The sequence below is a fragment of the Saccostrea cucullata genome, unplaced genomic scaffold (genome assembly GCF_032062105.1).
Source record: "Saccostrea cucullata isolate Sc308-1 unplaced genomic scaffold, CSIRO_AGI_Scuc_v1 ctg1990, whole genome shotgun sequence".
Lineage (NCBI taxonomy): Eukaryota > Metazoa > Mollusca > Bivalvia > Ostreida > Ostreidae > Saccostrea > Saccostrea cuccullata.
The window spans coordinates 1-130404 of NW_026941225.1; the positions used below are offsets into that span (position 1 = coordinate 1).

Sequence of the window (130404 nt, forward strand, 5' to 3'; positions counted from 1 at the left end):
TAACTATCAGTAATAGTAATTTTAAAAAGTTTTTGACAACATTAATTAGTGTTATTTTAAGTATATAACCTGTAAGAATTGGGTAAATAGTATGGTGTCTGATAAATTTTAAATGTCTAAATATATTTACTAGTATGTGGTATTACATAATTATAATGTGCAAGATGCACTCACACCTTGACCCTTTATAATTGCAACAATATACTTAATTAAATGTACATGATTGTATAATTAAGTAAAAAAAAAGGGAGAGATTTCAGAGAGTAAAAAATACATTAGGTAAGGGATAAGATAATGAATTATTTACAATTAAATAGGGCAACAAAGAACCTTTAGACAGTATCCATACATCATAGTGAGCCCATTTAGCTCTAAACAAAGTACTCAATAATGAACATATTAAGTAAACTTATTCATAAATTCACCTGCCTGAAGTAAAATTCTTTTGCTATGTCTGGCATTGCGGGCAGTCTCCGACTTCGACTTTGGCTTTATTTTATATTTAAATAAGGTTAGACGATAGTTCTCATCTGCAGGGTCGTCACTGTGCCATGATTCCACAAAATGTTCGGAACAAACCCTGCTGTACTCATTTGGAGACCAGTTATCTCTATTGATGGCCCTAATCCAAGCTGCTCTCTTCTTCCTGTCTTTAGGGAAGCGAAAAAAACTCACACCTTTCTCTTTGGTTTTACTTCCTTGTCTGTTAGAACATTTAAAAACGACGCATTGTATTACCATTGTTTACGTTGCTAATGTAAACTCTGGAATGCCGTCCGGAAGCATTTATACGCATGCGCTAAAAACAGGACCGCAGTTAACGTGAAAAGATTTATTGAAATGTCCCTGTGTTCGTTATTTAGTAATATGTTTTGTAATTTTATCATTATAATCAAAATTTTTCTGTAGAAAGTTGTTTATAATTAAACGAATATTCCATGCATTCTGATATGTATAAGCAATAGTTCTGGCGTATCAACTGCACAAATTAGACACAGTTCTGGCAGTAAGAGGGTTAAGGAGACTGATTTAGGGTGAATGATGTTGCGGTGCAAATATTGGAATGTATCTGTTGGTTTTATATATATTATTTAACATCAAGAATATGAAATTCTGTGCAACGGGTTCCTTTGTATGCACATGTGTCCAGAAATTGCAGTGATATTTCAGATAATCTATAGAAAAATTTCAGTATGGGATGGCATTCATTTGCTGTTTCGAAAAACTGTTTTATTTCGTTTTAAAAGCCATTATAAATCATTAATCCGTCAAGCAAATTGGTATTCAAAGTTGTTTACTAACTATTCAGTTATTTGATACACTCTAACGTCCAATATTTTTGGACTTTTTAAGAGTGAACTACAATAAAATGCACATTATGATTTAAAATATCTTTATCAATTCACCTGTTAAATGTTTCGTTATTTCATATCTCTCGAAAGAATTTTAATGTGTTTTGCAGGTATATTTTGTCAATGTTCATTGAACGTACGTTGAATTGTACATGTACATTATACAATTATTGACTTTTGATTAGGTCTTCCCGAGATTATACGGACCTGGTCAGGTATTGTTTTGACAGAGGCCGAAGGCCGAGGTTAATCAATTCCTGACCAGATCCGTACAGTCACGAGTAGAACGAATACAAAAGACAATAACCGTTTTTTAAATGATCAGGAATTTTGTAAACAACTCTTAAGAAACTTTAATTATTGTCTCCATCAAATATAAACACTCATGATATAATGCGTAGTGTACAATGTACATGTAACAACACATTATATTAATATTTTTAAGGGAGCCGACTATAGTTTCCATTGCGCAATATTTCGCGCATCATAGTAAAATGAAGCGTATTTACTGTTTTAATGCAACTTTTTTCGCTATGATATTCTGTATGTCTTAAAGAAAGGGGTAATAAAAATATTATTAATTATAGATACAGGGAGCATGATCCCTTTACACAACTTTCCGTTTAGTGTACTACCCTCATACACTGCACTTGCAGCGCAAGCGCTTTGCTTCAAGTCCATCCACTACTAGGATAGAAGACATACAGACAACTCAGATCAGACGCATCCTATCATGTGAACACTTGTAATGATAACACCTGTATTAAGTTCTATCACTTTATTATTAACACTTTGAGCACAAAAACACACATTTATTACAATCAACATAATTGGAGATAAAAAGGCCGCAATTTTTTGTGGGGGACGGGGGATACCTACAAATGTACCAAAATAACCATGGGCACATGGGGGGCCGAGTGTAAGCACAAGTTCCCGATCCGAACGGTCACCACGTTCTGGACCAGTGAATGCGGGACTGCCCTTCTCCCTGTCTCCAGCGCCACCTGGTGTACCCACTTACTTTACCAGACTGTGGCCTCCCCCCGCTTGTGCGAGGTGGAGGTGGAACCAGCCATGACAGGCCATGAACAACGGATGTTACCATATAATGTTACTTTAGACAACTTATGTGCTACATGTACTTATGTACAGTGCAGGGAAATAATTTTGTTACAGCATCAATGCTGATTTTGGTGCTTCCTACGCTTGCTGATTTTGATGCTTCCTTTGCTTGCTGATTTTGATGCTAGTTATCCTTATCCTGATCCAGTTTTGATCCTTATCCTGATGCTGGTTTGAAACTAGGTCAATGCTAGTAATGCTACCGGAAGTAGGATTATCCTGCCGGAAGTGGATAATTCAAAAACAGCATCGCTATTTTAAGCCATTAAGAATAATTTCTGGGGTAATTTTTATTTGTAATTTGCATTAAATGACTTCCCTTTATCTGTTTTCACTTTTCACCGAAAAATTTTGCGATTTTTAACGAATTTCGTTTTGTCATATTGCAATCGTAAAGAAACAAAATGGCGACACAGTGGAAGTTGGAAGTAAATCTTCATCTTGCGAAGTTATCGTAACATAGTTATTTGATATTGATTGCAGCTAAAATGCGATGATTTATCCTTTTTGTGATGCAATTTCAGTAGGTGGAATAGCCCTAGTGTGTGCAACGTGTAAGCATGGAAACGTGATGGACAATGAACATGATGAAGTTTATCAGTTTATGTCAAATCCAGATGAAAATTTTTTGCGTGTCCTGCGAATATTTTAGCGAAAATATTATGTTTTAAATTGAAAAGTCAGGGAACCAACAGATCATCAGTACAGTCACTACAACCACTCAGAAGGTATGTAAACAATGTTGTTTTTTTTAATCAGATTATATAAAAATGGTAAAGATTATGTGAAACAGATTTAACGTTAGTATTACAAAAAATTAAAAACTCAAAATTCTGAGCGATTAAGGCATTTAAACATGTTAAACACATGTGGTTTTAAAGGTCAATTTTTACAATTGAATAAAAAAAAATTGAATTTTTTTTTAATTTAGAATCTGCAGATGCAGTATTCTGTAATTAATCCACAAGGTATCAAGTCAAATTATACATAACCCATTGTTGCAACCACGACCAAAATGTAAAACCTAGCTTCTCCCATTCTGACCGTGGTCAAATGAGAAAGAATATTTTTTAGCTCGATCATTAATATTTTGTAGCTCATTAATATTGACCAATGCAAATAAAGCAAAGTCAGATATTTTCCTTTGATCATGATACCCAGTCGTAGTGTAAGAAACACTGTTGAATGAATGTAAATTGTTCATTTCAATTGGGATGGAAAGAAACCCATGTTCACTTTCAATGTCATATGACGTCACAATAAAGATTGAGGCATCAAGATAAAGATTAGGAAATTTTTTTATCAAGCAGCCACGAGAAGGAGAGCTTCATGCTTACAACGATGTGGTAATGTACATATATAAGCTGAACGACTGATAACCAAGTCAACTCAAACGTAATACATGTATTTCAACTTTTGAACCAATCTAGAAGTCAACTCTTAAACAATAGTATGCATGGTTACGGATTTTATCTTTGCAGTCTTAGTTAGGCTGTTCCCTATCAAGTACTGTCCTGTGTCTGGTTTACGAGTAGAATCTAGATTGTACGTAAGGCTTTAAACAGATATATAATTTTTTCAGAAGGCAGATATGTATCTATCCTGATATTTGAGCTACAATACAATGTCAATATGTATCAAATATTTGAACTGGTCATGTTGATCAGGAGGTCTTTTTTTGTATTGAACAAAATGTGTTTGTGAAACACTATGCGGTCAGCGGTAACAAAGTTAAAAAAAACTTTATTTTAGCGTATAGGTCACAGTCAAGGTCATAAGGTCATTGACCTCAATGTCATTTGAAAGAACTTTATTAGTGGTATATGCATACCGAATATAATGTCTCCATCTCCTATGATTATGGTAAAAGTTCGAAAGAACTATTTTAAGCATGTAGGTCACAGTCAAGGTCACAAGGTCATTGAAGTTGGTGTCTTTTGAAAGAACTTTTTAAGTTGAGTACGCATGCCAGATATCAAGTCTCTACCTCTCAAAGTTAAAAAGTTATGGGGAATGTTCAAATTGACAAAAGACAGACAGACAAACAGCTGAACAGATAAACAGACAGGACATAAACAATATACGCCTCAGATCTATCGATCCGGGGGCATAAAAATTTTAAGAACTAACCATTTCTTCACGGGTACCCATTTCTTCACAATTATTTATGAATAATTTTCATTTGATTTAAAAGAATAAGCTGTATACATGGTATATCCGCTGTAAAACAAAATTATTTTATATAAGTGGTGAGAATTATTACTGGTATGTATTTTTATATAAAAATTTTGATTTTAAAATATGTTTATCATATATAATTAACACAAAATATAAGTATAAACAAAAAATGCCTTATTCTTTTTGCGATATTTAAATATTTTTACATACATATTGATATGCGTTCTTAATCCTCACACAGAATCTTTATTATCGATTAATCATTTCAGCCTCAATGGCTCCTTTTAAATTTTACTGGAGTTAAAAGAGAAAAGACATGAAAGATGAGTGTTTGAAACTATGACCATTACTTTGATATTAAATAGCCAAATTATGTTCAATTTGTAAAGTTACTTATTGTCATTGTGCCCCTATTTCATAGCATAATTTATAAGTACTTTAAAGTTTTAGTAGTCAGTGACAATTTATATTCTTTTACCTGTAAAAAAAAAATTAATTGCTCTAAATGTGTAAAATTAAATAATTTCCTCCTCAGGTTTGTATTTTGTATATTTGTGTGATGTACACATTACTTACTGTATAAAGATAACAACTGTAGTTAAAACTGTATTTATAGCATTGTTTTTTTTAATATTTGGCAATTTTTGAAATTAACCTAATTAATGTTTCATATTTTTCAGGCCCATGACAGAGTAAACAAAGCAGAAATTCCTCTAGGATTAAATTATGCTGGACTTCTCTTTGGACCTAAATCCAGCTGATGAAATTCTATCTGTTAAAATAGTGAAAATTTAAGCCAGGAACTTCTGTTAATCAGACAGTGGCATTAAAACCGTTGTGATGATGTGCGCCAAATCCATTGATGACATACATATCATATACATTTTAAAGTTATCTCCCACTTAGATCTAAAATGAAATGGACAGAATTTAAAGTTTAAAGTGGATCTCAAGTGATTTGTGCACATACATATAGTAAAGGTATAAGCAGAGTGATTGTTCCATTTGAAAAACCGGATTCGTCTTCAGGGATTTCCATGAAATAAAGGATGCAGCCCATATAGAAGAGTGGTCTGATTACGAAAAAGAGAGTTCCTCGAAAGATATTTACCTCGGCCATTATGCTGAAAAATATTACATAATATATTTAATGTTTATTTCATGTATAATTAAAAGCCAGAGATAAAGCACTTATGTACATTTGTATATTTGTTTTAAAGCAAAACATTAAATTTTGTTTATATAATTTCTATTTGACTAAATCTACATTTGAACTTGATGTTTTTCTATTCAAAACAGGAATATAAACTTCATATATTTTCATAAATTTTTAAATAAATATTTCATTATTAACGTTTAATGAGACAGAGTGGTCTTTTGCATGATATGTAATTGGTTTGAAAGAGATTTTTTTGGTTGTATTGGTATATTTGGACAATGTCAAAAAAGTCTTAAAAGAAGCAAACGAGGGACTGCATACAGATACAAATACTGTAGGATTAATATTGATTTTTAAGAAAGTTTGAAAAATATTGTTTAATCTATTTATTCCCTACAATTAAAGATCTTATTTCTTAATCAATCATCAAATTTATGCAAAGATTTTTTTTGAAACCACATAATTGAAGAAAACATCTCTTTTCTAGAAAATAAAATATTATTACAGTACCTGTGATTGACTTAAGAAACTGTGAATTCACCCCAGACAAAATAACATCGCCTTCTGTTTTGGAAACCAAACAGGCGCACTTATAGTTTACCCTAGTTTATTTTTTGTGAGTTATTTAGGTGAGAACAAATAATACTGTCAAGGTACAGTCATTGTTTTTTTAAAATAATTGTTTCGAATTTCAAGGCTATATTCTATAATTAAGAAGCCTCTATTGTTGTTGATTATTGACTATTGGGCATTTAAACTCGTATTTGTTATCTTTGCAAAGTTGTAATAAAAGAAACATATCTGAAGTAACCAGAAAACAACCTCTGATCTGAGACATTGGAGATAAGCATCGATAAATATACCGCACTAACGATATTTGAAGCAGTACAATTCATGCACAAAAACATGAACGATATAACCTTACAGAAAACCATTTTAACCATACAGTCGTATAAATAAAGCATATAAATCGAAATAAAAAATGATCTGTAAATATCCCATATTTTTGTTAATCCTTAGAGAAATAGATCTGGCATCTGTATTTTATTTATTCTTTCTCATCGTTGTTATTTGCATTCAAAATTAAGTGTTCTTTTACAGCAACGCTTATAATTTGAAAATCATTCGAGCTGAGCACGATTCTTAAAAATAATGTGTCCGCCATCTATGATTGGAGACTCGTTTTATCTGAGGACCCCTGTATAAGGTGCCTGACTTAGTCATTGTTAAGTGTACATGTAATCAGTCAACACCAGTGTAGACGGACGTATGCTCGGTAGCGACAACGGTTATACATGTACTTCTTCTAATGCAGGAAAGTAAGATACCAAAGAAACTTATGATACTTTCACAGGTCTATGCAGTATACAAACAAACACAGATACACGTAATAAGTGCAGTAAAAGTGGTACAGCAAGATAAACAGCACGAACACGAATCGCCATTCCATGCCGATACCCGTGGCAATTAAGCAGTTAGGTGTAAGAATGCGCAGAAGAGAGTACACCCTGGTGCTGGTATCGTAGATAGCAATATTAAAAATGACATACAGAACTCACCAGACCCAACCTGACACAAAGCAGTACCAGAGCGGTCCCGGGGACGCTTTCTGAGACTGCTAAAGCAGTTCCACAGCGGTTTCAGAGCACGACCTGAGAACTGTTTCCTCCATCTATGATAGAGTTGTCTTCCTCAGTAGTTACTAGATTCATAAGAGGGTTGTGTGTAGCAGGATTTTTATGTCCTTTTCAGCTAATTAATTTGATTAATTTGAGCCTGCAGGGCTTCAAACTTACTATCCAAAGTGCTGGTTGGCACAGGCTGAGATCCACCCGTTTTGTCAATTGCTGGCTTTGACTTTGCTTTCCTTTTTGCTGGATGTTCAGTCTCAATTTTTTCTGATTTCTATCCGTAACTTGTCGAATTCGTTAATGGAATGGTAAAGATGTCTGCAGATATCTTTCAAATCTTGTCTGAATCATTTATAGAACAAAGTGCGAAGCATCTCATTTGTTGCACTTTTCTGAACTTTACCCATCTTTATCGCCTTGCATAACTCCATGCAAAACAAGTCTCATCATCCTTCTGTTTTGCGCTCTAGAGTTCACCAAAAATATCCTCTTTCTCTAACACGTTCCCATAAATGCTATACAGCTTAAACAGGATTTCTTGCACCTACACCGGTACCTAAACTCATAATGACTTTGGCTTTACCCCTTTTACGGACCGTCTGATGGCTTGAAGAATGGACTCAGGATGACAGTCTTTCATGCTACAAACAATCTCATATTTTCACAGTTCATAGAGTCCTTTCTTACACCAGAAAACACTGAGATCCGCAAGGGTGCTTCAAAGTAAGAGCCGTTAAGTAATTGTGGTGGCATTGATGGTGCTTGCGTGGTAAGAAATTTCAGTTCCTTCTGAACCCGTGGCTGTTCTTCCTGTGTAGCAGCCTGCAAATTCAGAATACACAGTGGAGCAATCATGTCACTCAGAACATATTTCACGCATGAGTGAACAAATCAGTCTGCTTTCTAGTACAGTCCCAGAGTCCCAAAGCAGTCTGTGACTCCTTGGGTGTCAGGTTGGGTCTGGTCGGTACTGTCTGATTATTACATTAACGAGTCGTATTCAGCTTTAAGATAACAAAACTATCGTTCATGAATATACGAGGAGTGATCAAAAAATTCGCGAACTATTTAAATAACTTCCAGAAAGCAATGAAAAAAAGGTTTCAGCGTTCATCATTTTAAAAGTAGACATCTCCAAATTTAATGCACATTGACTCACATCTGACGATGCACGAATCACGTGGTCAAGGCAGTCATGTTATATGTTCCGTAGCCTTCTGTTCACAGAAGTTAAAAACTATATGGAGTCTCGCACGTATTCTACAATGTCTTAAAATAAAAACAGTCTATTTGTCAGAAATGACCTTATCTTGGAAATAAGATGGTGGATCCTTTCCCAGATTTAGCATGGTATACGTAACCACCACAAACCGAGTCCTTTGTCTTAGGAGCGTCATTTATCCAACAAGGATAAAAGGTGGGTGCCTTCTTTTAATCATAGCTGATATGATTGAAGTCTAAAGTAAATTCATTTTACGGATTGAATAATTATTCTGATATGAATTTTTTTTGTTTATAATGAAATTATAGTTCGCGAACCTTTATTTATTATGAACCTGCACAGAACCTTGGCGGAGTATGTGTAATGTTTACAAGGAGCACAAGTGCCATGGGTGTGACCAGTTGGCAGGGGATGCTCACTCCCTCCTCCCTGGCACCTGATCCGATCTCTGAAGACTTAGTGGTCTGTGTTTGCTCCCCTCTAGTTGTAATTTTTAATGGACTTTTGAGCTCAAATACTATTCCTTATCTTAACAAAATTCATTTTTTAAAAACGCTTTAACTTCAAACCTTTCACAAAAAGCAATTCAAGCAAAGATTTTCAACAGAAACTAAAAAAAACTTTTATGCTCATAAAGTTTATTATAAAAATATGAATAAAAAACGAAGGACGGTGTAAGAATTCTATCACAGGTGTTTCAGGGTAATAATGATTTTAACAAAATAAACTCAAACATATGAAATAACTTAAAAATCACGATCTATCTTAGCACATTCGAATTTCAACTTCCTTTTCCATACTGTCATTTCCTCTTTGATAAGTTTTTCTTCCCTACATATTATTCCTTATTTTGAATGCTGTTATTTTTTGGAAATTTTTGCGGTATTTAGCTTCCTCTTCTGCTTTAGTTCTTTCCACTGCTACCTCCTTTGCGCAGCAACATTCTTAAAATAAAATATTTTAGCATATTAATTAATAGAAAATCCACCAATTTACAAGAAGTATTTAGATAAAGAAATTTCTTAAATTAGCTGATAATACCTCTGCATTTATGTAAGCAACATCCTTGTCGCCCAGGACAGCAACAGAATCGATATGGCAGAAAAATAAGATTGATGGGGGAGGGAATCCTCCAATCATAGTCGTTAATTACCGTGTATCTCTCAAAACGCCAAAGTTTCTCAGCGTTGTTCTGCACCCTCTCAAAGGTGTAGCTAAAGAAAGATTTAAGACATGCTATGTAAGGTAGCTAAAAAACAAGGGAAAAATAGGGAAAACGTTAATATTTTTAAAAAAAAACGAAGAAAAAGCAAAATTGAAAAATACATAAAACATACAAAATTTAGAAAGAAAACTAATATTTCATTATATAAACAAGAAGATTGAAAATGAATATTTTTGAACAGAAAATATATTTCAAAAAAGAATTAGTTTGTTGAAAAAGTTCATACTACAATTAAAGTACTACACAGTGTTCAAGTTAACTCCTTTTCTCAATGACTTGAATGGATTCTATAGTACCTGAACATGGCAATGACCAGGTTGACCAACAGAAGGTTAGAGAAGAGCATGTAGAAAGCTGAGACAGCTAATACTGTCCAGTCCTCCTGTGGACAGCGGTCAATAGAGGGATCCACCTCCCAGACAGAGGTTATATTGGTACAGTCCGAGAGATCCTCTCCTATAATTAATGAATAAGCAAAAATTTTGTTGATTAGGATCTATCGTTTCTTGTTTATGCGGCCTTATTGTTCATGTGCATTTAAATTTATAATTACATACATGATAAGTGAAAATAACGAAATGTGACCATGCAATTTTATTAAAACTCATTTTATATAATGGCATTAATTTTGAAGCATTAATCAACGATATATTTGGACGGATTTGCCATTGGTACAAACTTAAAATCACCTTGAAGGAATTCATTGAATGACTCTCCGTATAATTGCCAGTAAGGGTAGTATATTATAGTCCAGATTCTCCAGTTTGTCCAGTCACCGTCCCAGATTGTCTGATGGTCCGGCCATAGATTGGCATGGTAGTAAATACCAACTCCAAAAACAACAAACATCGCCAAAAACAAGAAACTAAACAGGTCCTTCAACTGAAAGCAACCGAGAAAATATTTTCTCAAATTTTCTGTTTTATATCATGACTTATATATTGTAATTGCATTTAACACAAAAAATATATTAGAAATCCTATTTCATCTTAAAGTTAAATTTTTTATCGGGTTTGATTTACACATCCTGCATTTTCACAAATTTCAATTTTATTCTTAATACTTAGAAAAAGCAGCAATCTTGTTGTGTATTAATGAAATATTAAAACTATAATTCAGAAAATTCAGAGTAGAAACGTTCGAAAGCAGAACACATACCCAGTATATTGTCAGTCCGTACAGTTGTTGTGAGCAGACTTAAACAACTGAACACAGCCTGAGGATCGTAAACCTAAACAATAAGAGAGCTTGTGCACTGTTTACAAAAGCCGTGTACATTTCACAGGTGTGTTAAATTTGCTTAACTCTGTACATAACACTGAGCGCGCAATTACGATACTTGTGAAAGGGTTTAGCTTTCGAACATTTCTACTCTGAATTTTATTATTTCCTGTAAAAGTAAAAATTAAAAGATCTCTACCAGTACAGGTTACGTTTCTGTGTACGCTTAAAATCTTAAACCATTTACATGTATAATGAACTAATCAAACCACTAACCATTTCCTTGATCATGATAAGTGTTGGTCCCATCCTTCGGTGAATAAGAAATACTTCAAGAAACCTCAGGTACATGACAAGTAGGGAGAGAGAGAACATTCTTCTGGCTATTGTGAAGGTCTCAGAGGGGTGGAAATGACGTACAAATAAAGCTGTGATCAGTAGGGCGTACGACAATAAGTCGACAACATTCCAGAAGTCGTAGAGATATCTCTTCATTCTGGAGTAGTAACCTCGGTGTGATCGGCCTCTTGATTCGAGACATCCCTAAATGAAAGGAAAAAAAGGCATTTTACTCATAATCGTTTTGTGACAGAACAATAGGCATTTCTCATTTCGGAATGTATGCAAACCAAATTATAAATATTTCAAGACTGAGAAGAAAAAGATTGGGCTGATATACTTTGCAATTAAACAGAAGAAAAGGGAAACATTTTTTCCAAGTCAATATTGATCATAATTATTTTTACCCTTCTTAGATAAAATTTCGTCAAAATGGGAAAATATAGTCTTATTCAAAAAAAATAAAGATGCTAAACAATTTGAGTTAGTTTGAGAAAAATAAAAGTCGTAAGTTGATACATCCCTTTCGGAATAATCTATCGACTTTAATCACAAGTATTCAATCAATATTTCTCTGTTCTGGATGTAACATTACTATTGACAAACTGTTAGTACGAACACAGATATTGCGAATTCACTGTTATAGCGAAGTTATTTTGGATCCCCAGCTATATAAATTTAACAAATTTCTTACACGGATATAACGAATTACGGATATAGCGAAGCAATTACATAGGTCTCAGTGACTTCGTTATAACAGAGTTTTACTGTAACAACCAATATGGAGAAGTAAACGTGGAAAATTTATACTTACAAAACAGCTGATAAGTTCCTCGATGAAATCTCCCGCGCCCCAGAAATACACGTAATATTCAAACACCCTGGCTTTATCTTGTACGTAATACTTGGTACTTATGCTGGTCAGAACAAAGGCGCTGTACATCACCAACATGGTGAAAAACATTATCTTCAAGATAAATTAAATAAACTATATTTATGCATTGAGAAACACATTTTTTGGAATGACATGCAATTGTTCAAACTTTGTTGTCAGCGAATCATCTCTTACGTTTATAAATCAACTTAAAGGGTTAAATTGAACTTGAATTTGCATTAAAATATTAATCAACATTTCGTCGTTATAAATATCGAGAAAATGACAAGTTTTGAACTTTTACCATTTTAAAATTAGATATTTCAAACTATATATATATATATTTATTCACTTACATAATTATAAACATATTTCGTCAGAGGAGCAGTGAAGAACTTCCTTGGTCTCCGAAAAGCAGACTTAAACAGATAAAATAATTTTTATTTAAGATTTTTTATTTTAATTTCAAAAATGATATGATTATTCTTATTATAAAATGTACAGACTTTTTTTTAGTAAGTTATACTTTTAGGAATGGTTTTAAGTCCGGGGCTAGGTTGTTGTACCACTGTTTGTTCATGTTTTTCTGGGAACAGGTGTGAGCCACTACATCATACATAAAGTTCTCATACGCGAACGTCAGAGGACTGGAATGTATTCCCCATATCGAAGTCTCATCGTCCATTAACTCTATGGCTTGCTTTGTGTTCTCCTCGTACATTCTATCCATAATTGCTAAGCAGCGTTGTTCAAACAACCTTTAAATTGATTTTTTTAAACTATTACTTGGAGTTATGTAGTTAGTATATTTTTTGGAATTCTTTTCATTGAGACTAACATGTCTTTATAAAGAAAAATTACGTTGATATTAATTTTAATCGCAGTTACTTTTGAGAAAAATTATCAATTATGGTCGAGGTGTTTAAGCCACATAGTTACTTGGAATGTTCCGCAAGGTCATTTGATAAAATCTGTTCTTTAACATTTCCAGCCTTGACTGACAGCTTCTGTAGTATAGCTGAACATACCAACCCTGTCACTGAATTTATAAAATTCAATAATAAAAAACTTGCAAATAGTAGGATAATGAAAACTTTCAATGAATGGTTTTATGAAAATTAATATTTAGATATTAATTACAAAGGTGGTCTTTACTTATTTCTCAAATTAATTTTGAATGGAATAATTAAAATCAAAAAGTTTTGGAAAGTACATGTATCAACTTACAAAGATGATCTTCACTTCTAAGCCAGCAAATTTCAGCCAATTCCCTTCTGTTTGCAAAAATTGCCCACAATAAAATATCAGAAATGTTTGCATCTTTTAAATCTCCATTTTCATTTGGATCCCATGAATCCTCTTCCGTACCTGTTATAATTTATTTATTTATATACTGAGAAGTAATAGAAAAAACAGAAAAATAGCAAACTAATTTTCCTTGATAATGTATAAAAAATAGTTACCTTTTTCTTCCCTATTATCCAGTTAGCTGTAAGCCTTGCATAATTTTCTCATATATAATAAGAGAATACCTTTATATCTCAGTATCTTCCGACATAATCCTTTAGCTGCCTCTGCTACGGAATCATGTAAACTATCCCTCTTTTTCTCATATTTTTTCCTGTCCTTTTCATTATGTTTATCTTTTGCTTTCTTAATTTTTCGCTGGAGTGACCTGTGTTTATTACAGAGTCTCTTTGCATGTGTTTCTTGGATTTGCTAGAAATATAATTTTAAGTTACCTTTAGAGTAAGTTATCAAATACGGAGATTTTTTATTTTGAATATTTTTAAAATAAATATCATTTATCTGTTCAATATATAATGAATTAGTATTACAATGGATTAAGATCAGTAAGCATCCATTATAATTTATCTATGTTCTTCATATCTATCAAGATTTAAACCTGTTTCAAATAAATATTAATTAATGATCGTCACACTTGAAACTACAAAATATAAAATTACATAAGAAAAACCTTTAGAATCCATTCCATGTGAAGGCAATCCTCATCTTTTAGTTCACAATCTTCCTTGCAGGAAACTGTCTGAAATTCAGAAAATGCTATGGCTAGTTAATCTTGAACAGATTACATTTATAGCATGATCTAGCTGAATTAAATAAGCAACAACAAAATGGAGAGAGAAACAAGAATTAAATATACCAAGCACAAAAACAAATAATTACAAACTATTCTACATACAAGACAGCTAATTATGTTCTCTGTAATTTTTCTACAACTTAAGCGGAGAAAAAAATGTATTTATCATTCAAAAATTCTGCCTGCACCTGTTTGCAAGGATAGAGAATTATCTGATGTAAATGTATAACACCCACCTACCTGTTCATACAACTCTGGCAAATTGTTCAATTTGAATTTTACTCCTTGATCCAGTAAAACTCTTACATAATCACACCTGTTAGCTTTAAGTGCTTCAAACAATAAAATCTGAGAAGGAAATATAGAAAATGGTATTAAATTCCATCCATTCTTTCAAAATTCAATTGTTTTGATTGTTATCAAATAATTACTTTTGAGTTTAAAGCTGCATATACTGTACGTTTTAAAATAATATTAATGTATTCTCATTTAACTTTCCTTACATGTCCGCTCTGTTTAAAAAACCCAGATTCCTGTAGGAGTTGGAACCCAAAGTAGAAATACAGTGGCAGTGATGCAGGTGACGTGTACTTTGGGTTTAATACATAAACTCTAGATTCCTCTTTGTACTCTCCAAGTAGCTGATTCAGGATATTCTCCTCTGGCCTGACCGAGTTCCTACGTAATAATTTCGAGGCCAGAGAAGATCCAGTTAAAGCCAAGCCATTCTTCTGCAAATGAGGTACTGCTGTTCTTGGTCTCATGTTAAATTGATCTGAAGTGTTTTGAAATGAAGAAGGAAAATAATAGCTTCTATAACATTTACATACTGACAAACTAAAGCTAGCTGGTTTTTTCTATTAATATCGATTTTTTTAAAAATTGCCTATGGTATTTAGTACAATCTTGCGTGTTGCAATAAAACTTTAAAATCTAGAGTCCAGTACATGTACAAATATTTAAGGACTATATTGATTAATGTACATGTAAATGATTATGTTATGTCTAAATTGCAAATAAATGTACATACTCGTATTTGTCATAAATTAAATCTAGATCTTTTAAGTAGACCTTAAAAGATTTTTTTTTTATTTCTCAAAATTATTCTTGAATTATTCGGCGTTTAACGTCCAAGAAAATATTTATTTTTTCCTAGGAAGCAAAGTTTAATTGCAAATTCGGAAATTTTGTATATTATCAATACATAGTCATATATAATACACTAAGTCTTTAGGATCAGGCTATTACATAAGAATAAAAAACTTAGTTATTTCATGATATAGATATTTAATGGATGTTTGGTTAATCAACTAATTCTTTTAGAAGTACATGTACGTGTATATTGTTTAACGTCCCTCTCGAGATTTTTTCAATCATATGGATACGCCACCATTTGCAGGTGGAGAGCTGCACATTTTGTCGTATACTCGGCACTCAGGGCTATTTAGCAGGGAGGGGTCTTTTCTTGCAAGCACCTACTGCGACACGGGAACGCGTTTTATACGGTCTCATCCGAAGGACAGGTCTCCACGTCCACAGTGGGATTCGAACCCGCGACGTAAGAATTGACTCCTTACTTCGTGACTCAAGAGCGGACGCTCTAACCACTGCGCCATGCGGGCGACAATTTCAATATGATGTGTCTAAAATCTGACTATATATGAGCAGCAGAAGTTTTGACTTTACTCTGATTGTCTTCATGAAGAATTTTCTCCATGGCCCAGCAGCTGACAACGGCTTCTCCCACAATGTTAGAAAGCATCAGAGGATCGTCAGTGTTCACATCAAACACACCTATCTATTATAATGGAAAAGGACAAAAGTAAAGAGTCAGTTATAATAGAAACGAATTATTTAAAGAAAAGAAACCATGCAAATTTAGGCATCTCTTGTACCATTTGATACTTAATCCGTGTCAAAAATTCCAATTAAATTTTAATTTATATTTTATCATGTCGACGGAGAATTGTATTTCACATTTGTAGTTTGAGTTATCTCAACAAAAACTGTCAATACATGTGTACAAGGATATAATTACATTAAAATTTATCAAAGCTTTGATACCGTGTCCCTTAAATAAAACTACTGTTATTCATAGAAAGAAAGCGTAATATACAGTAAATCTTAAGGTGGTAGAAATACTGAGCACTGAGAACTTAAATTGATTTTAAATTCATTAATAAAGAAATAAAAAAAACTTACCAAATCTTCCTTTTTTTTGATCGTGTCAAGGTAGTTTTTCAATTTTTCGTAATTGTTGCTGTCGAAGCGTATCCCAAATAATAAACTGGCTTTCTTTCTCAATAAATCATTGCTACAAAAAATAAAAGCTATGTGCTAGAAAGTTTAACATGTATGTATCTTAATGTATATTTCAAAAAAAGTTTAATCTACAACAAACTGTATGTCATTCACATTGATACACGTACATTTTAACATTTGATAACATATCCAGATCAGGCATTTAAAGCACATAACTTTAAGTAGTATCAACTCTTTATTGTGCATAAAAATCTGCAGTCTTTTAAAGCTCTTTCTTCAACAGCTGAAGCAATTTTCGTATATAGTTCTATATGTACTTATTTAACTTATATTTAAGATATGGAAATCATTCAAAATTACGGATTTCTTTTTTTTTTTTAATTAATTCTTAAATAAGTTTATTCAAATGTATGTATTTGAAATTTCAAAAAAAATGTATTAGGCATTTGAATTTATTAACAATATAGCTAATTTCTTTATAAGAAGCACTGATTTTTTCTTAAATATTAAGTTTTTCATAATTACTTCTCTAGATAATCTAAAATTAAATCGGCCGCTTTCCCCGATCCTTTCATTATGATGACAGGCAGTTTGTTTTCCAGTGCCCCTGCTGTATGTGCAATAGTCTCAATGTCACCTTCGCAAACTAGGATTGCAATAGGAACAGGCATCTCTTGAAAAAATAATCGGCCATATGAAATATTTGAAATAGTTATAGTTTCATACATCAAATCCTGATATTTGATTACATGTAAACACTATTTACAACTTTATAAATAATTATTTACTGAAGTCAATTTTTTGGCTGAAGAATGATACTTCTTGCTCTGAAACGTATTTCTCAAACTCCATAAGGAAATCCTCCTCGGCGCCAAAATTGATTCCATACTCCGGTGTTTTGTCCTCTGCCTCTAATTCCTGCATTCCGTCAGGAGACTGGAATAAACACAAGTGAAATTACAACTATAGTTGAACCTTTTTTGAAAGTTTTGTTAGCAGAAAACTGGAGATGAATATGAGCAATCTTTCACATGTTATCATACATTTCAAAGTTATTTAAGGAGAAAACCAGCACTTTGTATGGAAATTGTTTTACATATGACAAAAAATATGTACATTTTTATGACATTTCAACAGAAAACCAGCTTTTTATGTATGTAATCTTCTACATATGATTAAAAGATATGTTAGCCACATAATCAACATGCATCATGATACTTTACACGCGGTTTAATGTAAAATGTACGTACGTACAATATTAGAACATTTCATCTTACAATAAATTATTTTAATCTAAGAAAAAAATGTGTTTGGTGAAAAATTACACGTATTATTAGTCTTAGACATGTTGCTGATTCAATGGTTATAGGATATGTTAAGTAAATTTTAATTAGTATATTTTAAATGTTCTCTTTTAAGATTTAGCATTGAAGTGAAGTATTAATACACTTATCCTAACAACAGTAAGAACAGTCGACAGGTGATGCTCACACCCCCGAAAAAACAGGTCCAACTTCACATATTGTAAATTGTATTGAATTGTGTAACTTGAACTTAAGAATTGTTTAAGGTACTTCTATGCCTACTTCATTATCTGTGATATTCATATGTAGGTATTACTTTAAAATTTATTCCCTTTCTCCAACATGTACTCTGCATAAAATAATTTTTTAAGAAATGGAATCAAAACTGATGGGATGTATTAATATAAAGTGTTACATTTCTGATGCAGAATTAATATTTAACCATTTACATGTATAAAATTGAAAGATTCATATGAAGTAATGTAAACATATAAATAAGATTATACAGGTAAGTTAATGCAAACCTCTTTTCCAGCAATGCTTATTAGTTTGATGTGCCGCCTTTTGTCTTTCCGATCTACCCTCTTGCTGTCTGTTCCAAACTCCATATCTCCATAGTTTCTGTAGGCTTCACGTATGATATCAGACACACCGTAGCTATGGCCCCGGTAAAGAATCCAGGACTCTGTGAAAATTTTTATAAAAGAGTTATTTTATCTGTAAAGAAAAAAAAAACACTACTAGGGTACATTGCATATTTTTTGACTGGGTTCAAGAGCAACATGTATATACTAAGTATCTTTAATGATCCTATTAGGCATAAGGCATTCTTTTTTTATTTTTAGGGTATGATGAAACGTATCCCCCAAGGAAAAGTCAAGAAATGCTTTGTAATATCTTTTGGATATATCTTGCGCTGTCATTGATGTTTGAGGTTATTTATTCGGCATACACTGTGATGTAAAAGGGCCATATAGAGGTCAAATGTTTTGTCGACAGGTCCCAAATTAATGTTTTGGCACTTGATGAAGATTTTTAAGCATCGATGTATATTTAAATAATATTAAAGATATGATGATTGTATTTTAATCCTACGTAGCTATCAAACGTTAGCAAGCTATGGTTCTATGTTTGTTGTCCTACGTCTCAATTAAAAATGTTTCTCAAATATAGTGACGTCAGGAGCAAAAACCTTTTAAATCCCAACTTTAATCGGCACTCAGGGATATTAAACAGAGAGGAATCATTATAATGTCAAAGTCTATTGTAACACAAGGCCTTGGCATTTGAAATTCTCACTTGAAAGTCTACATTTTATAACGATACTATATAGATTTTGTTTGAAAGTGCTGTTCTTATACTGCAAACCAATTTTTATTCGCGTGCGAGAAATATCCGCGAGTTCCGCGACCTCCTTTAACTTGCGAATATTAATCGCCGCGAACCATTCATTTTGCTAAGGATTTGTAGAGAATGTTTCCTCAGCCGCGGAAATTAATCGTCGCTGGTTGATTTTAAACTGACGAATCACGATTAAAAGATGAAGCAAATAATAGTTGGTTTACAGTTAGGACAAAACATATCAAAAATTATCACCAGTTTGTAAAATGATAAAGGGACAATAATTATTTAATTTTCTAAACAGATCCTTGGAAATAAGATGATGAAAAGTACAATACATTGGGCTTCATGTATTGAGGCATTTAAAAATTGAGTTTTTTTAAACACTTAGTTTAGGCTGTCCCAGGATTTATTGCGCAAGGACAAACAAAAAATATAAAGGAACTGCACAATAAATCAGCACGCACTTGTTTCCAATCGATCTCTCACATACTTTGTACACATATATAAGCGATTTCAAAAGTTAAACGTATGAATCGTGATATTTCCATTAGAAATGATTTTGCCACGTGAACATCTATGTAGGCATTCATACTTTATAATAGGTAATGTGTTCATTCACCAATTTAAAAATCTTTTAATTTTTAACAATTTCATAAAATTTTCAATTTAAACCTGCTTGCAAATTTAAGCTAATAACACTTCTACATACACATGAACATACATTCCCTATTTAAGCATCAAAAGACTGTTACATTGCATGTGTTTTATGCATTCCTGTAAAGTAACAATATAATTTTAATGTTTTCCCCCATATCTTTAAAGAATATTTCTTCAACATTTTTTTATCATGCTTGGTTATGTACATATGAATAATTTAAGCAAACGCGCATTTATCGATGCATTTGAATATTCATAGATATTACTTGAGCACAAGGCTCAATTAAGGAAATAGAAAATATTATTCGTTTAGCAGTTCACATCCCTTTAAAATTTATGTGTGTATTTCACTGTTAAATTTAGGATCTAAGTTTTACAAAACCGGTTAACGCGCTGCATCTACGCTATGTTGATTATTATAGCTTTCTCTCATATAGAAATAACCTTTTCGAAAATCATAGGATTAATTTTAATAAAACAACCATTTAAAGCAGTTTATCCACAAAACATTCCCCGCAAATAATAAAAATATTGTTTTACACCTTTTGAACATTATTACCTCCGCCGCTTTTAGCCGCTTCAATTAGAGCGGTTTGAAATACAGTTTTAGCCCAAGGTTTAGGGACGAAGCTGTCTGAATCCCCGATCACTGAAAACACCATGGTAGGCGTACTGTCCACATTTTCTCTGATGTTTTCCCATGTTCTCTGTACTTTGTGTACCTCAAACGAAGAAATTAAATTGAGAAAACAGTTATATACAAAATCTATAAATGAAATAAAATAACAATAAAATATTCCCTCTTTCATTAAAATAATTGATATTTTTTCTTCTATCAAATTTCGTTAATTTTTTTAATCTAGGCTATCTATATCCACTTCTTGCTTAAATTTGTTTTCTTGTGTGTATAAGAAAAAAATATTAACTACAAGATATTTATTATTTACCTATTAGAAGTTTTTTTTCTTTAAATTTCGAAATAGAAACATAAACTTGATAAAACTAATATTTTGCTGTAAAGAAAAGAAAAAAATACCTCTCCATCTCGCCTCCCAGTGAATGAGTTCACCTCCAACATTGTTCTATTTAATCCCGAACTGAAATATCGACACTATCCTCCACCAAAACAAATCCAATATCCTCCGAAAACTGTCTTTATATTTATCTTTCACAAAGATCAAAAATATAAGGAAATATGTTGTATTCTCTTTCAAAACTTCGAAATAAAATGAAATTAATTTCAAGGACACTTTTCAACTGCGTTAAAAATGGTCTCTAATGTCAAATTTTAACCTGTCATTTAAACAGATCAAAAGATATCGTCATTCATTATAGTGAAAAGCATTTACCCAAGTCATCGCGTACTTAGGGCGATTTAAACGATTTTTTGGAAATATGAAAAGAATTGCTTTAATGTGCTGAGGAGATATTTAAATTATCGATCGTGCAGTTCGTCGAATCGTACTTTCTGTTTAGCAAATGTCAAAATAAAAATATATTATTGACATTTTTTTTTCTTTATCGATATGTAACAAAATCACAAAATACGCAAAATATTAAGAGATTTTTTTGAAAACAAAATAAGACTTCTTAGTTATGCAGAATGAATGTATGATTTATTTGTTGGATTCCCTGTCGAGTAAGTCGCCCGCGTGGCGCAGTGGTTAGAGCGTCTGTTCTAGAGTCGCGAAGTAAGGAGTCACCTTACGTCGCGGGTTCGAATCCCACTGTGGGACGTGGAGACCGGTCCTTCGGATGAGACCGTATAAACCGAGGTCCCGTGTCGCAGTAGGTGCTGGCACGAAAAAGATCCCTCCCTGCTCAATGGCCCTGAGTGCCGAGTATAGGACAAAATTTGCAGCTCTCCACCGGCAAGTGGTGGCGTCTCCATATGAGTAAAAAATTCTCGAGAGGGACGTTAAACAATATACAATCAATCAATCAATCACTGTCCAGCAAAGGAAATCGATTTTTTTTTTACTTTTTAAATATGTGAAGATAATGTAGCAGTTTTGTTAAGCTAAATTAACGATGTTTACGCATAATCGACAGTCACATACTAAGCTTGGCGTAAATTTTGTTCAAGTGTTTAACAAACTAAATTTAATCCCTTAAGATACCCCTATTATGTAAATTTAAATATTGTCTTTATCCTGTGGGGAGCCCCTCGATTTGTAATTTTATCTGCCTGAGAGCTCGTGTTCGGGTAGTACCCGGGAAGTAACAGCCAAGATAAGACCTGTTTGGCTTGTTGTGTTGAAGTAGCCGGGGCGTGTACTCAAACTACATCCGTTATTTGAAACTACAATTTGTAAAATATGTTTTCTTGTTTAGAGTCTACACGTTTAGTATGGTTGTTTTATTATATTTTTCCCCAGGGTCTTATTTCCTCGGGCTATTGTCCCGTTTCGTAATTATCAGGTCTTGGGCGGGGTACTACATCTAATTACATTGCCAATAGCCAGTCCAAGGTCAGAGGGAGGGGCTTGTATTGGTTTATGCAGTTTCAATCGCAAATGTGTGAGAGATTACGCCAGAGTACAGCAGCCCTGACGGACACATCGGGACCAGCAATTGCCAGTTATGTGGTGATATTGAATTAAGAATTCACCTTTTTGAAATAATATTAATTCAATCCAAAGTTAATCCAGACGGCATTGTGAAAGTTTAAAAACACTCAAATATGTGTTATTTGTGAAATTATTTTCAATTTGATTTGTGAAAGAAAAATAGGTTTACAAGAGGGAATTCAAAACCAGAACTCAAAACTTCAGAAAGGGTGGTGTAATGAATTCATTTCATTTTAAAGGACACTCTCCAGGAAATGCTGCTGATAGACATTTCAATTTTATATTATTTTTTAAAAAAATTTATGTTGTAAAAAATTTACTTTTGTTTTGTTTATGAAATTGCATTTGTTTTGTTTCCTTCATTTATTCAAGTTCTTTAAGTGTATAACCCACGTCTCAACAAAGTGCATTGATAAAATTGCTTGTTTAGGATTTCATGGAATGTTAATTTGGGCTTCAGAAATCGTGTTTATGGTATACTGCTAAGGTTTTTGCAAGATTAAGTGGAATGAGTATCCAATACATAATGTTATAAACAAGTAAAGAACATTTAAAGTAAATAAAATATTTAATGTATTTTTCATAAATTAATTTCTTCTTTCGATACATAAAGTTTTGTATAGAAAAAATGACCAATGAAAAAGATACAGTTCGTATCGCACGCCTAAGCACGATTAAATCAGTAAAGCCTACTATCATCTTACATTGCAAAACATGAATTGTTTGAACAATATAATTATGTCCTGAAAATTAGATAGTTGCTTATTTATATCAATGTTCTTATTCGTTTTGCGGGTTTAAATATTTTTCAGTTATGTAAATAATGAAAAGTTTCTCATTATGGAATGGATATAATGTCTTATAAAATTGGATCACACACTCATGTTCTCATAGAAATGATATATAAAGATAATAAACAGTGATCATACTCAAAAGTCTATTTCAACAACACAAATTATGATCAGATCAGAACCTGACCTGAAGGTCAAGTTTTGGAGATTAAATGTCACATGTCAGCAAAATTGGTCGAAATTACTCCAGTTTACCTTAACCCATTAGAAATGGGATCAGATGTCATGGAGGAACTGACCGAACACATCTCGGGATTCCTTGTCATGACAAGACAAAGAAAAAAAAACAAACCGTTTGTATTTGGTGTCAGGCTCATTGTTTAAAGCTGAACACGCTTCGTTAAAGTAGTGAGTCCGCCATTTTTGTTCCCGATTCTCGCTACTCTGCAAACCCGTATATAAAGGGCAGGACTTTGTCACTGTTCAGTGTAATCAGTCGACACCGGTGTAGACTGACATATGCTAAACAGGACTCGGTAGCGGGAATAAACACGTAATACTTCGACTTATTCAGGAAAGTAAGATACCAAATAAATTTACAATTATAGTTGTATAGGTCAGTGCTGTATACAAATAACACAGATACACATAACTGCAATAAAATGTAAACAAAGGTAATGCAAGGTAACCAGTACGAACACGGGTCGCCATTTCACGCTGATACCCGTGACAATAAACAGTCAGGTGGATCGAATGCGACGAGTAAACCCTAAAGTTGATGTATCGTATAATGATATCAAAAATAGCGTATGCGTATTTACGAGTCGTGTTCAGCTTTAAACCAAAGACTTTGAACTTGTTACTACATGTATTTCAAAAAGTGTATTGTTATTCTTGTTTAATCAACTCGTAAATCAATGATTTTACTTGTTAAAAGTCTATCCATTCGTTGAGCATGTCTTGAATAAACAATCATTTGTGAGACATAAACCTATTGAAAGCAATAAATGTATGTTGCTTTAAAAGTAAGGGGAGAAATCGATGTAAATCGATAAAAAAGTATACTTATTGTTTATTAATTGTAGGTAAAAGCATATTAGTTGTTTGTTAAATTATGATTTCTTTTGTAGTTATACGTAACTTGTCCCCCCATCAACATCTTTTTGCATTAAAATATAAAACAGATAGGCCATTCTCTGTGTTATCTTTTATTTCCAGATCACTGTATTAATCTAACAGACATTTGAAAGGTTTTTACTTTTGTTAAATGATTTTTTTATCATCATTGTTTCTAAATGTCGAATTAAAGGCCACAGTAAGTGTTTTCCTCTCATGAATACGTGTAAGGCTATGAATAATACCTGCTTTATAAGTTCCGATAAAGGGAAACAGGAAATTTTCCTAAGTAATAAAACTTTCTTTCCTTTTTTTTAATTCGTTTTATCTATTTTACTTATCTTTCCAAAATAGACTTCTGCAAAGTCTTGAAAAAAAAAGTTCAACTAATTAAGCCAATTTTTGGCTATTCAGGTGTCCCAGAATATAACAAATTGTTTTCTTTGTATTTTATCTTTGTTAAATACCTACCTTACTTACATGTATAAACAAGTAGAGCTTTTTAAAAAAAGCTTACCGTCTTTAGCAACAAACTTAAACAGTAAACTTATTTATACCTATCACACCTTATTATTCTGACTTATTCTTGATTTTGTATTTCTACAATTAGATTTTTACTGGCATTAGCCTTACCACGGTTGTTGCTCGGTCATTTCCGTAAACTTGCCGAGATCTTTCGGCAAACCTCGGCTGATCTTTTATCTTCTTCAAACACGAAAGGGGAAAAGAATAAAAAGAAATTGTAAAGCCTTAAAGCAATAAAAATCAAATTTTATTTCGAATAAAATTAAAGATACCTTTTTGGTTATTGCTACAAAAAATATCATGTTATTTAGAATTAACTACCGCTGGTTCTGTTGTTCGTTTTGTCATTTTTTTAAGATTGAAAATCTTGCAAAATTGTTAAGTCGTACGAAAATTAGATCAACAGAAAGTTATCTCCCTTGCCATGAACAGCATTTCAACCAATGAAATAATTGAACATTTCCTCATCATGCAATTTCTACCAATCACAAAAGAGAGGAAGTGCATAGTCCGAAGACTGTAAAAAACTTCAACTATGTAATACCGTCTTCCAAGGAAGACGGCAATAATGGCAATATAACAGATGTTGATATCTAGATGCTAAACATCAGAACATGGTGCACTGATAGATAAGAAACAAAACAACATTTCTTTTTTTATAAACTTTAAGAAAAAGTAAAGAAATAATAAATGAAAACTAACACAGATGCATGAGTGCCACTTTTCTCAAAATGTTTGAGCTACTTTTTTTAGATTTAAATATTCGATGTTTTATGTTTTCTTTAAAAAAAAATTTTCGGGACTTGGCCGGAATAGACCAATTTTAAATTTTCCAAAACGCGAATTACATATAGTACTGCTTAAATAAATCGAAAACAAATGTTTAATGTATTTCATTTACTTTTTTACAAAAAAAAAAAAACTTTTATCTAGATCTTGACAGGAATTTTTTTTTAATTTTATGAAAATATATTTAAGTGGAAATATGTGCATCACCAAATCAATGAATAAGTTAATGATTAAAATATGCATAAAATGAATGTAAAAACTGTAAAGGCGAAAATATGAAGATAACACACAGAAAAAATCAGAAATTAGAATTCAGGACAGAGAAAACGCTCATCACCAAAAAAAATATATATATTTTTAAAAATGTCTCTTTTATATTTCACCACAAAAAATAATTTAACTGCATACAATATTTTTTTCCCATTTCAATTCTTTTTACATTTTATTAAATATTTTAAAAGCCATATTTCTTTGGAGATGTTTTCTATATTCTTTTCTCTTCAATTCTTTTTTCTTTTCTTCTTCATATTCCTTTTTATTGCAGCATCCTTAAAGAAAGAAATCGAGTAATAAATTTCTTTTGGTAAGCAAATAAAAAAATAAACAAGTAAAATTATGAGCGACACCTTGGTTACCTTTAAGCCTGTTTCTAAGTCCCCCTTTTCTTCCAGGACAGCAACAGATTCGATAAGGAAGAAAGATGATATTAATAGGAGATGGAATTCTCCACTCATAGTCACTGATGACCGTACATCGGTGAAATCTCCAGAGTTTTTCGGCATTTTCCTGAACCCTTTCAAATGTGTAACTAAAAGAAGAAACTTTGTTGTTAATATTTTGTAGAAAATTATTTAAGCGTAGAACGAAGGAAGCACAGGAAAAAGAAGAGATTGCAAAAAGAAATACCTAAACATGGCGATAACTAGATTCACCAGGAGAAGGTTGGAGAACAACATGTAGAATCCTGCTACAGCAATTACCGTCCAGTCTTCCTGGGGACATCGGTCTTGGGACGTGTCTGCTTTCCAAATGGTTTCATTCTGAGTACAACTGTCGAGTTCCTGTCCTGCATGAAATAAATTTTAGATACGAGAGGCCTTAAGCCTAACATGATGTTTAAATAACATTGTTTCTTTCTCATTCCCGATCAAAAGATTTTATCTATACTGTAGCTGCAATCTAGGTAAAAAATGCCATTCGTGCCTTTTCAGTATGACGATTCCTCACTATAATTTGTTTGATATGGCCTTGCTTGTGATATGAAGATTTTATTTTTCACAATCGTTATTGTTTTTCAACCCTTATCCCAGAGTCAAAGATTTTAATTAAAATCTGCTCTGTTTAAATATTTCTTCCACGACAATAAAAAATAAAACCTCATTTTATACTACTAAGGTACTGTATTGCGCCACTTTTTTCCGGGAAAATGAAATAGAACTTTTTTTATATATGATATATTTTATGTTAGTTTTACAAGTGAGAAAACATCCGCGTAATTTTCATACGGAGGAACGGACGGGTAGACAAACCATGGACAACAGGTGATAAGAAAAACCCAATAAGACTTAAAGCTGAGGTGAGAAAAGAAATTGTTATACAGTTGTTATACATGAAAATAATTTAACCCATGTCGTCTTTTATTAAAAGAAATATTATAAAACTGGTTTTGTAACGATGAAATTAAAATAAGGATTTGAATAACTATAAATATACGAAATTTTGGTCAACAATTTAATGGGTTTTTTTTTCACAGTTTCATTTAAGAACACTTGCAATACCTTCTAAGAACTCGTTGTTGATCTCTCCGTATAACTGCCAGTAAGGATAATAGATAATCGTCCAAATTCTCCAATTGACCCAATTTCCACTCCAGATAGTCGGGTGATCCGGCCATAAGTTAGCGTGGTAGTACATTCCAACACCAAGTACTACAAACACCGCTAGGCCAAGAAAGTAGAGAAGATCCTTCAACTGAAAATATTTTTAAGACAAATTGCTTCAGATCAAATTCTTTATTCAACACATGAAAAAATACTAGATTTATGAATCCAAAAGTAAAATAAATATGTTTAAAAATCTAAGTTTATACTTTTCAATATCTAAATACAGTATATGCGGTGCCTTGTAAAGGGAAAAAACTCTGATGATGCATAGTGACAAGAATGAAAATTTTAACATTATACATAATTTAAAAATATAAATATTAACATTTGCAATGTTTTCCTTATACATCACTATTTGAACAAGGCGTTTTTATATCTCTGTAAAACACGTTCATCTTGTGACCATAAATTGATTGTTCAGTCATAAGCGATCTACGTACTTTCATAGTGACTTCATTTAGCGATCGACGTTATCAACACATTCAATTTATACCGTTGAGTTTTGAAAAAAAAACCTTTAAATTTTTTTAGGAATTTAGAAATTATTTTTACGCCTTTCCATAATTCTATTTTTTGAATAATTTAAAATGGAAGTACTTCCAATGTAGAGCCAGGGAATGATGAAGTTTGTGATCAATTTCTTTACATAATCAAAGGGATACGAAAACATATTGTATAGTTCGTTAACAAGGAAGCATTTCGGAAGAAATTCATCTTCTAAACCCACCGATTATACTTCCACGATTTGCACGGGTTGCTACTGATGATTAAGTTTGTTGTGCAACAAATTTGAAATCCCAGGTTGAAGCCACTAAAGAAAGATTCTGAAGAGAAACCATCAGATTTTCAGTTATCGAAGTCGTTAATTAAACAGATATTATGCACCGTCTATCACAGGATGAGAGGTTGCCCGCCCTTGACATGCTACAGATTGGCACAAGACAGCTCGCCGTGGCAAGGGCAATAAATGTTTCTTAGTCTGTTATCAGCTAATTATGGTCCAGACATCTTGCTACAAGGTCTGTTCAGGATCGACCACGATCCAGTCGACCAAGGTCAACAACTCAGACTCAGGACAAATTAATCTGCACTATTGTTCTGAGAAATCTTTTGGAAACAAAAATGCAGATGTCAATTTCACTTACACGCCTTTCATCTTCGTGTTATTTCCTTTTCGCGGGATCGTCAAACTAGGACCCGACTCAAAACAAGAGGCCCAAGGGCCACATCGCTCACCTGAGCAATTGGCTAGGAAATAGAACATATCAAATCAGAACTGAAAGTTTACTGGGGGGGGGTTGAATTTTAACTCCCCAGGGGGTCATGATTTGAACAAACTAGAATCTACACTACCCGGGGATGATTCCCTATAAATATCACTAAGTATGGCTTTGAAGTACTTGAAAAGAAGATACTAAAAGGTTTCCCTACATATTCCTATGTAAAACTTTGATCGGCCATTTGGCTCCACCCTATCCCCGGGGGTCATGATTTGAACAAACTTAAATCTACACTACCTAGGGATGATTCCACTGGAGTTTCATCTTTCCTGTCTCAATGGTTCTTAAGAAGAAGATTTTTCCTATATTCCTATGTAAAACTTTGATCGGCCATTTGGCCCCAACCTACCCCTTGGGGTCATGATTTGAACAAACTTAAATCTACACTACCTAGGAATGATTCCACATGAGTTTCATCTTTCCTGGCCCAGTGGTTCTTGAGAAGAAGATTTTTAAAGATTTTTCCTATATATTCCTATGTAAAACTTTGATCGGCCATTTTGGCGCCACCCTACCCCTGGGGGTCATGATTTGAATAAATTTGAATCTATACTACATGAGGATGATTCCACATCTTTCCTGGCCCAGTGGTTCTTGAGAAGGTTCTTGAGAAGAAGATTTTTTTAAAATGTCATTAATTTTTCTCTAATTCATAATTATCTGCCCTTGGAAAAGGACGTGGCCCTTCATTTGTACAAACTTGAATCCCCTTTACCCAAGGATACTTTGTTGCATGTTTGGTTGAAATTGGCCAAGTGGTACTTGAGAAGAAGATGAAAATATGAAAAGTTTACAACAACGACAACGACAGAAACGGACAAATTTTGATCAGAAAAGCTCACTTGAGCCTTTGGCTCAGGTGAGCTAAAAAGATGTGGTTAGCACCATCAACGCCGGGATAATCGCGGATGGAAGCAACTTATATTTTTTCAGATTGGTCGACGTTCAGTGTGGTTTTCCTGGACAGACGCAGAAAGGTTTTGTGCCGATTAATGAACATTTCTATGACGTAAATATCATTTTGGCATGATCGTTATGGGTTTGGATCTGTAATGATGTGGGGAGATATCAATGCTATCGACAGAACAGATGTGCATGCTGTCCTTTTACGTGTCACAGGGCAGTAATCAATCATGGCGCCCCTAGTTGTGTCCCATGCACGTGGTTATTGTCACCGTTTCATTTTTCATGATGACAATGCCAGATATCAAAGGGTCCAGATTGAACAGATTATCTCCAACAGCAGAATATCACCACATTTTCTTCGCCCACACTAAATCCAGACCTCTCCCCATCGAACATATCTGGGAGAAGCTTGGAGAGCGGCTACGCAAACAGCAACAAATTTCTATTGACATATGGAAATTTCCATAAAAATGCTGCAGCATTGCAACGGGAATGGCAAAACCATCCCCAAAATGACTAATGATGCATTGTTAGGATCAAGTCAAACCGAATCCGAGCTTTTCTGTCCAAGCCAACCGAGGGGGCTTACCTGCTAGTGAATCTGTTTCAAATTGGTGGTTACTTCGCTTTTTGAACCTAAGTTGGTGTCAAATCTTATTGTGGAAAAAGTCTTTTTTCTGACTTCAGACAGGGTTTCTAATAAATTGATATTCGTAATATTTTTGTCATTACTTTCCTTCTTGACCACTTGACACTTGGTCAATCGCAACTTCTCGGGCCTTTCCGACTAGCGGAAAAACGACCTCGAATGTACTAGGAAGACGCCATTACAACTCCCCCTTTTCACAATCTTTGAAATAAATGCATAGAGACCTTTCATCTGTGGAATATGGAGTTTAACTTCATACAATGCAATGATATTACTTCGAATATACTATGGAAGGGACTTCAAAATCCGTCTATCCTATATTTGAATAAACAGGAAGATGTATAAATTTTTAACATCCGGTGAAGTTAATACATTCGAGGTTGTTTTCCGACCTCTGACGGAAAGACCCGAGATGATGCGATTGGACACTTGGTATGTATTTCATTGTCCTTGTTAATCCATTAAAATCGAGTTTTGAATAGTATATAATTGGTATGTTCAAATTTTATTTTATAACATTATTCAAACAGAAAAGGAAGAGATACATTGCACTTATGGTTTTATCTCGAAAACGTACGAAATTTGAACATTGAAATATTTTCTAGAGTTAATCAATATAATTTTTTTTCAAGGGACCAGAGGACAATTTATGAATACTTGCAAAATGAAATTGATGAATAATAAATATTTCATTGAACTTATTGATAGAATGTTTTGTTTCATATAATTTTCCTGTTCCTTCTGTTTTAAATACACGTACATGATAAAATCAGATGGTTTATGTGTATAACAGTCAAAGGTTAAAGAATCATTTTTCGTTAAAAAGTGATTAATGTTATTTTCAAAAAGAACAAGATTTTTTTTGGATTAAGCAAATGAACAAAAATAATATTACCATTTCCTTAATCATGATCAGGGTGGGTCCCATTTTTCTGTGCACTAAAAAGACTTCAAGAAACCTCAGGTACATAACAAGAAGGGACAGCGAAAACATTCTCCTTGCAATAGTAAAATTGGTGGATGGGTGAAAATGGCGGACACACAATGCTGTAATCAGTAAAGCATAGGAAAGGAGATCCACCAAATTCCAAAAGTCGTAGAGGTATCTCTTAAGTCTTGCGTAATAACCACGGTGAGAACGACCTCTTGATTCCAAACAACCCTAGGAAGAAAGAATTTCAAATTGTGTTTATTCTTTGCACGTTTAGAAGAAATATATTAGAAGTAAGGATATAATAGGCTAAATTAAATTTGATTCAAAACATAAACGTATGACTGGGTACAAAATTGTAGGCACATATTACATGTACTTTTATATTATTGGTTTAATTTGGCAAAAATCCCTTTTTTCCATTTTAAAACTTGAAAGGAAAAAAAAGAATGTGTAACTCTTATTGTGCTCTATCTTAACAGAATCTTCAGGACAAAATCTTTTTTGACTGTTAATTAAAAGTGTCCAAATGACAACATACTCAGACTTGATACTTTGTGTTAGGGTTAGGAAAAATCTTAAATCTACAATACCGGAGCTTGCTTCCATATAAATATGACCAACACTTTGTGTTAGGGTTAGGAAAAAAAATTGAATCTACACCACCAGATGATGTTTCTATACAACTTTGACCAATTGTGGCTTTGCTGAAGAATTTTAAAGATTTTTTTTTTCTATGCAATTCTACTATAATCATCCATTTTGGCCCCACCCTTGCCCCGGGGTCATAATTTGAACAAACTTGAATCAACACTACAAGAGGATACATCCATATAACTATGATCAACCATTCCTTTGCTGTTACTGAAAAGATTTTTCCTATGTATTCCTATCTAAAATTTTGATCCCACAATGTGCCCCCATTTTACGGGGTTCATGATTGGAACAAAAATAAATCTACATTAACAGAGAATGCTTCTTTAAAATATTGACCATTCATGAGTTTGCTGTTCTTGAGAAAAAAGATTTTTATCATGTATTCCTATTCTTTATTTGATTCTTCCGCATGAGTTTCAGCTTTCCTGTGCCAGTGGATCTTGAGAAGAAGATTTTTAAAGATTTTTTCTTTTTATTCCTTTGTTAAACTTTGATACCCCATTTAGGCCCATCCCTATCCCCGGGTGTCATGATTTGAACAAACCTAAATCTACTCTACCTGAGGATGCTTCCACATGAGTTAAATCTTTCCTGGCTCAATGGTTCTTGAGAAGAAGATTTTCAAAAGATTCCATTAATTTTTTTACTAATTCACAATTATCTCACCTTGGAGTAGGGCGCAGCCCTTCATTTGAACAGACTTAAATCCCCTTTAGTCAACGATACTTTGTCTCAAGTTTGGTTAAATTTGGCTCAGTGGTTCTTGAGAAGAAGATGAAAATGTGAAAGAGTTTACAACAACGACAGATAACGGACAAATTTTGATCAGAAAAGCTCATTTGAGACTCGCACGGGGAATAAGGAAGCATACAAAATATACTACCTTGACTAAATCAGTGCTACATTTAACGTCATAGTAAGCGAGATGACGTCAATTCTAGAGCACGAGTTTTCGTAATATTGGTATTTAGAGATGTAACTTAACTCTAGAAAATGCATAGAAACGTGTAAACATTAACAAAAATGAAATTTTCTTATTTTGTTATGCTGTATTCTGTCATTTTGATTAAAATCTAACACCGATGACGTCACAGCTGTACATCAAGTAACTTTGGAATCGATCATATCGTGTAAAGAGAATTTGGCTAAGACGGCATGTACAAAGTTACGTAAAATGGAGTTTAAAAGCAAATATCGTGAATATTTTGTGAAGTTCCCGTTGGCTTTTCCTCTGTCAATTGTGACCAAAATAATGCAACAGAACAACAATAAGCTGTATATTTCAAAACATAAGATTTGTATAGATTGAAAGTTTGTCTTCTGAAATACTTGGAAAGTGTTGCTAGAATCCCGAGTTAAGCATGGTTTTACGTAAAATCTCGGTTCATATGTACAAAATTCAAAACATCGTGTAAGGTTTCGTTCGAATGTGTGGAATAATTATTTCACTGACGGGACAGTGGGATCCTAGCAGCACTTTTAAGGCAAAATAGATATTTTTCAACTACATTATTTACTGAAAGAAATTATTAAACTCCGGGGTATTGTTGTTCTGTTAGCTTTTTTTAAAGGAAATTTTCGCTATTGATAGAAGTCCCGTGATGTCGTTGTGGTGGTGCACGTCGTTGCGTTAGACACTTTTTTTTTTATCTTTATGCAATAAATAATAATAGTTTACGTTTTTCAGCGGTTTTGGTAAATTATCAAACTTAATTTTCTTTAAAAAGTCTAAATTTCCCGAAAAATGACTTACATGATTCCTTAACATACCTGCGAGCTTCGGCTCTGGTGAGCTAAAAATGCGCAAAGAGAAATGGAAAAAAATCTTTTTAGAGGGGAAGGGTACTCAATGGCAATTAATATTAGTGTAAAAAAAATATTTTCTACACTTTATTTCTTCAAAACTCGATGCACTGCTGTTCGCAGTTAACAAGATTAACATCGTTTATGTCACAAGTATCATCTTTGGCGCATACCTTCTTAAAAAATGATTTCCCAATATTCTAGCATGAATAAATAATTTCAGGATTCATGCTTAATTATATTTTAATGTTTATTTGTTCCGATCAGCCCTAAGATGGTCTCGGTCCTCGCCCTCCGGGCTGATACCAGGGAAGAGATAAGTGTGATATTCTTCATGTCTAATGGTTCATTGTCATGATTGTCCAATGTGTAATTAAATCAAAATATATCAAATTAATTCTAATGAGGTTGAAAAAAATTAAATATTTCAAAAATGTTTTAAAGAAAGCAATAAATATATTATCAGTCGAAAATTTCAAAATCCGTCTTATTCAACAATGTGGTAAACTTATACATGTATACGTTAAATAATACATGTAGGATATTTTATTTTGAGATCTCAGCTGTTTTGTTTCAATAGCGTTTATGTTTATAAAGTCTTACCATTTAAAGTATTTGGAGATAGAAATATATAGACAACATTTTTCTTACAAAGCAGCTTATGAGTTCTTCTATTAGGTCCCCAGCTCCCCAGAAATAGACATAATACTCAAACATTTTGGCTATATCCAGTATGTAGTATTCGTCCCCAATACTGGTTAGTACAAAGGCACTGTAGAACACCAGCATTACGAAGAACATAACCTACAAAACACAATAAAATATTATTTTGTCAATATTTGTCAATATTTGCTTTTAAGTATTAATTGGCACTGTAATAGGAAAAAACGACGGTATCTAAAAACTGAAAGGTGACTTAATGTTGTAATGAAAGGTGAAAGTTAAATTGTAGACCTTTGGAAATCAGGCTTTTTTTTCCAAAGCGTACCGTGATAATTTCCGGAAAGATAAGACACGTGACTCAAATCGATTCTAAATGTAATTGAAATATCATGTGCATAGAATAAGTTTGATTTTTGTACAATTTGTAAAGATTCAACAAGTTATAAAAATGATGAAATTTTAAGCATTATAAGGTAATTTATTTGTGAAATTGACTAATCTATTTGGAGACACATTTGTAATACATGTCTTATATCGTTATCTTGTTCCTCAATTTTAAGTCTTATACTGAATTAAAGATTTTAATTTTTACTTGTAAAATCATGGAATATTAAAATGATTTAATTCTGGTAGAAGAACTTTTTCTAGCTTGTAGGAAATAATGAATCAATGAAAAAATGGCATTTCTTGTCTAGGTTTTTAGCTCAAAGTAGCTTCCTGATAAGCCTACCCAAAAAGTTCTAATTTTAAATTATAATTTCTTTTTTCAGAAAACATGAATATTCAATGGTAAACTGATGTTGTTTTTTTTACATTTAAAATTTACTTACATAATTATACATGTATCTTGTGAGAGGAGCAGTGAAAAACTTCCTTGGTTTCCGCCACATAGACTGAAAAAAGAAATATATAAATTTGATATGGATAGAAAACGTCTTAGATGAGAACTGAAAATATTAAATATTTCGTCTATTAGAAATATAGAAAATAGAGTGAAGGACAAGCATCTTGTTTAAAAAATTGTGTTAATCATCCAAACCTGTTATATCTACATAATTTTTTTATAATATCCTAGAAAAGTTTGTCATTTCAAAAGAGATTTATTATGTGTACTCCGCTTTAAAAAAGATCTCCACTTGGATCTGCAGAATGATTAAATGTTCATAAAGCAAATAAGAATTACCAAGTTAAATATATAGTTTGGATTGGTCTTCTTTAATTAAGATTTGTACAAGAAGAATTAAAATTTGTATAAGAAGATTCTTTTAGATGAAATATTCTTCGAAACATTTTTCATATCATTTGTCAAACCTTCTTCATTTTATATTTTCAATACTATCATTCAGTAGATAGAAAAAATATCAGTTCAATGTATAGTAAGTAGTACGTTCACACTGATGCAGTCTAAGATGCTCCCCTTATGAAATACAATACGAGTATACATGAGATTTGTTTAGATGGCATAACTTGTATTTTTTAATGAAATCCTTCGTGAAAAGAGACAAGTAAATTGATTGAATGTTTTGATTGAGGTGCATTCATTTTACCCGGTAAAAATGCGTAGTCCACAGATTTTATTGTAATTCTTTATCTTTAATTTTCACTTTTATGTACAAAGTTACAAAGAATGATAAATCCTCACACCAGGGTGTTTTACTTCGCTCCTTCAAAGAATTTAAATAAGTAAAGAAACATAAGATAAATATTCTAAAGAATAAAATCTATTTAGAATATTCTCATTTTCCATAATATTTATTGCTCTTATTTATATTACCGATATTTTTTTTCATAATATAATAATTTCTTTTTTGTTAATATACCTCTACAGTGTGTACAAAAATTGTAAGTGTTGGGATTGATTTCAGAAAGTATTTCCCCTCAAAATACCTTAAGGAATGGTTTCAAGTCAGGTGCTAATTTGTTGTACCACTGTTTGTTCATATTTTTTTGGGAGCAAGTGTGAGCCACCACATCGTACATAAAGTTTTCGTGAGCGAAAGTAAGCGGGCTTGATTTTATACCCCAAACATTCGTGTCATCATCCATAATATCTATGGCGTTTTTGTCATCCTCTTTATACATTCCGTCCATTATCGTCAAGCATCTGTTTTCAAACAATCTAAAGATAGAATTTGAAAGCAATTTTAGTAGGGTCCTAGTAAAAACTCAACTCCATTACTGACACAAGAAAGTACAACAATACATGTATACACCACATAAAATACAGAATAAAAATGAAAGTAACTTCTTAACAGAGTGTATGAATCGGTAGATCTGTTTTATTTTTTTTAACTTCTTTAGTTATTGATTCAATAATTCATATTTATTTGGCAAACAAAAAAAAAGAAGAATATGAAGTTAACGAATATATTATGACTGAATACCTTGACTTTAAAAATATCAATTTTCTTAATTATTTCATGTTTCTTGGTACCTTTAGTTAACAGTTGAAAAAAAATACAAAAACGTACTGTGTGTGCTCAGCAAATTCATTGGAAAGATTCTGTTCCTTTACATTATTTGCCTTTTTAGACAATTTTTTCAGCACTGCAGCACAAACTAAGGCCGTTACTAGAACAAAAAAAAAGTAATGAATAAAATTATATCGACATAAACAAATTGTACATACTGCTCAACTTAGTCAATTTATTGCTCAGCTGATCTTCATCAACACTTTTCTTATATTACTATGTGTAAATAACGTACGATGGTCGATTTATATTATATACATCTGTAAAGTGCATACAACATGGACGCCTAGAATTTTCGAATTTCAGAGGCGGAATCAGTTGCTTAGCGCGAGGAGAGTAATCAGAGTGTTATATTTACGAAGTAAAGTGTGAATCCAAGTAGAAATTTTACTTTGTCACAGACTTCATAATTTAAAAATGAAGGTTAAAATTGCAATTTTATGAGTTCCGTCGGTAAAAGGAAGATTTTTTTTTTTCATTTGGAGTGGCCCATAAGTTTCTTACATAAGTGATCTTTCCCTCGAAGCCAACATATTTCTGCAATTTCTTTTCGATTTGCAAATATTGCCCAAAGCAAGATGTCAGATATTTTTACATAACTTGATTTTTCCTCAGCATCATTTTCCGTATCTTCAGGATCATCATTAGTTTCTGTGTCTTCTGATTCTGCAGAAGAAAGAGAAAAACAAACGTAACTCAAATGTTATCCCATCACTCAATCCCCGCATGACGGCTCATGAAAAAAGTTTGATTTAAACATAAACTCTACCTCGAAAGTGAAGGACAAGGCTTAAAATACGTAGGTAATCAAAGTAAGGTCTTGTCACAAGAAAACAAAGCTCTGGCAAAACAAAATAGTCTAAAGTCAAAAGTATTTGTCAACAGCAGATTTCAAAAGAGATGTCTGTCTTTTTTGACAATTTCACTTGAAATTTATTACTTAATCGCAGTACGTCATACGACACAAATGTTGAAAGATCTCGAGAAATTCCATCGAACGCTGTAACTTATATAAATAAAATACCGGTTCGAAGATGTCCATACTCAGGTTTGAATTTATTGAAATATACATCTCAAAAAGTATTAATCTCTTTACAAAACACGTAGTTAACAATTAAAAGTTAATACACTGAATATGTTTCACAGAGCAAAGCAAAGAGTCCCATGCTTATAAAATTTTGGCTAATGAATATATCACAGAAGAAAAAAAATACTTTTGCTCGACTAGGGAAGAAAAGAAATTACTGAATATCTAACAACTAAATTTTATTTCAATTACAACATCAGGTTTTCCATTGCCATCTCCATTATTTCGATATCACTTGAATAAATAAGCAATTTAAATCTTCTTTTTTTGTCCCCCGCTTGAAAAGTGGGGGATATTAATTTTGGTCCGTCTGTCCGTCCGTCTTTCTGTCTTTCTGCAACGCTTTCGTTTCCACACGATATCTAGAGAACCCTTTGAGCTTTTGCATTGAATTTTGCATAGCAACTCTCTATGGACTTAAGAAGACCCCTATTGATTTTTAGGTCAAATGTCAAGGTAAGAAATTCGTAAATTCTGTCTGTTATAACACTTTTGTTTCCGCGTGATATCTCGAGAATCCTTGGAGCTTTAGCAATGGAATTTTACATAGCAACCCCCTGTGGAAAAAGGAAGACCCCTATTGATTTTGAGGTCAAAAAGTCAAAGTTCAAGGTCGTTAATTTATACATTCTGCCTGTGTATAACACTATCGTTTCCGGACGATATTTCAAGAAGATTTTGAGCTTTTGCAATGTATTTTTTTTACCAAAACTCCCTAGGACCTATCTCACCCCTTTCAAAGTGTCCTGTCCCGTTTGTTTTATTAGTATTTATGTAGCAATTTTTAGCACAGGGGCATTAGGAGAGTTATTACGTATAAAACAGGTTCTCGGTGGAATTTTTATTCTCATTACATCTATTAGAACTGTTTAATAAAGGTTAAATTAGACATCATGCATTGTGTAAAATTTGACAATATCGAACGTGAATATATACATGTATGTGGCTTCATGTTTGCATATAATTTTCGAGAGATCGAAGAAGTTCCGTGGTCTAGTGGTATGTCTCTCGCTTCTCATTTGAGAGTCCCAGGTTCGAATCCCGAGTGATCCTTTTTTATTTTTTTTTTCCCAAAAATACTTTTTTCACTAAATGATAGTATTCAGCATAAGAAATGAAAAATTTATGAGGTCAGGCTTGTACAAACTCATAAAATCATCATTACAGTGTGATAAATATTCCATATAAAAAGAATCTTCTATATAAAGAATAAGCCATCAAATCTTTAAATCTATATTGGAATATTTAATTTGCTTCAGCATACATATATAGATTTAATAATTCTACAAATTCAGTCAGGGGGATCCGAACCCAACCCCCCCCCCCCCCTCCTCTTACTTTTTCCCTAAGCGGGGGACACAAATTCTCAGAATTAGCTTGTTATACAAAGAATTCGCTTCGAGCTTTAAGCATTCAAAGTTCGTCCAAAAGTGTTAAATAATTGTTTTTTTGATAGCACAGTAGGATTTTAGCATCACTTCCAGGGATTTTTAGGACCGAATTAAGGCCAAAATTCGGCCCCAGTCCCAATTTAAATTATAATGTCTGTATTTTCCCAAAATATAGTGGAAGTTCCCCATCCACCCCCCCCCCCCCCCCCCCCAAGAAAAGAAAACTTACAAAACATGTGATAAAATTTAGTTTGTTTATTGCATGTTTTTCAGTGAAGTTCAAGCAGGTTTTGTTGTTCAGCCATGGATTTCTTCATTAGATTATTAATACTACTATTGTTCTTGATGCAAGATATTAGAAAATTCATACCAAAAATAGTCTCGTTTTTATAACAATTGTTTGTTAAAGCAATACAAAGGGGAAAAAAAGCCTTTTGACAATGCTTTGTCAAGTGACTGGGTTTTCTGGGAGATTCCCAATTTAGCCTTATTGAAGCTGAAATTCCCAATTCTGAGGGCCCCAGCCCCCCGTCCCAAAGTACTTAAAAAACACTAAAAAACACTGACTTTTTATGGTATAGAATGCATAATGAAATCAAAAGTTTTATCCATGATTCCTCCAATTTATTACTGGTACACATTATGAAGAAAAGTGTTAATTCGACAAATTCTGATCAATTTGCTGCCTTAACAAGCCTGCGTGCGGGCACAAAAAAGATCCCTTACTGTTCAGTGGCCGTGAGGACCAAGCAAAGGACAAAAATTGTAGCTCTCCATCGGCAAGTGGCGGTGTCTTCATACATGTATGAGTGAAAATTTCTCTAGAGGGACATTAAACAACAATCAATTATTCACATGGATTTGCATGTTTAGTATGGAAGTCCCGCCACCGTTCTTTCAAAAGAGGATCATTTTTTAAGTTGATAAAAATTACATGTTTTGAAAAACCGATACATATTCAAGTAAAAAATACTGAATTGTTTTACCCAAGGGACAGAAATATTTAATCACTAGCTTCAACCATTCCGAAGTGAAAGTCAATAGTTGAAAGGAATACTCGTGTGAAGTATGAGAGCCAAAGCAACAAACCTTCATAAGATATGACCAAGATTGGTATAAAGTTGCAAAAGTTGGTAAAACTTTAGTCGATATGTCAAAGTCGCTGGTGTCTAAGAAAAGGTCTCTTGGCTTGAAAACATATGCGAAATTGGAAAGTTTTTAACCAATATTTAAAATCAATAATAGTTTTAGGAAAAAGGAAGTTAAAGCTCATAGCTAAAACTATATCCCCTGAATCTACCATAAAAAAGTCTTACGACATTTCTAATTAGCAAGTGGTTTTCGACATAATTTGAAAATCATCCCAGCAAAATATTTTGTTTTTTTCTTGTGAATCTTAAAATGAAATGTGATTTTAAAAAAATGATAATAATAAAAAAAATCCTCAGAATTCATCTGCAGCCCCCCCCCCCCTGTAATAAATTATAGCAGTCTGCAGAGTTATGAGAACTTACCTTTATAACCAAGTATTTTCCGACATAACCCTTTGGCAGATTCAGCGATCTTGGTTTGCTCTTTTTCATTCTTAACAAGTTCTTGCAGTTTCTCCTTATTTTCCTTGATAGATTCTTTTCTGTCTTTGATTTTTTTTTCTAACTTCTTAATTTCATCGGAATTAGATGATCGGTCCATTTCTTGAAGTTTTTTAAGAGCTTCACGGTTTTTTCTTTCTTTTTTCTGTATTTTCCGCGTAAATTTTCTGTGTGAAAAACACAGCTTTTCAGCCTTCTTTTCCTCGATTTGCTGAAGATAGATCATTAAAATCTTTTTATGTATATTTTTTAATTAAATCATTATTTATGTCCCGCATTGAACAGAATATAAGAATAAAAAAAATCGCCAAATTACAATACACCTAAGTTGTTTTTACTAACACATTTTAAAGAACAAGATGTTTGCTTTCCAATTCTTTGCTACATTTGTTATCTCTTCGCAATTGAGTTGGAGGTGATACAGCAACGCGCTTGTGCTTGTGTTTTTGTGTGTTAGCTTGTCCTTTTGCGAAATGGCAATTTTTTAAGGCCTTATGTTGCCTGAGATTTTAGGTATGCTCGTATGCGAAGTCATTTCCATTTTGCGTTACCTTTTTTTGATAAACAAGACTTCCATGGTCCACATCCCTCAGCTTAGCACATTGGCTATAAGGGATGCAGAAATCGATTCAGTATTGACTGGCGGGGGTTGAGCAACCTTTAATTACACTATCTCAAGGTTCTTGCAATTTAAAATCTGATGTTTTATTGTAGCCCTATTCTTACGCAACCTAAATTTGAACAAATTTGAGTCTGCATTACTTCATGATGTTTTATAATAATATGACTAATCATTGCTTCGATGTTCTTCGATTGAAGACTTTTTCAACAATTCTTTATTGCAAAACTTTGAACTTATGGTTTGCTCCAACTAGTTTAGACTTTTGATTAGCAGGAAAAATTAGAGAAATCACATAGGCTGATTTTTACCATTTTGTTTTTCCTCATAAAATTCACCTGGCTTGGTATATTTTTTTTCAAAGTTTAGCACCAAACAAACATGTTGTGAATTTTTTTTCATTTGTGAACCTCTTCTGAGTTTGATTTGTCCATATTTATAATGTTATTGAAATATTAATTAATATCGCTTAAAGTCTTTTTTTCATTTTCAAGTCTTAGGAAAACAAATTCGAACGGATTATCCAGTTTCTAAACTAATGAGATAATATCAAGTTTCCTCAAAACAAAAACAATTGTTTGTATCATTTTTGCTGTCCTAAATCGATACTTGAGGCTAGCAATAGATGTAACCCGACGACAAAAAAATCGCTTTCCTCATCGGACATTTTTGCAATCTTTGAAATTTCCACTGATCGTTTTTTTTTTTTTTTCTAATTACAATTTCTTCCTGTCTATAATTTTCAAAAGAAAATTTCTTGTTTCCTGTGCAATTCCTTGTCACATTATTCAACGGCACTTTCTATTATCTCCTTCTTGATTATATTAGTTTGGGATATCAAAAATATTCACTTCGAAAAAAAACCCTCAACAGTAGCATTGGCCCGAGCACTTTGTTCCAGGTTTCGAGGATAGTGACTAGAAGTCGCACTGTGAATAATAAGTCGTTTGACTAAAAATAGTTTTGTTTTATCAAAGGACGTTTTAAACCCATAATTTATAGAGATCGAGATAAATACCTTGAGGAGCCATTGAATGTGTAGACAGTCGTCCTTTTCAAAATGACAGTCTTTACAGGAAACAGTCTTTAAAGAAAGATAAATTCAGTACAAGATATAACTCTTATTGAATTTCTTTTTTTTTTTTGTTATACATATTGTTTCTTTTTTGGCATATTTAGAATACATTTTTGAGATAAGTCTATTTTTATTTATAAAAAAAAAACACTGTAAGTTATTGACCATAAATTACACATTCTCAAACTATAAGTTAATCACAATAAAATAATATTCATATATCATCTTCAATATGGATTATATTAATTGTGTCTTCTTAGGAAAAGATCCATTTTTTAATCTATTTTAAATACCTGTTCATATAGTTCAGATAAATTCCACAGTCTAAATCGAACACCTTGATCCAGTAATACCCGAACGTAATCACATCTATTGGCAATTAATGCTTCAAAAAGCAGCATCTAAAAAGGAAGGAAAAATCTTAAAAATAAACAAGTTTGTTCTTTTTTTCAAAACATTGTGCATAAATCTATTTTACTGCTCGTGAGTTTGAAAATATAAGTAAAATAAACGTACATGCCCATGTTCCTTCAACTTCTCAGACTGCTGCAGAAACTGGTATTCAAAGAAGAAGTATAATGGTAGGGAGGTGGGCGAAGAGTACTTGGTGTCTAAAACATAAGCTCTTGATTCTCTGTGTTGCAAAAATATTTTGTCAATATCGGCTTGTTTTGGCATACCAGAATAACTTTGAAGTTTTCCCACGGAAACTGTTGTTCCAATGTGTGCATTCCCGTTACTTGTTGTAAGTTGTAAAGTCTTTTCTCTCTGAGTGTTTGGTTTTGGACTTCTCACACTTGCATCTAAATCATTATTATAAATTTAAGATATATGTATGTGTCTACCTTCTTTGAATAGATTGAACTGAACTCGATGTGATTTTGTTTATTTATCTATATAATCCGTAAAAAAGTGATAACTTTGCACAATATTTGACATTTTATAATTAATATGGCAAATGACATTGAATAAATGCTTTATATACTTACAAATTGCCACAATACTGTTGATTCCTAAATATACGCGAGGAATTAAGTATCGTATATAATTATGAACACACGCTAAATGAAATTACTCGCCTGTATTTTTATGGTGCTGAAATCTATGTAAAATTTCTTTACTAATCGTCCATTTGCAAATAATTATTCTCGCGGTTTGCAGTTGAAGAGCCCATTAGCGATAAATATAAATAAGTACTCGCGTAAAATAAGGAATGTACAGTAAACCTCTCCTTAATTTGGCAAGATTTATGTACGAGGTTTTGAAATTGAAATTAACTCAAAATGCCAAATTTGAGTATGAAGTTTACTCAGGGTTTTATTTTATGAAAAGAAAGGATTATAGATAAAGAACATTATCCTATATGGTAAATTAAAATTTAAAAAAGGCAGCTCATATTGCTTAAACGCAGGCTATATTTTCATATTTAATTACTTCTTTCTTGATTCCACTGTCATTTAATAATATTATAATTCTTATCCTTTTGCTTGTCAATAAAATATGTTCAAAACAAAACAATTTAATAATATTATGGAAAAAACATGTAATATTCTTCAATCAAAGCTATAAGGAAATATCTGAGAAAACTTTACGTATATTATTGAACGGATTTGAGAGTATACCTCTGGTACTTAGAATTTTTTCCGTCGCCCAACAGCTTACAATTCCTTCACCAATGGTGTTTGACAGCATCAGTGGATTGTCATTGTTTACGTCAAATACACCAACCTATTAAAATTGTTTTTTTTTTATTTCTGTGTAAACGCTTTTATTAATTTTCATATATATACATGTAACAAATAAACCCCATCACTATGTCGACTTCTGATTGTCTTGGTTTTGAACTTAATTTGACGACTGAATAGTCTAACTTTATTTTTAATTCACAAAAAATACTCTCTTTACATATAAAGTAATAGTCCACTTAATCAATACATTCGTTTGGCGCGGTCTGTGAAATTCATGACCCCAGGATCAGGGTTTTATTGCTAGGTGGAGCTTTATACATTTTATAGTTAAAATGCATTACCTCTATGAAAATCTTAGGTGCTATTGCGTATGTACATGTAGAGTTATGATGAAGAATGGTGGCTCTTCAATAATTAAGAATTCCATGGTCCCTGGGTCAATCCGTTAATTTTGTTTTGGACCATGGATCATATGCTGTGTTGTATCATACACAGGTGAAAGCTATATACCTTGGATCCTGATACTTAAAGTCTAAAACTTATTTTGCCAAGTATATTTTTAGTTTCTACATCCATATCTTAATTAAATTTCAAATCAAAAATGGGGGTCAATAATTATGCTTTTTTGGCGCTAAAATAAATTTCATATTACCTATTTGCACTGAAATGTGTCTTAATTAAGAATTACCTCTTCTATGTTTTTCCTTCAATATTTTTATTAGGGATGGCAATTTGTAATCGGTTAATCGATTAATCGGTCGGAACGATGCATATCAGTTATAAAGTCCGTAATCAGTTAGTCTGAAAAAATAAAATACATGTAAATTTGAGCGCAGTTTCCTCAAAATCCCTACTTAAAAAGGAAAGCGCTGCATAGATTTTTATTTAGTGTTAATATACCTCTTGTAATTAAGAATATTTGTAGGTAATTATAGCTCTCCAGATTGAGATCGCAGGGTAATTGGTAAATTCGTAAAGTATTAATTACTGCTTTTATAACATCATGCCGTCCCAGATAGTCCTGTGGTTTTTATAATGATATTAAAACATCACCGTTAAACACTTTTAATAAAAGTATATCCAAATTTTGCTGTTATCTAATAAATTATATTATTATCAAGAATGTTGTTTATTGTAAATAAAGTGAGACTTCAGACATATACAAGTTTTGATTATGGTGACAACACAGAATTAACTTGTTAATATCTGCGTTGGAAAATTATCCCTGTCTGATTTCTCAAGCAAGATTCATGGTTTTCTTAATTTTTTTCTTGTCTATTTAAATTGAAATAAAATATACTCTTTTGTACATAAAATTCCTCGATCAGAACAATTAACAGAATGTAACTTCTTATGTCTTGTTAATCTTTTTTGTATATATAAAAAGAAAATGTTAAAATATATATCTTGGTATCACTAACTGGTTAATCGGTTGGAACGTTTTGCGGTTAACCGATTAGCAATTCTGCGATCGATTGCCATTACTAATCTTTATCCAATTAAAGCATGAAAGAAAATGAACTCTTAGTCTATTCAAAAAAGGCACTTTAAAATTGTGATAAGGATATGGAAATTACGAACAGTTTACAATATAAAAGTCCATAAAACAATACAAAATAGGAGCAGAGCAAACATCAGAGGTGGGATCAGGTGCCATGGAAGAGTGAACATCCCATGCTGACCGGTCACACCCGCCGTGTGCTCCTTGTCGTGATCGGGAAATAACGCAAAACTCCGTCAATTCAATGTATAAATAATTGACTAACAATTAGTATGAAAACGTCAGTCAGCATTTGAATTAATGATAAATTGTATTTGCTGACAAGGACATTGTTTCGACCAAAGATCTTAGGAAGTGATGACTTTAAAGGAGACTGTGGATATTCGCGTTTCATCAACTTGCTTGTCAATAATTTACCGCGTTTTAGAAATTGTTCAAACGTTGAGCATGCTCTTGCGTATCGAATCAACTGAGATATATACACTCCGCTTTAAAGTCCTTAACATTTCAGCAAATGGGTGAAAGGTATCTTAAATATGTAGAAAAGAACATCAAAAGTATGGGTAGATGATATAAATTTTCAGATATTACTTAAAAAAATGTAAATTTTACGTTAGAATTGGCTCAATTTTATCCCGGATTTACAGAATATACCTACTATATTTGTCATATTGCGTTGAAAGAATTCGTAAGAAATAATAAAATAGATATTTCAGAAGCACCATTGTAAGATTGATTCTGTATCTTTGTCCAAATTTATCCGGATTCATTTATTTTTTCAAATTTATCAGAATAGGAATTTTCAATTCTGACGTGTGAACCCGCTATGTTTGCACGATTTTTCGATGTTTACCAGAAGATGTTTTGATTTTGAGCTGTTTAACCATATATTTTTGGAAGTGTTGGAAAATAATCAAGATTATTACCTTTTTTATGGTTGTCTGAAATCAGTGTTAACTTCATATCTTTTTGTATACTATTATATTAGTTTCTTTATTTCTTTAAGCAACTCGCCCATCAGAGTTATACAACAAACATGATAATAACAAAAAGAAAAAAAAACATACAGAGAGAGTGAACGTAAAGAACACATATCTGGGAATAATTCTATACATTAATTTTATTTTTTCTTAACATTGTTGCTGTATTCAAAAAATTGCCCAAATTTACGAGATTTTTAATATTATTAGAACTTAACAGCTGAATTAATTTAAAGACACTAGGCCTAGTATAATAATATTTTTTGAAAAATTTCTTTCCTATATCAATATACAATGGACATTTCAAAATAAAATGAAATTCATCTTCTATATCATGGAGTTTACAACATGTACATACTCTATTATTCTTAGGTAAGTTATGGTGTCGACCTGTTTCAATATTCAACGTGTGATTTGATAACCTGAATTTTGTTAATAGCTGTCTTAATTTTTTGTCAATAGGTTCTGTTAAATACCATTGCAAACAGAAATTGTCAATTAAATGTTGATAAAAATTACACTTTGAAGAGTTTAATATATTTTCTAATATAGCTTGCTTAGAAACATCTAACAGTCTTTGTTTTATAATGAGATAAGATATAAGGTATACTGTATTTTGGAGTAAACGAGGTTAATCCCCAGTTTGAGCATCTGATTTAAATAAGCATTCTCATAGGTTATAAGTTAACGTCATTTATAAAGTTTTATTCACTTATATCATTTTATACTATCATGCCTTACTAGTTTATGAAATAAAGTATTTGTAATTTTTGTACTCAGTATATCAGTCAGTTGAATATTGTCATTCGTCATTTCAGTCACATTTGTATAGTGTACAGCATTGTAAGTTCTGTTTATTTTGTTTCTTGAAGTCAATCTTTCCCTTTTCCCTTTCCAATACCAATGTTGATGGAAATAAATGAAGGGAAACAAATGTGACGGTTATTTTTTGGAAACTTAAAAAGAAAACAGTTTCATATTATTACAACCATAACAAATTTCACTGCAAAAACATTTTTGCCGGCATCTAGCATGCAAAAATGGGGATCTAAACATTCTAGTACTGTTAAAGTTCAAAGGGGAAAAAAACTGATCATTTTCTTTCTTTTTTTTAAAAAACTTCCGCCACAAAATAAGGTTCTTTGTTTGATTCTACATGAATGGAATTTAATCGTGGTGTTTTTTCCATGAAATAAAGTTCAATTTGCATTGTAGAAATCAGATTCAATGTTAGAACTTAAAAATGATGCGACATATTAAAACTAAAGGTCAGGACCAAATCCACTCAAAAGCTCGGGATCGAACTCCCTAAGACCCTTAGTACATCTTGATTTTCTTACATTTAATAGTCATTTAAGAAGTATTGGAAGAAGACGGATTTATACACCTCAAACCTTAAAATGCAAACGATTTGAACACGTTTTAAACATTAAGGAATGACACGGCAACTGGTTGGGAGTATATCTTAGAAATCAAAACTAAAAGTTACACAATCAAATGCTTACCAAATCAGATGCCTCCACAATGTCACTCAAATGACGGGTTAGTGTTTTGAAAGCAATTTCATTGAACCGAATTCCAAAAAGAACGCTTGCTTTTTTTTTTATAAGTTGTTTGCTACAAAGAAAAATAACAAGCAACAATACTTTGAAAGTAAAATTTAGTAAATAACTAAAGATAAAAAGTAAATTTTCTCTTTAAATAAAGATAAAGAGTATGTGTTATTGATTTTAGTATAAAAAAAATCTACTTCTCGTATCTGTTTAATAAAAAACAGAGTGAATAAATTACTGCAACAAAAATATAATGCTTTATCGAAAAAAATAGTAACCAATGTAAATAAACTAACTTTAAATTTAAAAAATGACAAAAAACAATTGGTTACAAACTTTTCCATGTAGTCCAAAATAAGATCGGCGGCTTTTCCAGATCCCTTGATTATAATCACCGGAATCTTTCTTTTCAAAGCCTCGGATATATGTTCAATTGTATTAATATCACCTTCGCATGCCAAAATGACGATTGGAATAGGCAAATCTGACGGGAAAAAAATACATAATTTAAGGAATGGAAATGTAATTATTGAGAGATTGAATGGTTACAGGTCACATTGCTCGCTTGAGAAAGTACACAAAATTTTCATTGAGTTCAATTTTAATTTTGCTCCAGGATTATTCACTTCTCTCTTAATGTAACATAAATACATAGTCCTCTGTAAGAAGACTGTGAAATCAATTGTGCTAAATGAAAATGGGCTTTTTTCTAGAAACTTGTGTAATTCTGTTAAATAGTCTTTTTTACCAAATAAAAATTCAATAAAATGATATATAGATATTTGGGTGGGGTTTTTTTTGGGGGGGAGGGGTTAAAATTACCTTATAATAGAACATCAATTGCCGGTTTTTAATCACCTATATCTGTCCTTAAGTGTGAAAGGAATAATAACCCTTCAAATATTAATTTTTTTTTAAAGTTACTTCATCTAGGGGAGCTTCGAACAGACTTTGGATCACAATGAGTAAAATTACCAAAGTGTATAAACGTTACACAGCGCAGACGCACTTCAACTAAAATATAAAGCTTACTTAAGCCTTTTGGCCTCGTAAATATTATATATAAATATTATTCTTTATTTTTGGGTGATAATAAAAATGTACAATTACGAAAATGTGTAATCAAATACAGATCTTACCGAAATTTGGGAGAAAAAATATGCTATAAATGATTTGTTCTGGTCATATATTAGGAAAATGTAGGGAAGATCATGTATCTCAAACGACTTTAGTTGCATCCATCATCTTATAATTGTTAGGGGATGTGCCTTCTCTTAAACGTTAAAAAAGGTCGATCACTTCCTGAATCTGACTATGCTTGTGTGCATCAAAATTAAAACTTTTCTTGGAAGATGCTAAGTATAGGATTTGACGTCATTTTAAAAAGGTATTTCTTCCAAAATCTTAAATAAAGTCTATCATCTAAAAATAAATGTAAAACCCAGCATCCGAAGCAAGGCTTTATTTATAGCAAATGTGTTTGAATAGATATATCATCATCAGTCTTGTCAAAGAAAGGTAAATAAGCACTTGGGATTGAAAATAGAGAAAAAAAAATTCTGGTTTCTCATGTATAAAACGAACGCCTGATTCAAAATTCCAAATAAACTTGGTATTATGCATCATTTCATTTACCATTAATGAAATTAGGGTTAATATAGTTTTATAGTATGTGAGAATATACCCGTCCCCTAAACCTAAACACGATTATTCATCTTAAAATAAGATGTAAGATCAACCATCCCAGTCAAACGTAGTGATGTTCATTCCTAAATCAATCATCAATTTCGAGTTTGCTTAGTATATAGGTCTAACAGTTTCTTCGAAATGAGACTTGATCCAAAAACATACTGATTAGATTAAGCATTCAAAATATACATTGTACTTTTCAAATCTTTAGAAATATCATTCATGTTAGTTTGGTAAAATTAGGACTTAGAGTTACTGGAAAATAGAACTGCTAAATAATCTTTAATTAGGTCATTAAATAGAATAACACGAATATTCCTTTACTTACATTGAATCATCTAGTCATGATCTCGTACAATGAAACACACTAAAAGCATATTCCAATTATTTGCGTTGAATATAGGTCATACATGTGTGTAAGTACAAAAAATCTGCTTCAACATCTTTAATTTTGGATGCCAATACAAACTCCGAAGGTATCGCATTCTAAGGTACATTTGTAAGCTCTCCATCACCTTCCCTTGCAATTTCATTTAAATGAAGGAAACAACAGTACATTATACTATTTTCGAATCCAAAGAAAATATAAAAATTTACTTAAGTCTAAAGTTTGGCTGAGAAAGGGAAGTTCCTGCTTCGAAACAAATTCCTCAAAGTCCAGTACGAAGTTTTTATTCTCTGTAGGTTCAATGTAGCATTCAAGCTTTGATGGTTTGGCAAGCGTCTGTGATAAACAAAAACAAATAAGATTAAACTTAAATATTCTTAAAAAATATAAACAAACTGGCTAAGTTTAAGTATCTTATTGACTTTTTAAAAAAAATATTTATTTGTACAAATGTACATTGATTATCGTCCCATTCGATAATTCTTCACTCCTACATACATGAATCGGTGAAGGACGCTTATGTTGCAACGAGGGCCATTGAGCATTAAGAGTTCTTTATCGTGTCAGCGCCTTCTACGATAGGGGCCTCGGTTTTTAACATCTCACACGAAAGTCCCACATCTTTCCCTCAGTGATGAGCGCATGGTGAAGGAACAGATGCTATCTCTATTTTACCGACTTAGGTCAGTCGCTAATCGCTATCTTATTCATGGTATGTTTGGGACACAATAAAACTGGTAAAGTTCACAAATATGTTCTTTTCAAATACTGAATACAGATTATTATCATATAAATGGATCATCACGTACTTTAAATTCAAGCGTGTGCTACGTTATTATCCAGTGGGGGTGGTTACAGGCGTCAAAAAGAAAAAAAAAAAACTTGCGAGCAATCTTCTTATAAAAATACTTACAACATGCATGATTTGCCAAAGAACTAATACAGCATCATCAATCAAGCTCGTTGAAATTATCTGAACCCCCCCCTCCCCCAACAAAAAAATCTAAACTTTTTAAACGCATTAGGGTATCCAGCCCATAAAAGGACATATTTTTCTAACCTTAAATATCGATCCTGTATTAAATACTCTGATACTAATTCAGATCAATTTAGAGTTGAAAATGTTTTACAAGGAGAAATTTTCAAAAACACGATTATCTGAGCAGTTATTAATTAATTAAGAATACATTGATGTCTATGGGAACAAGCAATTTTTCAAATAAAAGAATTAAATACAATAAATATAAAAAGAATAAAATTAAATTTAAAAAAAAACTATTAAAATATCTTGACACCAGATATATTTTTTTAAATAAATCTTATCGATGAAAGGGAAAAGGGGATAACTCATCAGGGAAGGGTGAAAGTTAAAAAGTAGGACACGTTCCACGTATATTAAGACTGAAACATGGAGATTATTTTGAGAAATAATTAGTATTTAGCCAATCTATTATTCATTCAGATTCATTGAATACCTTAAGATGTCAACGTAATAAATTTTTAGCCAATAAACAGCCATCAACACAACGTTTGTAATATAAATTTGGATACAGCCTAATCATTCTCTAGCCTTAAAGTGGAGGAAAGCTCCAAACAGATCGGTTTTGATTGTTATGAAAAATGTGCATTATGACTACTTTAATTCATAATTATTTTTATTAATAAATATAAATTATGTCAGAAAGAAAGTTATATAAACATAAGGGCATGCAAGCTGAGAAAAAATACATATCTCACACCGTGAAACCTTAAAGAGAAATTGATACATCCGAAACAGGGCCGATTATATTCTTAAATTACCCAGACCTTTGACATAAATTTTATGAACAAGTATCTTTCCAATGCATTACGTATATGAACATGTAAAGCAAAATATCTTTAATTCAATATTTTTAATTTATCTATTGAAATTATATGTTTTTCATTGTATTTACTTTTTATCTATATATACGTATTGTTATACCCTTTAAGACGTTTTGTTCCCCTTTAACACACATTTGAATTTCATCCATAGAAAATGTCACAATTAACGTCCAAACATTGTTCCATATATTTTAACACACACCTTTTCACTATGTAAATAACTTATTTAAATGCCATAACGGTGTTCCTTAATATTTTATCTGTTCAGAAGAATTTACTTGGCGGATTTAAATCCCGTGCTGTTAAAGCTGAACACGACTTGTAAATAGGCATACGCCATTTTCGATAGCATTATCTACGATACATCAATACTAGGGTATACTTGTCGCATTCGTTACACCTGACTGCTTTATTGTCACGGGTATCGGCATGGAATAGCGACCCGTGTTCGTGCTGGTTATCTTGCATTACCTTTATTTATATATTATTGCAGTTACGTTTATCTGTGTTGTTTGTATACTGCACTAAATTATACAACTATAATTGTAAACTTATTTGGTATCTTATTTTCCTGCACTAGACGAAGTATTATCGTTATTATTCTCGCTACCGAGTTCTGTATAGCATACGTCCGTCTCCACCGGTGTCGACTGATTACACTGAACAGTGACTAAGTTCTGCCCTATTTATAGGGGTCTGCAGAGTAGCGAGACTCGGGAACAAAAATGGCGGACAGATTCCTTTTACGAATCGTGTTCAGCTTTAAGTGGTCTGTTTGGGTGTAGCAATTAAGTAAAGCAGACGCACTTCACTTGCTCGAGGAATAACTGTGTATTCTTCATATTAGTATATTGACCAGACTTTACATCTCTTCTGAGGAAAGTTTGTTTTATTAATCTAAAGGTTTTTATCTTATAAAGTTTCCTGAAATGGCCAAGGACCTTAGTTCTAAACTTTGTTGTAAATTACATGAGTGAGTGATGTGTGTATTGCTATCATTTCAAGTTCTAGTAGTATGTTAAAAGTATTCGAGTATGTTATAGTTTTATTATAGTATGTAGAAGCTACAATGTATGGTATAAAGTACGTGTGTATTGTACACAAATATTTCATGTAAATATTTTGTGGAGTTATGCAGTAAAATGCTTTATTGTTTGCAGTAAAATGCAGTATGCAGTAAAATGCAAAGTATACAGTAGAAGTTATGAATGATATGCATGAGCACGAATCAAGTTAGTATATTTTATATGCAATTCTTATAATATGTGAAATTTACAATGATTTTGTAGATCCCAAAGTGGTCAGGGAGCCATTCCACCCAAACAACATTCCAAACCAGAACTTTTACATATGTATTAAGCCTTGAATAAATGTGATATATCTAAGAACTGTTCTGGTATTCCTTTTGTGTGGCGACCTATCGGCCCGCCTGCGACAGAAAATATATGTGCAAAACGGGAATTTGACCAGGTGCGATAATTACTTATAGAAATTTATACTAAATTGTTTATCATGTATAGTTACTGGAAATTGGTGTTAATGTCTGAATTATCAGCTTTAAGAATTTCTTTTTTATCAAGAAGTGGCATTCATGCCTTATTAACTTACATTTTTAGTGGAATTGTTTCTCTCTTGACTGGTGCATGCACTATCCTGGAAAAATAAAATCTATTTGAGCACACCAGTGTTCCTGACGGGCGTCTTTGCTTCGTTAAAATGGTTATGCTTTGAATCAGTACACTTTAAAATTAGGCAATGGATAATATTTTTAAAAAAAACATATAATCTCTTACTTCTAGGGCGTGTGCAAAAAAATGAGAAAAGTGAGTACCCGCGATATAAAAACTTTTTTTGCAAGCAGCATAGATCAAGCATTATCTACAGCTATATACTTATTTGTATTTCACAGCTAAGATATAGTTTATAATTAAAACGACTAGAGAATTTGTGCTTTCAATATATTGGTTTTATATTGATTTCAGTTTCATAAAGTATACTAGTATGTCAAGAACCTTTCTGATGTTCAATATTTAACGCTCCTTTGTTCACAAAAATGATTTCTGGGTCGAAGCTCAATAACAATATTAATTAAGACTTTTTGCAGCTAGGTAAGATGTGTCAAACAAAATTGAAAATATTAATTAATAGTTTATATGAGCACCTATTAGTCCGAATAAGTAAATCGTAACTCTACTGGAATGATGTGAAAGTGAACACATATAGAGGAGATACGTTGGTAATGTACTGTTTAATGTGGGCACCGATGTTAGATACTTCTGATTTGATAAACGGAAAATCTTTAAACTACATAAAAAGTTATTGAACTGAGGTTCACTGGCAGGAAGTGGTTGTACAAATGCACTCGCCAGCCCGTAAACTTGTACAACCGATTTGGCTAATATTCACTGATAAATGTTGTAACTATAAAATACACATTAAATACAATTTCACATATACTTTACCTCATCTAAGTTTTCTTCCGTAACATCTCCCAGTTGATTTACCTAGAGTTCATAAAAATAAACACTTCATAATAAATATCTCACTTTAAACACATATTTCTTGACACTAAATATTTATTACTGACACCCCCTATAACGGCATTTCAAAATGATTTAACTTTACCGAGTGTACATATTTTTTGATGATTGTTAAATTGAAAATTCTAATGTACGGAATTCCGGATATGGTTATGTAGATAATTATCTCGCCATCAAGTATCGAATGCTGGGTCGATGCAGCATTGATTCGATGGTGCAAATACCAATGCAAATGAAACAAGGATCAAGCAATCGAGAATTACCGGTAGTAAATATTGCTTCATCATTATCCTTTTTTCGCCCCATTGCTATTGTTCCATAATTCCATTTTGCTATTGATGTATTATGTCACAGCACCATAGTCATTGCATCGTCGGACTATTTCACGTGACCTCATTGTTATCATTGTTGCAGTATGGACCCAATGTTCGATGGTACAATGATGACATAGTAAACTTCGTAGATATTTCCGGATAGAACCTAGCTATTACATTGCATTTTTTTAAAAAGACATGTTATGACTTTCGTTGGTATAGAACAATCTCAAAAGGGAGTAAAACATGTGTTACTGTGTTAATTTCGAAGAAATCTTAGAACCTCGGGATACATATAACAATGCCATATGTATGAAAAATGCTTTTTGTGAGATGAATAAAAGCAAGTAAAATTCAATTACCAGCCCCCATTTCTTTTAAGTCAGAAATATGGTTTTCCTCTATCGGGAAAATGAAGAAAAAATCAATTGTTTAGCAGCACCGCGTCAAAGTTTATTAAGAAAAGTTTTTTTTTTCGACAAAGAACCATCATATTCATGTAACTTTAATATAAAATTTTCAAAAAAGTTTCCTTTTGAACATATTGGTGAATAAATACTAGTGCCATTGATATGTAGTAACAACTATAAGCCTTTGTAAAGTGAATCAAGAAGTTATGGCAATATTTTGTCTCGCTTATAAATACTAAAATTTAGTCGGGAAAATAAGTTGTTCTACAGTGCCATTGATCTGCAGAAACAAACTATAAGTGAAAAAACAAGTTTTAGTCCGAGGTAATCTTTGTGTGAATTCACATTGAATCAAAAAGTATTAATAAATTTCCCCGTCTTGGAGTCAATTCTTTTCACACACAAATATTTACATTCGGTGTGTTTTTCTAATAAGCCAACTGTGAAATTGATTTGAAAACCATTCCGTGTATACTCACGCGTAGAAATATACACGGAGAAACGTGCGTTAACGTGACGTCCCAATGAGGCTGCAGCGACCTTAGTAAAAATGCAATGAGGGCAGCGAGAAATTCAAATATTTAGCATTATTTAGTTGCTTCCAAACATGTAAAATGTAAATATAAGGAATGTTTTTCAGTTTAGTGTGAATTATTGGTGTGTGAATCACAAAGACTTGCACGTAGGCATATTTTTCATGAAGCGCGCTAGCTACTTGTTTACGTGACAAGTCTGTGTGATTGACACACCAGTAACTCAAACAAAGCTAAAAACCTTCCTTAATTACCCTTCATTAAGATTTATAATTCTATTAACTGTTGCTACAACTATTCAAGTCAAAATATTAATACTATTTTTAATTCCACTGAGCCTAAAATAAAATTAAGTTTGTTTGCAGTTGCCTACCGACCCTCTGAAATGCACCGGACCCAAACTATTTTTTAAGCCATTTGGTAATTTGATTTTTTTTCTTTAAATTTTTTGAATATTGAAACAGTTTCGTTTTCAATTTTGACTTGTTTTTTTTTATCAATCAGTGGTTTATAACAGGAGATGAGCTTATCCATGTCTAGTAGGTGTATGAAAACCTCTTATAATTGTTATCTAACAAAAATCTGATTTTTATTTCCAAACAAAAAAATGCCTACCTACCGACCCAGTCTAAAATTTATAGGTCAGCAACTGCAGACAAAGAATTTTTTAAGCTTTGCTTTGTTATGCGTTCAACTATTGGAGCTAGTCTCATCAGAGACATCTGTGTTTTTGTATATATTATCGACAATGAAAAGATCCATCTACCTGATCAGGAGTACTTCAATCAAAAGGGGGACGCTTACTCCACCCGATCCCATGTCCGATTTTTCAAGGGGTCCGTATTTTCTTCCCTCTGAACATATTTGTATTGCTGGTATTTTTTTTATAAAGATTGGTCACTTCCCGTTATCTTCTCCTAAGAATTTTTGAGTCTGCGGCTGATTCATGATCAGAAGACTTAACAATGATTCGGAACAACTTTATTTCAAAGTACTCAGTATCTGCAAAAAAGAAACGGCCAATAATAAGCTAAGAACATTACCTTGCTTCTTTCCTCTGGCGTTTTTGGAGGTTCAATGTGTCCTGGCATGTAAATAAGTTTCACTTTTCTCTCTGAATCCTCTAAAGGTACATCATTACTATTTGCACGAAATTCTGTATCGCCGTATTTTCCATACGCACTACGAACAACTGAAGAAACACCGTAGTTATACCCACGATAAAGTATCCATGTATCTAAAATAATGAGAATTACAAAAAAAAAGTTTAAGTTCCTGGTCGGTATTTTAAGCTTACATTAATCTTACTACAGTCCCTGTATAAACTTCTTACATGTACAAAACTGACTGACCATGCCCTTCATGTTTGAAGTAATTTTCATAAGAAATCAAACTTTAAAGATAAAATTTCAATGACATAGGGCACACAAATTTGACACAACACGTCAACGATAGTTAAAAGACATCGGAAGCGAGGAACCACAATTATGAATAATATTGTTTATTCAATGATCTGAACGACAAGACTTGTTTCCGCTATTTGTTGAATAAGAGTAATTTTTATCCAGTACAAATGTGGTGAAATAACTGTCGGGGTAAAGAAAAAGAGGTCACCTCCTCCGCTTTTAGCCGCCTCAATCAAAGCTGTTTGGAACACTGATTTCGCCCAAGGTCTGGGAACAAAGCTCTCTGAATCTCCGATGACTGAAAACACCATTGTAGGGGTTGATTTAACTTTTCTTTCGATTTCTTCCCATACTTTTAATACGTCAGACTTTACAAATAAACAAACACAAAATAATTATAAATATTAATTAGTAAAGTTAGAAACTTACAAGTATCAATATGATATGGAGTGTTTTTATAAAAGTTAACTTTCAACTGGGTAAATACCTTAGAGGATAAACCTTACTACTCAGCATCCGGACAACATAAAGATTACAGTAGAAATTTTAGCAATGTATGGAATCAGAGTATAGCGCAAAATTTAAATTATTGATAAAGTAGAAAATGAATAAGATTTGAACAGCAAACTACTCTTTTTCCTTGTTTTGTGTAGATGAATGTACAGCTGTATGTAGATTTTTTATCATTATCTTTTGGGTTGTTTCTTGCCAAATCCCATCTCCATTAGAGAAATACCAAGAACATACAAACGATCGTACAATAGAGATATTGAATTGTATTTACAGTAGCATAATCTTATTCTTCAATTTATTCAGATATCCCGGCAAGTTAATATACAGCTACATGCACGTAGTTCGTCGCAGTCGCTAATGCTTTAATGTACGAAGGTTGTTCAAAAACTTCGTGGACGAGTCAATTTTTGTTATGATACTTTAAAGAAATTGAAATTAATTACAATATCATGTTGTAAAAATATTTTGTTTTGTTGATGTACGAAGTTTCCTTTCATTCGAATCAATAGAAATCAATTTACTTCATTACAAAATCTATTTTGAAACCACGTAGCATACTTAACGGCAGTGTAACTTAAAAAAATAGCGTCATTTTTTAAATGTTATCCCTATACATTTCACACAGTATATTTCAATAATCACTTATCAAAAACCTTTTTTTTTGCACTTAACATTCATTTTTGAACAATTGTTTTCGTTGTATAATTCCCTTTGTCGATGTTTTAATTTCGTTTATCACTGAACTGTGCTTTCACAAAATCGGCATCTCTTAAGAGCCTATATCTTTCCATGAGTTTCCAAATTTTAAAAGTTATTGATCAGATTTTGCCAGATAAACCGTTTCTTCACAGATTGTGCTCGTCCGATACAAATCATCTGTCAATCAAATGCTGCCTGTACCCTTTATAACACATACCCAACTCATTCGTGCCCTATTTTTTTAAATGAGAATTAACTATCTTTTCAAATTGATTTCTTTTCAACGAGGCAAAATATTAAGCTATTAATTAGAATATGAATCACTGAAAAAGTTCTTTCTTTAAAATTCTAGAATCCCCCCCCCCTTTTGCTTCATTTTACAGAGAATATGACTACAGATATTATCATACTTATTTACAGTGGTGTTTGTGAATTACTGAATTTTGACTTGCTCCGCGATCCTATTTTTGCAGTTTCAAATTCTGGATATGTTTAAAATAAATCGTGGTGATTTTTTTTTTATTTTTAATACAAATCATTTGGATTTATTGTTAAAATATTTCTGTCTATTTGGATAGCAAATAAAAAAAGATATGACAGGTGTCCATGAACTTTTCAAATCAAGGTACCGGTATATTAAAATGAAAAAAAAATGTGTTCCGAAAATGGGAATGAAAATTACATTGTAACTTATTTGAAGTATTCAGTTATTGACTATGCCTTATGGAAAAGAGGATGAAAGAAAGGTGTAAAATTAAAATCAAAGAATCGTTTTCTGTAAATGGTATTGCTCTCAGTGCTCAGTCGTTATTAAAATTATGAATTAAAAATTCAATTAAGATAACTTTTTTTCATTATGTACAAATTAGTTTTTAATTGTCATATAGCTAGCATGGGAAACATTACTTAGTATGCATTTTTTCCCTACCATATTACATTTTCGCGGAATGGACATATCGCATTTACAATTTTGAGTTGAATAGCTAATGAAACATACCAAATGTGCTTTCAAATCTGTATATGGTACATGTATTTAGATGGATTGTTAATACAGATAATGATATTTGGGCTATTCAAATCTATTATTAACATTTTCTGGTGTGTTCAATGACACCAAGAAGAAAAAAGGTTAACCTTAAATTGTCTGTTTACAGTTCTCACCTTGAAGCTTTTGCTTCCTGACGGTTTATCAGAAGACATTTTTATTTGTAATATGTCCACCGGCCGTCAATGCAAACTCTGAAAAATAATTATATTATATTAACAAAACAGAGTAACTTTAGTAAATAAGATTTAATTAAATAAATGTTCCTTAAAGTAAGAGCTATTTTAGTATAAATTCATATCATTTATATGAAATAATACAATATTTTTTTGTCATACCAAGGAAAACTTTAATTATCAAGATGCTGTGTTATATGGAATCCGGATAGGGCCAAGCAGTCCACTATCGCACCATCGAGCATCAACTTAAAGGTTGATGTCGCGATAATGCGATGGCAATATAACGATGAAACGGTGATGCGATAGCGCGATGACGATGATGTTATGGCGCGATGATGCAATGACGATGGTGCGATAGCACGATTGAGCGATAGTAAATATCGCTTCATCATCATCATCGTACTATCGCACCATTGTCATGGCATCATCGTGTCATCATTATGGCACCATCGCGTCATCACATTATCGCACCATCGTCATCGCATTATCGCGCCATAGCATCATCGTCATCGCGCTATCGCACCATCACTCCATCGTTATCGCACCATCGCTTCATCGTCATCGCATTATCTTTTCATCGCACTATCGACCTAAACCTCAATGGTGCGATGATGCGGTAGTGAACTACGTGGATCTATCCGGATTCCATATTGTTATGCGTTCAAAACTTATTTTCAAGTTTTAGAGTTTTATGCAAAATGTGGTTCTAATAAAACAAAAACGATATACATGTAATTTATATAAAAAAATATGTAATAGAGGTGTGTACGAACATGTTTTATATAAGATATATCATACTGTGTTAATTTTCTTCAAAATTAATCATTCTTTTAAAACCTTTGTTAATAAAAACATTATTACGAACTATATCCGGTTATTTAAAATTTTCGATTCAATTAATTAAAACAAAATTATCAAAGTCTCTGAAAGACTGCATATGTATATATTGTATGATGAAGCTAAACGAAAAATATTATTAGGAAATAGATAATTTGTTTTTCTTAATTCGCTGACGTCAGTAATATTCAAGTTATATATTTCTTTTTATTGAACTCAATAAAATTGACAGGTATCGTACAAAATAGACAATACAATTTCCAGAGGACAAACCTGCTTCGGAAAAAAAATGTAATACATATTTTATATATTTAAAATAAATAAACTTGTCTTTTTTTAAATCACTTTCGAAACCTTATCATTAAAAAAGTGAATACTTTCGAAATCCCTGTAAAATCAACATATCTATTAGTTATCCTACTTTTGTTTAAAATTATACAAATACGTTACAATTAAGAAGATGATATATGAACTATACGTGATAGAATATATATTTTACATGAATACGGTAAGTTTGCAGAGCTGAAACATCCAGTTTTGAATATTCTTTAGTTGTTAGTAAGTTAAATTGTCTCTACATCAAGTTAACATCCAACAAGAGGCCCAAAGGCCGCAAGTCTCACCTGAGTAATTGGCCCTGTTGTTCTTTACTAGATTTCCACACTTGTTTTATCTGTTATGGCCCATTCTCCCCCAGGATTTAGGATTTTAACAATTTAGTATCCACATTTCACAAGAATGTTTCAACCAAAGACTTAGTATTTCAGTAGGTCTTCAGAAAAATATATAATTTTAAAAGATGTTTTCTATATTATTCAAATGTAAAATTTGGATTCCATATAATGATCCCACCCTACCCCCGGGGGTCATGATTTGAATAATAATCTAGAATTTACACTATTCGATAAAGCTTCAACATAAGTTTCCACTTTTTTGGCTCAGTGCTATTTGTGAAGAAGATCTTTCAAGAAAGTCCCTGTATATAATTTAGTGTAAAACTTGGAATCGCTATCATAACCGCGACCTTAGCCCGAGGGTCATAATTTCAAATATCAATAATTAACACTATTCAATAATACTTCCGCATAAGATTTTATGTTTTTAAGTTTTCTGTCTCAGTGATTCTTGAGATAATTTTTTAAAATCTCTTTTGATTCTCTCCCATTGGTAGTTAGCTTGTCCCTTCATTTTAAAAATTAAAATTTCCATTCACCTAAGAATGTTCCAACTTTGGTTTGAAGTTGCAAAGTGGTTCTTCAGAAGAAGTTGATAAAGATGAAGCTGAAAAGTTTTCAGACGAATGGACGGATTATGGTTGATAGGAAAACTTTACTTGAGGTTTCAGATCAGGTGAGCTTGAATGGACAAAAGCTTATGATAGGAGAAATATTTGCATTGATATTATTATTAATAATGATCAGTATTCACGTCCTACAGTAGGACCTGAACTTGCGTCGAAAGGATAGAGTCCTTACTCCGCGGGTCCAGAACAGCTCTAACCACTGAGCCACGTAGGCGGCATTTCTGCCATAAGTGATATCGAACACAACAAGGTTCATAAGTCACTGAGACGGGTGTACTGGATAATGAAACAGAAAAACAATGATTATTAGTCATATTTTATATGAAAGTATCTTTTGAATTTAATAACATTTTGAGGTCAGACGATACAATCCAAAAACTGGATATCTTGATTGGTATGTTTTTTTAACCTTTTTCGTTGCAAATAATAAATCTTTGGAAAATAAACGTCAACGTCAACCTTCTATGATATTCAAAATTTGTTTCTCTCGGAAACCATCCTTCATAATTTATACAAATTAATCATTTCAAATCCCCTTAATTTCTAAAGAAATTTTGAAATATAAAAAACTACATGATTGAAATCCTTTATTTTACTCATTGAAACATGGCTGAAGAAATTATTTCAATTTTTTGACAAAGTTGTTTGTGTTATGTGTCCTAAAAGACAATTTTCAGTACAAATCAGGTGCACGATTTATTGGAAGTTGTGCGAATGACGTCGTATGATTGGTCTTTGATAAAGAGTCTATATGACATTACTTACACAGAAATAAACCCTGATCTTTAAGTACCAAAAGCAGCGCAATATCCAAAAATAGATTTTAAAGCTTTGAATAAGATCGAAATGTAAATGTCGAAAAATCAATAAAAATATCACCTCAAGAACTTTTTGTGATTAGAGACATGATTTGCTAATAGATTAAACATATTAGATATACTCTTAAAAACTGACTGTAATTTAATCGTATTCACGCCATGCTTACATGTAACTATTTGCTACTTGTTTGTTCTAGTGGAATTATTTGCGTGACATTTTTTACAGAATGTTTTTTAACACAGTTAACTTAATGTCAGGATGACAAAAAAAAAACAAAAAACAATGCAATTTGTTAATACTTACAAAAAAACAGGATAACATCACAAACTTAGTTGATATTTTTTGAATGGTATATTAAATGAAGGAAATGGATGTTTAGCTATGCAATAGAAGCCCAAGGATGTGTATGGACACCAAATTATACATGATTCTTTGTTTGCTTCTTTGAATGCTCATGCGTGTACTGAATAAATCGGGCTTAATACTTCAACGACCTTGGCGCAGACATTGATGCTATTATTCATTAACGGTTAATTTAACACCTCTAAAAACATTTATAAAATCAATATACAGACCGGAATTGTGTTTCGCTTCTTTATGAATACGCCAACAACTCAAAACCAACTGATTGCAATAAATTTTGAATACGCCAATTTATGTATTCTACAGAATCATGATTAAACTTTTAAAGACTACTCGACTGAAGCTTTCGAGTGACAGTCTGAGTAAAATTCGCATTCTTTATGATAATGTATTCTTTTTAGCGTTTTGGCGAAAAGACACTTCCGCTAATTCAAGTACAACGCTTAATGTCTTAGACATATACACATTAATAGAAATATTAGGAAATGCGCTAAATCAAATCTACACGAACTTGTTCAAAAATCAATTTCCGCCAAATATTGTACACGCTAGATATAATACATTTAACACACACACAGCACTTCATGGTATATTAACAAGTAGCTTTTTCGAAATCAAATAGTCATCGCTCATATAATACTAGTGATCAGATTGACATCTCAAATCAATGGCAGGTAAATATTCAATTAACATTGACAGACAAAACAAATCTAAAAAGACCATTTAAACTTCTTTTTAATGTCATCCCTCACATATTTATTGAGGCATAGGTTCTTCTGCAAAATATTGCGTTTATCAAGAACATCCAAGACTCTAATTGATGACTCTAAATGCCCTTAATTTGCATTTTAGATTAGTTGAAGCAAAAAATATTAATTCACAAAGAAAGGATATTTGCTACTAATTGAATTATTTGATTTTCTGTTCTTCTTTGTTTTATGATCTTTCTAAGATCTGAAGAAAAGGTCTTTACTGAATCATCCTTCTTTGATATTGTTGTGACTTTTGTTTGTAATTTATGAGTTGTAGGGTTATAAAACCTGTACATGTTCTGGCATGCAGTGTTTAAATAAAAACTATTCTAGAAGGTTTGATTCTAGGACGTCAGTGTTGTAGATTGCAGTATATCCTGAAAGATCTATTTTAAATAAAGGATTCAAACGAATTTATACGACCATACTTACTTATTAAAAATTCTTAAAATATCGCAGTGCATCAAAAAAGAGTTATGTTATAATTTTAACTAGTGCTAATTGTAACGGGGACCGTTACAGATGTTCCCCAAACGCTCCCCAACTCCCTTTTGGTGCCATATTCCCTATAAGCTTCATTAAATAAGACAAACTATGCATTTGAGACTTTAGCAACGTTTACCCAGAAGTGTACCAATTTCATTCAAATTTTAGCATTGCACGCGTGCGCATGTGAATGCACGTGCGTAATGACCATATAATCTTGTCTTAACAATCTATATATTTTAATATACTAAATATCAAAGTATTTGATCCAAAAGTATTTAAAAATACGCTAATTCAAGTGTATTTTTTATTTTACTCATTTCACGTGCACGCACGTGCTCACATGAGCATGGTGACCATACTTTCTTGTAGAAGTCCATTACATCTGTCTATGTTCTAAATCCCACCCTGTTTGGTTGAAAACCAAGGGAGTTATAGCTGTTCAAAGATTCAGCCAATCAGATTGCAGCGCACGTACATGCACATGTATCCATGTGCATGTTGACCATATATTCTTGTAGAAATCTATTATATCTATCAATGTTCCAAATCCCATCCTGTTTGGTTGAAAATCAAGGGAGTTATAGCTATTTAAAGCATAAGCCAATCAGATTGCAGCGCACGTGCATGCACGCGTTTTCATGATAATTGCTACATATATTATTGTAGGATATCCTAATACATGCCTATGTTTAAAATTTCAAAGGATTTCGTCAAAAAACAAGAAAGATATTGAGACTTAAGTTTCAGCCAATCAGAGCGAAGCGCACGTGCATGCGCGTGAGATCTTGCTTTTTTGACCATGTCATCTTGTCTATGCTTCTAGTATATACTTCTAATATGAGTTTTAAAGCATATCATCAATAATTTAAATAGTTACGTCTGTATCAATTATATTGGACATTTCTCGTGTTGCACGTGCGAGCTCTTGCAAGCACACGTGCATGCACATGCTTTCATGATATTTTTTTTAATACGGGCTGTAGATCTCCCTAATGTATGACTATGTTCAAAATTTCAAATGATTTTATCAAAAAACAAGAAAGATATTGAGACTTTAGTTTCAGCCAATCAGAGCGAAGCGCACGTGCTTGCTCGTGCGATCTTGCTATTTTGACCATGTCATCTTGTGCATACTACTCATATATCCTTACATTATGAGTTTCAAAACATTTTGTCTAAAAATAGAAAAGTTACGGTTATATCCATTATATATTGGTCATTTCAAGTTTTGCACGTGCGCGCTCTTGCAAGCACGTGCGCGCAAAATGACCTTGATTCCGCAAATCTACATAACATGCCTACTTACCCTAAAAAGGTTTCACATAAGTCGAATGTGTAGTTTACAAGATCACTCGCGGACAAAATTTTCCCAGGAAGAAAAATAATAATAATAAGAATAAGAATAATAATAATAAGAAACAGAGTAAAAACAATATGTTCCCCAACTTCGTTTGGGGAACATAATTAAGGTAAAACTGCATTCGTTAGTATTAGTATTTGTTTGAAAAAAAAGATAAGTGTTACGATCTTTGACTTTTGGATGACATTGTAAAGTATACCAGTATTATTTCGAAAGTGAACAGGAAATATTATTGATTACGTTATCATGTTAACGAAATTCAAGATCTGCAAATTGGAGCAATTTCTATTTCGCTGCAGACAGAAGTTTTATTAAACATGACGAAATTGAACCAGAATTACTTAAATCTGAAATTGACACATATTCCTTCCACATATAGTACAATAATGTCGCATTCAAAACTTTAATGCAGTAAAATAAAAAAAAAATCTTTCGGGACCGTGTTTAAAAAAATATTTCAAACATATGTTAATCATTTTGAAGTAACTAGCTTTCATAAATAGTTGACTATAAGAGCGAGCTTTCCCGAAGTGAATCAATAAAATTCATATGATATAACTTCGTATTTTTTTAAATAGCCGTACAATAATAGGCGTAATATGTTTCTCTCTTTGAATTTTCTCTTCTTCGCACTTTTTGAAACTGGGAAGAAACACTTGACAATATGCAATACCTTTAACATTTCATTTTATGTCGTGATAAAAAAAATATATATACCATTTCAAGACTGTCCTGTTCATGAGTTCTCCTCCAGCACAATGTTAAATCCTCACATTACATTAAAAACAATAATTCCAAAACATTAAATCAGATCTGCATTACTTTCTATATTTTTTTAGAAGATCAGAAGAAAACCCTCCTTCCAAAGCTATTGATTATGGCATAAATGTCAAGATGAAGTTTTCAAAACAATTTTGTCGATTTAGGTGTAAAATTACAATTATTTCGAGCTAATTGTCAAGTCAGCAAATAAACAGCTCTCTTTGAAGAAAACCTTGTACTAGATCGCTGCGTTCTTTGTGTGATTTAAACGATTTTTTTTTTTTTTTTTTTGAAAACGATGAAATATGAATCGAGGTGCACTCGAGACATTTAAATTGGTTGTCTCGTTCCACAAATCCTACTTTCGGTTTAATAAAGGTTACTCAAAAAATATTCTTTTAAAACAAACCCTTATGGTTGTATATACATGTAGTAAATTTTGTAGTAAATTTTGGATCGATTTTCTTTGAAACTGAAAAGTTTCGAAATTTTTACTCAGTAATTCTTTTATTATAATTTTCTTAATGTTGTTTAATGTTGATTTATGTCAGATGCGGCCGGTCAGCAGGGGATGCTTAATCCTCCATGGCACCTGATCCCACCTCTGATGTTTTAGAGGTCCATGTTTGCTCTACTCCTATTTTTTTTTATGGACTTTGATATTGAAAACTGTTCGTTATCTCCATATCTTTCATGATGCAAGGAACAGAATTTCTATTTTTTTTTTTTTTTTTTTTTTACTTGCAAGATTTTTTTTTTTTTTGCAATTTTATAGGTGTTGATCATATTTATTTTTTGTTATCAAATGTTACATTTTTTTATACCCCCCGCTTGAAAAGCGGGAGGGTATATAGTAATCGTTAATTCCGTCCGTCTGTCCGTCTGTACGTCCGTCCGTCCGTCTGTTACGCTTTGGGGTACACATCTCTTATCCGCAACTCCTCGTATACTACTGAGTGAAATTTAATGAAACGTTCACAGAATCTTTAATACATATTGCCATTGTGCACCCCCTATTTTACTTTTTCTATTCGACAGGTATTTTAGGTTTCCCATAGCAAAACGTGGACATTGCCATTATATTCTATATTTATATCCTATGACGTCACCTATAGAAGTTTCTGGATAACATTTGATAAGATTATTCCTCTTTACACATTACCGTATAACAATAGCAAAACATCGACATTATGGGAGGCGGGGGTATCATTTAGTGAGCCCATTGCTCACAGTGCCTCTAGTTTACTTTTTGTACGTGAAAAAAATTTTTAAATGATATCTAAAAATAATCTTTCATTAACATATATATTGTTTTTTGTCAATAGACAGTAACACCCGCATTATGAAGCTTGTCTCTTAATACAAACTCCTTCATACGATTTGGATAACCAAGGAAAAGGCCGAATTATTCTATTTCCCATGAATACCGATTGCGCCCCGTTAATAACAGACCTATTTTTTTTATTCATATGAAGCAGAATTTGTCCACAATCTTATACATGAAAAGAAGAAATAACTTGCAGTGGCCTTCACCTCGACATTTCGATATATCGACGACGTATTGACAATATGTAATATCGCCATTACCTCTTTGTTATCTAACTTACTACCGCTCTTTTGCAGACGATTCGAGAAAGCTCAATCTCTGAGGAACATGGCATTGTTTACAGCAGTGACAATCGAGTTATTTTATGCCGAAAGTACAATGTATTGCCATGGATTGAACTCCAAATAGTACATTGTCAAATAAGAAATGTTTAAAACATTTTATCAGTTTTAAATTGTGACGATTTTCAATGAAAATTTAATGAGAAAAATCCGCTTAGTAAAAAAAAACGCTAAAAAATTTAACATTTTAGGATTGGCTCCTCTCAAAAATTGATTAGAGTGGTTCAGCTATTCTTTAGCAAGGTATTCCACGAGGATTTTTAGGTCACCTAAGTAAATTCAAGTGACCTATTGCTATCCGTTTTCGTCCGTCGTCGGGTGTCGTGCGTCTTGTGTTAACATTTGAACATTTTCAGCTTCTTCTTTGAAACCACTGAACTGATTTCAACCAATTTTGGCATACAGTATCTATGGGTAAAGGGGAACGAAAATTTTGATTTTTATGGTCCCTGCCCCACTGGGACCTTGGGAGTGGGGCCAAGACCACTAAAATTAGTGTAGTCTTTAAAAATCTTCTTCTTAACTCCTGGGCATCAAGCAGTCAAACTGTTCGTATGGTTGTAATCAGCATTGAGTCCTCTACCAAAATTGTGAAATTCATGGCCCCAGGGTCAGAGTTCAAGTGCTAGGGTGGGGCTCTATTGATTAATGCAGTGAAAATGCATAATTTTTTTTGAAAATCTTCTTCTCTGCTCATGGGTATCAAATAAACAAACCAAGTAGATAGTTATGATGAGCAAGAGAGCCTCTTTCAGATTTGTGAATTTTATGGCCCCAGGGTCAGGGGCTATGGTGTAAGGGCGGGGCTCTATTTATTATATAGTCAAAATGCATAAATTCTTTGAAAATCTTCTTCTCTGCTCCTGGGTATCAAATAAACAAACTAAGTACATATTTATGATAAGAAAGAGTGCCTCTTTCAGATTTGTGAATTTTATGGCCCCAGGGTCAGGGGTTCTGGTGTAAGGGCGGGACTCTGTTGAATATATAGTGAAAATGCATAAATTCTTCGAAAATCTTCTTCTCTGCTCCTGGGTATCAAACAAACAAATGAAGAACATAGTTATAATGAGCAAGAGTGTCTCTTTCAGATTTGTGAATTTTATGGCCGCAGGGTCAGGGATTCTGGTGTTAGGGCGGGGCTCTATTGATTATATAGTGAAAATGCATTAATTCTTTGATAATCTTCTTCTCTGCTCCTGGGTATCAAATAAACAAACTAAGTACATATTTATGATGAGTAAGAGTGCCTCCTTCAGATTTGTGAATTTTATGGCCCCAGGAACATGGGTTTAGTTCTGGTGTTGGGGGGGGGGGGCTCTATTGATTACATAGTGAAAATGCAATAATTCTTTGAAAATCTTCTTCTCTGTTCCTGGGTATTAACTAAGTACATTGGTATGATGAGCAAGTTATTACCATTCTTATGCAGTATGTCCTGGTGAGCTTTAGATAAAATATACCACAGAGTCAAACACATCTGTTTTAAATTTGGATATTTTACTCGAAAAAGACGTTATTGGTAATTTAACAGCAAAGTTCAAGGATAAACGTGATGACTTTAACTTTTCAATAGAACTTCCCTTATTTATGCAGCAATATTCACTCATCACCTGCGTACAGTTTTTATATCTTTCAGCTCATTCGATACGCAAAAGCATGATCTACGAATGTACAATTTCTGAAATGAGGTTAACTTTTGATAAACAAGTTAATTAAACAAAAAATATTAGAAAGTCCATAGTTGATACAATGTCTTGTCAGCTGATACAATATATCATTGAGTCAAATGTTGATTGACCTGACGTTTTTCTTTACAATTGTTATTGCGGATGTGACCGGTAGACAGGGGATGCTTACTCCTCCATTGCACCCTATCCCATCTCTGATGTTTAGTTGGTATGTGTTTGCCCTATTTTGTAATGTTTTATGGACTTTTAATCTTCAATACTTCCTTTTCTCCGCATGTTTCATGTAAACACCGAACAAGTACCTTTGCTAGTGAACAGTCTGTTCACGAGGATACTTGACTTTCGGTATCATTTATTCATGAGTTCAAAGAATAAGACATATATATTATTATAATAGTAACTTGATCCGAAGAGTCGTAGCACGTCGAGTTGACAGGCGCGGATCATCAGATCTAACGAGACGCGAAGCGTCGAGTTTGATCTGATGATCCGCGCCTGTCAACGAGACGTGATACGGCTCTTCGGATAAAATTACTGTTATAATGATAAATTTATTATATACCCCCTTATAACTAGCTAAATATAGCAGAATAAAACTTTAGAGATCAATTGTATAATATTTATCCATAAAACAAAGCATAATAACAAGGGACTTTTTAACGCACAAGAAAAATAACGTCATATTTTTGTGTACTTCGTCATCAGTTTCAGAGAGTGGTGATATGGATTCAGAAAACCACAGTGTGGTGATCCGGAAAATCTGTAAAATTAACAGTAACAAAAACAAGGAAATTGATGGGTATATAATAAAATGATATACCGATAGATGTGACGTCCAGTAAAAATCCGCGTCACACCTTTTGGGTCTTTAAGGTAGGTCGCGCGCGGGTTTAATTGCTTTTGTCATCAATTTTGGTACACAATTTTGACGATTCGAGCGGTTGTTTTGTGCACATTTGATTATGACATAAGTTACGTCACAAAGGCAACGTCACGTTGTTTCCCGTTCAATTCTCTGCAAATGACTTCAAGTCTGTACGAATTTAAAAGTAGATTTAACACAAAGTGCATGCTTTTGTAAGTAAACCTTGTACATGTTTTATAATTAAATTTCAGTCTGAATTCTGGTGTGATTATATGTAATGTCTAAGGACTAATCAAATACAATACCAAATGAAAGCAATAAATTATATTTGGAGTGTAACTAAACTGCTAAAAGTCAATCAGAATAAATCAGCGTAAAAGTTTTGGCTTGCAGAAAGAAAGTTATCATGAATAAAAAATTGCTTAGCGAGAAACTTGAGGGATTTTATGTGCGCACGTTATTTGAAACTCAGGGGAACTTCAAATCAAAGCCGGGGCAAAAATATGCGTATATATTTCAGGATGGAAATTAATCTTCATCACTAAAAACGAGTTATATTTAATTACAAGTATTTTCCTGGTTTTTTTTTAAATTATCATTTATTTATTAATATTGGTTGGTTGTTATGTATTCAAACCTCGTGCACTCGCCTTGTTTTGCTAATAAATTGTGAAAGGCATTTTAAAAACCAAATTTATTCAAACACCTGGATTTTAAGACTTACAAAACACTGTAAACAATTTACAAGTATATTTTTTTTTATATGTTTTTTATGACAAAAGCTCAACGTGTAAAAGCTAAAAGCAAGTGTTTTACATTTTGCGTATTGAAATTTAATATAGAAAATTCGAAGTTAAAAAATGCTTGAAATTTAGAACCATATACTATAGCTTGCAACTAATATATAAAGAACATTGCAGGTAACCCCCCCTGCTCACTTTTTAATTCTTGCATATCCCATAGGTCAATATATTTATACTCGTACTGTAAACGTGACTGTTCAACAAATGACATTGTAGATATTTATAACGCCATAAACGCCAAATTTTAGCATTTTAAAAGAAAACATTTAAATTATTTAGCAAAAAATCTAGCGAGAAGGCATATTGATTTTTTATATTAATGGTTTTGATGTTACCTCATCTTGACATTTTGAAATTCCTGAATAATTCGTCTACGTCTTTAAAAAGTTATCCAACCTTTTTAAAAGAAACTGTTTTCACAAAATTGGCTTTAAAACGTCATTTCCCCATATATTTCAATGGTAAAAGCGTCAAAAAGGATTAAAAACTATACCGCGTTTACAGTACTATAACAACTACTTAGGCAAATTTAATAAAAATTACAGATGATACGATTTAAATTCTAAGGAACATTTTATCAAATTTTCAGAATATGTTTTCTCGTAAAAATTTTTATGCAGTAAACCCGCGACCTACCTTAAGGGACACAGACTCAAGGAATTCATTTGGTGCCCCTTGGATAATCTTCAGGGATATTAAATATATCTCATATATCTGTTCAATCTTCCGATTCTCAGATTTAATATGAAACTAAAACTTAATACAACACTCTGAAGGAGTGTAAGGTTTCTATTATACATGTAGATATATTTGTAAAACCTGTGACATTTGATAATTAACACTTCTTTCACCAATAATTTTAATGAGAGGGAGGTTTACCAACATACAAACAATCAATATAAACCAATCATCTTTCAAAGATTGCGTTTTGAGATTCAGGTTTTTGTAGAAAAAACTTCACTAAATAGTCTCAATCTACACACCTTTATTATTTTGTTATTAAATATGACTAAGCATGAAATATTTTTTGAAGCAGAATCCATCGTATATAAATTTAAAATTTTAGAACATTTGAAGACAAGTCTTAATTTTTATTATATGAAACCTTTGAATCAATTTTGTTATATAATGTCCTAAAATAAATGGTAAAGCAATCCATTTCCTCTATTAAATTTTATTGAATATCTCAAAAGCAGTGTTCCGCTGGAGATGAATTCGATAAATCCTTTGTTCTTTCGCAAACTCCAGTTCCTGTACCTTGTTAAAACATCCTGAAAACAAAAACAAATTCTGAATAGACTTCTCTCACAACTGCATTCATGTTTGATTTGTGATATTGAATTACCTCTAATTTTTTCTCTACATCCCCTGTTTCGTTTAAAACAGCAACAGAATCGATGTGGTAGAAGAAGATTGATGGGAGATGGAATTCTCCATACATAGTCGTTAATAACAGTGCATGTGTTAAACCTCCAGTAGGTTTCAGAATTTTCTAGAACTCTTGTGAAGGTATTACTAAAAAGAGAAAAATTTAAATTTTTATTTCAAGCATTAAATATCATGAACCTTATATTCTGCATTTCTATGGTGACCTATCGAGAGCGTATCCCATATAGTGCATGTTTCCTGTGTAATAATTTTATCCGACAAAGAAGAGACTGAAAGACAGACAGGTTCAAGTCTTATCTCATATGATACAAAAAACATATATAAGCTTATTTAAAGCAATAAACAAGGAACAAAAGTTAATTTTAGATTTCAACTCAAGTTACCTAAACATGGCAATAACCAAATTCACTAAGACCAGGTTTGAGAACAGAATGTAGATGGCGGCTATGGCTGACACAGTCCAGTCCTTCTCAGGACAGCGATCAATGGAGGGGTCCGCCTTCCAGACGCTCGTCACGTTAGTACAGCTTGTTAGAATACCTCCTGCATCATTCAATAAAAAAAAAACAATATCACTTATTGTAGGCGGGGGTCGATTATGATTAATTATTATTTTAATAAGTCCAATAATAAAGAGTCAAATAAAGCGATACATGACAGGGAAAAATTCAAGAAGTGTATATTTTAGTTGCTTTTACATATGTAAGATGTAAATATAAGGAATGTTTTAAGTTATGTGTGAGTTATCGGTGTGTACAACACAAAAGACTTGCACGTAGATATATTTTTTAATAAAGGGCTCACTCCCTTCATGAAATATGCCTATGTGACATATCTGTGTGATTTACACACCAGTTACTCACACTTAACTTAAACAAGAGGCCCATGGGCCACATCGCTCACCTGAGCACTGTGGCTAGGAAAAAGTAGAAATTGGTTTATTATTGAAAAGTTTAAATCCAAAAGTAGTCCCATGACCAATCATGGATTTGCAGTTCTTGAGAAGATGATTCTTAAAGAATTTTCCTATATATAATAGGGTATTTCTATGTAAAACCTTGGTCGGCCATTGTGGCCCTGCCCTAACCCCTGGGGTCATGATTTGAACAAATTTGAATCTACACTAACTTAGGATGCTTCCATATAAATATGATCAATTATGGCTTTGTCATTCTTGAAAAGAAGATTCTTAAAGAATTTTCCTATATATTTCTATGTAAAACTTTGGTTGGCCATTTTGGCCCCGCCCTACCCCCAGGGGTCATGATTTGAACAAACTTGAATCTACACTACCTGAGGATGCTTCCATATAAATCTGATCAATTATGGCTTTGTCATTCTTGAGAAGAAGATTTTAAAAAAATTTCCTATACATTTCTATGTAAAACTTTGGTCGGCCATTTTGGCTCCGCCCTACCCCCTGGTGTCATGATTTGAACAAACTTGAATCTACACTACCTGAGGATGCTTTCATATAGATATGACGAATAATGGCTAAGGCATTCTTGAGAAGAAGATTTTTAAAGAATTTTCCTATATATTTCTATGTAAAACTTTGGTCAGCCATTTTGGCTCCGTCCAACCTCTAGGGGTCATGATTTGAACAAACTTGAACCTACACTACCTGAGGATGCTTTCATATAAATCTGATGAATTATGGCTTTGTCATTCTTGAGAAGAAGATTTTTAAAGAAATTTCCTATATATTTCTATGTAAAACTTTGGTCGGCCATTTTGGCCACACCCTATCCCCGGGGGTCATGATTTGAATAAATTTTAATCTACTTTACACAAGGATGCTTCCACATAAGTTTAAGCTTTCCTGGAACGCTGATTCCTGAGAAGAAGATTTTTAAAATATGCTACCAAATTTTCATTAATTCCCAATTATCTCCCCTTGAATGAGGGCGTGGCCCTTCATTTGAACAAACTTGAATCCCCTACACCCAAGGATGTTTTGTGACAAGTTTGGTTGAAATTGACCCAGCGGTTCTTGAGAAGTCGAAAATGTGAAAAGTTTACAGACAGACGGACGCCGGACAAAATGTGATCAGAAAAGCTCACTTGAGCCTTCGGCTCAGGTGAGCTAAGAAAACGTTCCTTAATTAATTTAGGTTGGACAGTTTTTTTTTGTTTTTTTTTTTACAATTTGATAGATATTTTACAGAATCCACGTATTTTCGATAAGAATGTCTTAAACATACCTTCCAAGTATTTATTGTTAGACTCCCCTTGTAACTGCCAGTAGGGATAATAAATTATCTTCCAAATTCTCCAGTCGACCCAATTTCCATTCCATAAAGTTGTGTGATCTGGCCACAGGACAGCGTGATAGTATACTCCTACTCCTAGTACAACAAACACAGCGAGGGCAAGGAAACGGGTAAGATCTATCAACTAGAAAAATAATATAAATACGTATTTCAACTTGACTTTTATTTTGATACAAGCTTCAGGGAATTTACTTTGGGTCGATACTGAGAGGGAGTGATTACCTGACCGACTTACGCCTTTGAAATATTCCTTCCAAACAGTGACAAAATCATTTTTTTTTCTTTTTCTAGGAAAGATATTTTTGTATTTTATAAATGGTATTGCAGATAAATGTACATCTGCAAACTGATGTCATATCTGCTACTGATAAGACAAGATGTGTTTATGAAACACGGCAACAAAGTTCGAAAAAAGCTATTTTTAACATATAGATCACAGTCAAGGTTACAAGGTCATTGATGTTGGTGTCATTTGAAAGAACTTGATTAGTGGACTATACACAACTAATGTGAAGTTTTTATTTCTTATGGTACAAAACGTATGGCGAGGGTACGAAAAAGCTATTTTTAGCATACAGGTCACAATCAAGGTCACAGGTGTAGTTTGTAAGACCGTAATAAGTTGAGTATGCATACCAAATATGAAGTCTCTACATCTTATTGTTCAAAAGTTAAGGCGAAGGTTCAAAAAAGCTATTCTTAGCATATAGGTCACAATCAAGGTCACAAGATCATTGACATTGGTGTCACTTAAAAAAGCTGAATAAGTGGAGTATGCATACAAAATATAAATTTTTTTATCTTTCATTATTTAAATGTTATGGCAAGGATTAATGTTAGCATACAGACAGACAGACAGACAGCACAAAAGCAATATGCGCACAGGAACCAGCCATCCGCGCGCATAAAAAATAAGATTACACAAAATGTAAGTAATTTTACTCTCTAGCTATAAACTACGGCTTTAGATAATCCTGACTTACCATTTCTTTTATCATTATCAGAAACGGTCCCATAATTCTGTACACCCTAAAAAATTCTAGGAATCTCAGGTACAGAACTAGGAGAGACAGAGAAAACACTCTCCTGGCTATAGTGAAGTCAGTGGCTGAATAGTAATGGCGCAGTAACAACGCTGTGAACATTAAGGCATACGAAAAGATATCCACCAAATTCCAGGAGTCATACAGGTGCCTCTTTAGCCTGGAATAATATCTCTTGTGTGACCGATCTCTTGTTTCCTGACAGCCCTATATTAAATCAAAGAAATGAAAAAAGAAATTTTTTATCAATAAATTTTGAGAGTACAAAATGTGTTTATAAATATAAAATCAATCAATCAATCAATATAAATGAATTTCAAAGATCAAAATATTTGTTTAATTTAGTATAAACTCTATAAAATATACATATGTTTAATAATTTGTTTTACATATTACCTGTAAATCATATAGAATCAATTCTGTGACATATTATCTGAACTTGAATTCACATAACATATTTCTTCAAAAGTTTCATTAAACATGGACAAAATCGATTCAGACAAATTACGGTAATACCAAATACACAGTCTTGAAAACTGATATTGATGATATAAAAAATAAGAATGTAGGAAATACCCATCATCAAAATATATAGCGATGAAAAAGGTTTCTCAAGTTGATACTTTTTCAATGATAATTTTACAGCTAAAGAAATGTATCTTACAAAGCAGATTATAAGTTCTTCCAGTAGGTCTCCGGCTCCCCAAATGTAGACAAAATACTCAAATCCTTTAATTGCGCCTTGTGAGTAGTATTCGTTTCCCAGTACTGGTCAGTACGAAGGCACTGTACATCAGTATTGTGACGAAGAAGATCAGCTGAAAATAACGGAAAAGAACAGGATTTCAATTTTATTTATATTTCTCTTTTTTGTAGTGGAATACTACATACATACTTTAAAGACAGTACTTATGAAATCTATTTTGATTTAACTATTCTTATGACGATTTTCATAACAATCACTTTAGAATACATTTTAACATTCCGTGTGAAAAGAATTTATTGACCATGTCCTTTATGTGTGTCAGACTGTGTTACTTTTTCAAATTAAAACCTACGTAATTTATTGTGTATTTTGTAACAGGAGCGCTGAAAAACTGTGCTGGTTTTCGAAAGGCAGACTGAAAAGAGAAAAAAATATGAAAATAATATTTTAATTTCCTCTACTGCGATATCTTCTAAATCAAGGTTATTGAACTGCAGTTACATTTAACTTTTCAAGAACAGGTTTTCAGTATCGCATTCAACATCTTACTTCTATTAAAAAAACATGGTTTAGACCAATGTCCTTAAATTTCTTTGTGTTGCATTGTCATAATATTCAGTTTCATCTAAATGTTACGTCATAGTAGTATTCACTTGCAAATTGAATCAATTTGTCATCTTATAAATTCAATGATGCCTTTTTGATTTAACAGACCATTTATCTTGTTGTTTGTAGTAAGTCAATTTGTGAAAGTTAGACTATACAAACCTTCAATATTGTCCACTTGTCGGGACCCAGGTTATTGTACCACTTTTTGTTCATGCTAATATAAGAGCAGTTGTGTGCCACAATATCATAAATGAAGTTTTCATTTGCAAAATCCAGAGGACTGGTTTTTATACCCCACACACTCACGTCTTCCTCCATCAGATTTACAGCGTTTTCTTCATCTTCGTCAAACATAAAATCCATCATTGCCAGACACTTGTCTCTAAATATCCTTAAAATGAAACAGCAAAACTTTGTTAACTTTACCATTGTTTTAGTAACAATATCATAGTCCTCAGGAACATCCTTCAGAAAAAGAGAATGGTAAACATAATAGGAGTCTTACTTGGAATGATCAGCAAAGTCCTTCAAAAGATTTTCATTTTTCAGTCTTTTTGCCTTTGCAGACATTTTTTTCAGCACTCCAGCACAAGCTAAACCTATAACTAAGATAGTTTGTGTTATATTCAATATAATTTATATCTGTTCGAAGAATTTGACTTTAATATTTTTTCAGAAAGATAAAAATCGTAATGTATTAAAAAGCATCATTCTTTTTTAAACTCAATTACAGTATAAATTAAATTTATGTCATTTTAATCAGATTTTTTTAAATTTAAGATTAACCATTCAATGCCTACATAAGTGATTCTGTGTTCGAAGCCAACAAATTTCAGCGATTTCCTTCCGATTTGCGAAAACCGACCAGAGCAAGATATCAGAGGATTTCACGTTATATGACTCTTCACTTCCCATTTCTTCCGTTCCTGCAGTGTCGTCCTTGTCTTCCAGTTCTGTCGAAAGAAAAAGAAACCTTGTGAACTCATTTATTTGTTCAATGCAGTACATGTATCATGATAAATAAGGCATTTAGTGTGATACATTACACGATGGTTTCAATAATATTGAAAATGATTTCGCTTCAAATGAATTCGAATTGTGATTAAAATGAAATTAATTGTTAATTGCAATTGAAATGAAATTCAATATTTATCTCATTTTGAGAAAAGTTACATTAAGAATTTGATACTCGCAATGATAACTAAGATATACAATGTTTATGGGTTTTTTTTTTTTGTAAAAGGGCCAATTTTCTTTCTTGAACTGCTTTTACAAAGTAGAAAAGAGTCAGGAAGATATTGTATAAAATACATGAAATAACTCATCAGTTTACCTGGGTAACCCATGAATTTCCGAAATAATCGTATTGCGAATAGAGCGAACTGTTTTTGTGTCTCTTCGTTTTGACTTATGTACTCCCAAACATTCTGGGCGTCATCAGAGTCTGCTTGCTAAAACAATATGCCTCCAGTAAGAAAAATATGGTAGTTTTGCCTTTCATTAATAAGAAATTCTTTTCTGTTAATTAATTTACGTTGACAGAGAAATGATACTGCATTTTAATTATTTACTGGGCAAAAAAAAAAAAACAAAATCAAGGATCTAAAAAAAATGTTTAAAGGGATTTTTTATGCAAAAACATACAAATTTTAATTGTGAAAATGTTCACTACACACACACACACACAAAAAAAAAGATTTCCGCAAAAAAAACTACTATGTTTTCATCAACAATCTTTAAATAAAGTGTTAAATTTTAGAATATTTTTAAAGATTGAATCAGGAACAGAGAAATCATACCTGGAGAATCCACTGTAAGCTGGCATCAGCTTTAGTCTAAAAACAGATTTTATCAAAAGCTACATGTTAATTAGTAATGGATAATTACTATTTTAAAAAATAGTATAATTAAAGATACAGTAAGAGATCAACATGTATAAGTAATTTAGGAAAATGTGTAACTTTACACAAACATGTTTTCAAATTCTACTTATTCTTTCGAAATATAAATGTCTGTTGGAATGGTTGTAAACTTTAAAAATATAACATCTATTCAACCTGTTCGTATAATTCTGCTAAATTTAAGAATTCAAAGGGCACTCCTTGGTCAAGTAATATTCGTACGTAGTCACATCTATTGGTAATTAATGCTTCCAAAAGCAGTTTCTGTAAAAAAAAAAAAAGAATCAAGGAAAATTAAAGCATTATTACCTGCATTTTTGATAGTGTTATTTAGCTGTTAAAAGGTGTTATTATGATAAATAAGTATGTAATTTAAATCTCTATGATCAGTTTAACTATACTAAAGTTCAAAACTGTTTAAAGAGAAAGACTTTTGAAACAAGAAAATACATATTATTATTTTAGAAATCAATAGTGTGCACGACAACAATAATGTAATTTTACTTTATTCAAAGCTTATTAATACATGTACAATGTAGTTCTTCCATTGCAAAAATAAGCAACCAAGATTTACAAATATTCTTTTTCTCTGATCTTGAAGTAGTTAATTATAATTGCGCAATAAAAAATTCCGATATCAAAGTTGCAGCTCATATTGTTTTAACAATTGAACACACCATCTACAAATATATTGCCAAGACATTATAATTAACCATATTTAGTACATGGCTCGAATTATTACAAGAAGAAAACTGTCTTACGTGACCATGTTCTTTTAACTGTCCTTGCTCCTGAAGAAACTGGTACTCAAAGTAGAAGAACAATGGTAAAGACGTCGGGGAGGAGTACTTAGGGTCGGACACATACGCTATTGGGTCTCGGTATCGCTTATGCATCTCTTGCTCACTTTTCATTTTGGCTTCTTTGTAAGAATTTGAAAAAAAAATAGAATTAGAAGTACTGTATCAATACGACTGATATGAAAGAAATTTCACGACAGCAGATAGGAGAAAATGCATATATGTCACAACAAAATTAATCTATCGGCATTAATTAAGAAAAAAAAAGTTTTTCATAACACAATATTAACTTAAATTCTTGGTTTATTTGGCTTATCAAAAACTCGTGATACAAGTTGTTTATCATTGAATGGCTTAATGAGATTTGCGGAGCAAATTTTTCCGAAAGACCTAGCTGCAGTCAGCCCAGAAATAATGTATGAAATTTACCAGGTGTCTAACGGATACGTGTTGATTTAGGACTCTTGCTTGCCAGGATGCAATTAACAAACGTGATCTACATCTCGCTAAAATTCCTTCTTTAGATTTAAATACCTGTATTTTTATTTCTTAAAATGTTTTCCATAGCCCAGCAGTTGATTATTGCTTTACCAATTATGTTCGAGAGCATCAATGGGTCATCACTGTTAACATCAAAGACACTTATCTGTAAAAGAAAATAAAAAAGAAATACCAAGGCTGTCATAGTACACTCGTAATTTTCTTTCAATTATATACATGTATTTAGATTTATTAAAAAATGAAAGAATGAGATTAAACTAAAATTAAAGTCTCAAATGTTTTCTAAGGATTTAATTTAGTCACATTATATTTTCGTATAGTCAGATGATAATTCGCTGTCAATGCAAATTTGAAAACAAGAGGCCCATGGGCCACATCGCTCACCTGAGTAACTTGGGTGATGCAGATCTTTTTTAAAGATTTGTTCTATATATATTTCAATGTAAAACTTAGATTCCCTATTGTGGCCCCTCCCTACCCCCGTGGGTCATGATTTTAACAATTTAATATCTACACTACCCAAGGATGCTTCCACGTAAGTTTGAGCTTTCCTGGCCCAGTGGTTCTTGAGGAGAAGATTTTTTAAGATTTGTTCTATATATTTCTATGTAAAACTTGGATTCCCTATTGTTGCCCCTCCCTACCCCCGTGGGTCATGATTTTAACAATTTAATATCTACACTACCCAAGGATGCTTCCACATAAGTTTCAGTTTCCTGGCCCAGTGGTTCTTGAGAAGAAGATTTTTAAAGATTTGTTCTATATATTTCTATGTAAAACTTGGATTCCCTATTGTTGCCCCTCCCTACCCCCGTGGGTCATGATTTTAACAATTTAATATCTACACTACCCAAGGATGCTTCCACATAAGTTTGAGCTTTCCTGGCCCAGTGGTTCTTGAAGAGAAGATTTTTAAAGATTTGTTCTATATATTTCTATGTAAAACTTGGATTGCCTATTGTGGCCTACCCCCCATGATTTTAACAATTTAATATCTACACTATGCTTCCACATAAGTTTGAGCTCTACTGGCCCAGTGGTTCTTGAGAAGAAGATTTCTTAAGATTTGTTCTATATATTTCTATGTAAAACTTGGATTGGGGGTCATGATTTTAACAATTTAATATATACACTACCCAAGGATGCTTCCACATAAGTTTCAGCTTTTCTGGCCCAGTGGTTCTTGAGAAGAAGATTTTTTAATGACCCCACACTATTTTTGTATTTTCTTGATTATCTCCCCTTGGAAGGGATCTTGGCCCTTGATTTTAACAATTTAAATTTTCCTTCACCCAAGAATGCTTTGTACCAAGTTTGGTTAAAATTGGCCCAGTGGTTCTTAAGAAGAAGTTGAAAATGTGAAAAGTTTACAGACGGACGGACGGACGGACAGACAGACGGACGACGGGTGATCAGAAAAGCTCACTTGAGCTTTCAGCTCAGGTGAACTAAAAATGAAAATACCGTTCGCTGACCACTGATAATAAACACCCTGTAAAGGTATTTCTAGATACATGTCACAACCTAATAGATTTCAGCTAAAATGACGAAAAAGGCATTTCCCAACACTGTTCAATAAATGAAAAATTTTTGTTTTAGTTTATGTAAGGTTGGTTTTTTCTGGGATAACCCTCGTATATTGTTTTTGCTAGCAAGCTAGGCAGTTTTAGAAAGTTTAATTTTTAAAACTGTTAAATGTATATGAAACTGTAATCATCTGTTTATCACCATTTTTTAAATATTTTGAATGGTTTAAGAAACGGTTCGTAGTTCGCAGTTTATAAGCCATTGGGAGATACAAAATCCACATCATGGATGGTTGTATTTTGCTGGATAAGTAAGAGAGGGCGGCTTTAGAAAAATTGAAGTTATTGTGTTTACTACATTGCTTTGTGCTTTTACGAAATTTTGTTTTTAGTACACTATCTAAATATGAATCAGAAAAATCGGTTTCATGGATTTTTCCCTTTTTTCTTAGCAAGAGTAGACTTTAATTGCATGAGGCTCATTATCCGGTATAAACATGTATATTTATGAACGTGCACTAGATTTTACATAATCTTATGTAAGGCTTTTTTCACCAATCTTAAATAAAAATTAATTTGTTTTCCAAACTCATCATACTACAAACCAAATCAGATGCCTGGATTATCTCGTCTAGATCCTTCCTCACTCTTCGGTTAATATTCTCATCAAATCGAAGTCCGAAAAGAACTCTTGCGTTCTTTCTAAAATCGTCTTTCCTTCAAAACAATTTTATACATGTAAAATCCTTCTTAAATATTTCAAAATAAAGAAGAACGTTTGTTGTCTTTTTTTTCCCAATGGAAGAAGGGAGTTGGAAAGGATATAGTCCTATAGTATCTATATGCAAACTTTTCTCATCACTATTTTTTCAGTAAATTTCATTTGCATATATAAATCAAGCTTCATAATATTTATACATATTTTTTCCAAAAAGTTTCGTGAAGACTTTAATATTTTAAATTTTAGTTTAATTTTATTTTTACATCCCGCATTAGGAGGTATACAAACTTTTCCAAGAAGTCCAAAATGAGATCCGTCGCTCTTCCCGATCCCTTGATTAATATGACCGGGATCTTTCTTTTCAAAGTTTCAGAGATGTGTTCAATTGTATCTATATCACCCTCACATGATATTACGACAATTGGGATTGGCAATTCTGAAATCACAGATGATTCAAATAAGATAAAATGTTAATAGTTATGTTTTGAATCGTGTTTATGGGCATATTTTTATACATACCTTTAACACTGAAGAGTTATTTTAGAACAAGTTTGTAATAAAAAGCTTGGTAAAAATGAGGTACTTTATCAGACATTTAACAGCATGTAACTGATATTAGTCGTCTTCATATATAAAATGTGTATACATTCAGAACAAAATTATATATATAAAGAAATGCAATATATTTCTGCTAAAAAATAAACATGGTATAGAAATGAAAGGAAATAAGTTATATAAATTACTTATGTCTATCGTTTGACTAAGAAAAGGAACTTCTTTCTTTGACACGTATTCCTGGAAGCCTTGTAAGAAGGCAATCTTGTCCCTGGGTTCAATGCTGCATTTCGCCTCTGTTGATTCACTGGTGGTCTTAAATAGGAAAATATGTGATTCTTGTGAACTTAATTTTTAAAAGGAGGTTTCTTTACTATTTTAAAATATTCTATAATAAAAAAAAAAAACATTCTAAATTGTCACACGCAATTAATTTATTATGACTGTTTTGCTTTATTCATTTTTATGGATTCTTTTCTCTATACGTATTACTTGGATATGTAATATACTTTATTTTTCTTTGTAATATCCATGTATGAACAAAACATAGAATATAAAAATTGTTACAAAACAACGCATTTCGAAATGCAAATGCCCTATTGTATTTGCGATTAAAGAAAAATGATTTTTATGGATTCGTATACCTTTAGTTGTTTTTGTCTTATCCAATGTTCGTGAAAATCATATGGCTCCTTTTTGTCATTGATATTGGGAATCTGCATTACAGAAAAAAATCATAAAAGTGAGTCCCTTTGACAAATGAGAAAGAAATGTCGATATGGAGATTTCTTCGATGAAATAAAATTGAACATCTCTCACCATTAAAATACAAATGGAAACATTCAGGAAAATTCATAGCGTTTTTTAAAATCATGTTCATGTATTTTGAAACATATTTTCTTTTAAAAAACTTTCTATTGAAGCTTTTTTAACATAGTTTTTATTTCTTCTACAGAGTGATATTTTCTAATGATGGAAAGAATCTTAAAGACAATTATGTAGAGTAAAGCAGTAAAATTTGGAATAATTTAGCAAAACTTAAGTTTTTTCAATATTTTAGGGAAAGTATGAAAAACGACAATATCGTCCATTTCTAAAAAAAGGATTTATGAATTTCATTGAAATTCATGACTAAATAGACAAAAACACATACCTTATCTCCTAAGTCTTCTACAATTATATTCCCATTTTGACTTTCCTAAAATCATAAAAACTTTTTATAATATTTTTTTCTCCTATTGACTTAAACTGTTAAATATAGTGTTGCTAAAACAGATACTGTACCTGATTTGTCACTTGCGGGGCTTTAGAAGATGCAGTTTTTCCAGCAATACCTATTAGTTTCACGTGTCTTTTTGTATCGTTTATGAGAACCTTACGACTTTTCGCACGAAATTCCATGTCCCCGTACTTTTGATATGCACTGCGTACAATGGAAGATACGCCATAGTTAAATCCACGATAAAGTATCCATGTATCTAGAGAAAAAAAATCAGGATTTTTTTCTATTCAGGCGACACTTTTGTCCTCTGAATTCCTTATATTCCTACTCAAGAGTTGTAGAAGGTTTCTTATACACTGAACACATATTTCATATCTTTTACATTCTCGTTTTTGTCTTTATCCTATATAAATATGTTACTTTGCAATTGTAAACTCTTGTTGCAAGTAAATTAATTGTTTGTGAAATACCAACCCCCTCCATTTTTAGCCGCCTCAATCAGTGCTGTTTGGAACACTGATTTTGCCCACGGAACGGGAACAAAACTGTCAGAATCTCCAATGACGGAAAACACTATTGATGGTGTGGATCCAACTTTTTCTTTAATTTCTGTCCACGCTTTTTCGACATCAGACTTGTTCATTAATTGAAATAATCAAAATTGTAAAACATCTGAGAATAAAATAAATCAAGAATCCGTACAATAACCTTTTTTGGACAATTCCTGTTAATAACGCTTATTATGAAGAGAAATAAGAATATTTTAAGACTGAAAATTTAGTTTTAATCATTAAATCACAAAATTTTCATATAGTGATATCTAAATCACGTTGGTTTAATTACTTTGGTGCTAAAGGGGTAAAGTAGTGAATGCATTTGTTTAAGATTCACCAGTAACTTTTAAAACACATTCATCATTGCTGATTTTAACTTCCCATTCACTGCCTGTTTCTGGCTCTTCAACACTCTAACTGTTTATCCAAGTCCTATTTTGTTTTGAATTCATTTTGTATTATTATCATTGAATAGTCCTCACCTTTGAACCGTGACTGTCTTCACCTGGTTTTGTAGACATGTTTGATACTAGAAGTCGTCCTCCATGTAAAATCTTTCAAAAGTAAAATAACCAAAATAAGTATAAACAACATATTTTACGATATATGGCCCATGTCTGGGTAAGTTTCGATTACACTTTGAAAACAAAAACATTCAAGAGCCACAAAAAATGTTATTTTTCATAACTGATTAGTTCTTATCATGCATAGTGCTACTTTTTGCTCCTTGGTAGGACTTAAAAACATAATTTGCAGTGCGTCTTAAATTTATACTCACATATTTACCTAAAATGATCATTTAAACAATAAATATTTACAACATTTTGATTCTTGCTAATACGAAAGCTTTACATATGAAGTATTTGTCAAGGTTGGACGCTCAGTATATATTTTATCATCACAGCCTCACTTTTGTACCCTTTAACTATCAATAAAATTTGACATGGCGGACTCTGAAAATTCCACACACATAAAGTAATCTTTTGAAGTCTTGTAAGATTTTTTCATCCATTAACTGACATGATTCAAAAGGATTATTCGAATTTTATTTTCCTGCTACTTTTGTCTTTCTATTTGACCAATAAATGGGGCTATTGTAGCAGTGTACGGTCAGAAGGGGACTCTTACTCCAAGTAGGAGCTGATCCAATCTGCGGAATTCCAGTTGGATTGCCTTGTTCACATATTCCTTTCGCTTGTAGTATTGTATGTATTTATTTAGATGTCAGAAACCTTTCTGAGCCTTAAGCTACCAGTATGTGGAAACGTATCTTTTTTAAAATCACATTTTCTTCGGAGAACCTTACTGTTTTCATTCTGATCCTTCTAATCCTTATTAAAATAATCTTTTTCATAGTATCAGCTTTAATCGATCGGTGGAAATCGAGTTCGGAAATTTATTCATTTTCTTTTAAAATGATGCATCTAAATTTTTATAGATAATACAAGAAAAAGGTATATTTGTCCTCACATTTTTTTCAGGACAAAGAATCACTGTGTTTAAAGGAGAAAAACATGTATCTGTCCAGTGCATTGCTATTTCTTGTATTTTTGCATTCATCATTTCCAATGGACTACAAATTTAAGGCAGTGTAAATAAGTATGAAAAATGAAACTTTTTTATTCTCTCAAATTATTAAAAATAGTACAAAATAATGTGTAAATGGGATGTATGTTTGAAACGTTTTTCTGACTTCAATCGGAAATAACGCCTGAGAAGTACATATAAAATTTAAAACTAGAAGTTGTTAAAAAATGATTGTTAGTCAATATCAATAATTTGCGCTAATCAACTTTCAATATCAAACTTTAAAGACATCACTACCAATCATTTTGATATTCATAATTTTTTAGTGAAATGTCCATGAAAATGCTAAATAAATTTATTGTATCAAACATTTAATATCTTTATATAAAAAAAACCATAAGGAAATTAAACATATTCAAAAGTTTAAAGATATTTTATTCTTTTAAAATTCAAAATTGTTTCAGTTTAGAATATTTCAATAAAGAGATATTTTTTACCTTTCCGTTAAGCCAACCTCCAAAATTTCGAAATGTATATCTTCCCTACGACAGGGATTAATTATCTTGTGCACTATACCCGATCAGTAATATATATGTCATTAATTTGGAAAAAATGTTAACGCAAAATAGATTAAAACAGGCGGTTTAAAGAGTCATCGTTTAGTGCCTCTTTAAGAATTAATCTCTGTTGATCAACAGATAGCATGATTCTTTTGTTAGAGAACAGCTAAGGCAGTAATTTATGAATAAGAGGATTTAAGTGATTGTGATCAGTAACTCCTTTGAGGCGGGCCGCAGAAACTTTATCTTGCTTTTATTGTTGACGAATGACACACAAATAAGTACATTCTGTAAAACAATCATATGTGTGGCAAATTTTCCTTTGATATTGGTGAACAAAAGACACATTTTCATTAGATCATTAGAAAATTGGGAAAAAAATTCTTTTGCAAAGGAGTCAGGAGATATAACAAAATCACGATTATCAAAAGAAAGTGTCGTAATTTGCATCCGGATCGATGTCGAATTTGGTTTTGGTTTATAGAAACGCATTTTGCAAAGGAAAGCTTCACTTTTCGGTGCCTTTGTTACATAAGAACGACATCCTTATACGCATTAAAAATTTCGGAAATTTGTTTAACATATAACACTGCGACATTTAAGTCCGGACACGACAAATTCCGGACTTTAAGGTACCCTTTCGAAAAGACCTACATTAGATTTTTTTCTATATTTTGGTGGGATTTTTTATTCTGACCTCATCATGTCAATCTCAACTTCCACATTGTAGTAGTTTTCTCATAAACCTCTGTCAAAACCTAAAATCCCATGGGAGAATGGCGGGATTTTTCATCCCACCAAAAATCCCACCAAAATCCCATGGGAGAAAAAGTACTGTGGGATAATTTCTCCCACATGGGAAAAAAAATCCCACGGTTGTTGCAAAAATGGGATTATTTTTCCCACAGGACAAAATATCCCACTAATTGATGTCAATATAGGATTTATCCCATATTTTTGGTATGTGATGGGGGAAATTATCCCACCAACCTATTAAATATATAACAAATCTGAAATAACCACAATAAGTAACCTTAAGCACCGTTAAGAGTGGTGTTTTATTTCTAGTGCCGAAGAATGTAACATGTAGTATACATGTAGTATTCTCAAAATATTTTTTTTTTCATTATCATTTTTTGTTATTTACCCCCAATAAGGCATATTGTCTTGCTACTGATGATTTGTCTGTCCACCATCAGTTGCCATTCATTTTCTTTGCAGTGGTTGTACACATTGAAATGATATTTTACATGTATCTATCATATGAATATCTAGGTCTACGCAGGTTATCTATGTTACAATATATTTCTTTAACTTCTCTGAATGATTATGATTATAATGACAGCTGCTAACATAATTAATTAACATGATTAATGAATCCAAGATATGAACTTCATAATTCTGACAGTACTTTTTACATGTCTTTCAATTAAAAATGTGTCAAAGTCACAGATTTGTACTTCTGTTATTGTGTTTGAGCTACAGTCATATTTCATTATTTGTTCACATGTAACATGCTCCTTCCTAACACTTCTTTCTGATGATAATAAAATGTATTTCTTTTTATTTACACCTGTTTAGTGTCTGTTGAAAGGTGAATTTACCCAAGGCTCATATACAGCTATACTATCTGTACCTGTTGATATAACTTTGACCATTTACTGATTTATATACTCACTTGCTAGTTGCTTCACTTTGTGTTGAGATGATAATGAACTAATTCAAGAATGTTAAACCAATATCTCAAAGAAATGAATATGAATGAGACTAAATTGATTTAAATGTACGTGAATTAATCCTTAAAATTTAGTCTTTAAATCAATTATTGACTAAAATCTGATCAAATCACCAAATTCTTCTTTCCGAGTTCTTGCATCTCTGTTGCGACAATTCATCAAATGATGTAATATTTTACTACGATTGCCAAGCGCAGTTGAGATCTCGGATGATTTACAGTCAACTCGTACACAAACCAAGTCGTACTTAAGGTTTTAAAAAAATTGAGGAGTCAACTCCTCTACAAAGGTTTTTCTTTATGCCTCTGATTTTTCCTATACCATTATGCGCAGATTGTCTTTGTTTTCCCGGTGTAATTAAATCTGAGGCATCAACTCCTACATATTTTAAGTACAGCTCCGTGTAAAAATCATGCAGACAGTACAGAAAAGGTGATTCATCGACCATCTTCAAATTTAATAAAATTGGGTTTAATATATTCATTTGGGTCTAAAATGAATATAAACAGTTGATTTTGTTATAATTCTTCTTTTTTCATATAGCCAGGGATAAAGTACTTGAGGTGTAATTTTGTATAGATAGTGTGCAAATAATGCCTATTTCAGATAAGAATATCTTTAAAACCCTAGAAGATGTACAAAAACTTAATACATAATTCAAGTGAACATGGAAGGCTTAATAAAAATTTACTTTAATATTTTTGTGCAAACGAAGTATTGAAAAGATACATGGTGTTTAAAATCGAGAATTTGTCAAGATTCTTCAAATGAGTTATCTCCCTTTGCAATTTTACATAGGTGGCGCTAGTAAAAAAAAAATGGCAGCCTCCATGGTTAGCTGTACGCTGCAAAGTTATTTTGATGCATCCTGTAATGTTTATTGCAAAAATATGTGTGAAGTGACATAAATTGGTTGAAAGGATTCTACAAGAACAGATTAGGCATAGTTTTCGGGCAAATTATAGCCATGTGTCGTGTTGATTAGTATATTGACCTTGTTGACCTCCCGAAATGGTACTCGCCTACTGACACCGTTGTGATCTATCTCAGAAGTTTAAATTCTACGGTAATCCACCAGAGTCCAAGAGTAAACTCTCAGAGAGGGATGGCAGTCCGATTTTGTCAGCTTACTCGACTTGGAGAGGGAAGATAATTTACATTTGGACAGTTACATCTGACCAGGTAAGATGAGGTCCAGAACACTGCAGAACAATTTCTTGATTAAGATAATTAATTTTGTAGCTTGAAATAGCTATGTAGCTTTAATATGTTGACGCTGCGACCGTTAGGGTGAAAGCATATATTTATCCATTTTCATTTAGATTAGACATGTAAATCCGCATGTGACATTCGGTGCATATTAGATTCTGACGTCATATGACGTCGTTTGTATGTTGCTTTAGCAAACCGAAGCCTGAACAAGGCTGATTTCAGTCAGTTTATGACTATCTTTCTGCAATAAACAAATAAATTAGTTAAATCAAGACAAGTTTATTATTCGTTTAACTTTGTTGTTATTCTCGCGAGAATGTTGCTTTAGAGTTTGTGTATGAAGTGATGCATTGTGGGTCTAAATTACTGCGGTAAAAAATTCTTTGGCATGAATGTGCAGTAGTCTGAATTTTCTCTTTGCCCAGGCATTGTCATCAGAGCTCGCAGTTACGTGCATCGCTTTGCGACCCTTGCTGCACTTGCTATTAATCTATTCAAAATAGCTTGGTAAAGCTTTTTATATGCAGTCAAAAGTATTTTACAAGTCCTATATGACAATGTGTTATGAGTCTTTAATAAAAAGGAAAAATCATAGATACTTGTAGTATTGCAGCTGTTGAATACTTTTAATTAAGCAAAGGACGAATTTCTATTTTCTTAAGAGCTCGGGTACACTACCGTTAATGGAAGGTAATTTTCAGCACAATGTTTTTGTCTCTACTCTAGCATTCTACAATTAATTTAATGAGTCCCCAAGCATTACAGTCTACTATTTGTTATTACAAATCAGAAGCGACACACAGTTTTCGTCGATTTACTGCATACTTTATTTACTTCATCACCAAAAACAATAGAGTTTCTTTTTTACTTCATACAGCCAAAATTGAAAGATTAGTTTCCAAAGACACTGCTCGATGCTCACATTTAAAATTGTAGTTTTAGATGATAAGTACAGTGAAGCTTCAGATATCTGGACGCCAGATATCCAAATGCTTTAGTATTCAGACAATTTTTCATCGGAACGAAAATTTTTAACGTTATTTTGTCTTGTTTAACTGGTAATTCAGGTATCCGGACACTTCACATATCTGGACAATTTGACTAGGAACCAGTGTCCGGATAAATGAGGTACCACTGTAGTTGCTTCCAATACGTACCGTACAAACCTTGTGACATTTGCATGTCTTTATACTTTTGATATTTGATTGAGGGGTTAAATGATAATTGTGCACCTTGTGCTGCTGTCTAAAACTATGTAAAGAAAACTGATAGCCAATTTACATGCAAATTTAAGCTGATGTGTCATATCAGATAATCTTGTCGTCTAGACCTGTTTAAGTTACTGTGCACTCCCCTATGTGCGATGAGGCATGAATAAGTATGATGGTATGGTTAAGGCAGTGTTTGAAATAACTGTTGCTGAACCGCCTGAGATGCACAAATTTTGTCATAGGCAAACAGATTTGTAACAGATTACAGATTTGACACCCGACTGAAAATGAAAAACTTTTCAAAAACTTGACCTTGGTCATGACTTTTGAATGAAAAATAAAGGGCTTTTCTCATTGGGATTCAAAACCAAGGTGCACATGGATCTTAAAAAATAGATAGAAAACTTGGAATGGTTTAAGTAACAATCTTTTAAAATCTTCTCAAGAACAGCAAAGTGGTGATATGGAAGCATTCTCTGGTGATGTAGTGTATAAATAAATTGGTTAAGTAAAACCCCCCTTTGGGTAGGATGGGGCCACAATGGGGATCAAAGTTTCACATTGCAATATATAGGGAAGAATCTTCCCTAGAACAGCAAAGCCATGATTAATATTGTACTGATATGGAAGTCATTGGAAGAAGCCTCAAGTAGTGTAGATTCTGTTTAAATTGTACTAAAGTTAAAACTGGAGACATATTGCAAATGATGAAAAATACACTAGTAGAAAAGATATTTCACATACAGCAAAACTCGTTTACTACGAACACGGATATAGCGAATTCACGGATATAGCGAAGTTATTTTAGATCCCCAGCTATATAAATTTAACAAATTCCTTATATGGATATAACGAGTAATTGATGTAGCAAAGTAATTTCATATGCCCCGGTGACTTTGTTATAACTTTGTTTTACTGTATTTCATAAATTAGTATTATTGTTTTTTAGATGAATTAAACCCCATTTTATTTTCACAGAATGTATGCGATGGGCTGCATCATGGTTTTGAAGGAAAAGGTTACACTATTTATTACAGGCAGCAAGAAAACATCATTGAACACCACCAACTAATAAGACTCTAAAGGTGGGAGAATATATGTCATGCAACCATTTATAAATTTTTAATGAAATTACTGCATTATATAAACTTGATATTCCATGTAAAGTAATTTATAAAATCAAAATAACCATTTAGTACCTTAATAATAATGTAGCATAAACTAAAGAATTCTAAATTGATGAATGATAAGTACAGTCATGTACATGTATATTGTAATTATTATTTTAGGAATAATGGAAAATAAGATATTTAAAGCTGTCAAAAAGCAGAGATTAGAGTTCAGTGGATTCCATGACGGTACTTTGGATAATGTTAATCAGGCAGCAATTCTCTTCCCAAGGATCTTAAAGGCTTTAGGAAGAGGCTAATAAACAAATGACAGTCACTTACTACAGAAGAGAAGCAGGGGAGATTAGTGATATTCTGAGTGGCATGACTGCACCTTACAAAGATGTAAAACTTTAAAAATTGTGTTTACATATGCAATGATTATATGATAAGTGTATCTAGTAATCAATATTAATATGATTAATATTTTCAAATGTTTTTTTTTTACATTTTACTGTTCATTAATGAAAAAAAATAATTTGTGTTGTATTTGAATTTGGAAATGTAAAGGAATTGATTTTAAAATGTAAACTGATATTCTTACATATTTACATTCGCTGTGTTTTTCTACTAAGCTAACTGTGAAATTGATTTGAAAATCATTTTCGTGTATACTCACGCATAGAAATATACACGGAGAAACGTGCGTTACCGTGACGTCACAATAGGGCTACAGCGACGTTAGTAAAAGTATAACAATATAGGGCAGCGAGAAATTCAAATACTGAGTATATTTCCGGTGCTTCCAAACATGTAAAATGTAAATATAAGGAATGTTTTTCAGTTTAGTGTGAGTTATTGGTGTGAGAATCACACAGACTTTCACGTAGGCATATTTTTCATGAAGCGCGCTATATGCCTACGTGACAAGTCTGTGTGATTCACACACCAATAACTCACACAAAACTTAAAAACATTCCTTTTTTTTTTTGCCGGTAGGTGGTTATTATGTTCCCCAAACAAAGTTTGGGAACATATTGTTTTTACTCTGTTTCTTATTATTATTAAGGTCTTCCGTCTTCACGGAAGACCTTATAGTGATTCTACTGTTTCTTATTATTATTAAGGTCTTCCGTCTTCACGGAAGACCTTATAGTGATTCTATTGTTTCTTATTTATTATTATTATTATTCTTTTTTTGACAAAATTTTGTGCAGGCGATTTCTCGAAAACTATTCAGCGGTTTTTCATGAAACTTTCACCAAATATGTGTCATTATATGAAGTTGTTACATCCGAAGAGAAATTTGGAAAAATCGCTCTTGGTGCCAAGTTATGGACAATTTCCTGATTTTAAAATGCGATTTTGTCGCCCCTTTTTGTCGAAAATGGCTAAGGATATGATATGGAGACTTATTGGAGATGATAGATCATGACTTTGTGGTTTGCAGAATCACCTTTTCGTGCGTCGTCAGTACTTCCGGTCGTTACGAGGTGCAAATTAAAAAATTCGTATTTTCTAACTTTTTTGTTTTTCAACATTTTTTATTTATTTTTGGAATGATAATAGAGACCCTTTTATTGATGCTTACTATATAAGTTGTTTGGATATAAGTTAATCAGAACTCTAGATATTAATATTTAAAAATCTGAAGCGGACCCAAGATGGCGGCTGTCTCTGTCAACTCCGCCATTTCGCGAGTAGGGGTTTATGGAGGCAGCTGAGCGTTTGACTAAATGATACATGAAAAGTAAAAAAACTACGTGGACTTTCACCTAGTAGTACGCTGCAATTCAGTGACAATCTTAAAACTTAATTTCCGTTTTACTGCTTTAGTGTAATTGGGCTAGATACGTGTGTGCAATGTGTTAAATTTACTTTCTTAACGTCGAAATAAAATAAAGGCGATAAGAAGTTGTTTTATTTAATATTTAATATCATTGAAGCTATGACACCTATTTGATAGATCAGACCAAAGGATAGGCGCGAATATTTACTCGTGGTGTTTGTCGCCAGATTATGAATAGTGGCCCGCCTTTTATGATTCTTAGACAGGTGTATTGTTGCAGGTGTACTGTATACATAACTATATTTAGAGCAGTATTCAAAATTTATTAGTTTTTCACAAACGTAACCACTGTGTTTCCCATGTACACTTGAGTCATATTAAACTAATACAAAAGACAGAAATAAGAAAACCATTTTTAAATAAGATCGTTTAATGGAGTTTATATTAACATTCTTTTCTCAAAGATATTTGAAGTTGAACATTGAACATAAATGAAATCTGATTCCTTGACCGTCGAAGGGCGAGACATGTCTTTCATCGAACCATTTCTACCTTTTCATGAAGGTGTAAAGAATCGGGTTAGTTCACTTTGGGGATAAACGGGTAATTAAAAAAAGTTAAAAATGATTACCATTTCACTTCTTTAGTGTTACTTACCTATATAAGATATAGAATATGTACAATCTGTTAAATATACTTTCTAAACCTCGAAATTTAGGCTTAAAGAACGTTCCTTTTTCTTTATTCTGTTGAAGCTATCACACCTATTTAATGAAACATTCCAAAGAAAAGGCGCGCAGATTAACTTGTGGCGTTTGGCGCGAAATTATAAATAGTGGCGCGCCTTTCGTGATTCTTAGACAGGTGTATTGTTGAAGAAGTATATTCAAGTACATTTAGAGCAGTGGACTCAAACGCGTAATTTAAGCGTGTTGGGAATAAAGAGGAAAAAAGCGCGTTGGATTTTCACGCTGGCGACCTGGGTTCAATCCTCTTTGTGACCAAATTTTTTTTATCACTTTTTCAGCTCGATTTTAGGTTCTTTTCCTGAATCGGACGGAAGACCTCTCGTTGCTCGCAACGAGATCGTTTCTAGTTATTATTATTATTATTATTATTATTCTTATTTTTTAGACAAATTTTGTGCACGCGATATCTCGAGAACTATTCATCAGTTTTTCATCAAACTTTCAGGGATGATGCGCTCTTATATGCCATTGTTACATTTGGAAGAATTTTTGAACATCTCCCTTTCGGTGCCAAGTTATGGCCATTTTCCTGATTTTAAAATGAAATTTTGTCAGTTCGAGATCTAAAGAACTACTAAAGATATGAACTGGAGACTTGTTGAAGAACATAGGGCATGACTTCTAGATATGCGGAATGTCCTTTTCGTGAGTCGTCAGTACTTCCGGTCGCTAACGGAAGCGAATTAAAAAAATCAAAATTTTCAACTTTTTTGTTTTTCATTATTTTTCTTTGATTCTTATACAAATAATAGAGACTCTTTAAGGAATGTGAAATGTGCAATTTGTTTTAGAATTGAAAAATCCCATCTCGAGATATTCGCATTTAAAAATTTGAAGCGGGTCCAAAATGGCGGCTCTCTCTGTCAACGTCAACATTTCGCAATAGGGGTTTACTGAGGCAGCTTAGCGTTTGCTTGAACGAAGGTAACATAAGGATAAATGAAATGTAAAGGAATACTTGGATTGTCACGTCGTAGTTACGTTGCAATTCTGTCTCAAACTAACGTCTTCTATAATTGTTCTTGGTTGGTTCTCAAAGTAGAAAAAGAAAAGACTAAATGTGCAAATGAAATTCGATATGTAATATCTTTTGTGCACCACGGAATAACAGATCTAATTGATAGTTATAAGTAATTCTTTCTCAAGGAAGAATATCAATGAATGTTTGAAGTATAAAACTTAACCACGGATTTTTCCTTGCAAACTTGTGTCATATTTAGATTATTGGAAAAGACAAAAGTAAGAAACCTATTATTTGAAAGTTCGCTTAATGGAGTTTATATTAACGTTTTTTTTTTCTTCTCAAAGATGTGATTCAAGTTATTGAGCATAAATGGTAAATTTTGAATACTGACCTGTCTTACATAATTCTAAGTCAGAAACACTTTTTCAGAAGTATATGTAAAAGTAGATTTGCAGCAGAGGTCCTAATAGTGTAGTTTTAAGCGCATTGGATTTTCATGCTGACGACTAGTGTTTAATCCTCTTCATGTGCAAATTATTTTTTTCCTTTCAGCTCGATTTTACGTTTTCTTTCCGGAATCGGACGGAAGACCTCTCGTTGCTCGCAATGAGTTTCATATCTAGTTATTAAGGTCTTCCGACTTCCTTCGGAAGACCTTATTGTTATTCGTCTGTTTTTTATTATTATTATTATTATTATTATTATTATTATTATTATTATTATTATTATTATTATTTTTCTTTTTTTCATAGTTAGAGCGATATCTCAGCTCTGCGTGGACGGATCTAAAAGATTTTTACAGGGATGATGCATCATGAGAATATCTCCAGACGTGTTTTTCTTTTTTTCGAAATTCACCTCCGTTCGCGATTTTGGGGGATATTTGTTTTTTTTTAAAATGCAATTTGTCCAGCAGTTTTCTCGAGAACAGCTGAAGATATGAAAGTGAAACTCACTGAGGTAATAGAACATCAAACTCCAATCTGAACAACGACCTTTATTTTTCGTCGTCGGCACTTCCGGTCGCAAACGGAAGTGAATTCAAAAAGTCCAATTTTTCAACTTTTTTGTTTTTAGATATTTTTCTTTAGGATTTTCAGGGTTTATAGTGTGTCTAATGAGAATTTTAAATATGTGTTCCGTGTCTTGATGCGTGCATAGATTGAAAAGATATGACCGGACCAAACTTTGTCAAACTGTCGGGGGTTCGAATCCCGCCGTGGGCGTTACCAAATTTTTTCTTTGTTTCTGTCATTTTTCAATTGCAAATGCCTTTTCTCACTTTTATAACATGTATAAAATATTTTGCCGATTTTTAAAAGCTATATTTAAAGATATTTTGAGGTTTACCTGTAATAATCATGATATATGTTGAGAGACTGCTGTAAATGAACGTAAACAAAAAAAATTCTGAAATGAGATGAGGCAGCTTAGATCTCTAACGAAAAGTCGGTCGGAAGACCGCTTGTTGCTCTAGCAACAAGAACGCATCTAGTTATGTTCCCCAAACGAAGTTGGGGAACATATTGTTTTTACTCTGTTTCTTATTATTATTATTAAGGTCTTCCGACTTCCTTCGGAAGACCTTATTGTTTTCCTTCGGTTTTTTATTATTATTATTCTATTTTCATAGTACAGCCGATATCTCAGCTATGCGTGGACAGATTTCAAAGATTTTCTCAGGGAAGATGCATCATGAGAATATCTCCAGACGTGTTTTTCATTTTTTCGAAATTCACTTCCGTTCGCGATTTTGGGGGATTTTTGTATTTTTTAAAAGGCATTTTGTCCAGCAGTTTTCTCGAGAACGGCTAAAGATATGAAAGTAAAACTCACTGAGGTGATAGAACGTCCAACTCCATTCTGGGCAACGGCCCTTATTTTTCGTCGTCGGCACTTCCGGTCGCACACGGAAGTGAATTAAAAAAGTCACATTTCTCAACTTTTTTGTTTTTCAATATTTTTCTTTAGTATTTACAGGGATTATAGTGTGTATTATGAAAATTCTAAATATGTATTTAGTATCTTGATGCGTGCATCTATTGAAAAGATATGACCAAACCAAACTTTGTCCCACTGTCGAGGGTTCGAATCCCGCTGTGGGCGTTGAAATTTTTTTTTCTTTGTTTCTGTCTTTTTTCAGTTGCAAATAACTTTTCTCCCTTTTTTAACATGTACGGAAGATTTTGCCGATTTTTTAAAGCTATATTTTTGAGATATTTTGAGGAATACCTGTAATAATTATGAGATATGTTAAGAGGCTGCTGTAAATGAACGTAAACGAAAAAAATACATTCTGAAATTTCATGGAATGACGCAGCATAGAATTCTAACGAAAATCGGTCGGAAGACCTGCTTGTTGCACCAGCAACAAGAACGCATCTAGTTATTATTATTATTCCTGGGAAAATTTTGTCCTTGAGTGATCTTGTAAACTACACATCTGACTAAGGTAAAATGTTTTTAGGGTCAGTAGACATGTTACGTAGATTTGCCGAACAAAGGTCATTTTGCGCGCACGTGCTTGCAAGAGCGTGCACGTGCAACACGTTAAATGGCCAATATAATGTATATTGCCTTAACTTTTCTATTTTTTGATGAAATGCTTTGAAACTCATAATGTAAGGATATATTAGTAGAATAGACGAGACGACATGGTCAAAATAGCAAGATCTCACGCGCATGCATGTGCGCTTTGCTCTGATTGGCTGAAACTAAAGTCTCAATATCTTTCTTGTTTTTTGACGAAATCCTTTGAAATTTTGAACATAGCCATGCATTACGATGTCCTACAACATGATATATAGCAATTATCATGAAAACACGTGTATGCACGTGCGCTGCAATCTGATTGGCTGAAACTTTAAACAGCTATAACTCCCTTGGTTTTCAACCAAACAGGATGGGATTAATGGAACATAGATATATATAATGGACTTCTACAAGAAGGTATGGTCACAATGCACATGCATGCACGTGCATGTACGTGGCCTGCAATCTGATTGGCTGAAACTTAAAACAGCTATAACTCCTTTGGTTTTCAACCAAACAGGATGGGATTTGGAGCATAGATATATATAATGGACTTCTACAAGAAGGTATGGTCACCATGCATATGCATACATGTGCGTGTATGTGCGCTGCAATCTGATTGGCTGAAACTTTAAATAGCTATAACTCCCTTGGTTTTCAACCAAACTGGGTGAGATTTAGAACATAGATAGATGTAATGGACTTCTACAAGAAGGTATGGTCATCATGCTCATGTATGCACGTGCGTGCACGTGAAATCGGTAAAATAAAAAATACACTTGAATGAGCGTTTTTTTTTTAAACTTTTGGATTAAATACTTTAATATTTAGCGTATCAAAATATATAGATTGTGTAGACAATATGATATGGTCATTACGCACATGCATTTACCTGCGCAAGTGTGCAATGATAAAATTTGAATGAACATGGTACACTTTTGGGTAAACGTTGTTAAAGTCTCAAATGCATAGAGTTTGTCTTATTTAATTACGCTTACAGCGAATATGACTATAAAAGGGAGTTGGGGTGCGTTTGGGGAACATCTGTAACGGTCCCCGTTACAATTAGCACTAGTTCTTATTATTTTTCTTCCTGGGAAAATTTTGTCCGCGAGTGATCTTGTAAACTACACATCAGACTAAGGTGAAATGTTTATAGGGTCAGTAGACATGTAATGTAGATTTGCGGAATGAAGGTCATGCTTGCAAGAGCGCGCACGTGCAACATGATAAATGACCGATTTAATTGATATAGATGTAACTTTTTAAATTTTTGATGAAATGCTTTAGAACTCATAATATAAGGATATAGTAGTAGCATAGACAGTATGACATGGTCAAAATAGCAAGATCTCACGCGCATGCACGTGCGCTGCACTCTGATTGGCTGAAACAAAAATCTCAATATCTGTTCTGTTTTTTTACGAAATGCTTTGAAATTTTGAACATAGCCATGCATTAGGATATCCTACAATATGATATATAGTAATTATCATGAAAACACGTGCATGCACGTGCGCTGCAATCTGATTGGCTGAAATTTTAAACAGCTATAACTCCCTTGGTTTTCAACCAAACAGGATGGGATTTGGAACATAGATAGATAAAATGGAATACTACAAGAAAGGTATGGTCACCATGCACATGCATACACATGCGTGTACGTGCGCTGCAATCTGATTGGCTAAAACTTTTAACAGGTATAACGCCCTTGGTTTTCAACTATATGGGGTGGAATTTAGAACACAGATAGATGTAATGGACTTCTACAAGAAGGTATGGGAACCGTGCTCATGTATGCACGTGCGTGCACGTGAAATGAACGAAATCAAAAGTACACTTGAATGAGCGTATTTTTTATTACTTTTGGATTAAATACTTTAATTTTTAGTATATTGAAATATTTCGATTGTGTAGACAAAATGATATGGTCATTACGCACAGGCATTCGCATGCGCACGCGTGCAATGCTAAAATTTGAATGAACTTCGTACACTTCCGGGTAAATGTTGTTAAAGTCTCAAATACGTAGAGTTTGTCTTATTGAATGAAGCTTACAGGTAATATGGCACAAAAAGAGAGTTGGGGAGCGTTTGGGGAACATCTGTAACGGTCCCCGTTACAATTAGCACTAGTTTCAGTTAGGTTAATAAAGAGAAACATACGAGATGTAATTTAATTTCATTCTTATATATTCATTCATAAAGATGATGAAGATACCCAACATAATGATTAAAAGATAAAGAGAAAAAATCAGATTGGTGATCAGTATCCAAAAGACAGGATGGTGGATCTAAAGGGAATGGGTTCCAATATTTTCCTTTGTTTATTGCATGGTTTTGAATTTCACATTTACCCCAGACAAATCAAAATGAGTTATTTGTAGGTTGATCTAATTAAGAGGCTTTATCTTTTTGATTATGGCTAATTGATTTCAAACAGTTAGCTTATAAGTCATGTGATATCATGGTCCAAAGTTATGAGTGGTGGATCCAAGGGGAGTTGATATTGAATTTTTAATTACTTATCATGCTTATTGTAGATCATCATGGGATATACTAATAATTATTGCACATTTATTTAAACATTTAAGTAACCTTTCTTTGTGTGATAAGTGATGGATCAAAGGCATGTATATTTCACCAGTAATTGTTTTGATAGTTGAGGTGGATCCAAGGGGGTGGATAGATATATTTTTAAATATTAAATTTTGTAATGTGTCAAAGGAATCAATAATGATCATGTGATGTTTATGGTTAATTGATTTGAAACATTTAACTTATATATCATGTGTGATCAAAATCTAAACTTATAAGTGGTGGATCCAAGGGGGTGGATATTAATCTTTTTTAAATATTTGTGGTGGGTGCAGGATCAAAGAATATTAATGATCAATGATTATGGTTAATTTATTTCAGACATTTAGCTTATATGTCATGTTTGACCATGATCTTAATTTTAAAGTGATGGGTCCAAGGGGAGTGGATATTCATGTTATATAGTAGTTATGGTTGATCCAAGGGGAGTGGATATTAATTTTAAATACATGTATTTGTGATGGGTAAAAGGATATTAATGATTATAGGCTTATAGCTAATTGATTTCAAACATTAAGATTATATGTCATGTATGATCAAGATCTAAACTTATAAGTGGTGGATCCATGGGGAGTGGATATTAATTTTATTTTTTTTAAATATTTGTTGTGGATCAAAGGATATAAATGATTATGGCTAACTGATTTCAACATTAAGCTTATATGCCATGTGTGATCATGGTCTTAACTTACATTAGTGGTGGATCCTTGAGGAGTAAATTTTTTATTTTAAAATATTTGTGGTGGATCAAAGGATTTTTTTATTATAGTTTTTTAAAAAGAAGAATTGCTGTCCATCCAAGTGTTTACAGAAGATTCCCACTAATGCAGTTTTTTCCATCAGGAAGCAGTTTTGGAAACTGGTCATTACTCAGCAGAATCAGGAGATTTCAGTATTGTATGCAAACAAAGATAAGACAGTGTCACTAGCACAAATTTAAGTCCCCTTTCGGTTGATTGTACTTTTTCTTAACAAATAAAAATCAGTATCTCAGACACTCCTCTTCTCTTGGCAAGTCATTTGGTTGAGTTTTCTCTGGCAATAGTATTTGTTTATGACCCTCACTTTAATTAAAATGGCTCTGCAAAAGCAGTTTAACAATGGATATATAACAGTCAATTTTGCATTGTTATGCCTCTAGATCTGCCACATAAAAAATAATTTGAATTTGTATATAATTGAAGATAAAATGCTTCATAAAGTATATTCAGACATTGCATTCTTATCCCATTATTCCCATATCTGCTTATTTATTTATCCCATGGGATTAAAAATACCCAGTATTATGTACTTTGCAGGATTTTTAATCCTAAGAAGGGCAAATATGGGATTTTTAATCCTATGTCGCCTATTATGGGAGAAAAAATCCCATGGGAGAAAAAATCCCTCAAAGATTTTTTTCTCCCATGGGATTTTGGTGGGATGTTTGGTGGGATGAAAAATCCCGCCATTCTCCCATGGGATTTTAGGTTTTGACAGAGGTTTATGAGAAAACTACTACAATGTGGAAGTTGAGATTGACATGATGAGGTCAGAATAAAAAATCCCACCAAAATATAGAAAAAAATCTAATGTAGGTCTTTTCGAAAGGGTACCTAAAAGTCCGGACTTTGTCGTGTCCGGACTTAAATGTCGCAGTGTTATATACATTTTTTATATATAAATATATGAAAATATGAATTGCTTCTATCTCTTACATATTGGATCTAAAGATAGTAAATAGGGTATTTCTTCACAAATACATCCACATACAGGTATATACATCAGCAATTATAGTTTTTTTTCCGAAGTAAAGCGGCATTTCAAAACAATCACTTACATTTGTGGGTGTAATGTATATCAAATTTTGGAAAAGTAAATTATAATTTGGGATATTCTTAATCAAAACAATGCTATTTAGTAACTGATATACATGTATTTTCTTTATTCCATTTCTTTATAAAATCAATATCTATGAATTATTAAAATATTGTTTGAAGCTAATTTTTTCAGGAACCTCCTTATCTCTATGAAAATTGAGAAAATATAATGTTTTTACTTGAAATGTGCGTTTTGGCATATCGTCCCTTCGAAATTATTAGAGCAAAAGTTATAAGGTATGAAAGAGTTTAGGCCTAAAATAAAATTTTATTAGTTTGCAGTTGCCTACCAACCCACTAAAAATGCACCCGACCCAAACTTTTTAAGCCATTTTGTAAATGTAATTTTTTTTATTTTCCAAGGTAATGAAACTGTTTCATTTTCAATATTTTACTTGTTTTTGTCAGTCAGTGGTTTATAAGAAGAGTGGAGCTTATTCATGTTTAGTAGGCCTTTGAAAAGATCTAGCTGTTATTTGTTATCTATCAAAAATCTGAAAACATTTTTTTCCAAAAAAAAAAGAATGCCTACCTAGCTACCCAGTATTGTAATTGTAAGTCGGCAACTGCAAACGACAAATTAAAGCTTGGCCTTATACTCTCCTTTTTTTTTTAATTTGCTAAAAGGTGATTAACATATAAATATTCATTTTGAAAGGTGTATGAGTAGTATTGGCCAGCGTTTTAATTCCAATCTCAAAATACTATACAAATGAATTAATGGTACTTAATACCAAATATATGCATCGACTGATTTATAGTTTAGGCTTAGTTTTATTTAAAATAACATTAATAACATTAATAGTGAATCCCTAAAATAAGATTTCTCTGATGTTTTCATACGATACTTTGTTCCGCATTTTTAAATAATTTTATACAAAATTTTGCATGCCTTTTAATCTTACGACAAAATCTTGTTAGACTCCCTTCCCAACATAGATGGGTCAGTTTACGCTGAAACCCTCATAATTCAATATCAGTGTAGACAATTTTCTTTTTTAAAAAATATCTTCGAATTGAGCATATTAAAAAATCTACGTCAAGCAGAGAAATACGTTTTTGACGTAATTCATTGTGACGTATGCTTTACAATATAAGATAAATCTTTTATCCAATAACAAAATGTTACAACTAAAATTAAATTCTTATAATAAGAATATTCTTATTGATTGGATATTTTTTTCAAATGGATATTTTAAAAGAAATGTATCCAAGGTTGTTATCAATGTTGTCGAAATCCCTGTAACATAAACAAACAATGTCTAAATTGAGGCAAGGTTTTGACGGAACAAGTTAATAAAACAGGGATATCAACATCCACTTGAAACATATGGAGATAAAGAACAGTATTCAAGATCAAAAGGCCATTAAACAATACAAAATAGGAGCAGAAAAAAAACACGAACCTCCGAAACATCAGCGTCGCTGGTTTGAATCTCGCTGTGGGACGTGGAGACCAGTCCTTCGAATGAGACCGTATAAACCGAGGTCCCGTGTCGCAGTAGGTGCTGGCATGAGAAAGATCCTCCCTGCCCAATGACCCTGATTGCCGAGTAAAGGACAAAATTTGCAGCTTTCCACCTGCAAGTGGTTGCTTTTCCATATGAGTGAAAAATTCTCGAGAGGGACGTTAAATAATATACAAAATACAATCAATCCATCCGAAACATCAGAGGTGGGATCATGTGGCATGGAGTTGTGAGCATCCCCTTCATATAACTCAGTGATAAACTGTATTTGCTGAGGTCATTGTATCGACCAGAGAACATACAAAATGATGACTTTAAATGAGACAGCTGAAATTCTTGGTTCATCAACTTGCTTGTCAATAATTTACTGCTTTTAAAAATTGTTCATACATAGAACCTGCTCTTACGTATCGAATCAACTGAGATTTATAAACTCCGTATGCACGTGTTGAGGGTATTGCTAAAAAGTAAGGAAAGTTGAAGACAGAAAAGTCGTTTATCATAAAGCTTGGTTGTTAGATTACTATTAACGCCTTTTTAAAGTAGAATATCCAAAAATGAAACAGATGTGACAGACATTTGGGGGTTTTGGGGGTCTCAAGCTCACCAGGACATATCGTATAAACATAAGAATGAATACTATCATTGTTACATTGTAGTTGACAATCCGTCGTCAATGTATCTAAAGCAAGAGTTTTTCCTCTTTTCACGCATAAAATTTTGGACAAATTTTGCTTCACATGGATAAAATATTAGGTCTGCTGATTACGTGGCGCAATTGGTGACCATGGGAATTCCAATAGATTGATGGAAGACACGGTCTTCAAAAAACAACCTAAATACTGTCAATCAGAAACTTAAATATCTTTTTGATGTCATTTTCAGAGTACTTGTTTGTACAATTAAAATGTTTTTTAACAAAATAATTTTGCAAATAACCAATCACAAGGTAATTAAATCTACGAGTTCCATTTTTATTGAAAAATTAGATGTCAATGATATTGAAAAGCTTGATTGTAATCGTGAAGAATGGTTCTGTATAAAGTTTCAAAAGTCATCGGTATTTAAGCTGTTGATTTTTGTAAAATCTCGTGATTTTCAATTGTCCTAAAGTTTCACGTCTTTCATATTTTTTTTCAATCGAAATAATATATAATTCTTATAATAAATTGGCATTTTATACTTGTTGTATTTACCCATTATCAAATATACATTTGTTTTTACAAAATATGATAAATCGATTTGAAATGTACATTAAAAATTTTTGAACATTTGTAAGGTTTTATCAAACTGGCTACTACAAGGTTGTTTAAATTCAATTCTTATGAATTAGATTATAAGTAATATGATTTTAGTGTATTTTAACTGGAATGTTATCTCATATCAGCAATTCGGTCTCCCATTATGATGTTTGGATATATCAGTTTGTTTTTCAATAAAGACAATAAATACAAACTGGTTTTAATTACAATGATTTCCTTTCAATACACGGCTGAGGTTACTTTCCTTCTTTAAAATATATGATGCAAACCTCACAAAAAAAAATCAAAAACACAACTCAATTATCTTTGTTTATTTACAGAATACCTTTTGAAAAGCCAGAAACAACAAAAACTCTGACCATGAAAATAGGAAAAAAAACTAAAAACATCAATATCTCCAACAATATCGAAAAACGAAACAAAGTAAGCAAAAATCGTGAAAGTCTCATTTGTATTCGAATAAGACATTGCCACAGGAAATTATCTAGCAAAACCTTAAAATCATAACACATATCGCTCAAAGGTTATATCCAAGGCATAAGTTTTTCGAAAGTAGGTCTAACTCTATGATGAAAGGGTTAAATGATTTTTAGGGTGGTATTGTTACACGGAATTCACATGTAAATGAAACATCCTGTAAAAACTATTTTTTTAAAAGGTGATATTTTAAGCTCATTGTCAAAAATTCTTAATTTGTTGGTACCCAAGGAAAGAGCCTTTTATGAAATACATGTCTAGTTTTGTGAATATGACAGTTCTAAATCTAGCTAGTTATAACTAATTGCGTAAGTTATCTTTTTATTTAAAGGAAGTCAAACACCAAGGCAAAAATATCTTCTAATATTATATTCAATAAGAAATATATTTTCTCTACCTACTATCGTTAAAAAGTATTCATTAAAGTTACAGTACAGTAATAAATTGCACAAAAAATGCCTCAAACTTGAAGGTTAAGACATCAAATAAACTGTGACCACATGTGGCCTTTTCACTGAAAATAAAAGCATGCAACATGAAAGTCAAACAAAATTCAAACAAATAAAAAGTTATGAGAAGTTTTTCGTGACACACGGACAGAGCCAAAAAGTGTTAAATTCCCAAGTGCGATGGGACTCTAAAGTCTGATGGTCACGCAAAGTCTCATGGTCTGCGTCAATCCTCGATTATTCGACACTCCAAAAGTCCGATGTTGCGGAAAACAATAAACGTTTATGATTTCATAGTTTTACAGCACCAACACTCAATACTGAGCAAAGCCAATGTCTTAAATAAGTATAGATAAATATCATTATAGAAATTTACCCTAATTTCTCAGTAAGGTGCAAAACTAACCCTTACCGTTCAAAATGTGTGTAACAACTATAATCTAGATGTCTTCGACGGATGCAAGACTAACCAAAATCACTCGACTAGTGTGCGAGGACTCACCCTAAATCTTTCGGATTAGTGTGAAGCAGACTAAACTTTATAAGTCGAGTGATGTGCGGGAACTAATCCAAATATCTCTGGAAGGTGCAAGCAATATTGATCAAAATCAATAAAATTGAATGCAATGACGAACTCAGAAATGACGTTTTTTGAATGCAGGACAACGGCGTCAGTGATTGTGACGTCATAAACGTTATTTGTTCCTCAGCAACATCGAACTTTGGCCTGTCAGACCATTGCACTTTAGCTCGGTGAGTCTATGAGGAAACGAGTCATGGGACATTTGCATCCCTGCTGATAACAAACCATCCTGGTTTGGCTTGACCATCGGACTTTGGCTTGACCATCAGAATTTGGAGTCTTACATATATACACAAAAACGTTAATTATGGTGACATTTTAATAATAAAACAAAATAAACAGATATTAAACAAAAGTCATGTGCATAAAAATGAAGTACATGTGAAACTATTCATCGGATGGTTAAATATTGTAATCACGGATATTGTTGTCATTAAAATCAGAAATGCCTTTTTATTCTTCACTTTTTTCTCATTTATTAAAAATCTCATTTGTAATCTTGCAATGATCTTTTTTTCTTTCCTACACATTATTCCGAATTTTGAAAGCTGTTATCTTTTGGAATTTTTTTCGGTAATTCACAGCATCATCTGCTTTTTTCTTAGCCCTTGCCATCTTTTCAGAACAGCAACATTCTAAAAGTAAAGCAATTACATATCTCAATTGAATAGCAATACAAACACGATTTATCCAAAAATGTTCAGATAGGTAAAGAAATAGTAATTCTGATTCATTTAACTTTTTTTAAATAAGACTCAAAAGACAAGTGCCAATTATATAAATGCCTAAAAATATAACTTTAATAAATAAATTTGGAGTTGACTTACCCATGCATTTATGTAGGCAACAACCTTGTTTCCCTTGGCAGCAGCAGAAGCGATAGGGGAGGAAAATAAGATTGATAGGGGACGGAATCCTCCAATCATAATCGTTAATCACCAGAGTTTCTCTGCATTGTTCTGTACCCTTTCAAATGTGTAGCTGACAACAAATGATGAACAATAAAATTTTGTTTGAGGAAAAATTGGAAAAATTGATATTTAACTAAAAGGCCTATTCAAATTCAACCAAAATATTATGTAGAAATTATCTTTTCCATTTAAATTTAATGTACGCTACTGAAAAGAATATATGTTAAACTAAAACACATTTTTAATGAAAGTTTTAGGAAACTAAATGAATAGGTTAGAAAAAAGTACCTAAACATGGCAATGACCAGGTTGACCAACAGAAGGTTAGAGAAGAGCATGTAGAAAGCTGAGACAGCTAGCACTGTCCAGTCCTCCTGTGGACAGCGGTTTATTGACGTATCAGCTTCCCAGACGGATGTTATATTTGTACAGTCCGAGACGTCATCGCCTACAATGACAAACTTATCATTATTACTCCAAATTATAATTTCTTCAAAAGTGCTGGATTGATAACATGAATGAACATTTTAGTATAAGAATAAAAACTGAAATTCTATCATTTTATCCTTTAAATTAAAAACAATGGACAGTATACAGCATTCTTCAAAGATGATGGGCTACGAAAATATATAAATATATACCATACAAGTTCTTTTCAATAAGAATCTATATGCTAGCTTAACAGCATATTCATGTATACTACTAAATAAACAAAGGTAAAATTTGAGACAATATGTTCAGGTTTGATACAAAGTTCGCATAACCTTGAAGAAAATCACTGAATGATTCTCCGTATAATTGCCAGTAAGGGTAGTAGATAATTGTCCAGATTCTCCAGTTCGTCCAATCTCCACTCCATATTATCTGATGATCCGGCCATAGATTAGCATGGTAGTAAATACCAACTCCAAAAACGACAAACATCGCCAGGAACAGGAAACTAAATAGGTCCTTCAGCTGCAAAAAAAAAGTCTCAAGAGCGGTAAACTTTGTATCAATCTGTCAATGAAAGAACGAATAAGGAACCTTTAAAAAAAGATTTAAGTTTCCTAAAAACGAAGAAAAAACCCTATTGTATAGATTGGAATAAGAAGGTAAAAAACAAAATATTCCCAAATATCGTTTTAGAAACTTAAGAACTGAAAAATGTTATTTCGATTTAGACAGGATTTCTGGGGATATAAACATGTTTTTCTCGAAAATAACAAAACTAAATTCCAAAGCAAATATGTAATTTTCAAGTTGCGTGCTTTTAATGTGTCATAATCTAATGTTTATATATATAAATTTAAAGAAATATATTAATTACAAATTTTCTTTACCATAAACGTGACGACTTTACATGTAACTGTTCCAATATTATATTCCCATTTAGATGTAGACTTGTACATGTACGAATTAAGTCATATAACTTTATTGCAAGTACATAAAGGTTTTTTATTCAGTCGATGTAATGTTCAGGAGCATGATATGCTACTGTACAACTCCTTAAAAATTCAGGCTACTAACAACTAAGTTAGTGATAGAAGGCTATCAGAAATTTTATATCTCATATTCTTTGTTCGAACTTTTATCTTTGTTTGCTAACATAATGAAAATAACCTCCTCAACACACGTGATGTTTTTCATAGGTTGTTCTTTTCATAATCATTTGAGTAAGAAATTTTCCGTTTACCCCACCAAGCTTCTAAAACTATAGTAGTTGTCCCCCTTTACCATTTCCTTGATCATTATAAGCGTTGGTCCCATTCTTCTGTGAATGAGGAAAACTTCAAGGAACCTCAAAAACATGACGAGGAGGGAGAGAGAGAACATTCTCCGGGCTATTGTGAAGGTATCAGAAGGATAGAAATGTCTCACGGCAAGGGCTGTAATTAATAAGGCGTAGGACAATAGATCAACAACATTCCAGAAGTCGTATAGATATCTTTTCATCCTGGAGTAATATCCTCGATGTGACCTGCCCTTAAACTCCAGACAGCCCTGGTAAAACAAAGTTCAGTGTCAAAGGAAGGTCTTATATTACGTAACAGAAAAGATACTCAATTTTTGTTAAACAAGGTAAAAGTTTATAAATTGTATTTTCAAGGCTTCCTTTTTATCCATGTTTCTTCTCTTTTTTTCCTTTTATCCCTTTAGATTTTTTCAAATGTTTATAATTTTTTTTCCATTACATTTAAAGCAATACATCCTCTCAACATCGCATATGAGATGTGTGTCTCTCAATAGATGTTATACGCAAGACCATACTCAATGTATTAATATTTTCTAAAATGAGTCAAGAGATAAACAAACAAGTTTATAATATAGAAATAAGGAAAACTGCTGTTAAATGTATTCAATTTTATAAGTTCTATGACGATATAAAAACCTTGTCAGCAATTACGATCCACTGATAAGTCAAATTTTGGTGGGCGTTTTTTGATCTTATTGTTAGGTTATTATTTCTTCTGTTTTTCCTTGTAACCACAAGAAACAGACGGCGGATGTGACCGTTCAGGTGGTGATGCTTACTTTCCCATATTATCAGATTCCACCTTGGATGTTGAAGAGGTCACAGTTTCGCCTGATCCCGATTTATTGTATGAATTGACTTCTGAGTTTGATAACTAATTGTTATCTTCATAGTTTTAGAAGTCGTTTTTTTTTTTTTAAAAAAAGATGAATGGAGAAACAAAAGAATTTTTATTTCTTTGTGTGTTTTCCTTTCGTTTAAAAAGACGACTTACAAAACAGCTGATAAGTTCCTCTATGAAATCACCTGCTCCCCAGAAATACACGTAGTATTCAAAAACTCTGGCTATATCTTGGACGTAATACTTGGTACTTATGCTGGTAAGAACAAAGGCGCTGTACATCACCAACATGGAGAAAAACATAATCTAAAAGGAAGAAAATGTTACATATAATAAGACATACAGAAATTTTGAGAAAATATTACAATAGGTTATTTTAAGGGGAGACAGGGAACATGTCACATGACTAAAAAGACATATTACGTCATAATCGGTGATGATATACATGTTAAACGTTGTTAAAATCAACAATTCTTGTGTAATTTTATTCAATATTCTAAAATTTTTTAAACATTTAATTTTAAAAATTATTATTAATAAAGTTTTTAAACATCTTGCCATCATTTAGATATTGTGAAGTTGCCCAATCCACACATTTGTTTCTCTTTACCCTGCAGTCTGACGTTAGTGATGTCATAGACGTAGTGTTTGAATTCTCAGTGCAGGGAGATCAAGTACACACACCCGTCATAATCAGTTTTATTTCATAATAAACAGGTCACAGTCAATGTATCATGATAAATTTCTGAAGCACATTTTTTAAATTAATATCTATTCGTGTTTACTAGCAGAGCTTCCCTCTAGTTAGATAATTTTGAATGTTTATGTTTTCGTGTGACGTCACAATTGATTTCCCGCACTCGGAAAATGCAAAGCGTTTTTATCATGCTTAAGTCTAATTCAACGACGTCCCGTGCGATATTGAGGTAAGCTTCACCCTGTGATATTTATGCAGTAAATAATTACGATGTAGGACTGACATTCAATCGTAAATTTAGAAATATTTATTGACAGAATTTTTTCCAAATGAGATTTTTGTCGTTGAAGCTACCTTGAAAAATGCAGAAATCATCCCACCCAAATACTATATAAGATTAAAACAATTGCTTTCAGATAATTTAAACACTATGAATATTCTGAAATATTTGAGTATATAGTTTTATTTATCATATTTGTCGTTTGTGCCTAAAAATTTGCATTATGGACTTCGTTATGGGCCCGTAAACAGGGCGGTATTTGTGAGGCGATATCTTTTAAATAAGTCAAGAAATCCCATGACAGGACCGTTTTAATATGTTTAGTACATATTAAATTAGTATTATAAACAAGAGCCCCACGGGCCTTATAGGTCACCTGAGTATCATGTAACAACTTTCGCACAATTGAATTTGGTTCATATGTTTTAAACTAGAGGCCATGAAATTCACAATTTTGAAAGAGACACCATTGCTTATCATAATTATACACTTAGCTTACTTACTTTAGTTACTTAATACCCAGCGATAGTTCAGAGTAACAAAGAAAAAATGCCCTTCCAACTTATAACCAGTTGTGCACCCCACCCCAAAGGAACCACTGACCCTGAGGCCACTTAATTATTTCAAAATGTTCGAAATTTATAATAAATTTTATTTCATCATAAATGGTTGATTAATACTCAAGAGAGATTTCAATGCATTAATTTATTTTCAGACTATGTACATGTAACACCCCCCCCCTACCCCTGACCAAGGGGGCATGGAATTCACCATTTGATAGAATCACCTTTTTTTCATCATAGATATATATACTTAGGTCATTGGCATAATATTCAGGTGCAAACAAAAAGATTTTCAAAGAAGTAAAGTATTTTCACTATAGAATCAAAAGACTCCACTTACGCAAAATGGGTAAACCCCTGACACAGGTAGGGGCCATGAAATTTACAAATCAGGTTGATGAGGCACTCTTGCTCATTCTAACTATATACAAATTTAGTTTATTTAATACCCAGGAGCAGAGAGGAAGATTTTCAAAGAACTGTCTTTTTTCACTATATAATCAAAAGAGCCTCACCCTTACACCAGAACCCCTGACCCTGGGACCATAAAATTCACAATTTTAGTAGAGCCACTCTTGCTCATCATAACTATGTACTTAGTTAGTTTAATTAATACCCAGGAACATAGAAGAGGATTTTCAAAGAAATAATGCATTTTCACTATATAATCTATATAGCCCCGCCCTAACACCAGAACCCCTGACCCTGGGGCCATAAAATTCACAATTTTGGTAGAGCCAGTCTTGCTCATCATAACTATGTACTTAGTTACTTTATTTAATACCCAGGAGCAGAGAAGAAGATTTTCAAAGAAATAATGCATTTTCACTATATAATCTATATAGCCCCGCCCTAACACCAGAACCCCTGACCCTGGGGCCATAAAATTCATAATTTTGGTAGAGCCACTCTTGCTCATCATTACTATGTACTTAGTTTATTTAATGCCCAGGAGCAGAGAAGAAGATTTTTCCAAGAAATAATGCATTTTCACTATATCATCTATATTAGCCCCGCCCTAACACCAGAACCCCTGACCCTGGGGTCATAAAATTCACAATTTTAGTAGAGCCACTCTTGCTCATCATAACTATGTACTTAGTTACTTTATTAAATACCCAGGAACAGAGAAGAAGATTTTCAAAGAAATAATGCATTTTCACTATATAATCTATAAAGCCCCGCCCTAGCACTAGAACCCCTGACCCTGGGGCCATAATTTTCACAATTTTGGTAGAGGACTCACTGCTCATTACATTCATACCAACAGTTTGACTGCTTGATGAAGAAGATTTTTAAAGATTTCATTATTTTTTGTGGTTTTGGCCCCACCCCTCAGGCCCCAGGGGGGCGGGGACCATAAAATTCACAATTCATGTTTTTTTTCACATGTAGATGCTGTATACCAAATTTGGTTGAAATTGGTTCAGTGGTTTCCGAGAAGAAGTTGAAAATGTTCAAATGTTAACACACGACGCACAACACACAACACACGACGCACGACGACGGACGAAAACGGATAGCAATAGGTCACCTGAGTGATTCAGGTGACCTAAAAATACGAAAAAAATTCATTGACAGGAAATTTTTCAGCTAAAGGTCCTGTTCCTCTTTAACTCTGTGTCTATGCACCTTCAAAATGCTAAAAATATTATTGTCAACTGGCTTCTATTCGTAATACATTTCCTTTGTTAGATTCAGGATTTCAACACATATACGATGTTTGGATTATAATATATATATTTAAATATATATTAACAAAATACCTTTACGCATACTTTAAAACAAGAAAAAAAAATACATGGCAGATAAATTCCTAATATAGATAAAGTAATTGAAATGCATAATTTTTATGCTACAAGATAAATCATTATTGCAAATGCAATGACCACTTACGTAATTATACACAAACTTTGTCAGAGGCGCTGTAAGGAACTTCATAGGTTTCCGTTTCACAGACTACCAAGAAAAAAAATATGTAATCTGTAATTTACGCCTCTAAAATATTCGTTTCTTACAAATTTATTTGTATTCTTACTTTTAGGAAGGGCCAGAGGTCCGGGGCTAGATTATTGTACCACTGTTTGTTCATGTTTTTCTGAGAACAGGTGTGAGCCACAACGTCGTACATAAAGTTCTCATACGCGAAGGTCAGTGGACTTGAATGTATTCCCCACACTGTGGCTTCGTCATCCATTAGATCTATGGCGTGCTGTGTGTTCTCTTCATACATACGATCCATAATGGCCAGGCAACGTTGCTCAAATAAACTATCAAGATTTGGAATTAATCTTACATATAGATCACTTTATTTAATTCGATAATCTTTATTATCTTTTAGAAAAAATTAAAGATTATTATTCTTATTTTTTTTCTTCTACTTCCTAGACGCCAACTTTGAAGCCTCATATCTCACTTTTTTCTCAATTGATTTCGCTCAAATTTTCAGAGGTACTAGAAGTTACAAAACTCTATCAGAATGTTGTCTAAAATTTCAAAAAGTCACTTCCGGTTTTGAGTTATTTCCATTAAAATGGAAATTTATAGGCTTTCGTTTCCAGACAAAGGCTCAGAGACGGCTAAAGCTGGAGCAGAAATTCTACTGATTTTAGATAATAGAAGGATTGAAATTGTGCACATCGGTTTTTGTTTTTCGATTTCTCTTTTCAAAATCACAGGAAGAAACAAGACCTTTCAGTTAAAACTGAAAGGCGGCTTTCAGTAACTTTTCAGTGGCCATTCAGCCACTGAATGGCACATACATTTCAGTGACCTTTCAGTCACATTTCAGATACCTTTCAGTCACCATTCAGTGGACACATTTCCGTCAACTTTCAGTGGCCTTTCCATCAACTTTCAGTGACCTTTCCATCAACTTTGAGTGACCTTTCCGTCGTCTTTCAGTGACCTTTCCGTCGACTTTCAGTGACCTTTCTGTCGTCTTTTAGTGACCATTCCGTTGATTTCAGTGACCTTTCTGTCGTCTTTCAGTGACCTTTCCGCCACCTTTCAGTGATATTTAAGTCTCAATTTAGCAATTTTTTCACTAGCGTATTATTTTATAATCAGATATTTTTTCCTTAACAAGGAAGCAATATTTTGAATAAAGATTTATTAGTCAATCTTTAATTGTGTTTTTTTTAACTTATCGTGATCAAATTCGGGTACCTTAAAATATGTCTAAGTAATTATTATTTTTAATTACAAGAATAAATAAATCGTTTATACATGCCTCTTGTAGAAAAAAAATACATAGGAGATTTTAGCTTTCTAAATGATATTGCTTTAATAAAATCATTCTACTAAGTTTCTTGATAGAGAATTTACAAAGATCTTAAATCTTTGACACAAAAACAGGTGCCCGTCTCTGATAATTGTCATCATCCCGATAGGAGATGTGTAATTAATTAGTCTGTCCCCAAAATAAAATATGTGAGACTTATTCAAAATTATTTTTAATTTTCTAGTTGCATTTGGAAAACAAAAATTCTTCAAGTGATAAAAAATGATGATCCAATAACCGATTCAAAATTTAAATAAATATAATTTATTGCTTTAATAAAATCATTCTACTAAGTTTTTAGATAGAGAATTTACAACGATCTTAAATCTTTGACACAGGAACAGGTGCCCGTCTCTGATAATTGTCATTATCCCGATAGGAGATGTGTAATTAATTAGTCTGTCCCCAAAATCCAAGCAACTAACATAGAATATACAAAAGATATACAAGATATATACACGTCGCAGCTCTTCGATACAACAGGTGAACTGATAGTTCCATCGATTTCTATAAATTAATTGATTTTAAATCCTTTCTTCTCAACAAGAAGTCGTAGCGTAATTGATAAGGTCGCGGACACCTAAGCAGGAGACCAGGGTTCGATTCTGGGCATGGGAGCAATTTTTTTTCTTGTATTGATTTTTTTTCCATTTTTTTTTTATTCGGAATTAGATACCTTTAATGCTATTATACTAGGAAAAAGTGAAATAAAATTTTTAGGTAAAAAAATAAGCCGATTATTCAATAAAAAGATTCAACTGAATGATCACGGAAAGGTCACTGAAATGTATGTGCCATTCTTCTTTGCTGAATGGTAAAACAATGATCACGGAAAGGTCACGGGAAAGGGTCTTTTCATTGACCTTTCAGTGACCATTCAGTGGCCATTCAGCCACCATTCAGTCGACTGAATGGTGGATTTTCATCCTGTGAATGGGACTATATAGGGGTCAAAAATTAGAACGCTTAAAAGAGCATAAAATTACTCATATTTTGCTTTTTATCTTCTAAACTAAAACATAACACATAGAACATAATTTGTGCAGAATAAGAAGATCTTTCAAATGATATCTCGGAAAAAGGGCTGACCCCTAAATTAAGGGATCTAGAGGGGCCAAAAGTTTTTTTCCAGATATCTCAAAAAGTAATGAGAATTTGTTATACATCAAAGAAGGAAAGTTGTTGAAAATTTCTGTTAAAATCTACTGATGTCATCAAAATATGTCCTGTGACGTCACGTCGGGCCAAACCGGAAGTAGTCCGAAACTGCATATTTTTGCCGTTTTTATCCTGTTTTTGGGAAATATTCCACACTGGAAGCATAAAACTTAATTGGAAGTTGCACAAAATGGCTTAATTTTGCAACTTTTAGCATAGATTTGGAAGATTTAAATCATTAGAGACGTCATTTCTCTTTTTTAAGGTAACCTGAGTAAACTCAGGTGACCTATTGCTATCCGTTTTCGTCCGTCGTTGTACGTCGTTCGTAAACTTTTGAACATTTTTAACTTCTTCTCTGGAACAACCGAACCAATTTCAACCACATTTGGTATACAGCATCTATGGGTGAAGGGGGACAAAATTTTTAAAATTCATGGCCCCTGGATCAGGGGTTCTGGTGATAGGGCGGGGCTATATAGATCATATAGTAAAAGTGCATTATTTCTTCGAAAATCTTCTTCTCTGCTCCTGGGTATTAAATAAACTAACAAAGAACATATTTATGATGATCTAGAGTGCATCTTTAATAATTATGAATTTCATTGCCCCTGGGTCAGGGGTTCTGGTGTTGGGGCGGGGCTATATAGATCATATAGTAAAAGTGCATTAATTTTTTGAAAATCTTCTTCTCTGCTCCTGGGTATTAAATAAACTAACTAAGAACATAGTTATGATGACAAATAGCACATCTTCAAAAATTGTGAATTTTATGGCCCCTGGGTCAGGGGTTCTGGTGTTAGGGCGGGGCTATATAGATCATAGAGTAAAAGTGCATTATTTCTTTGAAAATCATCTCTGCTCCTGGGTGTTTAATTAACTAAGTAAGTACATAGTTATGATTAACAAGAGTGCATTCTCCAAAATTATGTATTTTATGGCCCTGGGGTCAGGGGTTCTGGTGTTAGAGTGGGGCTCTATTGATTATATAGTGAAAATGCATTAATTCTTCAAAAATCTTCTTCTCTGCTCCTGGGTATTAAACCAATAAACTATTTACATAGTTATGATGAGGAAAGATGCCTCTTCCAAATTTGTGAATGTCATGGCCCCTGGTCAGGGGTTTTGGTGTAAGGAGGGAACTCTTTTGATTATACAGTGAAAATGCATGAATTCTTTAAAAACCTTCTTCTTTGCTTCTGGGTATTAAACAAACTAAGTAAGTTAATAGTTATGATGAGCGAGAGTGTTTCGTCCAAAATTGTGAATTTTGTGGCCCCTCGGTTGGGGTTTCTGATGTTAGGGTGAGGCTTTATTGATCATATAGTGAAAATGAATGAACGCCAGCTTCTGAGGCTTGTAAGGGCTAATCGTACCACTCCATTAAAGGATATAACAGGTCAGTTCAACCAAGGTAGGATGTTTTCTGTGTCTAAAAGATCAGTTCATCGCTATTTATTTAAAAATAAGTACCACCGACGTGTGTGCAGGAAGAAAATTCGGATTAGGGATCAGAACCGAAAAAAACTTGTGGCATGGGCGAGAGGCAAACGACTGTGGACTGTTGACAATAACTGGTCAAAAGTCATCTTCTCTGACGAATGTAAAGTTGTTTTAGGCCAAAACAACCGAGTATATATTTGGAGAAAGGCAGGGGAAGAGTGGTAACCAGCATGCATCAGCCCCGGCGCCGCCGAAACCTGTCATGAGTTTAATGTTGTGGGGATGCATTACTTGGGATGGAGTTGGTACACTGACTGTGGTTAATGGCAACATTAATGCAAACAAATATATTGACATCCTTGAAGAACAATTATGGCCGGTTGTAGCAAAATCTTTTCCTAATAACGATTACGTTTTTCAAGATGACAACGCACCGGTTCACCGTGCCCGAGTTGTACAAGCATATAAACAAAGAAACTCAATTCCAGGTATGTTTTGGCCAGCACAGTCACCTGATGCAAACATTGTCGAAAATATTTGGTTTCTCTTGAAAAATAAACTGAAACGCAGGTTTTCCAACATTAATAACGTCACTGACTTGGAGAGAAATATACACGACATCTGGATTAACATACCTGTATCTTATATACGGAGCCTCTACAGATCCTTACTTTCTCGGATGTTAAAAATAATCAGATCAAAAGGTTATATTACCAAATACTGAGGTAAGATTTATTTTCATTATTATTTTATAGCCTCTGAAAATCCGTATCACGTTGCCGTTTTTACGTTGACGTCCGCCAATTTGTCTATAAACTTTTGGCACGTTGCTGTACATAGGGATACACCTGCTTGCATTTTTTTTTGTGAATGTAGTAGTGTGCATTATACACGTACTTGATAAATAAGTGTTTTAAATTTAATGTAAATAAATTAAACTACCATAATATACAAAAGTATAAAAAGCTTGATCCGCTCGTTTATATCCTTAGCCCTTTACCTGTACACCTGTATTTAGATAATTAGTTACCTTAGGGCAGTTCAAAGGTTTTGGAGTGTTATTGGTTCTTATTGGTAGTTTGGTTGTCAAGTTGATTTTCATTGGTTTTATTCTTATGGTCATTGGTTTTACCGCCAAAATATTCATTCTTTGTTTTGTTGAGAAATGACCAAGACTGTATTTTATGGACTCCATGATTTTGACCTTTGGAGACTGACAATTTCCATTTTCTGGTAAGTACTAACTTTCCTTATTACTAATTGTCAAGTAATATGTCTATTCTATGGATTTGCATTTATTAAAGATCCCAATTTCACTTCATATTAATTGAATGAATGACCATGAGAGAAAGATGTTATTTTTATGATTGGAATTATTGATTATAAAGATCAGTAATGTATTATATTATAAGTGTAAATTGTTATATTCAAGTTACACCATATATTTTTATGACCCAGATATTTGGTAACTTTGTTCAAAGTGAACAGATGATTTTATTTTAAAGGAATATATATATTTTAATGTTTACTGTATTAAGGAGGCTGGAGGGTCAACAAATATATATATTTTATCTTTAGCTGTGAACTATCATTTGACAAAGAAAAAATTCAAAGATTTTAGTTTTAAAATTTGATTTTTTGTATACCTTTATATGGAGCTCTCCTTTTAAAGGAGATTAAAATAGTCTAAAAATAAATTACAGAGTCCATATACATGTTGTGTAAAAAGCTGTAAACATCACACATTCATGTGGTAGCCTTTTCCCACAGAATGGTGAGGAATTATTTGTTTTAATTAGTATAATTTTTTATGCCTTTATATGGGAGAAGATATGTAATGTCTATATATTCACTATAAGAGTTTTCTCCCTTAATTGAGAGTAAATGTACATATATGTATATCATCTATAATATATCATTATGAATATATTGATTATGAGAGCTACATGTATAGATGATTAATAGGATTGAATTGATGTGATATTATATTGTTGTTTTATTATATTTCAGGGCTAATAACATTGTATTGCAAAAGCTCACTGTGTCTAAATAAATAAGACCTGAACCCTGACAGAGGAGTGTTTGTTCTTCATTACCAACCCCCTGTTACATGAAGAATAATAAATAACTATAAAATTAATAGAGCTGATTAATACACTTTTCTACTAATAAATCACAAACAATTTATGAAAAATTTGCATCTCAACCACAGTAATCTGGATACATACCATGTTGCTTTTACAATTCTCTTGTTTTGATGCAGTTATGACGTCATTGTTCAATGTTATTGAAACCCTCAGAGAAAAATCAATAATTTAACAGTATGATGATGACAAAAATGTTTACATATTGATTATACTGTCAAGTAACTCAAGAATGTTTTCGATGATATTTTAAGTTCGATAATTTATTTTTAGCAGCTTAAATCGTTCTTGAAATAGATGTACTATTAAGTAAATTATACTAGTCTGAATGTAAAATACACAAGCATGAAAGAGTTATCTTTCTTTGCAAAAATATGCATAAATATAAATAGAAGTAATATTAAAAAATGATACTCCTCTTTAATTTGTAAAATGATTTATTATAAAGTGAAATACATTGACTACAATTATTTTTGTAAAATATAAATCAGCAATTCTAATTCAGAAATGTTATAACAAAAACTCATTATTTATTATACTATATTCCTTTTGCAAATCATTAAAATCAAATTCGACAACTTTAACCTAGATTGCTGATATTCTTGTTTCATCAATTTGTTTAAAAATAACTTACCTTGTTTTAGAATTTTTTATACGTAGACCAAGCTCTTGTGTATCGGCTCAACTGAGATCTATTTAAAAAACCGTATGCAGTTGATGAAGGCTTATTGTTGCAGAAGTAAGTAAAGTAAGTTGGCGATGGAAAAGATTCAGTCATCATGGGGCTTAGTCGTTAGATTACATGTACCATTAACATCTTTTTCATGTACAATATTCAAATATTAAACAGATGTGCCAGACTTTGTAGCATCATCATTTCAAGCTCACCAGGATATATCGTATCGACATAAGAATGGAAATTACCATTAATCTACAATACGTCTTCGATATAGCTTAATTCTGAGCCGAAGGCCACAACACGTGTTTTCTTCTTTATTTCAGATTTACAGATAAATATACTTCTGAATGTGTTATTTTACTTAAATACAAATTGTACTATTCGATTGTGAAATACGAATTGCACTTATAGTAGATGACGTTGCGTGTATAGACCTAAAGACGCAACTGCATAGTGCATATTCATAGTGGGAGAACGGGGAATGCAACTATTTGAAAATATAATGAATATAGTCCTTGCTATTTTAGACTTTATTGATTCAAAAAGCATCAAGTTTAATTTATTACACCACTATCATTTTTCAGAGAAATACAAGGCAATATTTTTTTTATTGAAACCGTACCTGGTTATTCACAACCATTCCTAACGTCGGGAAATTATCCTAATTCTTTCCAATTTACATGAAATGGGTAATTAAATAGAATACATACCTATATCTTTGAAAGGAATTTTAGGATCTATAAAACTTAAATGACGATTATGCAATAAGAGATATTCAATTTTTGATTTCTTTTGATGCTAGATTGACATAAGTACACGGTTTTCTTTTTGTTAAGAATTTATGCAATCAAACACTCTTTTAGTATTTTTTTTTCTTACTGGCACAAACAGGACCAATTTGCACTACTGGAGGCTTCTTTCTAATGACTGTAACTAAACACTGCTCTGATGTTTATAGATAGAACATTTATAATGACTCTGTACCTTCCTTGTAATTTTTTCCCCAATTTCTCTACATATTTTTGCATCTGTTCTTTAGAAAATCAATTAACTGATTGTTGTCTAGTAATATAATACCAGCGGAAAAATAAGTGATATGATATATATTGAAAATATGTGTATTGGAAAAAGAATGCATTCTTTTGTAGGGGCTTTTCATGTCGGATAACATTTTATCTGTGAACGGTTGGATAACTGCTTGACGCAAAATGCTTGTCATATTTTGACTGTAAAGGATTTGAAAGAAAACATTGAAGATGAAATACTGTTAATAAGTACATGCATATTTCAAATAAAGTTCAAAGAAATATTGTCAAACAAATCAGATAAGATAATATTATAAAAGAACGAATTTTCTGTATTCTCTTTGCATTCTTCAGATATGCTCATTTGTATCAATAATGCAATCATCTTTCTGTCTTGTAAGTATTGATAATATTCTTATTATTTATCTATTTATTCATTTAATAATAAATATGGAAACAATTATAGTTTATATATTATATAATACATTTAATTTAAGAATTATTTTGATCGATGAAAAAGACTTGAACAATTTTATAAAATAGTTAAAGTTTTTCTGATATTTATAGATAATTTCTTTTCTATTGAAAACATTCAACATATTTTTCTGGGTATCTTGAATAAACTTTCACTGCTGATATCATTATGCAATAATTAAACCAAACCGATAATTTCTTCGACAAACAATTGATAATTTTGTTTATAATCATGTTATTTCATCCATAATCTGCAAAAAAAACACACGTAGATAAATGGGCCAGACTAAAGGGGTTTTTGATTTGAGAAATGTTACTGAAGTGGAACCTTGATGCATGGTACATGTGTAAGTGTTTATCTTTTTAGGACGATATGTTGAAGCGAATATTTCTGATGTTATGTTGTTGGTGTGTCGATTCAGCGGATATAAAATCATTATGTAAGTGTTTCTTTTTAACATAAAAAAGTTGAAGATATTTGTCAGTGATCAATCTCGGTATTTTCTGATACAACACAAAGCAGATGGACAAACAAGGCGAGCAAAATGCATTTCGCAAGAAAAGTAAGAAAATGAAGAATTAAATCTTACTCTTTCATAATTTTTGTTATTTATCGATAAAGTGCAAGCTAAATGATTGTTGTTGTTTTTTTATTTTTAACAGAAATAAACGAATTGAATATATTCCTAAACAAAGTTCCTGCCAAATTGCATATTGATCTTAAATTATACTAGTTGGCTTTTGCTCTGTATGTATGAAAATGTATCATGAAACATGAAGATAACGATCAGTATTCAAGATCAAAGTCCATAAAACAATACAAAATAGGAGCAGCGAAAAACGTGAACTTTTTAAACATCAGGGGTGGGATCAGGTAAAAGGAGAATGCTGACATACTTAATTCATCATCTTGTTTGTCAATAATTTAGCTCGTTTTAGAAATTGTTTATACGTACAGCATGATCTTGCCATTATTAATGTAAAAATAATTTTTGTACATTGGATATGGGTGGCAGACAAAATGCTTCATTCATTGATGAAATTCTTCATCATAATTTAATACGAATAGTGTGTGAAATGGATGGATATGTTAGTAAGATAAGATTGATGTTTCTAGAGTTCTGAGTACTCGGCTTTTATTTTTTATACTATAGCTTGAGTTTTATTACTGTTCAAAAACTTTTCCATTCATGATGTTTTTCAGTTCTATTTTATGAACAATACGAGTAGTGTGTGAAATGGATGGGCATGTTAGTAAGATAAGATTGATGTTTCTAGAGTTCTGAGTGCTCTGCTTTTATTTTTTATACTATAGATTGAGCTTTATTACTGTTCAAAAACTTTTCCATTCTTGATGTTCTTTTTCAGTTCTATTTTATGAACATCAAATTTGAATTAATATTGAAAAGGTACAAACGAAAATTCAAGAAAAATTCTCTTAGCCTTATTGTCTTTTTAAGTACATATTTTTAATAATGATAGAAATAATAAATTTGACGTATATTAAATAAAATATAATATCTTCTTTGTTTCACAGTAAATTGTGAATTTACCGAGAATCTTTGCAACTGGAAAGTTTATGACGTCGGTGAAGTGAAACTAGAATACTCGAGGCAGTTCTGTGGGTTTAATAAAAGGTTGATGAAAGAGTGTCGTTCTGTAAGAACAGTTAACCCGGCGAATCACTGGCGTATAGGCACCGTAATTAATTACACGGCGGAGTATATTCCTACAGGTAATATAAAAGTAAAAAAGGTAATCAGTACCTTGGCAGATAAACTATAGCACGACATCAGCGCCTCTGCAGGTGATTAGGTGATTCAACAGGTGATATAAATCTACAGCAGAAAATCATTACCTTAGTATGTGATTAGGTGATTCAACAGGTAATGTTATAAAATAGCAGGACATCAGTACCACGACAGGTCAGCCTACCACGGTAAATGATCAGCCGAGTCAACAGGTAAAGAACGAGGGCGCTTTTGATTGGCATTCGGCAGGAATCTGGGCGTAATTGAAAAGTGAAAATTTGATCGACATGTCACAAGAAATTTTAACATTTTTTTTACATGTATTTATCGGGTTCCTGTGCAACAGGAGAGAAAAATATTTTCCCTAAATTGAGCTTTGATTGGCTAAAAAATAACTTGAAAATTGGGCAGATCAGACATTTGGTACAAAATGGTACATTTTTAAACACGTTTTTCTAAAATTTTCTGTCTCTGGGTCTTCTCTCCGTGATTTTGAAACGTTATTTGTGTGTATTTTAATTCAAAGAAACGTATACACTTTTTTAAAAAATGGAGAGAAGACCCAGAGACCACGTAAAATGAACTTTTCCCCAAAAAATCCAAACGTGTGAATATGGTACTTTTTTTGTCCTTTTAAAATCATCTGCACATGCGTAGCGGTGATAGCTCAGTAAGTTTGACTACGTATTCAGTGAACTTTAAGCGAAGAGTTTTTGGTTCGAGCCTGGCATGGGGCGTTAATTTTTTATTCATGCAAACAAGTCTAGGGCTGGGTATTGCCCAGAGATTTTGTATTGCGATATATTGCGATATTTTTAACTGTATTGCGATATATATTGCAATATTTTCAATGTATTGAAAATGGCATTTTCTTACTATATTTACTTTAATTTACATGCAGAATTTACATAACTATGATAAGTAACTAACACGAAGAAAAAAAATCTTGTTAATTTCATCTACGTTTTGCTCTTAAATGTTCCCACAAAACAACTTCTATCTTACTGTTTGTCTTAATAACAAACTTTCATAAGTCCTTTTTTTAATATTTAATCATTTTAATGACAAAATTCCTTAATCTAAGTATATTGCCAATATATCGATATTACAAAATCGTATTGCGATACGATATCTTTTGTCTTTGTATTGCAATATATTTAAATATTGACATTATTGCCCAGCCCTACAAACAACCATTTATTTTTGTCAGTTTCGTTTTATATACTGATGTACTAAAATTTTGAAATAGATATTAATTTTTTGTTCAGTTTGGTTCTCGAGCGAAATCATTTCAATCTTCTATTCTATAATGTACATGTACACGTATCATGCATATATGCATTAAATATTTTAGGTGTTTATTTTTTGTGAAACATTACTATGTTAGAGTACCCCCTAGGAAAAACGAACATAAATGTTACAATTTCACAAGGTCTTTCAAACTAAATGAAAAAAACCTAGCCTATGGACGTGTTTGTAAAATCTGACCAGGTATGTTCAGCCAACCAAATCAGGGACATTTAAACCATTAATGTTTCGTACAAATGATTCCTGCAGATAACACGCCAAATGCGCCCATCTTCTTTAATATTTCAGCAGGACATCAATACCTTAGATGATTATCCTACAGGAAATTGAAATATAGATCGGTAAAGTTGGACTCTTCGTGGTAAGCAGTAAAAGATGCCAAGCTCCCAGTCAGGAAGAGATGCCCTTCCTAAGCAATTTGTTAATCGAAAATATATGGTCGACATCAATATCGATATAAGACTGAAACGTTGATATGTTTCCTTTCCCTGAAAAATTTTATGGCATTAATAACATGAAAACCTGAGAACAATGATCCCCACAAGAATTCTAAATTATTATTTTTTGATTGTCTTAAAAACTTTAAATAAATTATGTAACCATTTTTCGTAAAAAAATATTCAATATCTTTTTTATATATATATATTTAATAGACCCCTTTCAATTATATATATTTAATAGACCCCTTTCAATTATATATATTTAATAGACCCCTTTCAATTATCTTTTTTTTTCAGAACTGAAGATGAGGACTATAATATACAGTGATTCAACAGAGGAAGGTATACGAGGCTGGAAATGGTACTCCTTTGCAACATCTCTGTTATATTCACCAGTCATATCTTTCTTTTCCACGAAGCCCCGCTGTTTGAGGTATAGGTACCTACTGACAGGCACCGCCTACTTGACGGTTTCGTATTTGACAGATTTGGATGACCTCTACTCTGATATTCCTTTGACTACACATGTTCCTCAGGAACAAATTCGGAACATGTCGTATGGTTTTATCAACTTGCCGTTTATAAAGGAATATAGAGTACGTAAATGTCAATTTTGTTTAAGTAAATCATTATACCCCAGCTTGAGAAGTGCGGTGTATACAGTGATCGGGAAGTCTGTTCTTCCGTCTGTACGTCCATCCGTCAGTCTGTTACATGTATGCTTTGGGGTACACATCTTTTATCAGCATTTCTTATATCACTTTAACGAAATTTTCAAAGAATCTTAGTTACAAAATGTAATCGCGCAACTCTTATTTTACTTTTTAATTAGACACATATTTTGGGTTTTCCATGTTAAGACATACATGTAGACACGTTCTTTCTTTGATACTTAAATGACCCATTTTTTTTATCTTTAACTTATCCTATGCAACTGAATAAAATTAAATGATAATATCACACATTCTCTATTCTAAAATTCATTTGGGCACTTCGTATTTTACATTTTCGATCTGACATTTTTTTTTGTTTCCCAGAAAAAAATTATTTCCCATTTTATGCATGTGGGAAGCGGGGTAGTCATTCAGTAAACTCATTGCTGACCTTGAGTCTTAGTTTATAAATGACATTCATTGTGAATTCTAAATAATCATTCTTCTAAATGTTTATATATAGATACATTTCCGAGCATTAATTTTAGACGGAACATGGAGTCTTGTTATGTTAGATGACGTTACTGTTCTTGAAGGAGTATGTTATGGTAAGTTCACTTTGATTTTCTTTTTTAATCTATTAACCTTCAATGAAAATTTTTTAACAAACATTATATCATTTCAAACTTTCATCGAGATGTAAATACGACTGGTCACGTGATCCAATCCAATAAAGCTATGTAAAAGGTTATTATAACACAGTCCGTGTAACACTAAAATGCCTACACATTTAGTAAACTAAAATGTCTGGAACTGTTACTGGTTGTCAGATCTCCGATAGTTATATTTCTGTAAATCTAATTTTACTGAATGGGATAGTGTTATCCTGTGAGGGACAATGCTTCTTAAAGTTGATTTTTTTTTCTTCTTTAACCAATAGATACATGTCCAGTGCAGTTTTTTCAATGTGGAAGCTCGGAATGCATTCCCCCTGATCAAATATGTGATGATATCTATCACTGTGCCGATAATTCAGACGAGCAGTTCTGTAGTAAGTGTCTGACGAAAAGAACATATTTGGTCGCAAAGGAAAATATCACAATTTAGATATAATGATTTTAGTGGCTTATTATGTTCCCCAAACGGAGTTTGGGAACATATTGTTTTTACTCGGTTTCTTATTAAGGTCTTTCGTCTTCAGCAGAAGACCTTATTGTTTTTCTTAGGTTTCTTTTCCACTATTTTTCTTCTTCTTATTTTTTTTCTTACCGATTTTGTGCACGCGAGTTCTCCGAAAGGGCTCGATGGATTTTCATGAAACTTTCAGGTCTCACCAAAAAATCTAAATCTGTTTTTTTTTTTTTTTTGATGACGTCACTTCCGGTCCGGAGATTTTCGCGAATTTTGTCATTTTTAGGGTCACTTTGTCTGGCAATGTTTTTAAAAGCCGTTGAAGATAGAAGTATGAAAATTTCAGTGATGATAGAACAATCTTTGGAAAAGTGAATTGAGTATATCATTGTCACCGGAAGTACGAAGCGCCAACGCTTGCTATGGTCCGAAAATAGTCCTATCACGAATTTCAAAAATTTTAGCACCTTTTCAAAGATAACTTTTTACCTACAAATATTTTGCTCAAACATATAAAACAAAAGAAGTGTAGAATTACATTATCTTTCAAATGATATCTCGAAAAATGGGCTGGCCCCCATAATTAAGGGCCGAGAAGGACCGAAAGTTTTTCATTAATATCTCAAAAAGTATTGAGAATTTCTAATATGTTCAAAAAGTTATTCAAAATCTCAAGCTTAATTAAATGGCGTCGTCAAAATACGTCTGGTGACGTCACTTCCGGCCAAACCGAAAGTAGTCAGAAAGTGCGTATTTTTTGCCGTTCTTGATAAGTTTTTTGGTAACATCTGTCACTTCAAAGGTCTACATTACAAAAAACAGCCACACTCATGTAAGTATTTAAGAGGGTATAAGTCAGCTTCTTACCTTTAATTATGATTATAATAGTCCTGATTCTTGAAGTTATAATTAGCTACACTGATAATTATATTCCAGACTTGAGCATTGCATGACACACCTGATACTGTATACCTATCGCAAATGATTTACCTGTACCCCCACTCTGTCTGACAAACACAAATTCTACTAACAGTACCTGATGATGTGTACTATACACAAACTGATCAAATCATTGTGATCATGTAGGATTGGGTGATCATTTACTTCCATTTCAGGCCAGACTAATTTAAATTACCCTATACACTGTATTTATCTTATCCAATTCAATTTTAATTAGTAAATTAAAGTTATATAGTAATTTCTAAACAAGTTTAGCCAGAGACATATAAAACCATATGTCTCTGGTTTAGCTAAACTTTATTAATATATTTGTAAATAGTACTAGTACTTTGAACAGATCATTTAATACCTTTTTTAACAAAAGTATAGAATTAATGTAAAAAATTAAATTCTGCAAAGTCATCAACAGAGGTGTGAACAAGTTAGATATGATAGATATAATATCCAATGTGATCTTGTGTTTAGGATACTTTGTAAGAATGAAACCTTTGTAACATGCATAACACATGTTTAACTTATTCTGAATAATATTTTTTAAAAATCCTTTTCTTTTTTTTTAAATTAAACTAAATTCTAGAACAGGTTAATTTGGCATAGGACATTTTTATGTTCTTTCAATGTAGCTCTAAAATATGGCAGTATATACACGTACCCTGGTAATACATGCATATAAATCTGTGAAAATTTTGATGATAATTTAAATTTAAGGCTCAGAAGGTATGTAAACATTGGGTTTGGGAAATGTTTTGCAGTGGAATTATAAAGTTGCAAAATCAAGCATGCTAGGAAAAGCCAGTGAAATTTTTAGGTGGCAGCTATAGTTTAAATGCATCTGAGACAGAGAAAGAAATAGAGAAATGACAGACTTGTAAAAGTTTTTTTTTTCAATGGATGGCACTGTAGCTCTAGGTTTTCCATCCGAATTTTTCTGATCAGAGCTGCAGTCTTGCAGCTATATGTAACGAGCAGGTGAACTTAGGTGTTAGTTTTTATATATGGCATGCATTTTATTCTTCTGCCAATTTACATATATAGGTATCATAAAAAGAAGAGAATATATTTATTAAGTAGAAAATAGAAGGAAAGAAGAGAAATTTACAAGTATTTTGAATTTAAAAGCATATGCCTCTGGCCTCTGATTTGTTAATAATTTTTATACAAGTAGTCTTAGATCATGATTACATGTATATCATGTGATCATAATATTAAATACTGCATAATTTTTTGGTAATGAACACACAG

At 32.5% G+C, this 130404-nt stretch overlaps 4 protein-coding genes and 1 pseudogene across 4 annotated transcripts; all 5 read right to left on the reverse strand.

Moving 5' to 3' along the window:
- Nucleotides 1-425: 425 nt before the first annotated feature.
- Nucleotides 426-741, reverse strand: LOC134257462 (peroxynitrite isomerase THAP4-like; the record flags this gene model as incomplete). The annotated part of the gene is made up of 1 exon (XM_062740077.1): nucleotides 426-741. A coding segment is annotated over exon 1 (316 nt), but the record flags the coding sequence as incomplete, so codon positions are not given.
- An 8749-nt stretch (nucleotides 742-9490) lies between these two features.
- On the reverse strand, nucleotides 9491-21193 carry LOC134257463 (transient receptor potential cation channel subfamily M member-like 2). Its single transcript, XM_062740079.1, has 21 exons — nucleotides 21027-21193; nucleotides 20550-20712; nucleotides 18514-18674; nucleotides 17474-17621; nucleotides 17211-17358; nucleotides 16626-16737; nucleotides 16110-16221; nucleotides 14927-15198; nucleotides 14664-14771; nucleotides 14301-14369; nucleotides 13855-14041; nucleotides 13550-13690; nucleotides 13262-13361; nucleotides 12849-13080; nucleotides 12679-12741; nucleotides 12263-12415; nucleotides 11386-11652; nucleotides 10578-10770; nucleotides 10185-10344; nucleotides 9705-9877; nucleotides 9491-9607 (listed from the first exon to the last, which is right to left on the reverse strand). Exons 1-21 carry the CDS (start codon nucleotides 21066-21068, stop codon nucleotides 9495-9497), a joined length of 3117 nt encoding a protein of 1038 aa, XP_062596063.1. The 5' UTR covers nucleotides 21069-21193; the 3' UTR covers nucleotides 9491-9494.
- A 4963-nt stretch (nucleotides 21194-26156) lies between these two features.
- Nucleotides 26157-60065, reverse strand: LOC134257464 (transient receptor potential cation channel subfamily M member 2-like). Its single transcript, XM_062740080.1, has 22 exons — nucleotides 60027-60065; nucleotides 57862-58021; nucleotides 57291-57484; nucleotides 54913-54954; nucleotides 50797-50923; nucleotides 48847-48994; nucleotides 48463-48574; nucleotides 44411-44516; nucleotides 43305-43591; nucleotides 43082-43189; nucleotides 42732-42797; nucleotides 41017-41305; nucleotides 37529-37690; nucleotides 37025-37124; nucleotides 36441-36672; nucleotides 35384-35446; nucleotides 34542-34694; nucleotides 31395-31661; nucleotides 27560-27752; nucleotides 26688-26847; nucleotides 26417-26589; nucleotides 26157-26329 (listed from the first exon to the last, which is right to left on the reverse strand). The coding sequence occupies exons 1-22, from the start codon at nucleotides 60063-60065 to the stop codon at nucleotides 26217-26219; spliced, it is 3294 nt and encodes a 1097-aa protein (XP_062596064.1). The 3' UTR covers nucleotides 26157-26216.
- A 12784-nt stretch (nucleotides 60066-72849) lies between these two features.
- Nucleotides 72850-85690, reverse strand: LOC134257465 (transient receptor potential cation channel subfamily M member 2-like). The gene is given in 23 exon segments (XM_062740081.1): nucleotides 72850-73072; nucleotides 73147-73316; nucleotides 73574-73733; nucleotides 75395-75587; nucleotides 76447-76713; nucleotides 77171-77272; nucleotides 77274-77324; nucleotides 77565-77627; nucleotides 77981-78212; nucleotides 78327-78426; nucleotides 78622-78774; nucleotides 79155-79272; nucleotides 79621-79656; nucleotides 79879-79986; nucleotides 80484-80644; nucleotides 81057-81168; nucleotides 83155-83266; nucleotides 83559-83706; nucleotides 84014-84140; nucleotides 84470-84541; nucleotides 84979-85023; nucleotides 85110-85303; nucleotides 85522-85690. Coding segments are annotated over 23 exon segments (2997 nt in total). The 3' UTR covers nucleotides 72850-72968.
- A 22518-nt stretch (nucleotides 85691-108208) lies between these two features.
- LOC134257466 (transient receptor potential cation channel subfamily M member-like 2) lies at nucleotides 108209-114955 on the reverse strand (annotated as a pseudogene).
- Nucleotides 114956-130404: the final 15449 nt, after the last annotated feature.

Excerpts from the sequence above, each read along its gene's own strand:
- LOC134257463 (XM_062740079.1), bottom strand. The coding sequence starts at position 21,068 with ATGTTGGAGGTGAACTCATTCACTGGGAGGCGAGATGGAGAG. Across the intron at positions 15,199-16,109 it reads TCTTCATGAAGACAATCAGA|ATCAATTTAACATGAGACCA; the intron begins GTAAAGTCAAAA and ends AAAACACTTCAG. Across the intron at positions 13,362-13,549 it reads TAGAAGTGAAGATCATCTTT|TGACAGGGTTGGTATGTTCA; the intron begins GTAAGTTGATAC and ends TTATAAATTCAG.
- LOC134257464 (XM_062740080.1), bottom strand. The coding sequence starts at position 60,065 with ATGTCTTCTGATAAACCGTCAGGAAGCAAAAGCTTCAAG. Across the intron at positions 31,662-34,541 it reads AAGAACTCATAAGCTGCTTT|GGTTGTTTGGAATCAAGAGG; the intron begins GTAAGAAAAATG and ends CTTTCTTCCTAG. Across the intron at positions 27,753-31,394 it reads TGATCATGATTAAGGAAATG|TTGAAGGATCTTCTCTACTT; the intron begins GTAATATTATTT and ends AAATATTTTCAG.